General features: G+C 42.2%; 3 protein-coding genes across 6 annotated transcripts; all 3 read right to left on the bottom strand.

Annotated features, from left to right (window-relative positions):
- Positions 1–11,524: 11,524 nt before the first annotated feature.
- DNAJB14 (DnaJ heat shock protein family (Hsp40) member B14) lies at positions 11,525–40,396 on the bottom strand. The gene is made up of 8 exons (XM_061582874.1): positions 39,903–40,396; positions 24,721–24,895; positions 20,039–20,184; positions 18,950–19,132; positions 18,123–18,217; positions 16,485–16,594; positions 14,118–14,290; positions 11,525–12,088 (listed from the first exon to the last, which is right to left on the bottom strand). The coding sequence occupies exons 1-8, from the start codon at positions 40,033–40,035 to the stop codon at positions 11,964–11,966; spliced, it is 1,140 nt and encodes a 379-aa protein (XP_061438858.1). The 5' UTR covers positions 40,036–40,396; the 3' UTR covers positions 11,525–11,963.
- Positions 40,397–42,502: 2,106 nt separating this feature from the next.
- LOC133363612 (histone H2A.Z) lies at positions 42,503–45,864 on the bottom strand. 3 transcript variants are annotated; one of them, XM_061582871.1, is made up of 5 exons: positions 45,658–45,849; positions 45,076–45,153; positions 44,301–44,414; positions 43,192–43,321; positions 42,503–43,072 (listed from the first exon to the last, which is right to left on the bottom strand). In XM_061582871.1, the coding sequence occupies exons 1-5, from the start codon at positions 45,658–45,660 to the stop codon at positions 43,011–43,013; spliced, it is 387 nt and encodes a 128-aa protein (XP_061438855.1). In that variant the 5' UTR covers positions 45,661–45,849; the 3' UTR covers positions 42,503–43,010. The 3 variants fall into 3 exon arrangements, with proteins under 3 accessions (XP_061438855.1, XP_061438856.1, XP_061438857.1); XM_061582872.1 differs by lacking the exon at positions 43,192–43,321 and having other exon boundaries at positions 45,658–45,864; XM_061582873.1 differs by lacking the exon at positions 42,503–43,072 and having other exon boundaries at positions 43,252–43,339; positions 45,658–45,861.
- A 61,377-nt stretch (positions 45,865–107,241) lies between these two features.
- DDIT4L (DNA damage inducible transcript 4 like) lies at positions 107,242–114,815 on the bottom strand. 2 transcript variants are annotated; one of them, XM_061582869.1, is made up of 3 exons: positions 114,548–114,815; positions 113,879–114,012; positions 107,242–110,210 (listed from the first exon to the last, which is right to left on the bottom strand). In XM_061582869.1, the coding sequence occupies exons 2-3, from the start codon at positions 113,964–113,966 to the stop codon at positions 109,726–109,728; spliced, it is 573 nt and encodes a 190-aa protein (XP_061438853.1). In that variant the 5' UTR covers positions 113,967–114,012; positions 114,548–114,815; the 3' UTR covers positions 107,242–109,725. The 2 variants fall into 2 exon arrangements, with proteins under 2 accessions (XP_061438853.1, XP_061438854.1); XM_061582870.1 differs by lacking the exon at positions 114,548–114,815 and adding an exon at positions 114,450–114,528.
- Positions 114,816–121,896: the final 7,081 nt, after the last annotated feature.

Raw genomic sequence — 121,896 nt, 5'->3', positions numbered from 1 at the left:
TGGAATCTGTTAACCAGCCTCAGGTCACCATAGCAACCACTAGCAGGCCTGCTGAAGAAGACAAACTGTATCAAGTGGTCTCTGGGGAAGAAGCAGATCAATTCAGGGAAGAGCTGCATAAAGATATAAGTCTGAAGCAGATAAAAGAACAAGCGCTGACCCAACAGATTCCTTTCACTGACAAACTGAGGAATCAAGTTGTGTGTGAGAATGGGATTTTATATAGACTGTGGATGCCTGCTGAGAGAAAGGATGAATGTGAACCAGTGAAGCAATTGATAGTACCTAGCAAATACAGAACCAGATTGCTAGAGGTAGCCCACGATGTCCCATGTGCAGGACATCTGGGAATAAAAAAGACCAAGAGGAGATTGGCGGCACATTATTATTGGCCAAATATCTCCAAGGATGTAAAACAACATTGTCTATCTTGTGGAATATGCCAAAAGGTGGGAAAGAGTGGAGTAAAGACCAAGGCACCCTTAAAGCCCCTTCCTATAATTGGACAACCCTTTTATAGAGTGGGAATAGATTTGGTGGGCCCTTTTTCCAAACCCACAAGGCATGGCAAGAAATATCTATTGGTGGTGGTGGATTTTGCCACCAGGTACCCAGACGCAGAAGCACTGAGATCTGTAGAAGCCCCTGTAGTGGCAGAGGCTTTATTAAAAATCTTTATGAGGCTGGGTTTCCCTCATGAAGTGCTGACAGATCAAGGCAGTGTATTCATGGGAGAAGTGATGCAATGTATGTGGAAATGTTGTGGTCTAAAACATCTAAAGACCACTACTTCCCATCCTGCCACGAATGGGCTAACTGAGAGATTCAATGGAGTTTTGAGGGGCATGATAAGAAGCTATGTTCAAGATCACCCACAAGACTGGGATGAACGGTTGGGATGCTTCTTATTTGCATACAGAGAAGTCCCTCAGGAGTCAACAGGCTTCTCACCCTTTGAACTCATGTTCACTAGAAAAGTGAGGGGACCTTTGGAACTGCTAAAAAATTCATGGGAAGGAACTCTGGGAGAGTACAAAACTTCTGTAGTAGATTTTGTATTGGAATTCCACAATAAATTAACATCAATGATGGAAGTAGTGAAAGAGAATTTGAGTCATGCACAGGAGAAGCAAAGTTACTGGTATGACAGAACAGCCAGAGAACGTGTGTATGATGTGGGAGATATGGTTATGGCGTTCATACCCAGGAAACATGACAAATTACAGGCTAACTGGGAAGGACCATATACCATCAGAGAAAGGCTTGACACAGTGACATATGTAATCACCACAGACCAATTAAACAAAAGCAAAGTGGTTCATGTAAATATGTTAAAGCCTTACCATACCAGGGATGCAAAGGTGTTGCAAGTTACCTTATTCCCTGAGGGAAGTGGGCCTGAACTTCCAGATTTGGTACAGGAAAGCAAAGACAAAGGAGGGGTAGATCAGGTGGAATGGTCAGAGGAAGTGAAGGAGGAAGTAAAAGAAGAGATTCTGAGAGTTTTGAAAACCTATAGGAATCTCTTTAGCAACAAACCTGGCCGAACCAGTATAGTTATACATTCCATTGATACTGGAGATCATGCCCCAATCAGATCTGTTCCGTACCGTGTGAATGGGAAAGTTTTGAATGAGATCAAAAAGGAGGTGGAAGAGATGCTGGAATTAGGAGTGATCAGGGAATCCATCAGTCCCTGGGCCTCAAGTATTGTCCTGGTTCCGAAAAAAGATGGAACGACAAGGTTTTGCATTGATTATCGGCTAATCAATAAAATTACGGTCCCAGATGCGTATCCTATGCCTAGGGTAGACGCAATGTTAGAGTTATTGGGGGCAGCAACCATTATCTCTACATTAGACCTCTGTAAAGGATTTTGGCAAATGGAACTAGACGAGCAATCCAGAGCCAAAACTGCCTTCAGTACACCAGATGGGTTATATGAGTTTGTGACCTTACCCATGGGACTAAGGAACTCACCAAGTTCATTTCAGAGGCTAATCAATACTGTGTTGCGAGGCATGTCAGATTTTGCAGTGGCCTATATCGATGACGTGGCCATTTTTAGCAAGTCAGTGCCTGAGCATGTCCAACACCTGACAACAGTATTGGAGGCCTTAAGAAAAGCAGGCCTCACAATAAAAGCTAAGAAATGCCAGTTTGGACTAAAGGAAGTAATCTATTTAGGACATAAGGTGGGGAGTGGGAAAATCACCCCCTTATGGAGCAAGGTGGAGGCAATACAAGCGTGGCCGATCCCCTTAACCAAAAAACAAGTAAGGGCATTTCTGGGTGTGGCTGGATTTTATAGGAAGTTTGTGAGAAATTTTGGGGAAATAGCAACCCCCTTGCATGAATTAACAAAGAAGAAGTGTTCTGAGCGTGTGGTATGGACGGATGAATGTCAGAAGGCTTTTGATCTACTGAAGCAAGCCTTGTGCCAAGGACCCATATTAATAGCACCAGACTATGAGAAACCATTCATCATGGCTACAGATGTGTCGGACCTCGCGCTGGGAGTCGTCTTGCTACAGGAGAGAGAAGGCACCAGACATCCAGTGGCGTACCTGAGTCGCAAGCTGACGCCGAGGGAGAAAAACTATTCGTTGGTCCAGAAGGAGTGCCTAGCGGTCGTGTGGGGACTGAACAAGTTGCGCCCATACGTGTGGGGACGAAGATTCACAGTGACTACGGATCATCGGGCCTTGTTATGGTTGCAGACTATGAAAAACCATAACACTATGCTGCAGAGGTGGTCCTGGGCCCTACAGGACTATCAAGTGGACTTCCAGTTCATAAAAGGACAATGTACTGGCCGATGGACTTTCCAGGCAAGTGGCTGGGACTGCAGTGACGTGACCAGGCAGAGGAACAAAGAAAGACATTTTCCCCATAGAGACTTTTATTTGTTAACGCGTCGTATAAATCCTGGAACTGGAATAATACTCTGCTGTTGTTTAAGGGGGGGGGAAATGTGATGTTCCTATATTAATGTATATATGGTAAGTTTTGTTGTTTTAGAAGATACATGGTAAGTGGAGTGAAAGAGGGGGAGTGACTGGGCAGTAGAATGCGAGATGATTGGCTGAGTGTTTAAAATGGCTGAATGTATAAAAGGAAGAGTGAGAGTGGAATAGGGGGGAGAAAGAGTGGATTGCTTGGTGGGGTTTGAGAGAGTTGTTTGCCAGGAGAGAGTGAAGAAGGAGGGAGGTGGAGTTCGGATTAGTATTGAGTAAAACCATATGCTTATGTGCCTTAAGAAGAAATCTTGTTAATCTTGTTAGCTTTGTTATCTTTAATAAATACTTAATTTGGTTTACCAAAGGCCTGATCCTTGGCTGGGGTTTCACAGACCAGAAGGGAGGGTAAGGTAATGACCAAGGCTGAAGGGGAACTGTAACAAATGGTGGCAGCGGTGAAGAGAATAACAATACCAGTATTCAGAGTCTCTGGGAATACTAGTATTGGGACGTTACTGGTGGTTGCCTAGCAGGGGGATCTGTTGAGATCTGTGCTAGAGCGGATAGGTAAACCATAAGAGAGTGCGGTCCGGACTGGTGGAGTCCCTGGTGGTGCCTAGAGACAGGCAGTAACCACAAGCAGGTAGGAACCTGACAGGGAGAGCCAGGGAAGGACGCATCACATACACCTCCTCCATAGCCTTGCATAACATCCTCGAGTGTTTTGCCTGGCTTGAATTTGTCCTAGAATAATGACTCTTGCTTGCCTGGGTAGAGAATAGAGAGGGATGCGAGAGCATAAAACAAAGGCAATGGTTACATTTGTTACACTGCCCACTTTTGTCTCTGTCCCCACCCACCACTGGTACGTGGCCCCAGGAAGGCTGTCCAGAAGGGAATGCAGCCCCTCTGGTTAAAACAGGTCCCCCAATTCTGCTATAGATGCTTCCTTTTAATTTGCCAGTGCCTGAACGCAACAGGGCTATATAATCAGGTAGAAACAGTCTTTTATTCACATTGAAAATAATTTTATTTTGATATAAGTCTGATATTACATTAGGTACATTACAAATCAGATTGTTTTAAACCTGTTAAATCTACAGTTAAATAAAATAGGATCTTCTGTAAGATGCCTCCATAAATTTTCTTTTCGTTACAGTGTTTTCTAAAGCATGATTCACAAACATCAGAGCTCTCATCTTAGTCCTTCAAGAGCTAACACAGAAGTCCCTTAAATTTTTTTAAGCTGGCAGAAAACATGTCTGGCAGTTCAATCCCAAACACATTTAAAAAACGTCTTATTGATGCCAATAGAGGTTACTTCCAAGTTAAGCTTGTAGAATTTTGACATCAGTTTATGAAACTCAGCAACAAATCACTGGTTACTGTCAGAAGAACATCCAAGGCCAGCAATTGGTTTGGAAATATGATTCGGTCCATAGGACATTACTAACTGTATTTCACAGTTTATTCAAGTGAAGAAATGCTTTTGTTAATCTTCACACTCCTGGAAAAAGCAAATGTACATGGAATTTTCTTTGAGAGGTTGATCCCGTAAGAACTAGAATGTCCTCTCACACAAGCCCTGTGCAGACATTTTTATATATAACATTGCATCTGGAATACCTAAACCATGGTAATTGGCCCAAACCCAGGATGTCTCACTGTATTTTAAAGGGGTTAATGCAAATCTGTGGTGTTGCCCTCTGCACTGAGCCAGCCCATGATAAAGTTAGTTCTTCTCAGTCCTCTGTAAAGTGACAATCAAGTTGCTGCCCTGGGCTCCTACTGGGAGGAAGAGCGGGATATAAGTTAATTAAACAAATAAGTTTTGCTGGTCTCTCCTATGTACTTTCTGACAGCAGAATTTAGTTTGACAAGCTGAAACCATGAGTTTATTTTATGTGGGATCTTAACTAAGATTCAGGCAACAAACAATGGTTGCTATTAACGATGGTTAACTGGGCCATAATGGGGGAGCAGAGGGAATGGAGAAATGCAGGCAAACATGACTTTGTCATTATGACACCAAAATCCCAACTGTTTATGGTACTCAGTACAAAGATACAGTGGTAAATTAGTACAACCAAGTTTCAGGGATGAAGCTGGAAAATACACACATTTATGCACACAAATGGTCCTACACAAAAACTTGCAAATTTAGCAGTCCCCAAACCAACATACTTAGAGCAAAATGAAAAGGAACAAAATACGCATGCTAAGAAGCCTTCCAATTTTTTAAAAAAAGTTATTTCAACGTTGAAGCAATCAACATGAAGTGTTTTGTTTTTTAAAAAAGATGATGTAACCAACTGGTAACTGGTCTTGAAACATACTGGTTGCCTGCCTTTTTTTAAAAAGCCCTTGTGATATAACTAAATAGTAGGTCATGTGAACTAAATCTATGGGGCCCAATTTGCTAGCCATATGCATATATTAAATTTCATTTGTTTCAGTGGGACTTCCATGAATACTCTATTCACAGGCCTCATTGAGATGAAGAGGGTTGAACTACCAATGGATTGCATCAGTGCTAACTAAATTTACATGAAAGTTTACCACTCATAGAACTTTCTTGCCCTGCTTCACAAATACCTATTCTGCCTCTGCAAAAACTTTCTCAAATACAGTTGAGTGATAATTATGTGTGCTGCTACATTTACACTGATTCCGTTTCTTCCCAAAGTAGGAGAAAGCTTCTGATCTGTTTTAAATTAATCTTATCCTAAGAAGATTGCTTATGAACTCAGTCTGAGCCATTACTACTATACTTCCTATTAAAGTTGTGCAACACCTGCTGGAAAATCACATCAGATGGCTAGAAAATGGGAGTGAGGAAGGAAGTATTGTGGGGATATTCTTTCCCCCAGGGGTTTCTAAAACTAAAAGATTAGATAAAGCCGACTTTATTACTGAACATCAACAATATTTGTTACTAGAGTGGAGAAGGGGGAGAGAAGATAGCATTTTTTTTGAAGCAGAGGAAGAAGCATCAAGGTCGTGGAATATATAGAAAGGGATCCTCAAGGTGAACCAGAGTCTTATGTCTGCTTTATAAAGTGGAATGTATTTGCTAAACAATTGACATAGCTTGGGATCTACAGGACTAGTATAATACAGTTCAGAAAGACAACTTTGAGCTGGTTCACATTTGGTAAGCCACGGTTTATGGCTATGAATGAACAGTGTGCTAGTGCATGCTGCTGAATTGCTAGTTCCACTCCACTCTACCTAGAGCTAGGCACAACAAACCATAGTCATTGCTTTAAGTGTAACATGCAAACCAACATGCACGGTTGTTTCTTCCAAACACAAGCACTAAGGCATTTTTAATAGCATTTGAATAGCACCCTTTTAACTTGCCTATCCATTTTTATGGGTTTTAATTTGGTATGGTTTTAAATTTGTATACTTGTTTTTAATGTTTTTAATTGTAAACCACCTAGAAAGCTTTGGTTATGAGGCGGTATATAAATGCAATAAATAAATAAATAAAAACAAACCTTGTCTTCTGTTCATGGTTTGGTTGGAGAGAAAGAACCCATGAGCAGTAATAATGCTAAGCCAAGGCTAGCGGTCTATTGCTTCCAGCAAGACAGAGCAAAACAGGAACAATTCAACAGAATGCATTTGCATTTATTAACAGTTACCATGACATGTGAAGCAGTTCAATGATTCTCAAAGTTTTTCTGCATAATGTGTACCTTTTCTGTTTCCCCAGCCATTGTATGCTGCCTCAAAGACCCTCAAGCTAACTTTGTTTAAATAACGGGCATTAAACTGGCAGGCATCAAGGTGTACATTAACATCAAAATGTTTTTGTCTAACAGAGTATTCAAGAAAGAAGAGAATTTTGATTAAGACCCTATCTTGTAAACTAAGCAGTTGTTTTCTTAAAATACATTACACAGAGCACTAAGAGTTTTTGAACATAGCAGTAGCAAATCATCGCTATTAAGCTCCCAGCTCAGACATAAGTTTTATGCTTATGCTTTTACAGCTACAGTATTGGCATTTAGACACCTGCTTAAAACTCAACTGTTCACCCAGGATTTCTGAGGGGTGATCCAGCAATGTTGATGGATTCATTTGATCTACTAATTTGTGTTGTATTTTGTATTTATTTTATAGATGTAATTTTATTATTGATTTTATTATATTCATTGCCGTGATATTTTTTCTTAATGTTGGCAGTATAGAAAGTTTTGCAAATAAATATATCTGGTTTTCTTAATGAATAATATGAAGTGGCTGTAGAGCATTCAAGTGATCATTCGTAAAAATGAAACACATCTTGCACCGGGGTTCTCTTATACATCAAGGTAACATATAAAGAGAATTACGATTGTCAAGAAGTAAATGATAGTCCAGTCCATGAACTATTGAAGCCAAAACAATTACTCTTAATCCTATGCAATATGCATAGGCTTAAGGTGAGTTAGGTTTTATTATTGTTGTTGAAATTTTAATGTTCTAATATAATTATATGTTTTTATTCTGTACGTCGCCCAGAGTGGCTGGACAACCAGCCAGATGGGCGACTAATAAATTAAATTAAATAAATAAATTTCACTCAGCTCAAAAGGATAGAAATTGGCATCTTCAAGTGTTTCAAACTTAACTAGCTTGTAGATCATTAGATAGTGGGTACTGAAGGCTAAATGACACATTATGCAAGTGATCCATAATGAGGTTACCTGGTCTTTTTGTTATTTACTTAACATTTGATTAGAACAGAAGTGGGGGAGGTTTTTTTTAACCCTTTCTTCACATGGTGTTTTTCCAGTCTAAATAACTCCCCATCCCCACAATAATAATAAAAAAGCTAAAGTTGAATTTGTTAATAGATTCAGAGTGAGAAAATGGTATTCAGGGGAGAAAGGGTTTAACACCTGCTTCTCCAGCACTGCTACTGTAATCCTATTCAGAGCCAGATGGCAACTTCCAATAAAAACAAACCCATGAGAGGAATGGATCATGGTCCTGAGAATCTCAGGTGTGGAATGAGTTAATAATTTAATTTTGAAGAGAAGCTATCCCCTTCATCACAAACCCAGAATTCAAACTTGGGGAAAAGCACATGTTAAAATGAAAAGAGTACTCATATTCTTCGTTAGAAATATTGCTTAACGTATTTTTCACTTACAGATCATAGACCAAAATACCTCCCCCGTTTCCTGAAAGTCTAATGAAAATATACATTATTAATAAAAAAAGCAAACGATGACAGCTTATCGCTAAAAACATATCTCAGGCCACTTTTAAAAGAGATGACTTTATGCTGTAGGTAACACACACACACTCACTCGCATTGCAAGAATAAAGTATTTAGTATACCGAGTCCTGGCTCATACAGAGGGATAACCTGAGTCCAACAAATATTGTAATTTTAAAGTTTAAATGTAATCAGTATGAACTTTCTACAAGGTTGCCTGAACACAAATTCCAATGGTTCTTACTTCAGCATTATGGCTTGGATTGAAAGATGAACTAGTAGAACTCAATTTACACAACAGGGTTTTCCCACAACTATCCTCTGCACACATCCCCCCCCCGCTTCAAACCTGATCCTGAGGGTTTGGAGACTCTCTCAGACAGTATAGGATGTGATAGGAGAGGAGAATCAATGGAAATCAGGAAGACCACCTTGTATGAGTAGAAGTGCCTTCCGCTAGTACAAGAGCAGCTTTGCATTCAAGCCCCACGGACTTACATTGACAATGTTTGCTCAATATAAGCTAAGTAAAATAGATTGGAGTGTTAATGGGTTGAGTACAAGTCTTCTTCTCCAGTGAAGATTACCCTGTCTGGTCAGAGCCTCTTACAAGTGCAGTATGCACCTGTAACATTCCCAACATTCTCACTGTACTTGCATATGGCAGGAGAAGAACAGTAATGGACAAGCTTATTTTCTTCACCTATATTCAGAATCCCGGATCAGTTTCTACAAAAACTTATCAGGGACCAGGGACATATTTTAACCTTTGGTTACCAGTGTATTTTTCAAAGCCTGTTTAAAAATTCTTGGAGCATATAGTTTTGCTAATTCAGGAAATTCATCCCTCAGAAAATAATGGCCAGGATGCTGTGCAGCGTCACTAAAAAACAAGGTCATCACAGATTCAAAGAAACATCAAGCCCAATCAAGAAATCCTGGCCAAACCCACACATATACCCCCCACCCAAAAAAACAAAGTCATATGCAAATACTAAGTATCTAGTATGTACTATGTACCTAAGCATGTAATCCCAAATCTACAGACTCGGAAGCACTGAACTCAGTTGCAAGTAAAAAAGGTTTACAGGATCATCTAAGACATTAAAGCTATTCAAATTAGCTTATTTTAGGTTCCAGATAACATACTGCTAAGAATGCAAAAGGCATATTGGCTCCACATGTGTTCAGCCCACAATGGAAATGTCTGTCTCTACCATTTTGTTCATACAAGGCAGGCTGGCAAATTACGGAAGGGGGCTTTCAAGTTGTGATACTGCATTCAAAGTATCAGAAAGTATCAAACGTTAATTTTTCAATTTGAGAGATTGGTTGATCTTCAAAATGAAATAAACTCATAGGAGTTGCATGCATTTATTAGATAGTGAAGGCCTAGGAAACCTGTATCGGTTACCACTTAAATATTGCTGTAATAGCCTAATAGAACCTTGTGTGGACAGTTGCTTAGGTACTGCTGCATGGCTTCTCTCTGACCCATAGCTCAACTGGGAGAAGAATGAGAGGAAACTTATTAAAGTGCTCAATTGCCGCCTTTCGTTGAAACTCGTCTTTGAAAGTGACTCAGGAGACTTTGGAAACACTTTCCCTGTGCCAAATACTACTTTTGTGCTAGTCAAGTCAGTCTGTCCCAGAATTCCTTTCCCACTTGCAACGTATTTCATAGATATTTTACAACGGGTTACCCAAAGTAGCAATAATCCAGAACATCAGTTCTGAAATCATAGTGTGAGTTTTCAAGTGGTTGGCTATGGAGAGGGAATGGCCCTCATGTGCTTGTAGGGCTTTTCTGTATTCAACCATCAAAAACTGTTCACATGATCCCCTGTATCAAGGCCAATAGATTTCAGAACCACTCAAGTAACATTTAATCTATTTTAAAAACTATTCTATACACATCAGACCACGAGTTGCTTCACTGAAAGAAAAAAAACTGAGTTAAAAGTTAACAAGTAGAAATATTTTTTCTCTTGCAGATTCATCTCAAGGTAGATGTTTTCTAAGTCAAATCACACTGTCCTTAGAACAAATAGAATGTCAAAAGAAACCATTTTTATATGCAGTATCAGATGTGCAATAGCTTACAAGTGCTTGCTAAAGTCAGAACAAGCACTCACTTCTCAGGCACCAAGTATCCTGTTTACAGTCCAGTTTACAGTCCAAAATTGCATATTAAATTTACATTAGCAAGAGCTATTATGCATTTTTTTTGCATATGATCACTTAGAACTAGACCACTTCAGTTTCATGAGTGATCTCAATGGCTGTCTTTTCAAAAATCTACCCTGTAAACGTCTGGATTGAAACTGCTGCTCTGTGACTTCAAAGCTCTTTTCACCAACCAAAACCACACAGTTCCAACCACAGCTGACAGCAGCAATTCATAGACAACCTAGACTTAAAAGATTCAGCAAAGGGGTTCAAAGGCACAAGGCTGAACTTTAGAAGTGACATCAATTAGTGTCATCTTTCTTGTAAAATGGCCTTCCACTTGCGTAATTGGACTTCTCTCTCTTCTTCTCCCCCTTACATGCCCCCAAATTGATCAAGTCTCTTCAAGACACCAGTAGGCTTGATGGGACTTCCCTTTCCTCTCCTCCACCATGTTCCCCCAAAATCTGCTCAGGAGATTCCTCCAACTTCTGGAGCAGATTGTGGGGGAACATGGCAGAGAGGAAAGGGAAGTCCCATGAAGTCTACTGGTGTCGTGAAGAGACTTGATCAATTTTTGATGCCTGCCCAGGGATCAGAGTTTTAAGTTAACAAAACTGTCAGGCTCCCAACTAATTGTTTTTTAAATTTACTACTCCATGACTTTCTCTGTTTTGTTTGTGAAAAAGAGGGAGGCTAAGAGCATATTAAGCATGCTTGTGGATTTAACACCTTCCATTTTTAAAGGATATGTCTGATCCTAAGTCATGCTGAACTAAAAAGATGGAGAGCAGGGTTGCACAGCAGCAGTACTTGCTTAAATACATCTTGTTTTCTTCCGGAATACCAAAATGGCAGCATGTGATTAGGAAGTCAAAAGTACTAAAAGCACTATCCTTAAATTTCTCTTTTTTGGTGCCAATGTGTTACTTAGTAAAACACAGTCTGGTACAGATCTCTGGTTTGTGACTGCTTAGATATAGAGCATTAAAAGTGATGCTCTGGCATCAGACAGTTTGAACTAAGCATCTCATAAAAAATCCACATGGCCAATTACTTAAAAAAACAACCACCAAGTTCCTTCAGGCTAGTAGATTTTATGCAGAAATATAAAACAGTTATTTTTTTCTTCCAATTCCACACACTTTACATCTGAATAAGGAATGATGTAGTCATACTATTTGTTCCATCCATGAGATTAAAAGGTTTAATGCATCTAAATGCCTTTGAGATTTCTTTTAACATTTTTATATACATAAAAGTGCTATTTTTCCACACATATTTACATGGTAAGTATTTCAGAAGGAGAATCACTACGTCTACATCTCTACAAATGCAGCAGCCCACTGGAGCTGCTTCTTTCTTGTAGAAAAATTCACAGAAGCTTTGGGAGTAAAACTTAAATGATGATTCAATGATGTAAACAGACCTTGTTGTATATTTCAGACTAAGAGGCTATTAAATGATACTAGTACTTCAGGATAAGGTTTTTTGAAATAGTTAGCAGTTTTACATCCCTCTTTCTTTTCATGACGGAATAGTATTTTCTCAGTTTACAGATTTTTCTTTTTATACATAGAGAGAGCATGTACTTCAGGAAATGCAGGTCAAGAGTTATCTCATCCTCCCCGGTAGATACTGGTCAATCGTTCTAGCTCTTTGCAGTTGTCCATTGAGATGGCTTCTGCTTTCCTTCGAAGACGATCATCCCGGTACACTTTTGCTGCATACAGTAAATCAGTTTCTTTAAAACAAAAATAAAGTATCAATAAAACACCTTGACAATAGTTAACAATATAACCTTTTTCCATATGATGCCAATACTAAAGTGATTTAGATCCACATACATCTTCAGCCAGCCAGAGAATATAATATCCCCTATCTGTTGCTTCTCCTACATGCCATGTGACTTTCATTTTTCAAAAACATATTCAACAGTATATAACTGTTGTTATAGTTGTCTGAGCAACATGAATCACAGATGCTTTTTCTAGGATCACAGCTGGTGAATCAACCCAAGCTGGTAGAAGGTGCTCCAAGCCACTGAGGCAATTTGCACTTCTAGTGACAAACATAGATCAATGAGCACCCCCCCAAACGACAAATCTGGTCATTTAGGGGGAGTGGAAACCCCTCTAGAACAGGTTGAACACCACTCACCTACAGTACATCTGTATCGTTTGGATTGAGCCTTAGCTTATTGGCTCTCATCCAGCCCATTACCACAGCCCAACACTGATCATCAACTGCCTCATCTGGATTCAAGGAAAAAGTATAGAACCAGATGCCATTAATGTCCTAGTGACACAAAACTCAGCAGTTTCATGTAGATAAAAAGCATGAAGGATAAGACAGAATGCTTCAAGGCCCCAAAACCTAAATGTGTTGGGTTGAGCAGATATTCTCAAGCACCACCTTCTGGAAACATCTGTTCAAGTACAAGTGCCAAAGAGCAATATTGCCCACATCCAATTCAAACACCTTCAGGAAGATACCATAAAAAGCTATGTCGATGTCTAAAATAATCAACAGGGATATACTGGCCGTGTCTCCTTACTGGCAAATATCCCACAAGGCAAGCAAGGCAGTTATCCAAAACCAAGGCTAAATCCTGATTGAAATGGATCTAGAAAACCAAGTTAATTCAAGAGTGCCTTGAGTTAGCCAACAACCAACTTGCCTGAACATCTTCCCTAGGAAGAGGATGCTAGTTACCAGCATAAAACTGCTGAAATATACTGAGTCCAAAGAAAGTTTTTTTCCAGCAGTTGTTGTGCCACCACTTCCTCTAAGGAGGTTGGGGCCATTCCCTCTCTTGTTGTTCCCACCACAAATGATAGCTCTTCTCTAGCACATTTCAAGTGTTCAAAGCACTCTACAAACACTACCTTAGTAAGTCTTACAATAGCCCTATAAGGTAGGCCAATATTATCACCCTCATATAGGGAAAGGGAGTGATGTGGCCAAGAGAATACCAGCTTGCCTGCAGGCAGGCCACCTTTTCTGATTATGGCCAAGGTTCAACGTGAACTGGGAATTTCCCAGGTTGAAGTGTTGGTGGCTACATCAGTTCTCAGTGCATACAAATTATTAGTAAAAGTAGTAATTTGGATCCTACGATAAGTTAACTTAAGGTCACAGAGGAAGAGTTCCCCGACCCCCTCCTTCACATGCAACCCCTGAAAAATCTTTCCAAGGGCCATCCTGAACAATGTGAGATGAAGTACAGGGGTCTGGTGGGGAAGGGGAGAACTGCCCCAAATTGGGAGAACCTTCACCAAACGTTGGCCACACTGCCCTCTCCCAGTGGACCTCTGTACTACATTCCACACTGTTTAAGACAGGGGTAGGATACCTTTTTGGCTCCAGATTTTTGTCTCTCCCCACCTCGTGGGCCAACTTTGACAAGTGGGTGGAAGCACTCACCTGTCAATCATCTTATATCATAATGATATCAGGTGATTGATTGGTGGGTGTTCCTGTCCACCTGTTTTAAATTGGGTTTGTGTGTGTGAGATAGTGACCAAGCAGGATTGAACTCCTGGCACAACAGCTGATGGGCAGGGGTTTCAGTCCTGCTCTCTGCACCCAAAGCAAGCGGGATTGAGCTCCCTGTGCATCAGCTGATGTGCGGGGAGTTTAATCCTGCCATGTATCTATCTGCCTCACACTTGCTATCACATATGACATCAGGTGTAGGGCAGGCAGGCTTGGAATACAGTATTTTTGTACAATACCTACATTTTAAAAAATAGTTTGTAAGGTCAACTTACTTTGTTGTCTCTCTTTCCAACAGTTATTTCGAATGCTGGACACATAGTCCTCTTCCACACTCTTTTCCACCTTTTGCAAATTTGCACCTTTATATTCATTTTTAAAGTCCTTGTTGACATAATAAGGAACACGCAAGTTTTCTGTCTGCATCTGAATGGTCTGCCCTGAACCCCTGTAAAGAGATCCCAAACCAATCATCAGCCTGTATCAATATCCCAAATGCTGCCATTTAAAAAAACAGGTTTTCATTTCTGCTGCAACATAAATAAGAGTTTTCATGAAAGGGTCTATGTATATACAACAATTTGCCACGTCTGTAGAGTAGAAACACCAATGTTGTAAATAATGTTTTGCTTTGCTTTCCCAAAAATATAGTTTTCTTTGAACATTTGTTGAAAAGGTAGTTAGTTACAGTATTTGTATAGACAGTTTCTTTTGGTGAAGAGTGTTTGTAAAAAAACTTGTTTACTTAAAATCTTAAATCTGTATTTATCACATTATTATCCCACACATCTTCAAAGCGGTGTATGTGGCCCACCTTCTATTCTCTTAACAACCCTGTGAGGCAGGCTGAAAGAGAGAAAAGTGGGAGATCAACTAGCCCAGGAACACCTAGAAAGCTTTTGGCACAGTGGGAATTTTTTACCTTGGTTCCATTCTTTTAATACTTAACACTCTAGCCACTATACCACAATGGCTCTCAGACTGAGAAGAAAAGGTTGGGATTAGCAGCTAACATAAACACTGCTAACCCCAAGGCAGAACCATAAAATTGATATGCTCATGAGGGAACTTCTCCCTAGGCCAAAAGCTAACAGCCTTTTTCTTGACCCCTTGGTGTCTGATTTTCAGTAAACCCTTCCATTATGCTAGTTTGCTAAAGCCTGTTTAGAGCTTGTCACAATGAAGTGGGCATTCTATTAAGATGAATTGCTCTTGCCAATTAAGAAGCTTCACACTAAATATCCTGTCAGTCCAAAGGAAAGAATCATTGTTTAGCACTATCTTTGGCAGTAAGATTGTTTTGCACAGGTATAATAGTTGTTAATTTGCTAATAAATCTTACCAACAAAGCTTTGGTGGGAATGAACCATCTGACTAAGCCGCTTCATAATTCCTGAAAACCTAAGCATTCTTGATTGCACTCTGAAGTTATTTCATGCCCTGAGGACAGTTAACGTTTTTGCAGCAAGTTCAACAGTAGTTTTAATGGTGTAAGTATGGCTACTTGTTTTTGTGAAAACAGACAAAAAGTGCTTCCTGAGATGTTTGAGAACAATGTGATATTTGCGAAAAGTGACTTTAAATCCAATAGCTTCATCTTGTGTATGTACAAAAGAAGGAACTTAAGTGGTATTTTTATATATACTGTATATGGGTATGTGTGTATGTATATACAGTAGGGTCCCACTCATATGGCAGATTAGGTTCCAGACCCCTGCCGAAAAGCAAAAACCGCCAAAAAGCAGATCAGCTGGAGTGCCAGGGTCTGGAACCTAACCCACTGATCGTGCCAGAGGAGGAGAAGATTAGCTGTAGTGCTCTACAGCTGATCTTCCCCTCCTCCAGCACGATCAGCTTGAGCGCGGGAGTCTGATCACACCAGAAGAGGAGATCAGCTGTAGCGCTCTACAGCTGATCTTCCCCTCCTCCAACGAGATCAGCTGGAGAGCGGGGAGCTCCAGCTCCCCCTCCAGCTGATCACCCAGCTGGCGCCGTATTACTGGAACGCCGGAAAGCGGGGCCCTATTGTATGTTATCAGAACATTTAATCTGTCTTCTTTTTTTTACAGAAAGAACTCCTGGTATGAAGTTTCTCTATATCCCTTTACTGACTGGAATGATTGCCTATTTTAAGTAAACATAAATCATGTTTAACACTTATGACCTGAAGAATCAGATTCTGGTGAAAGTGGACAGTGTATTGAAGCATTTGCAACTTCTTGAAAAGTTACTCTTACACAGGAAAAGGCAAACTCTGTCATGAAAAACTACATGACAAAGCATCAAGCAAAACATAGCTAGCAAACCTGAGCTGTACCAAGGGACAAAAATAAGGGACAGAAACCCGTAACAACACTGGGTCAGATAATGTAAGCTTAGCATAGACCCAAAATAAGCAATCATCCAGCAAATCTGAGCTTCTATATTGACAAAGTTCTTTTAGGGCAACATCTACAGAAATATCTACACAATAGGGTAATCAGACCATTTCTTCCTTATGGATTCTTTCCTGTAAAATTCTGACTTGTTGCACACAAAAAAGGAAACATCTGAAATACACAAAGGTTGAAAAAAATGCAGAACTGGCAGAGATATTTTAAAATATACATGTTGATTACACAAATATTACTATCGCTACTTACGATCTTGGATATAAGGAGTAAGGAGGATTAGACACCATCAGCTGGCTCAGCAAAGAAACAAGAATCAGCACAATAATTGGCATCAGCTGGATGAACATAGAGAAGCCGCCCTGGAGAATGAAACAGCAATCACACAGAAAAATCACAGGGCATTTTGCGTTTTTGGCTGAAAGGAATCTAGTCCACCACCCCACATGCACGCTTCCTCAGACAAAAAAAATCTGTATACTCAAAGGACTTCTAACAGATTCCTGTCTAGTCATCTCTTGAAGGATTTACGTGCACTAACAATGCTTGTTTTATTGTGATCTACTTTTAAAAGTTGAAGACAGTTGCCTTATGTGTAACCTTCCTCTACTTTCCCACTGCTTAAACCTATTGCTTCATGTTCTACTGTCATGTGAACATGTAATGTTCATGTGATGAACATTTAGGCTGGAGTCACACACCATGCTAAGCCAAATTATGGCTTAGAGCAGGGATGGGGAACCTCTGGCCTGTGGACCAATCTTAGCTTGCAAGGCCATTTGCCCCAAGCCATGCCAACCTGTCCATCAGCTGATGTCACTTGGTGATGTCAACAGATAGGTGACGGGGGGGGGGAAGTTAAGTCCTGCTGGATGCTGCTTCACAAGTGTGGTCCTCACAGGGAACTCACTGGCGAAGCAGACCCTTGCAGCCAGGAAGATTGAACTGTCCGCTCAACAGCTGGTGTTCAGTCCTGCTGGGTGCTGCTTTGCCAGTGCATTCCCTACAGGGAATGTGCCAGTGAAGCAGACCTGTCCCCTCCACCCCCATAGGTCAATTCTGATAGGTGGGCGAGACTGCCCACCTGTCGACTGACATCATCGTGATGCCAGATCAAGTTGGTGGCCCTGCTCACCTGTCAAAGTTGGCTTGTGGTGGTAGGGGAGAAAAGACCTGGCCAGATCAAAAGATTCCCCATCCCTGGCTTAGAGGGACCACAGAAGTTCCTGGAGAGGAGATTGCAGCTGCTTTGCTCCTTCCTCCTTCCTGGTTATTTATGCTGCTGTGCATGCCACAAAGAACTAAGTCAAGATTTGGCTTAGCATGTTGTCGGCTGAACTGGAACTCATGATTAAACTCTCTCCTCACTAACCATAGGCTGTAATCAAGAACAAACCTTGGTTACAGCTCATAGTGAAGAGAGCACTTAACCAGCTGCCCTGGTTGGGAGACACACTAAGCCAAACTTTGGCTTAGCTTGGAATGGCAGCAAAAAGGACCAGGAAGGAGCAAAAGCTCCTCTTTGTAAACTTTATTCCCTATACCTACTTAAGTGCAAGGGTGCCACTACTGCGGCCCATAACCTAATTTAGGCTATAATATTAGGCACAATTAGCTGGGAGTAAGCCACAATGAACACAGTGGAGCTTACTCTTGCGTAAACCCACATAGGATTCCCTCACTTCAATAAAATATGCCAATTATTTAGATTATTATTCTAAACTAACAGTATTACGATTTTAACTTCTAGCGTTTCCTTGCATCTCTTTACTAAACAGGCAATGATTGAGACACCCCGACTGCAACACATGCTGCTCATTATTACTACTCCTAAGAAAGATATTTCAAAAAAGGTAAGTCCAAGTACAATTCTGTGCAAGACACACATACATCACCCCTCTCCTCTTCTCTTTCATGTCCACTATGACGATGTTGATTATGGTGACTGTAGCCAGATCGTCCATTAGAAAATGAATGCACACTGCCTACAAGGGGAAAAAGTATTTAAGAAACTGTACTGGGGGAAATATTAGCATCATAAGGTGAAAAAAGAACTACTGAGTATACAGACAATGCAGTGGGTTGTATTCAACTAATTCAATGCTAGTCCTACTCAGGGTAGACCCATTGAAATTAATGAACCCAAGTTAGTCGCATCTATTACTGTCAGTGGGTCTACTCTGAGTAGGACCAGCCTAGAATACCACCCAGTGTGTCAAACAAAGTGGTACAAATAACATCTTGCCGTTTCAAGAAAAACACATAACACTTGGCCTTCTTTTGCCATTGGCACACACCGTTGATCAGACATCATCTTTTATTGGACCACTGACTGCTGGTGGGTGAAATAAGCTTTCAGGTTTCACAAACTTGTTCTTCTGGTGTGGGAAAGGCAAATTTGTTTCTAAGCAACACACTAGGCAGAATTAAATAGTTCATGGGAACTCTGGTATCTTATGAGAACCTTGCCATACCATCCTACATTAGCCATCACTTGCCAAACATCTAGGGGCTGTACTGAATACAGATGTATGCATTTCTAAACGAATTTATACCCCACCCTTCTAATGCATATGTGCAACTCAAGGTGGCATACTTTAGGTCAGGGATGTGGGAGAGATTGGGGACAATGAATGGGAGGGATGATATAGAGGGAATCAGATGGCATTGGTGAGTTCAGGGTTGGTGATGAACACCTTGTTTCTGTAAATAAATACCTGTTGGAAATGCTCCTCCAAAGAACATGTTAAAGAGATCCTCTGGAGTAATATCTGCTTCACATCCCCTGTGGAAGTTAAATCGACCGTTGCCGGGATGACTGCATGGCTCTTCACTGCCTGTGATGTCATACTGCTTTCGTTTTTCTGGATTGCTTAACACAGCATATGCCTTTCCAATCTCTGAAATGCAGAGCACAGGGGAAAAGAGGGTGGGCAGATTTTTTTTTTTTAAGATACATACAGAAGCATTAAGTGTGAAGTAAATATGATGCACTTGACGTTACCGTGATGCCTAAACCAACTGATATCACAACAGAAAGTGCGCTCAGTAATATATAAACTTGCATTTTTAAACATCTAACCAATGTGTCTTGCCTTAGCCGTACCCAGTTGTTGTTTTCTTTACAAAAACTTTCTCTTTAAATAGCAGATCCTCCTATCATGTCACAAACTGTTTAAAACTGCTTCAGAAGCAGCATGGAGGGGCCCTGTTCCAAACTCACAAACCCAGCATCCCCTGGGCACATGGAACCAGGTCCACAATTGTTTGGATTCCAGCCCATGTTTCCAACAACTGTAGGAAATATTGATACCCCTGTACTGGTAAAGTCCTGTTGACAGCTATATATATGGTTTCTTTTATACGTATTTTTTAAAAAAATGTTATAAGCTTAGTGTACAGGTGATGGTTTGTTGTTACAACCCAAAGTCTACCACCTTGTGTGTAAGGATCCAAATATACTGGGCTGAAATCAAAGTGGAAGGTAAATAAGCATCAGAACTATTCTGCAAATAGGAAGGTTCTATAGCAGTTTTCATCCTTCCACTTGTAGAAGGGGAAAGACACAGTTAGATTTAATTTAATTTGTTTCACACAATGCTCTAGCCACTAGGTGTAGAGCCTAGTGCAAGGTGTCAAAAACAGCCCTTCAGAGTGCAGAAGACACCATCAGGATGTAGAAGGGCACCTTTGGATTCAACCCACTGTTAAAAGGATGTACACTAACAAAACCAGTTGGGCAGCACAGATATGCCACTTGTGCCCTGAAATGTTTTTTCCTCAACAGATTTATTATAAAATATTACTTTTAAAAGCTTCTGTTGCTCCTGGTGCATGGTTTTTGTCTGGATGAAACTTCAGAGCGAGCTTTCGATAAGCTTTCTTTAAATCATCTTCACCTGCATCTTTGGACACTCCAAGGACTTCATAGTAATTTTTAGATTTCTTTATACTGCAAGAGAGCAAGAGGTCATTGAACAACATAACTTCAAATTTAAAACACAACCATCAAATCTCAGAACACAATCTGAAAAGTTCATTTTTCAAGAACAGCTTCATCTTACACTGCTTCTGCATTATAGACAATACCAGTACTTCAGTCTTCATACTTATTTTACCACTTCCATTACACACACATAGGAGCAGGTAATTCTTTTATTTCAGCAGAATTCTAAACAAAATCTTTAATGAAGTACAAGTGAGTGATGAATAATAAAATATCCAGTAACTTTTCAGGATAAGAATTGATTTGGGTAGCAATGATGGAGAAGTGACAACTATGCCCCATGTTTCTTTTGTAAGAACTGAAAGTTTTAAACAGAGGGTTATTTGCAATGCTGTGCGAGCAAAGTTCCACTCACACAATGGAACTACCCCTTTCTGCCTTTCCCATCACCCCCATGCCCCTCAACCTGCTCCAGAGGATCCCCCAATCTTCTGGAGCAGATTGAGAGTGTATGAGGGCTACAGGGGAGAGAGGGAAGGGGAAGACCCTTTGCACAAGCAGAGGTTTGTTCCACTTGGGCAACAGCAATGGATACAATCCATGCATAAAAGTATGCCTTATATTGGTAACATATCTTACTGCAGAAATGATGAAAATGAAATAATGCAAAAAATAACACACACATGCAGTATTACAGTTACTTGAAACTTTTTTTTAAAGTGGGCAGCATTTTTAATCCTTAGCCCTGTTATCACTTCACCATTTACCATAGGAAAGGTAATATAGGGTCAATGATATAACAACTAAGAAAGAGGTAGCTTCAAGCACCACATACTATAAAGAATAAGCTCCTGGGATAGATAGCACAACTGTACTTCACAAGGATGGATGAGAAAAAATGATGGCAATTTGCAAGCAAAATCCCTGTGTCTCGCCCCACCCCCCAACCAAAGGGCACTGATCTTATTGCCATAGAATTTGGCAGCTGACCCATGAAATGGTTATTTACAATTATTGAGGTACCTCTAAGCCTTGCAGTAAATAGGTAAACTATTGCTACAGAAACTAAATCACAGAATTCTGCTGTACTAAGAAAACAGAAGAGTACTTTGAGACATCTGTGTATAAGACGACAATAATTTACATAAACTGTTGCCTAAATGAATGACTATCAAGTACAATAGATACAGATAATTATATTGAAATAATAACTGTAAAATTTCCATTAAGTAAAATAATCCAATGGCTCCATTAATTCGCAACACCTCAAAGCAAATCTGATTATTTTTTTTTTAACAAAAGCAGCAAGGAGTCTCCTCAGCACCTGAAAGGCTAATAGATTTACAGTGGCAGTAGTTCTTCAAAGAGGAAAGTGCACTCTGCCCAAATCTCATCTAGGCTCCAGCTCCCTAGTTTGAAGATAAGTTAAAGTGTGCTAAGAACAAACTGATAAACATTTTTGGAGGAATGCTGATCTTCACATTACCTGGTTTTCTAAAAAAAAAACCCTCTCTGAATCAGAACACCACTAATCCAGGAAGGTAGTATAGCAGTTTCAACTTCCATTCAGTTATGCAAATGATCAATCCTCCCATTTTTTCTACTTAATTCTATGGTAGATATGCCTGAGGCACCAGCATTACAGTAAGACAGATTTCCATTTCCATTCATGCAGCCACTGGTAGTTGGGTAAGTTTTGAAGATTGCTCTTTACTAGAAAGCTTAGTTCATAAAAAAATAAAAAATTGAATATTGGAAATGAAATTAAGCTCACCAGACTTCTTTGGCTCAACAAAGTGAGCAGCCTTCTGTTCAGCTTGCTTAACACTTATGCAATCAGTAAAGAGTTATTGCATCTTACACTGTTCCCAGTTGAACCAAACTATCACTGAGCAACACTACTGAAGAGCCAGAATAATCTGCTGGTAAGCACTCTCTTGTGTATAGGATGGGGAAGAAAACAAGACTAAGATGCTTGTTTATATTTCTGCCTTTCAACACACATTAACAGATTCTGTCCTGGCAAAAATATGCTAAACCTAATCACTTGAGAGATTGATCTGTTCCACAATTTCCTCTCCCATGTTTCTTAACACTATTGTCCAAACTGTCAGATGAAGATGATATGCAATCCAAATGTTGTGGGCGCAGCTTTGACACGTTATCTGTCCCGAAAACAGATGAAACACAGAGGGTTGTATGCAACCCACTCAGCCGTGAAGCTCCCTGGCTGACTTTGTGCCACTCACTATCTCCCTGGTAGCAGAAAAGCAGACAGAGTCCAGAGAGAAGGAAGAGACTGATAATGTTTACTGAAGTAAAATGAACAAGAACAGTATATAACACGAGGAGAAATAAAAAAAAGAGGTTTGACTTTCTTAGGTGAGGCCTACACAAGGAAAAACACCGTCGGAACTACTTTTTCCTCCACCTGTCAAATCTTAACTGTCTTCTTCAGTGGCAGCTAATTCCTAACTGACTAGAATCTCCAGCTAATCAAAGTCTCCTGTCAGCCAGACCAATAAGAGAATTAACCCCTTAAGTTACTGACTGAATGGTCCCTGCTGTTGCATTTCCAATACTCCCAATCTAACCTACACTACCGAGTTGTTGTGAGGTTGGTTGGGGTTAAGAAAAATCTTGTTCACCTCCCTTAGCTCCTTAGAGAAAGGGAAGGGAAAAAATGTAATAACATCTCAGGATGCAGCAAATATGTACCTAGACCATTTCCACCACACTTTAGAACACAGATAGGGAATCTCCAGCCTGTGTGCTATATCTAAGCAAGCAAGCAAGAAGATACCTTTTTGCAATAGCTGACCTGTTTTTACTGTATTTTTAATGGTTTTTACTATACAGGTTTTTTAACTTCTTGTAAACTACTTTGATGTTTTTAAATGAAATAGTGGTATACAAATATATTTATAAACAAACAACTGCCCCCCTGAAGATTCCAGTCAGCTAGTAGGAATTCTCCTCCTCAACTATGCCCCATCTCCTTGGCTTTCATGCTGGCGGTGGACATACAGGACTTTCTTCCTCCCCAGCCAGCCCAGAAATGCAGCAGATTGCAGGAATGGGGGCAATCCAGATCAGCATCCTGGCTTGGGTAACGGGCTTTTATCCTTTCCTCCACACCTGCAATTTGCATTTGAAAACCCTTCCCATTTGCTTCAATGGGAGGTTCTGCCCTCACCATGAAAATGGCAAGGGTGGGGGCATGCCCTGGATTGCTGCAGGGCAGTAGGGATGGGGAGTTAAAGCCTCCCTTCCATCTGTACCATGGTCCCAATCCATGGGAGGGGGCTCATGTCTGCAATTTGTATTGGGGAAAAACTCCCATGGAAGCAAATGGGAAGTCCCATTTGATAAGCAGCCCTGGACACACTACCCCCAAAAGAATGCAGCTTGTGTGTGTGTGTACGCGTGTGCATGCATGGGTGGTGAGTTTACCACCTCTGCTTTAGAGTATCAGCCTCCATCTATACTTAACATAAGCTTATCACCTACAGGGATTTTACTTCTAGGTATTTAGAATGGGCCATTTTGTCCATCCAAGGGTAAAGACACTAAGGAGGGATGACCCACGCTCAAGATTTGGTATGTTTCCTAATCCTTCCCAGGAGTTGGGAACCTTTTTTTCTGTTGAGGGCCACATTCTTTCGGGGGAAACACTGGCAGTTAGGGGCATATGCTGGCAGTGTGTAGGACTGAAGCCAAGAATGGGTGAGGCTGAAGCCAAATGTAGGTGGGGCACCCTCTCTCATTCTTCTTACTCTTCATCCCCTGCTTTTCTCCCTTCTTACCACCTGCAGATTAGCCCAAGGGTCTCACGTAGCTCATGGCCACAGGTTCCCCACCCCTGCTGTAAACGATTACAATGTCATAATCTAATTGCAAATAAAGATTTGCAGAGATGGTTGGATTCAGATTAATATATGCAAGAAATGAAAAGAACTAGAACGCTACATACTCACCCATAATGTTATAGTAGAATTAAGTGAAACACTTGAGTATATGGAACAATTCAACATATCGACACAGCTGCTACTTATACATGTGGAACTTTCTTAACTCTCACATTTACTGTGTTTGAAATTATCCTAAGCTATATCAAGCTCCAGCTGATATTGTCAAAACATTTTGTCGACATAGTAGCAATGGGTTCCATCTAAAAGATCTTTCCAAAGTGGAATTCATGAATTTAGCTCTTGCACCAGAACATTCAAGTGGCAACCGTTTTGCCCCAAATGGCTGATTTAAAACCTTTCCAAAGAGCAGTGTGATATTTGCAACTAAGCCAACATTTTTAAACATAAATCACACTGGTAACATTTATCTAAACCAGCCTTCTCCAGCTTGGTGCCATCCAGATGGTTTGCACTACAACTTCCATCAGCCCCAGCCAGCGTGACCAATGGTCAGGTATTATTTGCCGTCCAACAACATATGGAGGGCACCAGATTGGGGAAAGCTGACACAGAGTCTTGTGCACAATTATCAATACTATCAAAGAACGGATCAGTTTATTTAGAACAATACCTTTGTACTCCTTCCACTTCATCTTTGGTGTAGGCCTTCCCACTTTCACCTGCAGCAGATGCACTGCCGTCCTTCATGTTACTGGGTTTGCTTTGATCACTGCCACTTGCTGGCTTTCGACAGTAAGCACCACTCCCAGCAGCGCTGCCATTCTTCAAAATTGCTTCCAGTAACACTACAGAAGAAAAAGGGTGTAAGATACTTAAGTACAGAAGATATTGCTGATAGGATTACATTCAGAGGGCCTAAAAGACTGCTGTCAGCATCGAATTCCTTAGGGTTGCATCTCAAGCCAATATTCCTACAAGGGTGTAAGAAAAATAAACCTGAATTTGTGAAAGATTGTATGCACAAACTGCTGCATTATCCACAAACTGTCAGAGAGACACATACTCCCCCAACCCACACACACATAGATGACACCCCCATCTAAAAAGAATATCAGATGTGAAATAGTTTTCGTTCCCAGTCACCTATTCCAACCTTTCTTCTTGGCAAACAGACTGCTGAAATGAAAACACAATTCTGTTTCTAGGCCAGTATTTCTTGCATGTGCTAGCACTTTACATTCCTATACAGGTCTACTTCAGCCCCACTGAGTTGTTATCCTCTCCCTCATTTATTATCCACCCTTCACCCAGAGGTCCCAGGGTGGGTTACAACAAATTTAAAATACAGCATTAAAAACAACCGAAAATCATAACATAGGGTGGGTCCTAAAAATATACATCTTAGGTGTCAAAGGGCAGGGTAAAGAGATGTGTCTTCAGCATTTGCTGAAAACCATACAGCGAAGTTGCCAGATGCACCTTGATGGGGAGGGAGTTCAACAACCTAGGGGCCTCCACCACCCCGAACTTCTGAAGATGGCAGAACTACCAGAAAGGTCCCCCTCTGCTGATCCCAACACCTGAAAGGGTCTGTAGGGAAGGAGATGGTCTTTCAGATATTTGGGACCTAAGTAATTTATCATAAGCACCTTCAATTGGACCCGGAAATGAACTAGCAACCAGTGCAGCTGTTTTAAGACAGGGATTATATGAGATATAAAGGGAACCCCAGCCAGTAATCTGGCTACTGCATTTTGGACCAGCTGAAGTGTCTAAATAGTCATCAAGGGCAGCCCAATGTAGACTGCATTGCAACAATCCAATCTGGAAGTTACTAGAGCATGGAATACTGTGGCCAAATTATTTCTGTCCCAAAGGGGCTGAAGCTAGTTAATCAGCTGGAGCTAGAAACAGGCACTAGAACTCAATGAGGCCACCTTAGTCTCCAGTGACAATGCTAGATCCAGGAATACCCCCAGGTTGTGAACGTGCTCCTTTCAGGGGAGTGCAACCTCATCTGGAACAGTCCATCTCCCTCCTTACAGTGGCGAGAAAAAGTTTGTGAACCCCTTAGGACTGTCATATTTCCAACCTAATATATCTTAATCAAACCCCATTATCCTAGATCAGCGTTTCCCAACTAGTGGGCCACCACATGTTGTTGGACCACAACTCCCATCAGCCTCACTAAGCATTGCCAATGGTCAGGAAAGATGGGAATTGTGGTCCAACAACATCTGGTGGCCCACTAGCTGGGAAAGGCTGTCCTAGATAAAGAACAATAGATAACCTGATTAAACACAAATATGCATTTTTAACATTTATGTATCCACAATTGTTTCAACAGTCAATATCCATGTGTGAAAAAGAATGTGAACCTTTAGATTCAGTACCTGGTGGCACCTTCTTGAGCATCAATGACTTCAAGTAAGCATTTTCTGTAACTGTTCGTCAGTCTCTCATATCAGTTTTGAGGAATTTTAACCCATTCCTTTTACAGAACTGCTCCTACTCAGTTGGAGTTTTGAGGACATTTGAGGGCTTCCTTGCATGAACAGCTCATTTCAGGTCCTGCCACAATATTTTGAGGGAATTTAAGTCCGGACTTTGACTAGGCCATTCTAAAACATGGAATTTCTTCTTCCGCAGCCATTCGTTGGTAGATTTGCTTGTTTGTTTAGGGTCACTGTCATGTTGCATGACCCACTTTGGGTTCAGCTTCAGCTCTCAGACAGATAGCCTGACATTCTCCTCCAGAATGTTCTGATACACTGCAGAAGTCATGGTTGTGTCAATGAAGACAAGTCATCAAGGTCCTAAGGCAGCAAAGCAGGCCCAAACCATTAACATTCCCACCACCATGCTTGACAGTTGGGATGAAGTTCTTCTGTTTGAACTCAGTGTTTGTTTTTTGCCAAACATAGCATTTCTCATGGAGGCCATAAAGTTCTACCTCTGACTCATCTGTCCAGACATCATCATACCAGACATTTTGGGGATTATCTTTAGCAAACGTCAGATGGCAGCAATGTTCTGTTTAGAGAGTAGTGGTTTCCTCCTGGCTATCCTCCCATGAACACCATTCTTGTTCAGTCTTTTCCTGATCATTGTAGTCCTGAACACTCACATTAGCCAAGGCAAGAGTGGCCTGCAGATCCTTGGATGTTACTCTGAGGTTCTTTGTGACTTCCTGGATGATGTGCCGATTTGTTCTTGGAGAGATTTTGGTAGGATTACTGCTCCTGGATAGTCAGTGTGGTCTTGAACCTTCTCCATTAGTAAGTAGACTATCTGTTTGATAGTGGATTGGTGGAGCCCCAAATGCTTAGAAATAGTTTTGTAACCCTTTCTAGACTGATAAGCAGCAATAACTGCTTTTCTGAGATCCTCAGAGATGTTATTTGATCACAACATGACATGTTTCCACACAACTGTATGGTAAAGACTAAACTCATAAAGTTTCTGATCCTTTTAAAAGGTGGGGCCTCCCTAACTCGTCCCTGCAGGCCTACCTAATTACTTAAGCACCTGATTGGTTTTGATTCATGAAGGCTGCCATAGTAAAACTATGGAATTTCCATAATTATTGTTAGGGTTCACAACCTTTTTCTTGCTACTGTACTTCCAAGGAAGTATGTATAGAGTTGAAGCCTTAAAGCACCATCCCAACCATCCCCTTGTTCATATCTAGGGTAGGTAAGATGGTGCATAGGTGCCTTTCTTCCAGCAGTGAAAAGTTACTGTCAGTGATTCTCTCACCGGCAGTAGCAAGCAGAATGCCACAAAATAGGGCACTGCACAGGTATGGCATGGGTAATCCTCAGGCCCTTGTTACACCAGCCTAGAGCTAGCACAGTGAAAAGGAGCATCTTCCCAGAGCTTGGGATGTAGTGATGGATCCACTGCTTCACTTCCTCCAGTCTCACTTAGGATTGCTTTGTGATTCTTTCTTACTAGCTTAGCAAAAAATATCCTTGTCCCCCATGTAACAGACAGTGATTGTAACAACCTAGCCACTGAGTTTACAGGAAGTTGATTGGTTTATTATTTATGTATTATTGTTTTGATACACTACCTTAGACAGGTGGATCAACCTGCCTCTGGACAGAGTAATTAAAAATGACACAAGCATTAACCTACAGACTGGTGTCTTGAGTGGCATCCAAAAGGTGCCTATCCACTACCATAAGTATTGTTCCACACAGAAATGTGGTAGTCCCATTTGTTAGAGAAAGAACTGTTTTTCTGCATCTCCATACAATGATTTTAAGCATAGGAAAAAAGTAATTGTCTCACAACAGAAGTGCTTGGTGGAGCAACACTGTGTGGCTCATTCAGTCCTGGCTGCAAAATCTTCCATGGAAAATCACATAGTCCAGAAAAGGTAGCATCCAAGAAGGTTGGTTCTGCCCCATTTCAGACTATGTTCAGATACCTAAATTAATAACAGTCTACAAAAAGGAAGACCAAGTTCCCTCTTAAAGAAGTTATTTTTTCCTGAAAGCGTAACTTCCAGTTTCAGTTTAATCAAGAACTTTTTGTTCTAAGAAGCAAAATAGAATTGGTATTTTGATTAGACAGAAAGCAACAAACATCCCTAGGCCAACTGACTGGTCAAAAATTGTTATTACTCCTAGGTTTGCCATCACGATACCATGATGCAACTTAAAAAGAAAAAAAAGGACAGGCTACCATCTTCACACGAGCCTTCCTGGTTTGATGAAATATTTTACAGTATTTGAGTATCTGACTCATGTCTCAACCTTAAAATTCCCAAGTAATATAAATTCCAAACCTACATGTTATTAATATTAAATTTGAAAGACATTTCTGAATTAGTAAAAAGATTATTTAAGAATGTAATCCTGAGCACACTTATTATGGAGCAATTTCCATTTAATTCAGTGGGAATCACTTCTGAGTAAATAAGCTTAGGAACATATTGCAATTCTCTTGTCACTAAACTAAGCACTCCTCACCTTTCTACTCTGATCTTTGCTTTGGTATAACAGATTACACTATTTTACTGAAATTCAATACCCATATTATAGTTTTAAATCCAATTTTACTTTTACTTTTAGCTCCTCACACAATTTTAGAGCACATTTTAGAAATTCTGCTAAGGTGTCAGAATATAACAGTTCATAACACATGCATCTTAGAAGAGTTGTATAATACTGAAAAGAAAAAGAAAACTTGAGTCATGCTCTGCCAAGTCAGAGAGAGACAGGTACACCCCCTGTGTTGAAATGCGTTACGTCAGATATGCAAAGAAAGAACTGGGCCTTCAACAGATTATGTTTTTAAGATTTTGATCATTTTGTTGCCAATCAATACTAGTGGGGTATCATAGTTACTGTTTTATTAGTCCCCTAAATGCAGAAGGCACACTTTTAATTAAGCAAACATCAGTTGTCCACTTAATTAGGCAAATATCAGTTGTTACAAGAGTGGACATTTTTGAAGCTCATAGGACTTCAAACAAAACAAAACGTCTATTAGTATGGGGTGAGTGAAGACAAACATATTGTAGGAAGGAAATAGGATTACCAACTTTTGTTTTTACCAGTCCCTGTTTCTATGCCTATTAACAATTTGACCTATGAACATTATAATTATCACGATGCTATGAAAACAGCTGCCAGTTTCTACAGATAAAGCTGCTGTTAAAGGCACAAAAGTGAGCTAGGTTGGTGTTCTCTGTCTCCCCCCTCCCGTCAGTTTGCAATCCCAACAGGAAGACAATCAGTCGAGTACCAGGAATGAAATTCTAATATGGCAACTCTTATTATTAGAAGCATGTCTACCAACAGCTCTGAAACAAGAGGACAAATACACTATAAGATTAAAGTCATAATTTTTTAATATATAACCAAAAGGTTTTAAATCTCAGATGAATAATTCCAGAATGTTACAGCGTATGCAAAACACATCCAACTGATTTTTTTAAAAAAATCTACAATGGTATACGTACTATTTACATGCAAGTAAAACATATAGATTAGCTGCAGACCTGGCTTCAATACGCCTCAGTATTGCAGACATATCCAGTACAGTACTGTATTGAAGAATGGGAATGGTCAGTTACAATGAAGTACAATATTGCATCTAAAGTAAATTCAAATCCAGAAGTGGAAAGTTGATAAGATATTTTCTCTTGTAAAGCCCCTGAAATATTTCAACAATTATAAGATTCTTTCAAAGCTCACTGCTGGGTCTGCCGTCGATAATGAAATGCACAATCCATTCTCCTGCTTGCTTGTAGTTGCTAACATACTATAGAACCATGTCAAAGTACACATTTATACAGACTTGTATTCCTGGCTTGATGGTTTCATTGTAAATAGATTGAATTTATCCATCAGAACCCTCCACCTCCAAAATCTCAAGTAAATAGGGATATATCATGCCTAAAGAAAAGAAAGCACAGTTTGGGCTTCTCTAAGTGCAAAACCAAAATAGCAACTGTTTAGATGGAAGACCAGATCCTCCTCCTGTTAGAGAACGCACAAATAAATCAGGGCCAAATAGGTCCGCAGGTGCTATACAATCCCTGAAGAGGTCCTCCAGGGAAGTATGAATTGCAAGCAAAATATTTGCTTAAGTCCCATCAGCCTTTAGCATGCAAACTAGCTCTATAAGTGAGTAGTCAAACCAACTGACATAGCCAGGCATTCATATACTACTGGCTTTAAAGGTAGAGAAAGTCATTCTTCCTCCGGACCTAAGTAAATTACATTAAAATAAATACAAATTAAGTGATACATGCTTACAGTGTGAGGGCTAAGGCCCTACAAACAAGGGATGGTTAACCCTTTTCAGCCCAAACGTCACACTGAGGTTTGGCAACCCTCCAAGGGCTGCATGCCACTGGTGGGCATGGTCATAGTGGCCAACACACACTGGCATGGACGTGCTCACACTCACCACACATACACACATATATACACATTCAGATGGCACCTGTCCCTGGCTCTTTAGTGGATCAGCAGGATTAGGGCTTTCTTTCTCACTGTAGCACCCAACCCAGCACTGCAATTAGCTGGGTCTGTGGCCCCTGCTCTTCAGAGGTCAATCTCTGAGGAGCACAGAGTACATTTTCCCTCCCCGTTGCAATGCTGGGCTAGAAGAACAACAAACTCTCCTCCCGGCCCAGTGTTGTGATGGGGAGGAAAGCTCCCAACTTACTTACAATGACGCCTTTTCTCCCTCTGGCACAGCACCATTCCTCCTCCCTGTTTCCTTAGCACTAAGACCTTCTAAGAATGGTACTGCACCAGAGGGAGAAGAGGTGCCTGATTTTGGGAGAGAGCTGGTAGGCCATGGCAAGTGCCTTCACGCATCAGATGCAGCCCATAGGCTTGCCACTTCCGAGTGCTAAGACTTCATCCAGTGAAGTCCATTGGTTGTATTTTAAGAGATTTAGGAAGCTAACTCATGAACTTGTTCATTTTGCTGTGTGCAAATATTTACAGGATATATTTTAAATGCATATAGAACTCATCATGGACAGGCCTCACATGGTAAGGTTTTTTTATTCTCACATTTTTAACTAAGCTGAATTTTGTTAAGATATATTTGAATGAACTGTAGAGACTAGCAAAATATTAATGCAAAGAATATATTGAAGCATTCATACTTCTACATTGAGGTTCAAACAAACAAATGTAGATTTAATTAGGCTGAAATCCTACAAAACTTACTTAGGAGTGAATCCTTAGTATTTTTTATCAAATGTGCAAAAAATAGGGCTGCAAATGCTGTATTTGATTATTGGTCATGGTCAAAAGTCTCATGGCTGGTGAAGACTAATAAGTGAAAATTATCATCTGATCATTAAATTTTATGCACAACAGCAAAAGCTACCCTGAGAATCTTATTTTTTAAATGAAAGCATTTCCTGTACTTGAGTTGAGACCTTTCTAGCCCGCAAGCTGTATGTTGCTCTGTCTTTACCCATTCACTCTAATATGATTTCCATTCTGTTGAAAAAGAGCTGTATGAATTTCAAAAGCTTGAATTTTCTTTAGATGCTGGCTTAATAAAAAATTCCTCATATCAACTTGGGTACATTTCATTCTCTGAAACCAATATACCCTTTCTGCAAAACATTGCTAAATGCTAAATTTCAAAAGGGGTTAATTCAGGGAAAGATGTATTTTTAAATGACTACACTCAAAGACAGACAAGAAATATATTGAGGAGATAAATCCATAACTCTCAAACAAACATCTAAATCTTGCAAACTTTGCCTGACAAGAGATTGTCACTGTATGTTTTTAAATATTGTGTGAGGCATTCAACCTAAGCCTTTTGCAACGCCAACTGCCTGCTGGGCATTAAACAATAATTTATTTATTTATTTATTTATTTATTTATTTATTTATATTATTATTATTATTATTTATTAATTAAATTTATATCCCGCCCCATAGCCGAAGCTCTCTGGGTGGTTCACTACAGATAAACATCCAATATACAATTAAAACATATTTTAAACAAATTGAAAACTAAACCTAATCAAGCACATAAGCAACTACAAAACTCAATACTAAATATTAAATGTTAAAAAAGTATTAAATTGATTGAAATATTAAGATGTTAAGTTAAGATATCAAATATCAAAATGTTAAAAAATTAAATATTAAAATGTTAAAATGCCTGAGAAAAGTAAATGGCAATAGGACATGTCCCCTTTCCTGAGGTTGTATAATCTGAAATGAGTAATGAAAAGGTCAGACAATAGAATAACACCATGTAAGTAGTAAGGCTGCAATTCTATACACAATTACCTGGGAATAAGTCCCATTGACCACAGTGGGTCTTACTTCTTTGTAAAGTGTTGCAAAGCCATTACAATCCTGTCATTTAAATAATATACATTTATTTTCTCTTACTTTTGTTGGAGTTTTCTTCTGAATAGACCTGTATTGGATTGCACTGTTAGGCAGGAGTGCAAAGGCACAGGAGGACTACTAGAGGTGATTCATCTTGTTCTAGCTAAAAAACAATGAATGGGATTTGCTCCCAGGTAAGGGCATATACAATTGGAGCCTTAATTTCAATGGAAGTTCAGCCAAAAGTATGGTTAGATCATAAGATAATACAGACTTGGTCACCTGTGACAAGTAAGAATCAGCTTCAGAGGATAAAACAGAGAAGCTTTTTCAAAACTAAGAACTGATCTTTCTCCCCTTCCACTTTCAAAAACTGGCTAAAAGTTACATGTGGGTGGTCAAGATTAACTAGTGAAATGTTTGAAACTATTGAGTCCTGTGGAGTTATTTGCAAAGCTAAAATAACATGTTCTCCATTTACCCCAACACCATTACCCCCACTATGTCATCTTGCAACCAAAGAGAAAGGCCTAAAAGCAACATCCTCAATGACACTTGGATCTGAATTTGACACAGGGCTATGGTCATTTTACATGTATTGCATGTATTGCTCCACTGTCTACTGCAATTTGCACTACTCCTGTTGGATTTACTGAAGTAAACAAGAGTTTAAATAAGAGCAATCTCCCATGGACTAGCATAAGGCCTTTTGGCTGTCCTAGAAAAGATGCTTTCAGAAGGGAACATAAATAAGAGTTACACACCATTCAATTAAATTCTTCAGGTAAATCTGCTCTTTTGAGAAATTTAAACCTAACTGCCTGCTTCTCTGGTTTTAATTATAGGGTCCAATTTTAACATGACACTAGGCACGCAACATTCCACACATCTGTTATGTACGCAACATTAAAAGAACAGTTTCTGTCTGGACCATGAATCTTTAGCATGTTAACATCGCATACACAGGTGAGGTGATCTGGTTTATATGAGAAGCTGGAAACATGGAATGTCACAAGGATTTGTCTGGCAGCGTTAAATTGGACCTTACTGTCTTTGGAGAATCTCTGAATAAGATAGAACTAAGCCTTACTTGTTCTTTTAAATATTATCTTCAGTTCATTACCTTCATCTTTATTAATAGGCCTACAACAGCTGCGAGGCTGCATATACTGCTATTCAAAAATTACATAGGACTTAATGTAATAAGACATCTGTAGGAAATATAATTTGGAAAGCCTCAAGGACAACATTTGACCTACAAAGCCTTATGTGGCTCAGGACCACAATACCTCAAGGACGGCCTTTCCCCATATAAACCAGCCCAGACTCTGTGGTCTTCATCAGAGGCCCTTCTCAGTGTGCCTCACCTGAAAGAGGCTCAAAGAGTACCCAAAGAGAATGGGCCTTTTCAGTGGTGGTCCCCTTCTGTGGAATGTTCTCTCCAGGGAAATGTACCTGGCACCATTGTTATCAAGTTTTTAGGCACCAGGCCTTTTTATTCACTCAGGCCTTTGGTAACTAAGCTGGCCTCTATAGTGGCACTCATCTTTTAGTGGGGTGGGTAGAGCATATTACATTATTGGACGAGCATTTTAGGTGTTTTGTATTATATATTGTTTAATTGTTTTTATCTGTTGTGTTTTAGCTTGCTAATTTGCTTTTAGAGATTTTTTTAAAGCAACTAACAGATGTAATAACTATAATAATAATTTGCAGAATAACTTAAAATATTGAAGATACAAGTTGTTCTGATAAGTGAAAGCCAACATATATTTTGAACATGTTTAGAGATGTGAAGACCCGGGAAAAAAATGGAAAAATTCAGGAAAAAAACGGGTTGAAAATTGAAAAAAATTGATTAAAAAATGTTTTATTTTAGCAAGATGAATAAAATGTTTCATTGAATCTTGGTCCCTCCCCCTTTTTCTCAGTTCTTTTTATGGGAATGGATGCATTATGTCTGCTTGACACTGTGGAGGACTAGCAGAGACATAACTTTTCTTTGTTATTAATGTTGATGGTTTCTTTTGTTTTTTTAAAATTTTTTGCCTGCTCCTAATAAACTGGCAAAACAAAAGAGGTTCCTTACAGCTCAGGATCTTGTAGAGCCATGTGTTACAAAAAAAAGGTAAAAATTTTAAAAAGTAAATTCAATTTGTAATAATTGTTTGACTAAAACGTACTTTTAATATACCAAATGTGATAATTTTATGCCAAACCAACTTGTACATAATTACATTTATGTTCTTGAAGTAACCAAGTGACTTTCAATCTGTAAAAAGTGCTAATATTGCATTTTTTCAATTTTTCTGAAAATTTCTCTTTTTTCTGGAAAACACACACAGAAAAAATGGTTTCCCCCCATGGCTTCAAAATTTCCAGAAATTTTGCATCTCTAAACACGTTACCTTCCAGGGTAGATAACCAGGGTAAGTATGTAATCTGGAATACAATCAGCTATATGATGAGGTTTATCTGGTCCAACATATATTAGTAAAGCTGTTTGTGCTTTCAAGACCTCTGAAAGCAAGAGGTCCAAGCAGGCTAGTATTATATTATACTGGGGTTCCTCACATCAGCCTAGATGAGCCATGTATACCAGGTGTCCCAGGAACATCTATTTGTGTGGTCACAGATGTTTAGAAATAAAAATTCCCCTCAAAAAACAAGTAACCATGCTTGGAATGAGAAATGCAAAACACACAGGGTTGTATATTAGGGGACCTTAATGTCCACTCCCCCCACTTTTGCATTTCAAGCATCTAGTCTAGATCCCACAGTCCAAATGGATTTCAAGTGTTCCTATTCACAGTTGAAGTTCAAATTCTCCTCTCCTCTCCTAGCAGCTTGAGACTGGCTTGAAGAACAGGGAAAGTACAATTGTAAAGAGTCTATAGAGGAAATAATTTTGGTATTAGGAATAGATAAGTAGTGAAACAAAGGGATGGGAAATGGCAGAGAAATTTAGCATAAAAGACAAAGGGGAGCTGCATATATTTCCACTATCATTTGATGGAATTTGGCACCTAATAAACTCTGCTTCTTGAAAATCTAAGCTTTCACTTTACAAGAAGCAAATCAGTGATGCAGAGGTAGAACATTTTCTGTGGTAAAAAATGTAGTGCTTTATTTTTCTGCAGAAAAAGTTCTGCTTTCTAATTTTATTAATGAGAATGGAGAGATGGCAACTTCAAATACAGTATTAGACAAGCTTTGTAGCTTCAAATTTTAGCTTTGCTTATTAAACGCAAGTAAAAGAAACATGCTAAATTGGATCACTCCAGGAAGGCATCAGAAAATAGGGAAAAAAGCAGAAAATGCACACCACTGCTTCTAAGCCTGCAAGGATATGCATAAAGCATGTGGGCAAGATAGGAATCTGAACAGAATTGTGCAGCCTGGCTTCAGTCTTGTGCACACCAAGCAATTAGGGACCCTACACAATAGAAGGAAAACCCTGGGATCCTTTTGGGAGGAAGGGCAGGATATAAGTTTAATAAATAACAGGACTCCAAATATAAAAATGGTCCTGAATTGTACTCAAAGTGTGTATATAACAGAAACTAGTAAGGACTTATGTTATATATGCACTTTGAGTACAATACAGACCATTTTTATATTTTGGGTCCTGTTAATGTTTTCTCTTTCCCATGGTTGAAATAAAATAATGTGAAATAAGCAAATACGTCTTGGGCAAGATCTAGGTTACCCTGTTGTATTTTTAAAAGGCATTTTCCTCCAAAGCACAAAGCATGCACATGTACATTCATGGATACTTTAGAAACCTAAGCTTGCTTAACTGTCACACTTAAACTGCTCCCCTTCCAGCAAACTAACTCATGAAGAGACTGGGAATCTTTAACATTTCTCTGAGCCCTCATAGAAACAGATTCAGAAACATCTGAGACCCGCTGCAACGAAATTGCTGGACACTTTCAAGATAAGATCGCATGTATCCGCAGGGACCTTGACTCTGATGTTGTGACAGATGAATCCATTGAAGTGTCCGGAGCACGGCCTTGTCCTTCTTTATTGGATGAGTTTCAGTTGGTGCAGCTCGAGGAAGTGGACAAGGTGCTTGGAATGGTTCGGGCAACCACGTCTGTTCTGGATCCTTGCCCATCTTGGCTAGTGAAAGCTAGCAGGGCTGGGACCACCGGTTGGGCCAAGGAAGTGGTTAACGCCTCCTTGAGGGAGGGAGTAGTCCCTGGTAGCCTCAAGGAGGCAGTAGTGAGACCTCTTTTAAAGAAACCCTCCTTGGACCCAGATAATCTGAATAACTATAGACCGGTGGCGAATGTCCCTTTTTTGGGCAAGGTTTTGGAGCGGGTGGTTGCCAGCCAACTCCAGGCGCTCTTGGATGAAACTGATTATCTAGATCCGTTTCAATCCGGTTTCAGGCCCGGTTTTGGCACCGAAACAGCCTTGGTCGCCCTGTATGATGACCTTTGTCGGGAGAAGGACAGGGGGAGTGTGACTCTGTTGATTCTCCTTGATCTCTCAGCGGCGTTTGATACCATCGACCATGGTATCCTTCTGGGGAGACTCGCGGAGTTGGGTGTCGGGGGCACTGCTTGGCAGTGGTTCCGCTCCTACTTCGCGGATCGTCACCAGAAGGTAGTGCTTGGGGAACACCACTCGACACCATGGACTCTCCATTGTGGAGTCCCCCAGGGATCGGTCTTGTCCCCCATGCTTTTCAACATCTACATGCAGCCGCTGGGTGCGGTCATCAGGAGTTTTGGAGTGCGTTGCCATCAGTACGCTGATGACACGCAGCTCTATTTCTCCTTTTCATCTTCTTCAGGTGAGTCTGTTGATGTGCTGAACCGTTGCCTGACCGCGATAATGGACTGGATGAGAGCTAATAAACTGAGACTCAATCCAGACAAGACCGAGACATTGTTGGTGAACGCCTTCCCTGCTCAGATGGTGGATGCTTACCCTGTTCTGGATGGGGTTACACTCCCCCTGAAAGAACAGGTACGTAGTTTGGGGGTTCTTCTCGACTCTTCCCTGTCTCTCGAGGCCCAAGTGGCCTCGGTGGCACGGAATGCGTTTTACCGTCTTCGTCTGGTAGCCCAACTACGCCCCTATCTGGACAGGGACGACCTCGCCTCCGTTGTCCACGCTCTGGTAACTTCAAGATTGGATTACTGTAATGCGCTCTACGTAGGGCTGCCCTTGAAGACAGTTCGGAAGCTTCAGCTGGTGCAGAACGCAGCTGCCAGATTGACGAGGACCAGTCGGTCTTCGCATATAACACCTGTCCTGGCGCGTCTGCACTGGCTTCCTATTTGCTTCCGGGCGAGATTCAAGGTGCTGGTTTTGACCTATAAAGCCTTACAGGGCGTGGGACCTCAATACCTTGTGGAACGCCTCTCTCGCTATGAACCTACCCGTTCACTTCGTTCAGAATCTAAGGCCCTCCTCCGGGTACCAACCCATCGGGAAGCCCGGAGGGTGGTTACGAGATCTAGGGACTTTTCTGTGGTGGCCCCTGAGTTGTGGAACAGCCTCCCCGAAGAGGTACGCCTGGCGCCTACACTTCCATCTTTTCGGCGCCAGGTAAAGACCTTTTTATGCTCCCAGGCATTTTAATCTTAACTTTTTAAATCTTTTAATCTGTATTTTAATTTTTGTAGTATTTATTTTGTTTTTGCTGTGCTTTTCGTTGTTTGTTTGTATATGTTTTTGTATTTTTATTATGATGTATTGTATTTTATTTTGTTTGTTCACCGCCCTGAGAGCTATTTCGCTAAGGGCGGTATATAAATTGAAATAATAAATAAATATATTCCCTATTGTCCCCTTACAGAACTCTTGTCAACTGAACCATTCTACCTGGCTATAATGCACATTTACTTGGGACTAAATCTCATTCAACTCAGTGGCACCTGAATAGGCATGCATAGGATTGCACTTAACAACTGGTTTGTTTGTTGTGTAGATATGTTCCAAGATCAAGTTTCTAAAATTTCAACAGATACAACTCACATATTACCAAGTGTTTTTCCAACAAGACTATATACTTTGTTTTTTTACATCAACAAAAAAACCTGAAGAACTGAAGAGATGGCCCTGACTCCAGTCAGCTCTGCTCTTATCTATAACAGGGAGGGGGGAGTTGTAAGAATAGTTGGAACTATACCTTTACCAATTATCCTACAATAGTTATGAAACATGACGACAGGATTTCTGTAGACAATGAGTATCCAGTTGCCTCTGTCATGAACTTGGTAACCTTAGGCAAATAACTGTGCTTAGCTCTCCCTTTGCCGAGATAAATAATAATATTGACCTAGCTTACAGGGTTGCCATTGTAAGCATCAGTGAAGTAACGTACATAAAGCATATTGAAAATTCTTTATAAATATTATGTAGTACCATCATCATGGCTCGTTCCAGTAGTTGGGGCACACTGGAAACATATATTTCACCCCCACCCCCAATTAGACTGTCCTCCACAATGTACCAAGAGGGGGGGCACATACATAGATAGACGTAGCAGCTCATGTATGTGTATTTGTTCTGAATGGCATGGTGGAGATGACTGGGCCTCACAATACTATACATCCCAGCTATCTAACAAGTTGTTGAACTCCCAACTACAACCATCCCTGACCACTGGCTATGCTGCCTGGGGCTGATGGAAGTTGGAGTCTAAAACATCTAGAGAGCATCAGGTTGGGTAAGGCTGGCCTAGAGGGCCACCGGCTCCCTAATACCTCTCCCTCTGCGCAATGCCCAGGACCGCTCCTCTCTACCGCAGTGCCCGGAGCGATAGGTTGAAGCCATGGTAAAAGAGTGTACTCCAGAGCGGGACCCTCTTATAGTAGCCCCAGCTATCATCATTCTAGACCTCTGATACCCAAGGATGAAGGGAGACCATTATATCCTAAGGGCTCCTACGCGCTAAAACAAAAGGTTCATCCCCCCAACAGAAAGCAAGCGGGGATGTGCGCGGTTTCCTCTGACAGCCTGAGGAGGGGCCGTGAGGGCGGCCCGTGCTCACCTTTGCCAGTCTCGGTGGGGTAGAGCTTCTGGGCCTTGTTGAGGAAACGCAGCGCCCGCTCCCTGTTGCCGGCCTCCAGGGCCTCCCGGGCTATTTCGATACATTTCTCTGCCTCGTCTCGGTTCCCTTCCATGAGTCTCTCCTTCCGCCTCCTCCGCCCGCCACAGCGCAGAGAAAAGGGGCCTGACGGGGCCAGAGCGGCGGGGCTAGTCGGACGGGCGCCACCAGGGCGCTAAGGAGGCCGAGCGCCGGGCTGTGACTGGACTTGCTTGGCTTGCGCAGCCTTTGGCTCACTCCGTGCCTCTCAGGCCGCTGCCAGCGGCGACGGCGACCCTTCGCTGCATCTTCCCCCCACTTCTCCCCTCACCGAAGTTGGCTAAGGCCACTGCTTGAGATACGGAAGCCGGTCGGGCCCCAACACCGCCACTACTCTCGCTTCTGGAGACAGATTACAACCGGTCGTGAGGCTCGCTTTGCGCACGCGCCAGAACCGGCTAAGGCAAAACGAGCACTCGCCTCAAAATACCGTAACATGATTGGTCCTTTTCCAAGGAAGCAGCCGGGTAGTTCCAGTCTACACCTCACAAGCAGGTTGGTTCCCATTGCCTGTTCTCCTCCCGCCCCGCCCAGGATATTTTTCTTTTTGCCCTCTTTTACGCAGGATCAAAAGATTATATACAGCGGATCTTTATTTTTTAAGTCCTCTATAATGCACTTTTATATTTTCTTCAAGCCTGCTTGAATACCCCCCCTACAAAAGACCACACCCAACGTATGTATTTTAGGATGTATCCTAGCCTCTTCCCTGATTGGTTTGGATTGATTTTAATATTGTATTTTTCAATTATTTTAACACACCCTGGGCCCCTACAGTGAAGATTGGGTAAGAAATCAGTGTTCATCAACTCACTCAGTGCCTACTTGTCAGCTCTACAGACTGCCCATGACAACTCTTAATTTAGAAATTAAGACATTTTAGAATGTACTATGACTAAATAGGATCAGTAGTGTATAAATCTTATCCCAATAAATCTCAAGTTAACATTTCTCCCATTTCCAGTGTTCAGACTGCAAGTGCTGTTGTTTATGTACCCAAAACAGCACCATTCACTCATGAGGATGCAGCAGGCTCAGCAGCCCAAGCTTCGCAGAAGTACAAAACATTTTAGAAGAGCCCATGATAGGAACCCTAAAAACAGCTAGATGTGACCAATTATGTTAAGTGGCCAAGAATATTAAGTGTGGAGAAAACAGAATATTAGGGAGAGGTGCAGAGAATGGAATGGTAAAAGTCCTGAGAAGCTCCATACCAATATTTGCTTTGCAGTCAATCATACATAGAGCAGGTATCAGTTTAAAGACCTGGAAAAAAATTACATGGAAATTGCTGGTTTCTAGTTAAGTGTGCAGTGTTTATGAAAAGGATTAAGATTCTTTTTATCACCTTAAAAAAGACCCACCTCAGGAATAAAATTGGTAAACTTAAAATATTTAAGTACTTAATTTATAAGTGCCTTGTTCATAACAGCTGGCTCTTTGGAAACAGGAAGTTTCTGTACAAACTATAGTTTAGTAATGTATATCATAGAACATATAGCACTAAGACCAAATATGTGAACCTCTAATCAAGAGAAATATTAACAGGTAAGCCTGTTACGATTGTTGCTTATACCTTTCTTTAGGGTCAGACACCTTGCCCTAACTCCCTGAATTTGAACATGCATCTTTCCACTGGATCCTTCCCTTCATCCCTCACTGCAACTGAACAAACTATTAAAAATTTACAGTTTGGGGCAGAATGGGTTAAACTGAATAAATCTTCAAAATGTTAAAGCAAAAGCACAAAACTATCAGGATAATTTAAGTCTTTAACTTTTTGGTGCATTTATTTAGATTACTTGCTGTCAGAAGTACAAGCAAACACACTCAGGCTGTAGCAGCTGAGGTACGGGGAGTAGTATTGTAACATGTAATTATACTATTAGATGCGTTAAAATAATCCAAAACTACTCAATGTGTGAGTCAGGCTGCTTTGGCTATATCTTCTAACTTCAGCCCTTTACAGAGACCAATTATATTTATTCCATCAGAGAAGCCTATGCATTTCCACTTTCCAAGAACAAATGGAATCAGCCACTATTTCCCTTACAGCAGATGCTGAACACGAACACTTCCATATGTTAGCTGGCCAAAGGCCAATAAAATGCAAGTTACCAAGTATGCACATTCCTAATGAATTAGCACAGCTACACTACCAGTGCTGCTAACATTCCTGCACCTATATTGGCAATACCTCAGCTTCCCTTTGGTGACACTAGAGAATTTCCAGGAAATAGGTGTCAGGATTCAATTTATTTCCTGTTAGAACTAGTCTACATACATCAACTGCAGTTCTAGTCCTAAGCATCCATAGCAGCATTTATGCCTGGGCAGAATGGAAAGATACAGCTGCAAAAGGATATGAATAAAAAGTCAGTATTGCTATTTAATTAACGTTAACGTAACTCAAAACTCTGCCCCTACTAAGCATATTGATACCTCTGAGCAACAAGCCAAGCATGACTCAAACAGCATACTTCCTAACTAAGCAAAACAGACAGTTTATAATGATATAACATTTATTGAACTCATTCACCAGAGTGGAAATAAGGTTTATACAAAAACCCAATGCTGTTTGTTTCTCATTAAAATGGTTATTCTCACTTACAAAAAAATTGACAGCACAGAATTCTATACCTCAAGTTTTTTAATCATTTCACAGAATACCAATGTTCATGTCAATCTTTTGCAGTTAAATTTTATCATAACTGAATGAAGAAACTTGAAAATTATAGATCAGCAACAATGTCAAGAATCCCATTAAAATCCAATATATCTAAAACAGTCAAAAACCACTACCAACAATAGCTTCTCTGAAGCCATGTAACACTTAATTAAGGTTAAGACTTCAAATGTAGAATTTTGGTTTGTTAGAAAGCTTGATGGGCTCCAGCTTCAAGGTTACCAAAAGGCAAAATTGTGTTTCACAGATGCAGTCCACTGGAAATCCACCAACACTGGACAACTGACCATTTAAAAGTCCTAAATTAATAAGGAATCCAAATTCCTTCACACTGTTTTCTGTTGCCCTTTCTTTCCAATGAGAGATTTATGGATGTGTGGAATTACACCTGTGCAGGAAAAAAGAAAAAATATTGCTTTAAGTGATGAAGTCACCAATAATGTTAGATGAATAAAGTTACATTACTAACTGTGATTAGGGCAGACTAGGTTACTAAAGTTATCATACCTCCACCAGCAATTGTTGCTTTGATTAGGGAATCCAGTTCTTCGTCACCTCTTATTGCAAGCTGCAAGTGGCGGGGAGTGATTCGCTTCACCTTCAAGTCTTTGGATGCATTTCCTGCTAGCTCAAGTACCTGAAACATTTTTTTCTACTGTTGACAAAAAATGGGGTTTTGCAAAAACAAATGCTGCATTAGCTCCTCTGCTATTAAGGGCTGTGATCCTGTACAGGATGCCTGCCAGCCATGCCATCCTCCAGGATACTATAAGCTATCTGGTCTATCTCCTTCTCCCCTGCTTTCCAAAAGACATTCAGCATTTAACGGCTCCCCAAGACTAAGGCGCTTGTTCCAAATGCACCCAGTATAGTACTAATCAAATCTCTCAGGAGTGGATAATAAAAGTTACAGTGATTTTCAGGATCCCATCTCCTCCCCAGGCCTTCACCTGCTGTTATTTTTATTATTATGTACACAGTGCTGTGTGGTTGACAGCTCCAAAACCAAGGTACATTATATGCATTCTATAATAGAAGGTTGAGGATATACATTCCAGAGGTGGAAGCTTCCTCATACAAAGCCCACCACTTGTCTGCCTAACTTAGTATTGTTTACACCACCTTTTGCCAACCTAGTATCCCCCAGATGTTTTGAACTACAACTCCCATCAGCCCCAGCCACCACAGACACCTGTGCAAATACACAGGGTGGTGTAGAATGGTAGTGGTTGTACTGCATTTCAGGCAAGCCTTCCAGTCCTAACACAAGATTGAACCTAGCACCTTCTACAAAGCAAGCATGGGCTCTTACCATTACACATCAGTTTCAGATGAGCACATTTCTTCAGGCAACTTATTAAAACATCAGTTCATGCTTCCTTATTGTTAGTGTAAGGTTTTGTGATTTTTAAAAAATGTTAACTGCCTCAATCTTTGTGGTTGAAGAGAGATTCCAAATATGATAAATAAAAATCAGCAGTATGTTTTTCAGAAGCATGCAGCCTCATTTGGTTTTAATGGTCAAGATCAATAATTACCTCATACTTTACATTAAGGGGCATTTTATTAGGTTAATGATGCAAAAATGCAAGCTACATGCTATAACTCATGCACACCTCAGCGGTGAGATATTCCAGGATAGCAGCACTGTAGACAGCAGCTGTGGCTCCCACACGTCCGTGACTAGTAGTCCTTGATTTCAGATGCCGGTGAATACGACCAACAGGGAACTGCATACACAGAAGAAAAAGGCAGGTCCAAATGAATACCAGTAATTTTCAATCCAACCTTACAGCCTTAAAGAACCTGCTCGGACTTTAAGATCCTCCAGCGAGACTCTACTTATCACCCCTTCCTTCCTGCAAGTTCATCTTGCAGAGACACAGAATAGGGCTTTTTCGGTGGCCGCCCCTAGACTGTGGAACTCTCTCCCTATTGAGGTCCGGTTGGCTTCCTCATTATCAAATTTTCGTGCACAGGTGAAGACTGTTCTATTTAGACGGGCTTTTAACCAATGTAGTTAGTTTTAACGTATGTTTATTTAATTCCATTTTAAATTGCTTAAACTGAATATCATGTTTATTAATTATTGCTGTTTTAATGTTTTAATGTAAGCCGTCCTGAGTTCCTCGGAAAAAGGGCGGGGTATAAATATTTTAAATAAATAAATAAATAATAAAGACAGTTTTTAAAAAATGAAGCTAATGCTCTGGCAGTCAGATGTAACAGATTTGTGCTTTTACTTGTATATCCATAAGCTAGACTATGTACAAATGCATGGTGGGAAAGGACCACAGATACAGGCCTTCCTACCTTGCCAGGCTTGACAAAAGCCAGGACAATATCTCACAACGTGACCTCCTTCACCTTGAACCTCTTGCACGTACATACCTGTAAGCCAGCTCTCTGTGAGCGGGACACAGTCTTGGTCTTGGTCTTGCCAGAGTCTTTCCCGGCTTTACCACCAGCCTAACGCAGACAAGTAGGTGTGAGTTAAGCGAGAAGAGAGTCAGTTACTATCTACCGTCTCTAAAACCACGTGCTTTACTCTCTCCCCCTCCCACCCGGCCAGTTGAAGAGAGGGGAACACCTCACTGCCAATCGCACGCGCATGTGCGATCAGCAGCGTCTCAGTTGCTGTTTCCCCCGCCCATACGTCAACCGATTCGACGCGCGTGCGCCAATTGGTACCACGAGCCGGCTGGGCAGCGCATGCGCCTCACTAGCTGCCTTATATCAGGTCGCTCTATTTGTGTGTGCGTATGACCGCGCCCCTTTTCCTCCTACCTTCCCCCCCTTACTCAATACGAGACCGTTGGCACCGCAAGACGCATGTTCATCTCACCGGTTCACACACTCCCAACGTTCGCGTCACGAGAGCAGGCCCCGTCAACCTGAGGCGCACGCTCCTGTCCTCGAGCAGCCCACCTTCCTCCTCCCCTCACCCTTTCCTTTCTCTGCGGCGGTGCTTACCATTATGAATGAGGCGTCTTCCCTACTGGAAGGCGAAACGTGGATGGCGCTTCGAAACGTTACAAAACAGTCAGCAACTACCTTCTATTTTGCGGCGGCACCAATTCAAAACTACGTCCACTCCCGCCTTCCACGAGTCCTTTATACCCCACTCTAACGTCCGCACATCCGGGAAACCGGATCGCAACGCTAGCCAATCACCACGAAGGGGCGGTTGTCTCTGCGCTCCGAGAGGACCAACCGGAAGTGGGGCGGGAACCAGGCTGTTCACTGTTCGGAGAAGCCCATGCCGAGCCGTCCTATTGAACTCCGCCCACATTTAAAGTGACCCACCACCTATTGAAACACTATTTTTGTCTGAGGCGACACAAATTGGCTTACACCCGTAAGGGCAAAGGATCTTAAACTTGGCCAGGCCTTAAAGCCTTCCTTAAACTCCCTTCCCCACTCCCAATGTGGGGACCATTTCCCCTTTTCCCGGAATCAATTAACACGAATCAGATCCATCTCCTGCTCTATTAGGATTTCATTTTAAAAATTGAAATAAGGTCACCTCTCGCCCTGAAGAAAAAAAATACATAACTTGAACATTTCAGGCAATTACATGAAAGCTGGATTTCAGTAGCAGAAAAAAATGATGAAAAAACAATATTTCTTTTAAAAACAAATGATTATAGAAACTATTCCAACAGAACCAGCACAAAGGGTTGTCTTTTCTCCGTGAAGTTCCGGGGTAATATTACAGGGTTTAGATGGAGATAACTAGAAACTCCTGATATCTCTGGAATAATTGTTTGATGTACAAATTTTAGCCAGTATATTGTTACGAGGCAGGGCCATGGAGCCTGCTAAACTACAATTCCCACCCCACACCCCCACCTAATGGTATGGCTGGTTATGCTTTCCCACAAGGTTTTGTGCGAAGAGTAACAAGGGCAGAAATTAAGATACAAAACTAAAGCTACGGCATAAATGTTCTGCATAATTGTTATCTTGTCCTTTGGCAAATTTCCCTCACCCACAGTGAATCCCATTGTTTGTTAGGAGCCTTAGTTTTCAGGGTCAGTTAGAGATACACACACACATACACAACATCACCAGACTTTCATACCCTCCTTCGCAGGAGGGGGAGAGAGGAAAAAGTATTTTAAAACTGAGGCTTGAAGGTAGAAAAAGAGGAGAGGAAGAAAGAGGAAGGGTGGCTGAGGAACATCACAGCTCCCACACACGTGTACTACGCTCTCAAGGAACGCATCAAGGACTGCAGGGACAGAACCGGGGAGACTCTGGGTCTCGGTGCAAAACCTTGAGACCAAGAGATTCCTTCCTGGTTTTGGATCAGAGCTCTTCCACATAGCTTCAGCTGTATTCAACCACCCATTCCGGGCATAGGATAGGTAATCTCTTCTACCTTTCACCTCTTATAGTAATAGGGTCCTTTGATTTCTTAACTTTAAAGTTATGAATGGGTTAGGATATTAATGATAAATGCTGCCACGCGCCCAAGTAATTCTGTAATGCTTTCCTACTCTTTCTCTCAATAAAATCAAGCTTTGCTTTATTTTGGTTTGGACCTGCATTTCTTGGGTTAAATATATACACCATTTAAGCACATTTCAGGGCAAAGCGCTTGTGTTATCCCTAGCAAAAGATCCCCTCCTCTCAAGGAGGTGTGTTTCATGGGACATGAGGGTGGCAAATGGTCCCAAGAGCACATGTCGTAACAATATATTTAATCATGGTTCTGTTGTCATTATGTATATATCAGTCTTGGATTTTATTGGGTATTGATCATTAGTATAGTGGCATATTCAGCAGTGCAGGGTTCCTTCATGATAGTCATAACTATGTCCCTTCCAAGATTATACAACCTTCTAAGATTATAGAATAGTGTGGCCAGGTTTGAATACTACTTTCTGCTTCTCTGTCTTTGTTAATACCTTCTCCCACTCCAGCCTTCTCAGTGGCTGACTCACCTCCTTTCACTCTGATTGGCTCCAGTCAGCAGGCGCAGACCTGGAAGCATGTTAAGAAGACTCTTCTCAGTGGCTAGCATACTCCCATAATGATTGGCTCACAGGATGTTGGAGATATGGGGATGCTGCTTGGACCTTGCTCCCAAAAAAGTAGACTGTCTAACACCCTCTGAGATCCTGCACTCCTGGACTATTGATAGTTTCGTTATGGCTTATAGCTAGATAAAGCTTATTGATTTTTACAAATACACTGAGCATAGTGAAGGTAAATTCTCCTGATTATGTCTCCTATGCTGTCTGCCTATAGAGCCCCAGAACGTAGCTGAAAATCTAGGTGACTCTAAAACTGTACCCTCAGCTTAGCATTTGTCTCAAGAAGAACTACAAACAGTCTGTCACACACACCTTGCAGACCATTAGGCTTGGCTCCCTCTCCAGAAGGCAATTTGCCATTAAAGTGACCCCCCTACAGCCATTAATGTTGATCATTGTTAATGGTGACTGACGATTACTCAGTCAAGCCAGCCAACTCAAGACAGTATGATCATAACTGATGCACCAAGACCTGGAATCTCAGAAGCAGCACCTCTGAGCATTTGTAGAATGTCTTTTAGTTGGTACTGAAAACAGGTTTGTGGGAACAGGCTGTATTTTAAGGATTAGAATAGATGATCTGGCTTCCCATATAGACTTGAGTCTCAGTATCTCTTTTTAGAACAGGGAAGGTGGGGACCTGAGGCCCTCTAGATCGGTAGTCTTCAACTTTTTCAGACCTAGGACCCTTTAACCCAAACATGAATTTGGGGACCTATATCTTCTTTTTTACCATATATTTGTATGAGGGTAGTACGACTGTTGTGACCCACCTTGGATCAGGTTGTGATTCAGTAGTGGGTCCTGACCCACCAATTGAAGACCAACGCTCTTGATGTTGCTGGATTACAACAGCATTGTCTCCAACTGTTGGCCATGTTAACACCTCAAAAGCCATAGGGTCCCCCTCCCACTGTGAAAGGCTAAATATAATAGGATGCTCCATTATCTCCTGATCTAGGGTTGCCAGGTCAGAAGCATGCCAAACCCTGAGATTTCAGGGGTGGATCCTACTGATGTCACAGGGGCATGCCCTAGTGATGTAACTGTTTTATACTTGTTTATGGTTATTGGATTTTAAATGGATTTATTTCTTGTTGTGAGCTGCCTTGGTTTCTAACCCTACCTCACAGGGTTGTTTGAAAGACTCCATATACACACACACACACTGGAGATGTAAAAATGCATACACCCCATATGATAGTTTATTGTCAAAACCAATTGGCCATTGCAGAACATTTTTTTAAAAAAATAAGTATTAGTTTCCTGCCAAGTAAAAGCAGTGACATCTAAGTAAGCCCTGCGTAACTGCTTTTAAAAAAAAGGATCAGAGGGGGAGAGAAAGATTTACAACACAATCCTTTTCTATGTTCACTCAAAAGTCCCATTGATTTTCAGCACAATCCTAACCACATCTACTCAAAAATAAGTCCTACTGAATTCAATGAGGTTAGCTCCCACGTATGTGGAATTACCATTGCAGCTTTACGCCCAGAAAAGCTTCATATTGGGAAGGTTTTCAAAACAGGTTATGAATAAGACAAACTGCCCTCTTCCAGTAAAATTTAAACTTGTTTGACTCAACTGGTAGTAACAAGTTGGGGAGGGGGCAGCTGAAATTTTGGTTTATATCTTTTGGACCAGACCACATAGCTTTCATTTTTTTAAAAAATTAAGTTTCTAAGTGTCCGGAGATTAAGGTGAGTCACCTTGATGTGAGACCCGGAGAGGACCCCCAAAAACCAAACACCTGGCAACCCTATCCTGATCAGAAAGGAATAACTACCAGTAGCTGCCAGTGCAAGAAACCCTTGCCAATGTTTCTCTGACTCACAGCCACCCTTTTGTTCTCCCCGCTGTGCATATCTCCTTTCTTTTTTGTTGCTTCCTCCTCTGGTTTCTCTATAGCTTTCAGTGGACTAACCCAACTCTCCAGTTTCAATCTACATGTTGCTTTGAACTTCAACTTTAGCATCAGACTAACCTCTTTCTCTTGTGTCAGGAACAAGTCCCACCAAGTACAGCAGAGCTAACCCTCGCCTCCTCCAGCAAGTGTTTGACATCAGGCTGTCACAGAGGAGGGAAAATAAATGTCCTGTCAGTGTAGTACAGTGCTTAAAGTGTTGGACTGGGATCTGGAAGACCAGGGTTCCAATCCCCATTCTCCCGCAAGCCAGTCACCGTCTCTCAGCCTGACTTTCCTCACAAGGTTGTTAGGAGGATCACCTGCAAAGGGAGAGAACCCTGTATGCTCCTTAAGCTCCTTGGCGGAAAAATGGGATATAAATGTAAGAAATAATAAAATAAGAAATGTATGACCACCACCAGTTCTTCTCCAGTTCTGCACCATTAACCATCACCTGACAGCAGTCATTACTTCAGGCTGCACCAAAGGGGGGCAGAAGAGGATCCAGGGCCACTCTATCGGCACAGCTAAGAGACCAGCAACTTTTGGTACCTCCTTCAGTGTTTCTATCACAGCTGGTCATTATTTTGCTGGTCTGTTTTTGTGGATGAATACTTTTAGCATATTTGCTTCATTTAAATGGATTTTTTGTTGTATGTTAATATTCTACTTTGTATGTTATTGTCCCTTCAGGACCCCTTCTGGCAGTGTGAGTGATACATATATTGTATTGAATTAGAACAATTTGTAACATAGACTTTGAACCTGAGTTTGCTTATTTCAGCCTCCTCCCTCCCAATCCATTCTCCTTCTGTGTTGTGTCTTTTTAGACAGTAAGCCTGAGGGGAGGGACTACCTTTCAGAGTGATTTGTGAGCAGCTTTGGGAGTCTTTTTTGGCTGAAGAGTGGACTAAAAATAAATGAATCTTTAAATAAAGAAACAGGCAACACTGGTCAGGAAAATATAGTGTTGGGAAGGGAAAAGAATAATGGGAAAAGTTGGTATGGATCACTTGCTATGGAGGCAGTTAAGAAAAGGATGGTTGGAAGAGAAAGGAGAGAGGGAAGAGCCAGGTTAAAAAAGGTGGGGTTTTTTGTCTCTCTGAAGTGAGCGTGCAACCAGTTTTACAGTCAATAGACTGGTTTCGAGACCAGTCTGATTACTGTGGGACAGAACAGCTGTGTAGGGCAGACCAGAGCAGGAGGCCTGTTATGTAAGAGTCCACAGTGAGTGCAGCCAGGAGTTATAGTTTATTATCTTATTCTCTCTGAGACACAGGGCACTTCCAGATGACCTGTTTCTTCAGAATTCATCCTGATTTGTTTGTGGGGAGGTTAAACTGTGTTGCATCAAACAAGTGTTATCCTGCACTTTCCAGCCAAGTTCCTGTTACTTTCCTTATCACAAAAAGTCTGATCTTTGGGGGGAGTGGGTTTGTTGTGCAACTGCTCCCAACAACTGTAATTGTGCAACCTGAATTTGTTGCTATGTGACTGAATCCCACTTGAAAATAGCAAAAGTCTGGAAGCGCCCATGATGTGCACACACAGCCATGAAAAGCAAGGACCAAGCGAAGGGGCAAAAACATGAGAGGGAGGGAGAGAAATGTTGGGGTTATTTTTTTTAAAAAAACTTGTTCATTTATCCTGGTGCTTGTCTGACTCTTTTAATCCCCATCACAGATCCTCATTTAAGCATCATTCACATGTTAATGGAACTGCAGCCTTCACCTAATGATGGCTCAGATAGGACCTTCAGAAGGAGCAGCCAATTCCAGAAGAGCGGGTGCATGTGTTTTGAAAAGTGCACAAATGTAGACCATCCCTCAGTAATAATAAAGATACAGCCTTGAAACCCTACATGCTGCTGCTGAACAGTGGTCATTCCCTCCTCAAAATGGAGCTTTACCTTCACCTTCCTTAGAGAGATTTCCTCCCTCACCATCACTTCATCACTACTCATCATGCCAGCTCATTTTGCCAGCCCACCAGCAAGTTCTGTGTATGTCACCATTGCTCCCCACAAGCAGCCCATTCATGTTTCTTGCATTTGTGTGTGTTTGCTTCTCTTCCTTGCCTCAACTTTTGTCGATTTTACCTCTCCCATCCCTGCCTTGATTTCCTTTCAAAGCTGACCGGATAACTGCTGAATAAGGGAACCTTGACAGTGTAATATGCTCGGTGGCTCTGGCATGATGTAGCAATTCAAGAATAACGAAAGCCAAGAAAGAAGGGTTCATATTTACAATGAGCCTTGGGCAGGCATATCATTAGTGTGCCTGTGGATATGATGGGTACATGTGGAACATTTTACACACGCAACAGCTCTATCACATCTGATTTGACCTAAAGTCCATATAATTAGTGTTACCACAAGCTACAGCAGGAGAAGGAGGAAAAAAGAGTGAGTGGAATTCCAAGCTTGTGGTCTTTTCATAGGTATCTGGTTGGCCACTGTGAAAACAGGATGCTGGACTAGATGAGTGTTTGGTCTGATCCAGGAGGGCTCTTCATGTCATCTTAAGTAGGACACTGCAACTGGGTAGCCTTCAACAGCTTGAGCTTACATATTTCACTCAGAAGCCAAGTTCTACCCTATGGAATAGGGTTTAGCATTGTAGCTTTCTGGTTACCCTTGATATCTGCACACTAGCCCTATAATATTTGCACACAGTCCCCTTTATCATACACCCCTTATTTTATTTATTTATTTAGAATATTTCTATCCTGCCCTTCTACCCTACAATAGGGCACTCAGGGCGGCTCACAAAATAATAAGTAAACCCAAAATACATTAAAATATATAGTCTCAGTTACTGTCCATTGGGGGCTGGGTAACTTATCCAAATATATTAGAATGAATTTAAACATTATCTTTGAATTTAAACATTGTCTACACAGCAATCAGGAGCCCTGTATTCCTTTACTTCTAGTTACCTTACAACAGTAAACTACATGTTACTGGAAAGAGATATAAGCAGTGATTCAAAGGTGTTTAGGAAAAGTCAGACACAAAATAAGCCAATTTAATTTATCTAGAGGCTAGATAAATTAAATTGGCCTTTTTTGTGTCCAACTATAAACAGCTATTTAGGTTAGATCTAGACCCAATCTAATTAGCTGTTTATAGTTTCTCAGTATTCTCCTTTACTAGGGCATGTGATAGCTATTCCTTGCCCATAAGGGAAACAACTGATAAGCAGGGAATTAAATCAATTAACATGAGAACAATGGGAGTAGGTAAAAGGGATGCTTCTCCACCCCACCCCACTAATTACATTTAGCAATTAAGAGACTGCTGAAGTCACAGAGGGGGGGCCTGGAACAGTCTCAGAAGGAAGTTCCATCTTTTCCCAGGCTTCTAGCACACCAAGCTCTGCATTCAATTGGAATTGTGAACATAACAACAAAATAATGCTGGCAATTCATACAGAACCCCATAACTTACATATTACTGTGAGGAGACTTTTCAGCCTGGCAGACTGGATTCTGATCCCCACCCCCATCCACCCTGGGCCACTTTGACAGATGGGTGGGGTTGCCTCATCTCATGATGACACCTGCTGACAATTTCAAAGGAGTTTGCTGACATTGCTGATTAGCAGATTGATGCTGCCATCTAGCCCTCCTTTGTCCATTTGCAGGAGCACTTTGAATTCAAACCATGCCTGCAAATGGACATTTTTCCTCTGCAGATGGGCAAAGAGAAAAGGTGTCCTTTTGTAGGTGTGATTTGAATCCAGATCACATCTGCAAATGAACAACTTCAAAGTGGCTCACTGTCAGCGCTAGTTAGATTATTATTGTTATTATTATAATCCCTTCACCAGCAGGTCCCAGGGCAGGTTATAACCATTTAAAATTCAATATGAAAAACAGTTAAAACAAATCACAAATCACCCAGGAATGGGGCAGGTCCTGAAAACACACATCTCAGGTGCCAAAGGCCAGGGTAAAGAACTGCATCTTCAGCATATGGTGGAAACTATATAATTAAGGTACCAGATGATCCTTTGTAGGGAAGGAATTCCACAAGCTAGGAGGTGCCACAGAGAATGCCACCTCCCCAGTCACCACCCCTGACCTTCTGAGGGCAGTGGAACTGCCAAGAGGGACCCTCTGCTGATCTTAGCACCCAAGAGAAACTGTAGAGAAAGAAGTGGTCTTTCAGATATTTGAGGCCTAAGTTGTTTAGGGCTTTAAATGCTAATTTGAGCATCTTGAAATGGGCCCAGAAATGAACTGGTGACCAATGCAGCTGTTTTAAAACAGGGATTGTATGAGTTGTAAAGGGAACCCCAGGCAGTAATCTGGCTGCTGCATTTTGGACCAGTTGAAGTTTCTGAGTCATCTTCAAGGGGAGCCCCACATTCTGCACATTGCAATACTCCAGTCTGGACATTACCAGAGCTTAGAGTACCATGGCCAAGTAATGTCTGTCCAAAAGAGGCTGAAGCTGACAAGCCAGCCACAGCTGGCATTGGGCACTCCTAGCTACCAAGGCCATGTGAGTAGCGGTACGTGGTACCCATTGAGACTAGTAGGGTGGAAGGCAGGGAGACCCACAGCAGGGAGAGCCAGAGCTAATCACAGCAGAGCTAACTAATACTAGTTTTGTCTCCATCATTCTCTTTGCTTGTTTTACAAGGGCAATACTGAGAATGAGGAGGAAGATTACAGCCAGGTCCATCCTCTGGATTGGTTGTAAAAATGAAGGCAGGCACGTGGAGGCTGTTGGAGGACAGACTGAGGCTGGTAGGGCACTGTCCCACTTGCCTGAATGGACCAGCCTGCACTGCACCTGAGCCTCAAGTGACCCTATCGGATCCAGCAGTAACCCTGAGCTACAAACCTGCTCCTTCCACAGGAGTGCAACCCCATCCAGAAGAGGTCTTTCCATCTCTTGGACATGAGAACTTGGAATTATAACACCTCTGTCTTTTCAGGATTAAACTTCAGTTTTTTGGCCCACATCCAGCCCATCACTGCCTCCAAGCACCTGTCTAGCACCTTAACCGCCTCTCCAGATTCAGATGGAACGGAGAGATAGAGCTGGGTGTCATCTGCATATTTATTTATTTATTTATTGTACTTATATACCGCCCCATAGCCAAAGCTGTCTGGACGGTTTACATACTTCACTCCAAAACCCTTGATGACTGTTCTCAGCAGCTTCATTATACAGCCACAAGAGTGGCTGTATACTATAGCCAGCAGGCATTTTTCACATTCCGCAATGTTAAATAGAAAATACCCCCATGCCATTCTGAGGCTTCCCATAAGCCCATTTCAAAACAAAACCTTACAAAACTTAGAGTCCTGAACTCAGAAACGCTTGCTTAACAACCCTGTCAATTTTCATGGTGATACACAAAACAGTCACAGAGAATAGACAGTTCAAAGTGTAAAAAGAGAGAGAAAAACCTCAGAGCCCTTTTGGAATTTTTTCTCTGAGAGTTCTCATAATCTGTTGAAATTCATTAAAAATCAGCCATATTCACAGAGTACCTGTAATCCTAATACTGACCTAGCCCCATACTCCGACCTTCATCATCTGCAGTTGAAAAGTTGAAAAAATGCCTGGCTGATTTTTAATTAATTTAATAAATTTTGGCTGGAACCCAATGATAATGCAGAGCATGCTCAGTAAGAACCAACTGTCAGAGTTCTGAAAGCCTCACAGCTGCTGAGCTTAGCTAATCAGGGGGCGACACCCACACCAGACTTTGATTTCATGTGAGACAGTCATGGCTTCTGTTGGGTATGGAAATATTACTGACTTGATATAAAGTAGATATCGGTTTATTTCCTGATGACCTGACCCTAAACATTCCAGCGGCTAGGTGAATAAAAGCCTGATTGAACTGGAAATGTTCTCCCCTCCCATTTCCATGTGCATATCTATACTCAATGTCTTGTATAATGTTACCAACTGTATCACAAAAGAATGCCTATGCTTCATTTACATGGTTGTAGACCTTGACACGCATACTCTTACAAATGTAGAAGATGTAACCTGAATGTATTCTTGATTTAATAATCCCACTTGTAACCGAACCTCCCCTGCTCCTATCTATCTTTTGTTCCTTTGACTCTGAGCGCTTATCTCAAGGTCGTATAAACTATGCAAGCCTATATCTGAAAGAAGGCAAGATGTTCCTGGCTTTGTTATCCTGAGCACCCCCTTTTCCATATCTAAGATGTTACTATGTCTAGCAATGTTTTTCTATTCTTTATGACGACTGCTCCCCATTTTGTAACCGTTGGGTAAACTATATAAATCTTGTGTGTATCAATAAACGGGGTTCCCACTTCTGAAAGGCAATTCGCTCACAGGTCTTGGGACCCCTTTGCAAAGGTAATATTGTGTGTTATTTCCTGGCCTCTGGCAATAGATTATTGCTCTCAACTCCGCACCTGCCCAGGTGAATGTGAGCTGAGTAGACAGTGACAGCTTGCATGTTGGGTTTGGACCTAACAATTGGGGGCTTGTCCGGGATTGTGACGCCCTTCCCTGGCTCTCCCTGTCAGGTTCCTACCTGCTCGTGGTTACTGCCTGTCTCTAGGCACCACCAGGGACTCCACCAGTCCGGACTGTCCTTTTTTATTGTTTCTCTCCCCGCTCTAGCATAGATCTCAACAGATCCCCCTGCTAGGCAACCACCAGTCACGTCCTAATACTAGTATTCCCAGAGACTCTGAATACTGGTATTGTTATTCTCTTCACCGCTGCCACCATTTGTTACAGTTTCTCTTCAGCCTTGGTCATTACCTTACCCTCCCTTCTGGTCTGTGAAACCCCAGCCAAGGATCAGGCCTTTGGTAAACCAAATTAAGTATTTATTAAAGATAACAAAGCTAACAAGATTAACAAGATTTCTTCTTAAGGCACATAAGCATATGGTTTTACTCAATACTAATCCGAACTCCACCCCCCTCCTTCTCCACTCTCTCCTGGCAAACAACTCTCTAAACCCCACCAAGCAATCCACTCAGTTCTCTTCTCCCCCCCAGATTCCACTCTCATTCTTCCTTTTATACGTTCAGCCATTTTAAACACTCAGCCAATCATCTAGCATTCTACTGTCCATTCACTCCCCCTCCTCTTTCACTCCACTTACCATGTATCTTCTAAACAACCAACACTTACCATATATACATTAATATAGGAACATCACATTTCCCCCCCTTAAAACAACGGCAGAGTATTATTCCTGTTCCAGGATTTATACGTCGCGTTAACAAATAAAAGTCTCTATGGGGAAAATGTCTTTCTTTGTTCCTCCGTCTGGTCATGTCACTGCAGTCCCAGCCACTTGCCTGGAAAGTCCATCGGCTAGTACATTATCCTTGCCTTTTATGAACTGGAAGTCCACTTGATAGTCCTGTAGGGCCCAGGACCACCTCTGCAGCATAGTGTTATGGTTTTTCATAGTCTGCAACCATAACAAGGCCCGATGATCCGTAGTCACTGTGAATCTTCGTCCCCACACGTATGGGCGCAACTTGTTCAGTCCCCACATGACCACTAGGCACTCCTTCTGGACCGACGAATAGTTTTTCTCCCTCGGCGTCAGCTTGCGACTCAGGTACGCCACTGGATGTCTGGTGCCTTCTCTCTCCTGTACCAAGACGACTCCCAGCGCGAGGTCCGACGCATCTGTAGCCATGATGAATGGTTTCTCATAGTCTGGTGCTATTAATATGGGTCCTTGGCACAAGGCTTGCTTCAGTAGATCAAAAGCCTTCTGACATTCATCTGTCCATACCACACGCTCAGAACACTTCTTCTTTGTTAATTCATGCAAGGGGGTTGCTATTTCCCCAAAATTTCTCACAAACTTCCTATAAAATCCAGCCACACCCAGAAATGCCCTTACTTGTTTTTTGGTTAAGGGGATCGGCCACACTTGTATTGCCTCCACCTTGCTCCATAAGGGGGTGATTTTCCCACTCCCCACCTTATGTCCTAAATAGATTACCTCCTTTAGTCCAAACTGGCATTTCTTAGCTTTTATTGTGAGGCCTGCTTTTCTTAAGGCCTCCAATACTGTTGTCAGGTGTTGGACATGCTCAGGCACCGACTTGCTAAAAATGGCCACGTCATCGATATAGGCCACTGCAAAATCTGACATGCCTCGCAACACAGTATTGATTAGCCTCTGAAATGAACTTGGTGAGTTCCTTAGTCCCATGGGTAAGGTCACAAACTCATATAACCCATCTGGTGTACTGAAGGCAGTTTTGGCTCTGGATTGCTCGTCTAGTTCCATTTGCCAAAATCCTTTACAGAGATCTAGTGTAGAGATAATGGTTGCTGCCCCCAATAACTCTAACATTGCATCTACCCTAGGCATAGGATACGCATCTGGGACCGTAATTTTATTGATTAGCCGATAATCAATGCAAAACCTTGTCGTTCCATCTTTTTTCGGAACCAGGACAATACTTGAGGCCCAGGGACTGATGGATTCCCTGATCACTCCTAATTCCAGCATCTCTTCCACCTCCTTTTTGATCTCATTCAAAACTTTCCCATTCACATGGTACAGAACAGATCTGATTGGGGCATGATCTCCAGTATCAATGGAATGTATAACTATACTGGTTCGGCCAGGTTTGTTGCTAAAGAGATTCCTATAGGTTTTCAAAACTCTCAGAATCTCTTCTTTTACTTCCTCCTTCACTTCCTCTGACCATTCCACCTGATCTACCCCTCCTTTGTCTTTGCTTTCCTGTACCAAATCTGGAAGTTCAGGCCCACTTCCCTCAGGGAATAAGGTAACTTGCAACACCTGTACATCCCTGGTATGGTAAGGCTTCAACATATTTACATGAACCACTTTGCTTTTGTTTAATTGGTCTGTGGTGATTACATACGTCACTGTGTCAAGCCTTTCTCTGATGGTATATGGTCCTTCCCAGTTAGCCTGTAATTTGTCATGTTTCCTGGGTATGAACGCCATAACCATATCTCCCACATCATACACACGTTCCCTGGCTGTTCTGTCATACCAGTAACTTTGCTTCTGCTGAGCTTGACTGAGATTCTCTTTCACCACTTCCACTTCCATCATTGATGTTAATTTATTGCGGAATTCCAATACAAAATCTACTACAGATGTTTTGTACTCTCCCAGAGTTCCTTCCCATGAATTTTTTAATAGTTCCAAAGGTCCCCTCACTTTTCTAGTGAACATGAGTTCAAAGGGTGAGAAGCCTGTTGACTCCTGAGGGACTTCTCTGTATGCAAATAAGAAGCATCCCAACCGTTCATCCCAGTCTTGTGGGTGATCTTGAACATAACTTCTGATCATGCCCTTCAAAACCCCATTGAATCTCTCTGTTAACCCATTAGTGGCGGGATGGTAAGTAGTGGTCTTTAGATGTTTTAGACCACAACATTTCCACATACATTGCATCACTTCTCCCATGAATACACTGCCTTGATCCGTCAGCACTTCATGAGGGAAACCCAGCCTCATAAAGATTTTTAATAAAGCCTCTGCCACTACAGGGGCTTCTACAGATCTTAGTGCTTCTGCATCTGGGTACCTGGTGGCAAAATCCACCACCACCAATAGATATTTCTTGCCATGCCTTGTGGGTTTGGAAAAAGGGCCCACCAAATCTATTCCCACTCTATAAAAGGGTTGTCCAATTATAGGAAGGGGCTTTAAGGGTGCCTTAGTCTTTACTCCACTTTTTCCCACCTTTTGGCATATTCCACAAGATAGACAATGTTTTACATCTTTGGAGATGTTTGGCCGATAATAGTGTGCCGCCAATCTCCTCTTGGTCTTTTTTATTCCCAGATGTCCTGCACATGGGACATCGTGGGCTACCTCTAGCAATCTGGTTCTGTATTTGCTAGGTACTATCAATTGCTTCACTGGTTCACATTCATCCTTTCTCTCAGCGGGCATCCACAGTCTATATAAAATCCCATTCTCACACACAACTTGATTCCTCAGTTTGTCAGTGAAAGGAATCTGTTGGGTCAGAGCTTGTTCCTTTATCTGCTTCAAACTTATATCTTTATGCAGCTCTTCCCTGAATTGCTCTGCTTCTTTCTTATCAGAGACCACTTGATACAGTTTGTCTCCTTCAGCAGGCCTGCTAGTGGTTACTATGGTGACCTGAGGCTGGTTAACAGATTCCACCCTGTTTGTTTCAGCCCCCCTTAATATGGCTTCTTTTTCTCTGCCAATTTGCTGTCTGGTCACTACATAGATCTTTCCTTGGGCTCCCATTACATCTCTTCCCAGTATTACTGGTTCTTGTTGCTGGGCATTAATGCCTACTTTATATCGGCCCTCTTGGCCTCTCCAAGTCATTTCCACCAGGGCCACAGGCAAACTTTCTGGTTGACCCCTCACTCCTTGGATAGTTACAGTTTCCTGAGGTAATATTACCTCAGATTTTATTAAATCTGGCCTCAGTAATGTCTGAGCGGCACCAGTATCAAGCAATGCCCAATAATTTGCCCCTTGTACACTCACTTCCTCTCTCAGACTTGAATCAAGGTCTGTTACTTCTGTCCAGTTTATCTGGCAGAACTGAACCTTTTTTGCTGTTTCTAAAGCCTTGGGCTCTGTTTTCACTGTCCTTGTCTGAGCAGGATTACTAATGGGGTTGGCAACCTCACATTGAAAACGTAGGTGCCCCGGTCTACCACATTTGTAGCATAATTTCTCCTCACTTTTAGGGTACACAGATCCACTCTGGGGTGTCCTGTGCCCTTCAGATTTTAATGGAGGACTCACTCTCTGTGGTACCACATCCCTTCTGCCAGCATTATATGGTCTGGGTTTAAAATCTCTTGATGTTCCCCCCCCCAGCCAGTTCTGTGGGAGGCAAAGTGATCCGCCATCTCTGCGGCCTCCTGCACCGATGTAGGGGAACGGTCTTTGACCAGGAGCCTTATTTCTGGCGGTAACTGATGGTATAATTGATCCAATATCATGAGGTTTTTCACCTCCTCCACAGACTGAGCTTTTGCACTTGTCAGCCATTTCCCAAATATGTCCATCAGTTTTGCCCCCAGCTCCACGAAAGACCTCCCTGTCTGTATCTGGCAGTTTCTGAAAAGCTTTCTAAAATGATCAGACCCCAGTCTGAATCTTTTAAACACTGCTTCTTTGAATTCAGCATAGGTGACGGGCCTGTCTGAGGGGAAATATTGGTATACCTCAGCCAATTCCCCTTTGATCAGGTTTGATAAATACTGCATGTATTTATCTTCAGGTAGCCCCCACAACTGAGCTGCCTTTTCAAAGGTTGCGAGATAAATTTGAGGATCTTGACCAGGCTCATAGACAGCAAAGTCCTTTGGAGTAATTTTTAGTTTTGCTCCATCTCTGTCTTTCCTTGTCTCCTCAAAGTGAAATTTCTCTCTATCAAATTTTAACTTTTCTACTTGTAATTCAGCATCCAATGCTCGTTGCTTCTCCGTCTCCTCAAACCCCAATCTCATTCTCTCAATTTCCAACTCCCTCTGTTTTTCCTTCTCTGCACCTTCCATCCTCAATCTCTCAGCTTCCAACTCCCTCTGCTTGTCTTTTTCCTCAGCCTCCCATCTTAACTTCTCTCTCAAGTACTCTATATAAGCGGGATTGCTTAAATATCCTTCTGGGGTCTCTTCTCTGACAGGTTGTTTTTGCTGGGCAGTAGCAAATCCTATAAGTGGTACCCTCAATTCATCTACCCCTTTACCCTCGTGAGGTAAATTGAATGTTATGCACTTCTCCACCAGCTCCTCTCTTTTCATTTTTATGTATTCAGCCATGGTGTTTGAGTTCACTCACTCTTTGCCACACACTCTTTGCCAGTCACTCTCACAAGTAATCTTGTTTTGTTATTTCTGTTTGCCACACCACTGTTCTGGATTCTCTAGTATTCGTATCTGGATTCTCTGTTGTTCGTATCCCACCGCTACTGACACCACGTGTGATGCCCTTCCCTGGCTCTCCCTATCAGGTTTCTACCTGCTTGTGGTTACTGCCTGTCTCTAGGCACCACCAGGGACTCCACCAGTCCGGACTGTCCTTTATTTCATTGTTTCTCTCCCCGCTCTAGCACAGATCTCAACAGATCCCCCTGCTAGGCAACCACCAGTCACGTCCCAATACTAGTATTCCCAGAGACTCTGAATACTGGTATTGTTATTCTCTTCACCGCTGCTACCATTTGTTACAGTTCCCCTTCAGCCTTGGTCATTACCTTACCCTCCCTTCTGGTCTGTGAAACCCCAGCCAAGGATCAGGCCTTTGGTAAACCAAATTAAGTATTTATTAAAGATAACAAAGCTAACAAGATTAACAAGATTTCTTCTTAAGGCACATAAGCATATGGTTTTACTCAATACTAATCCAAACTCCACCCCCCTCCTTCTTCACTCTCTCCTGACAAACCACTCTCTCAAACCCACCAAACAACCCACTCTTTCTCTTCTTCCCCCAGATTCCACTCTCACTCTTCCTTTTATACATTCAGCCATTTTAAACACCCAGCCAATCGTCTAGCATTCTACTGCCCATTCACTCCCCCCCTCTTTCACTCCACTTACCATGTATCTTCTAAACAACCAACACTTACCATATATACATTAATATAGGAATATCACAGGGATCTCCTGTGCGAACCTCGTGCTGCCGGTGTGTTTCTCCCCTCTTGACAACAGGCGCCACGAGAGATATTCTCTCAGTTGTCATGGGAGGGGAATCAGTTGCCAGCACGTGGGTAAAGTAGCAGTTGAGGAATCTTTGCCAGATGCTATGGGACAAAAAGGGAGTGTTCCGGTGGAGGACGGCCCTTTGGAAGTAATGTGTAAATTGTGGGAGGAGAAAAAGTTGCCGGTGTTGAAGGGCATGAAAAAGAAAAGGATGATTGAGCTCTGCGCAGAGGTGTGGCCGCAGACAACTGCAGTTTTGGCCCCGGGTGAAAGGTGGCCGAGAGGTGGTTCCTTTGAAGCCGCTCCGTTACGGGGAGTTAGGAGGCGGATTGAGGTAAACCACCCAGATCAAATAGATTTCTGGCTCCTGTGTCAAACAGGAGCGCAGAAATGGAAAGGGTTTACAGTTATGGCAGTAAGATCTTTGACCAGTGAGGACCCCCCTCCCAGTTATTTTGCTGATGATGAATCAGATAGAGGAATGATTTTAAGTCGTTGCATTATACCTTCTGCCCCGCTTCCACCTCACAACCCCGGAGGTGGAACTCCTCAGGCGAGGCATGAAGACTTCTCTCCTGACTCAGATGGTGAGCCAGGAAAGAAGGAAAAGGAGGAGGAGGAGGCCTCAGGGGGAATGGTCACGCGCAAGCGAAAAGAAGAGGAAGAGAGAAAAGAAAGGAGAAGGAACGGGAATTAGATCTGCTCCTAACCATGGAGCTGCCTTTGATTGTGCGCGACCAACCGTATCTAGATACTGCTGGACAGGTCCAGCATACGGAGGTGGTCGAGCATAAAACTTGGCTTGAATGGGATCTCAAGGAATGGAGCAAGTTAGCTGGAACTTTTGGAGAACAATCAAGAAGAATAAGGGATTTGTTAAGCAGACTGTTTGAGAGCCACAATCCCACGTACGGGGATGTGGAGCATCTGCTTAGGAGAGTTTTAACCGGAGAAGAGCGTAGTAGATTGTGGGCATTGGAGGTTGCATGGGCAGCAGAATCTTTGGCACAGACAGCCTGGGCGACCAGAGCACAAGCGGCAGCGGCTTGGAGTGCGGCGGACTGGACGCAGCCCCGGCGCACTCAGTTGCAGGCCGATAGGGAAAGGATTTTGGGATATCTGAGACAAATGTCACAGAAGCCCCCCAACCAAGCAAAATTTATGGCCATTAAGCAAGAAGCTGGCGAATCTCCAAGGCAATTTTGGACGCGCCTGTTGGAGGGAGCGCGTAGCTTCACTAATTTGGATCCAGAAAAGGTACAAGATCATCCTACCTTGATCTCTTCATTTGTTCATCAGGTGCAACCACCTGTTCGTGACTATTTCTTAAATTACCAGCCAGGATGGGGGGGGGGGAAAGCTGTGACAGTGATCTTAGAGGTAGTGGATTTCATTTGGGATAAGGAGAAAGAATGAAGTAAGAAAAAGTAGGATTTTCAAATGTTGGCACTGGCAATTTGAGGCCAGCCGCCGGGTAGAGGTTTCCAAGGCAGAGGGAGAGGATTTCCGAGGGGGCCTCGGGCAGGAGATCAAAGAGGAAGGGGACAGTCGCGCCAGTCCTGGCAAGGGGATAGGGCTTGTTATCAATGTGGAGATTTTACTCATTTTAAATGGGATTGCCCGTGGAGATCGGGAAACTCCAATCAATCTCAACAATATTCTAATACTTCATATTCAGATTTTTCAGGTGCGCCTGCGGATTTTCCTCCTCCGCCACCTCCAGGCAGCAGCAGGCGGCACAGCAGCAGATGCCGGCTGCATGGGCGCAGTACAATCGCCAGCCACCTGCCTCCCAATGACTAAGTGTGGAGGATGGCAATGCACATGTTTTGGGATTGATGAATCTTATGTCTTTAGCTGGTCTTTTTCTTTCTTTGTCTTCCCCCACCTCGGAACCATGGCTCTCCCTTAATATACAGGGTATCGATATGTCTTTCTTGATCGATACAGGAGCCACCTACTCCCTGGTTAATATTGCATTGCCAGAATGGCTGAGTAAGGACATGAAGTTAACCATGGGGGTGGATGGAAATCCTACTTCAATGTGCCTCACCTCTCCCTTGACTGTTACTTACAAAAACAGAACTTTTAATCATGTCTTTTTGTATTCTGCTTCTTGCCCCATTCCCTTGATGGGGCGTGATATGTTATGTAAACTTGAGGCCACTTTAACCTGCACTCCTGGGGTGGGGGTGGGGTTATTAATGAATGTGTTAGGATCATCAGATAGTCAAGCAAGGAAAAAAGTTATAGGATATCAACTGCCGGAAGATCTAGCTGGACTGCCAGTGGAACTTTGGGGTACGGAGGAAACTGATGTAGGATTACTCCGGTCAGCGCATCCGGTAAAGATACAAGTAAAACCCTTTCTCCCCCTGCCACGAGTCGCACAGTACCCATTATCGTTGGAGGCAAGAGAAGGTATAAGACCCATAATAGAGGGCTTTATAGAGAAGGGCATCATACGGCCACAAAGGACTCCATGCAACATGCCTATCTTACCAATAAAGAAACCCCCAAAGAAACAAGGGGATCCGATTCGTTGGAGATTTTGTCAAGATTTGAGGGCTGTGAACAGGTATGTAGTCCCCTTGCACACAATTGTACCCAACCCGGTGACTATCATCAGCCAGATACCATGGAATGCCAAATGGTTTACTGTTATTGATTTGAAAAATGCTTTTTTTAGTATTCCTTTGCACCCAGACTCTCAGTTTCTTTTTGGCTTCGAATGGGACCAAAAATCTTTCGTCTGGACCCGAATTCCATAGGGCTATTGCGATTCACCCGGAATATTCAGTCAGTGCCTTCGAGAGGATCTTGAGGGGTTTATTCTGGAACAGGGTTCGGCCCTCGTTTTGTACGTGGATGATATTTTGATGGCTAATGAACAACAAGAAGGTTTGCGACAGGACGGTAAGACCTTTTTGCTTTATTTGCACTCAAGGGGCCTCCTGTTCCCCTGAGAGAATGGTTTAACAGTCAGCCGCTCTGAATGAAGGTCTGTGAGCGAAAAAGGGTGTCTCCTAGCAACTCTCAGCACTCTAACTACACTTCCCAGGATTCTTTGAGAGAAGCCATGACTGTCCAAAGTGAAATAAAGGCCTGGTGTGGATGTGGCCAGGGAAATCTTTGGTTTAAATTTGGTAGGAGGCTACATGTGCCTGCTGTAGAATAAAAAGGTGGGGGAAAGCCTGAAAAAGAATGATTCTGTTTACAATGTTTTCCTTTGGAAAGGAAAGGGGCTTCCCTTCTGCCCAGTGCCCACCCACCCAATCTCCTCCCCTCCCACTCCCTGCCCCTTCCCTGGGTCAGTGTTGGACTACGACCTGGGAGACCAAGGTTCGAATCCCCACACAGCCATGAAGCTGACTGGGTGACCTTGGGCCAGTCACTGCCTCTCAGCCTTAGAGGAAGGCAATGGTGAAATCACCTCTGAATACCGTTTACCATTAAAACTCTATTCAAAGGGTCGCCATAGATGGGGATTGACTTGAAGGCAGTCCATTTCCATTTTCAAACATGATTGCATAGAAATAAATCCCATTGAACTCAAAAAGTATGCAAATGATCAAACCCACCCTCCCTTCTCCTCCCTCCTATCCCCTCCTCTTGCCCCTTCCCTCCCCCTTCCTTTGCCCCTTCCTCCCCATCCTGTTCCAATCCCCTCTTTCCCCTTCCCCTTCCCTCTTCCCCCCCTCTTTTAAAGATACAGAAGACCTCTTGGTTGCCAGGCCTGGCCTCCAAGAGGCCTTCTGTATCTTTAAGTTGTGCAAGGGGAAGGGAGAATTCCACCTTGCGGTTTTTCCCATTACAGGGTTGCAAGAACACCTGCACTTGGCTGACTTTCTCTTCTCCTAAAGATACAGGATCAGCCTCAGGCCCTGAACCTGGCAACCCTACCCTGGAGGTGGGATCAGAACCACTGAAATACAGTGCCCCCAACTACCACATCCCTGAGCTGCTGCAGAAGGATACCAAGGTCAATGGTATCAAAAGCCACCAAGAGGTCAAGAAGAACAAGCAGAGTCATACTGCCCCCATCTCTCTCCTGACAAATATCAATCAGGGTGATCAAAGCAGTTCAGTGCCATGACCAGGCCTGAAGCCAGAATGAAATGGATCCAAATATTTGGTCTCCTCCAAGCATGCCTGAAGCTGAACCTCCACCACCCTGCCCAAAAAGGGGATACTTGTCACTGGGTGATAGTTATTTAACACTTCCAAGACCAGGGGTCCTCTTAAGGAAGGGACACAACACCATCCCCTTCAAGGCTACTGCCTACTCCAATGAAGCATTAATCATTCCCTGGACCCACCCAGTCAATCTCCTACAGCTAGCTTTAAGAAGCCCAAGACGGGCAAAAGTCAAGGGGCAAGTGGTTGGCCACACCTCCTCAAGCAGATTGTCTGAATCCTCAGGCGATAATAATCAAAACTGATCCAATACAGAAGGAATAGACAGTGGAAGCCCCTTTCTGCATGTTAGAGTGGCCACTTACACATTGCCAAAAATGAGGAAATGTGTCACCTCAAAAGAGAACAAAAGAGAACACCATTTTCATAAAAAATTTACAGAATACAGTAGGGCCCCGCTTACTGGCGTTCTGTTTTGCGGCGTTCCGCTGATGCGGCGGCTCTCAATTAGGGGAAATTCCCTGTTTTAAAGCCGATTTTACAGCATTTTGTGACATTTTCGTGCGACGCAGCCCATTATAGTCAATGGGTTCTGCTTTATGGCGATTTTCACTTTATGGCGGGGGCCTGGTCCCTAACCCGCCGTATAAGCGGGGCCCTACTGTAATTTATATGTATAGATCAGTGGTTCTTAACCTTTTTAGCATCATGAACCCCTCTCACAATCTAATGAAAGCTATGGACCTCATAAATATATAAATACAATTAATTTTATTGCATTGGGAAAAAAAATTGTACCCACTTCATGGACCACAGGTTAAGAATCCCTGGTACAGATGGTAATTTAGAAATAACTGCTATAATTTAAGTAGGGAAACAATACATCTCACCCTAGTTGAGAAAACTGTGAGCAGGTGTCCTGTGTATCTGTTCAGTCTACTGTTGATAGGCAATTAAAAGTGCCTGTGTTCCTTTCCTATTATATTTGGACTAGACAGCCCTTCAAATACAGGATGCCTTCAAATAAAGGACTATCTTCTGACAGTCCTTCAAAATAGAGGACTACCCTCTATAAAGTAGGACACATAGCCACCCTATCACATGAAGAGCTCCTTATCTAGATCAGGGTGTAAATTTTTACAAATGGTACTGTTTTACTTTGCTAATTGCCTCTGGAAATGCTAGTTAAATTGGATTCCATTTTCTACAAAAACTATATGGAAATTTTAGTATTAAAAAAAATCTAATAAGGCCACATGATGGCAGCATAGTATAAACACAGATATTTATATCTGATTCTAACATGGCAGTTTGAACAACGGCAGGCAGAAAGGTAGGCTACACTCCACAAGCCAATTTCTAGTGACCATCTTAATATTTAATAGTGGTTCCTAGGATTCTTGACAGAATGCAAAATGTGGTAAAACTCTGGTTCAGTAAGGACTTCTTATAGTTTTAAGCAACACTGCATACTCAGAACTACTCAGTGCAGAGGATCTTAGTATAGGGGAAATGTCTGTCCAAAGTAAATTTCCTGCCTGAGAATCAAATGGTGCCCTCTCCTTGCTCCAAGTCACAATGCAAGTTATTTTGTAATCTGAGACCGTAAAAACACAATAATAAAAAGTAGATAAACAATTTTCTGCCCTTTCATTACACCCAAAATCTCCTGCCTGAGGTGACTGCCTCACTCTGCCTAGTGGCTGGGCCAGTGCTCCCTTTGTCTCAACTATTATGAAATCCAGCATATGCACTTCTTGCAGTAACAAAGATTCTGAGGGGGAAAAATGGACTGCGAAAGTAAAAAAAAAAGTAGATGTAGCTGGTCACACATCTCCGTTGTTACACAAGACAGAGATGTGGGAATATGTCTCCTTTTAATTTCCCCCCCCAAACAGCAGCTGCAAGAGAGACTGATCCAGATTGGGCAGGGACAAGGGGGGGGAAAGAGGACTTTAACCCCCAACCCATTACAGTAGGGCCCCGCTTTACAGTGCTTCGCTTTACGGTGCTTCGCTAATGCGGCGGTCTCAATTAGATGCAATTAGACTAAAACCCCACTCATATGGCACTTGTTCCGCTTTTAGGGCAGTTTTCGGGCGTCGCGCATCATTCTAATCAATTAGTTCTAAATTTTAGTGGTTTTCGCTTTTCAGCAGGGGTCCGGATTGTAAGCCGCCGTATGAGTGGGGCCCTACTGTATCTTGATGAAAGCAGTCACCACTGAGGTCTCTGGTCCAATCCACAGCTTCTCCAGGGAGAACTGGGAAAGATTCCCTGCCTGAAATCCTAGACATCCATTGCCATTCATTGTTGACAGGACTGAGCTGGATGGACCATTGGTCTGACCCTATATATTATAAAGTCACTTCCTATGTTCCTCTTTTACTCCTTGCTGATAAATCAAATAGCAACTTTTGGCATACAATACAATTAACTAGTTTTGCTCCAGTTTGCTCAGCAACAAAATCAGATTACTAACAAGATACCCAGAATGATATATAAAACCCAGAAGTTGAGGAATGACAACATAAGAGTTTAAAAACACTTAAAAAAAATGTTCATAGCCAATGGGATCACATAATGGCCAAACAAATTCAGAGTGAAGTTGAGAAACTTGACCTGATGTTTTTTGTTTTTAAAAATATGAAGTTTTCAGAAGTTCCCTAGAAGTAGACTCACTGTTTCTTCTTTCTTTCCTGGTAGGATTATTGGGTGCCCTCCACCACCACACTGCCATCAGTTAATGTAAATGTTGTAGAAAACAGCACCTGCTGAAAGCGTAGAAGCCCTGTTGGGGAAGAAAAAGTGTTGAGCTGATACAAAAGGAAAGCTATTTGTTTTCAGGCATCTGTTGTCTTGCTGCACATAAATCAGAAGTAGAAGCCACTCTGAGTACTTGCCAACAGAAGAAAAGATTTGGGCTTGAGCTGAAACTGTGAGTCGGAGCCGGAGGAGGGGAATGAAGCAGGCTGTGCTTTGCTGGAGTAAAAAACTGACTAGCAAGATGCATGCGAGAGGAAGCAGGAGCATGAAATCAGTTATGATGCAGAGGAAACCAACAAGACGGAGCCAGGCAGGTCCTGAGGAGATCTGGGAGGCTCCTCTTCCCCAGAGGATTAAGAAACCCTCTTCTACTGACTGGAGCAAATGGGAGGTGAGTGGCAAGGGATGGGACTTGGGGCTGTGGTTTATTTTCTGAGTCATTTCTCTGCCCAAAGGCACCTAAAGGGATGTGCAATATTATTTTTTGTCATGGATGATAGCATGATAGTTTCAAAGTATGTGCAAGCAGGACGTGCAACAAAATGTTGCTATGTGAAGTGCTCCTATCCAGAATCACAGCCAGCCAGCCATGCCCTCTTCAAAGATACTCCATTCCGTTTCCCCTTTCTCCCCCAGTTTTCTGTCTTCCCTCCTGACAGTCAATATTCCATGCCTATTGAGTATGTTCACTTGTGATTGGGCTATTTTTGGTTCCTATTCTATTCCCTCCTTGCCAGATTTTTTGTTGGTTTTTTTTTTAAATTTTGGCAAATCTTGGGGTTACCCTGAGACTGCTTCCTCCTCCTTATGTATGTGTGGTGCCATTTGGCTGTGTAAGGACCCACACTTGAAGAATGAGTTTGCTGTTAGTATGTTGGATGATTGCAAGCAAAAGAGACATAGTATCTGTGCCAGTATGTCTCTGATAAACGATGTAACCTTTTCTTTTGTAAACATGTTGTATCAAGAGGTTGCCAGTTTTGTCAATTGGTCTCTGTACCAGTTTATCTCCATGCATGCTATGAAAAGTGTGACTTGCTGATTTCCACACATCAGCTCTTATGAAAGGAATAAGAACAGTCAAACTCTATGCAGTTGGCAACTCTGGTATCCCCTTGAGAGATGCTTCCTGGAAGCTGTGCTGTATGATTGATAGGGTGCTTTCAGACTGTTACTATACTTGGGTGGGATTCAACCACATAAATTCAGGTCACACAGTTGTGACTGATTGGAAGGTCTTCTGCAATAATCCCGTTTCCCCAAAATATCAGACTTTTTGCCATGAGGAAAGGGACAGGAAAATGCACTGAACAGTGTGGGATAGCATTTGCTTTGACACAATGTTGTCTAACTTCAAGCAACAATCAAAACCTCAAACAAATCAGAATGAATGCTCATTAAACAGCCAACGTCATCTAACCTCCCTGCAAACAAATCAGGATGAATGCTCAGTAAACAGGTTGTGGGGAAGTGCCAATACATACACTTCTTTCTCCTCCATTAAAACCTGCCCACTTCCTTCCATTGGAAAGGTGCCTTCAAGGCTTCTTGAAAATAGGGTGGCTACCCAGCCAAATTTTTACTGGGCCAGACAGAAGTTTATTCCTTTCTATAATTAAGCCTAGAAGGGAAGGTGGTGAGAAAAGAGAGAGACTCCAAACACTCAACTGATGTTGGTGTGTGTGTGTATTCTCTCATAATATGTGCTGTGTACTAAATCACCACAGGAGGGGGGCGGTTGAATTTGTAGCATAGATCATGTGCATACACTGTGGGGGCTGTGAAAGCAAATGCAAACACACTGCATCACCAAACCACCAGCCCAGACCTTAATAAAAGATAACAGGGAAAGGCTGGCACCATTTTTTTCTCTGTTCACGTGGCCCAGATTCTTCGTCTCCACTCTCTACTGAAACTAAGCTAAGTCCATGTAAATGAACCGAGTAAACTATCTTTCCCTATTTATTCCACTACCATGTTCCTCCCGGTGATGAATTTTAGATTGTAAGCTCCTTGGAACAAGGATCTGACCTCTTCTTGATACTCTGTAAATTCCCTGCATATTGGTTGTAGCAGTAGTAGTTGCAGTAGTAGTAGTAGTAGTAGCAGCAGCAGCAGCAATAATAATAATAATAATAATAAATGTTAACACCAATGGTGGTGATGGTGATGATATATGTATTGGTATGCCAGCCATTGTGTAGCTGAAACAGTTCAGCATGAGCTCCAAGCCTCATAGGAACATAGGAAGCTGCCTTATATTGAATTGGAGCATTGTTCCATCTAGCTCAGTATTGCCGAGCCAACTCCCTTCAGCCCCACTGAGTATGGCCAAGGCTCAGGGATGGTGGGAGTTGTAGTCCACAACATTTGGAGGGTAGCATGTTGGTTGCCCCAGGTCTAAACTAACTGGCAGTGGCTCTCCAGAGTTTCAGACCGGAGGTTTACCCAGCCCCACCTGGACATACCAGAAACTGAACCTGGGAACTCCTGCAGGCAAAGCACGTGGACTGAAAACGAGCTACAGTCCTTCCCCTTTAGTTGAATGATTTTCTGTGATCTTACTCCAGGCCATTCTCAGGAAATGCTATGCCCATGAGACCACTGCAGATGCTCATTCTACAGGATATTCGAACAGTCTAAGGCAGCCTTTCCCAACCAGTGTGCCTCCAGATGTTGTTGGACCACAACTCCCATCAGCCTCAGCCAGCATTGCCAATGGCTAAGGCTGATGGGAGTTGTGGTCCAACAACATCTGGAGGCACACTGGTTGGGAAAGGCTGGTCTAAGGGGAAATATGGAAGTATTTCCTTCGCTGAGGACAGATATTGTGTCCGTATTTAGGAGCACATTGCCCTTAGGGGCTTTTTGAAATAATTTGCATGTTTATTTCTGTATTTCAAGCAGTTTATAAATTTTTCTACATGCCTCTATTCAGGACAGTGTATGATGAATCTAGAAACCAGAAATTATTAAAACAACAACACTACAATAAATTAAAATGGCAAAAGGCAGTAAGAGAACTATAAACACAAGAACAAAAATCAACCCCTAATTAAATGAAATTTTAATCACCTAAGGATGGGAGAGAGGGGGCAGATTGTCCCCTACCATTAGGCAGAATGAGACAACTGCCTTAGGTGGCAGATGCTGGGAGGTGGGATAATGGCAGCTATTCCTCCTCCAACTATTCCCCTCTATTGGAGGGGAGAGATGTGTGTGCCGTGTGCTGCAAACTGCCCAGACAGCTTCGGCTATGGGGTGGTATATAAATGTAATAATAATAATAATAATAATAATAATAATAATAATAATAATAATAATAATAATAATAATAATAATAAATGTGGCCTGTCCTGTACCACCTAAGCTAGCCTTCTGCTCTCAGGAGGACACTGTCCCACCGTGTGGAAGTAAGATCCAACTGCCAGTTTATCAGCTTCTGTATGTGGGAAAGGGGGGCATGTTGTACTTTGCTTTAGGCAACAAATGTCTTTGGTTGGTCCTGAGAAGGGGGCTGCCAGATCTCCCCATGGACGGAATTTCACAGCTGCTGGCTTCCCACTAGGAAGGAGTATATAAGTCGGCTCATTCTGTGACCTCTGAAAATTGACTTACGTTGGAGGGGGATGGGGTCCCTTTCCCTAGGGAAGGACTGTAATTCTGTGGTTGAGCATCTGTTTTGCATACAGAAGGCCCCAGATTTAATCCCTGCATCTCCAGATAGGACTAGGATGGTCTCCTCCCTGAAAACCTGGGGAACTGTTGCCAGTCAGTGGAGACAATACTGGACTAGATGGACCAGTAGTCTGATTATGTTCAAGGCAGCTTCCTGTGTTCCCTTCGCCTTCCTCATTCATAACACAAAATTTTATTTTTATTTTTCAAATATGACAGTCACAACAACAAAAGATGTTGTTACTCCCAACAACAAAGATAACAAAAATAAAATAGCTTCCTTTGAACTTCATCAGAATGTTGTAATTTCAAAAGCATCAAGCAACTTTAGGCAGGGAATCAACAGGTAGAGGAGAAACAATAATTGCACTACAGTGCTCCAAAGGTCCTGTTTTCTAAAGCCTCATTCAAGGTGTTTTCTAAACCCACCTATCAATTTGGACAGGAGTGATCCATTTAACTTTCTAATGACTTGCCACTGAACAACAACCATGTGTCCTATGATAAAGGCACCATTGTCATGCTTAAAGGGCTTAGATAGTCTTTATCTAAGAAGAGCCTGTCTGACAGTTATTTGAATTCAGTGTGGAAGGCAGAGATTTCTTAGGTTTGATACTATTTGCGTTGCATAAATTGTCAGCCACCGCCTGCAAATATGCTGATAAGCTGTGCCCCATCAGTGACCTACACAAAAGAATTCTGACTCCTCATTCATTTATCATGTAGAGAGAGAAAAAAAGATTGCAATAACCATCCATCCATCCATCCATCCATCCATCCATCCATCCATCCATCCATCCATCATCCATCCATCCATCCATCCATCCCATCCATCCATCCATCCATCCATCCATCCATCCATCCATCCATATTAGAAAACCATTTTATACAAACTATAACCAAACAAGGCCATAAAAATGCAATAAAGCCACAATGTTCTAAATGCTCAACTTATAATTTAGAGGTGTTTCTTAAGATGAACTCAGTAGCCCTAATTTATCTCTGGTTGGGTGCAACAAGCAGTGGCTCTGGATGAAGAATACATTTTTATCTGCATCAAAACATGCATCCAGCTATTGTAGTGTGCCTTTAGAATATCACAGTGATCCATCCAGATGCATATATCATGGCTTCCATTGTGTTTCCAGGCTCACTTCGAAGTGCTGGTTTTAACCCATAAATGGCTTAGAACTGGGGAGGGGGAGCTCTTAAAGGACTGTCTTCTCCTGTATGAACATGTCCAAAATTTAAGAATCTGTTTCAAAGACCCTCCTCTGGCTGCCCTCCCTGGTGGCATTAGGTGGACCACAACTGACCACTGAAAGCACCTTTCCAGTAATATTGCCCCATTTGTAGAATGCATGTTTTTTAAGAAGCAGGAAAAAGAAAGAGTGAAACGAGAGTGACTGTGAGACAGGGAAGAAGGAGAAAGATGTGCATGGCATTGGTAACAAGCCTGGGTACTATTGGTCCTTGGTCTAAAAAGAATACTAGCAACTTCACTTCTTTTCTTCTTCCTTTACAGCTGCTGGCTATCATTGGCACCATCTTTCTTCTAGTTTACATCATGCTGTGTTATGAAAACTTCCATTTCCATGTGGCCCATATGTATGCTCATTTAGGGTACCCTAATGCCCAGCACATTGTGGGACAGAGATACCTAAAAGGTAATATATAACTTTGGCTGGTTGCAATCAGTTGATGGAAGGGGGGGGGAGGCCCCAAGATGCCAGTAAAGAAGATTTGATGGTTAATCTTACATTGCATAGAATTAGCATAAAGACTATTTGTACTAATTGTATATTTTGCCTACAATACGATTCCAGAGACACACATTATATTCGCCCCTGACGAAGGCCAATCCCCACGTGGCCAAAACGCGTTGGGCTCTATTCCTCTTTTTAACAAATCCATTTGGAATCCTTCAATAAGCAATTCTTCTTTACCGGCATCTTGGGACCTCCCCCCTCCCTTCCATTGTTTTGGATGCCATCCACTTTTGCTGCCTTTTGCAATCAGTTGATGCCAGTGCCCTTTAAGTAGCCTTTGAACTCATGATCCTTTCCTGTTCACACAGATCTAGGTTACCCACGATTTAACTTCTATTTCCTTTCACATGAAATACATTCCTAGAGAACTAGATCATTGAAGGGCATTAGCTAAAATCATCTGGGGTTCCTGATTAGATGGAGGATCTGTGTGATAATGTCCCCCTTTCACACATTAAGCTAAATGCACAAACATCTGGGGTTGTGGTGGCTGTTGGATGCAGGGCCACAAGTGCTTCATAATTCCTCCTCCACTTAGTTGGATTATAGTCTGTGATGATAGCTGCCCATATTATGTGCACCAAAGAGGAAACAAGATATTTTGGGTCATAGGGGCAGGTTTTTCATTTAACATATCTGTTGTGTGGGGTTGCCAAATGCCCAGAAAAAGATGGCCTGGCCTTTTCCTTTAACAGTGGCTTGTGGACATCAGCTGAGTCAAGCTTTTCACAGAATGGAGGTTCATAAAATCACCACCATCTGCTAAGGTCTGTAGTTCAAGCTGCCATTAATGACACAAGAGCAGGGGTCAGTAAAAAAGGTTGGCAATCCTTTTGATGGTGGCTTTATCTCATTGCTAGGAGCTGGTGTGGAAAAGAATGAAGAGAAAGCCATGCAGTGGTTCAGGTGAGAAGTAGGTAATGGTTATTCTATTAGCTATTTTTAAAAAAACAAAACAAAAACTGTAGCAGACCATAGAAGAGCTCCTGGAGTAGAGAAGGAAGAGCAAACTAACCATTCCCTCACATTTTGGTTTCTAAAAGTCCCCTGTTCATGAAAAAGGCATAGCGAGGGATCTTGGGGCCCAATTCCAATGACAAAGAGCCATTTCCATTGGGGTGACCAAAGGCAAAGAAAAAAAGAAAAGGACTCCTGTGCCTTTCACAAATTTGTGTAAATAAGATAATGTGGGCAAGTACATCTTGTGAAGAATAACTAAAAATTACATTGATAACGGCAAGGCCGTTACCAGTGATTGCATAGGGTCGTGGGTTCTTACTTTCTCCTTTCATCTGTATCTATGTAGAGTCCTTGTACATTGAATGTTAGTTCACCTAAACTCACAGGTTATCAACAGCACTCATCTAATGCAGGCGGAGGATAGAGGAGGCCCCACTCAAGATTTCTTGAGTTTTGGGAGATACCAGGTATTTTCTATCTGGGAGTCAGACTTCAGATAGCAGAATACTCTTTATTCAGATAGCAGAATACTCTTTATAATATATGCTATTTATTCATATCTACACCTAATACAAAGCATTCTAAATGGCTTCAACCAGCATAGCAGAAACAGAAAATAGGAATTCGTCTCAGCAAGAAAAAGATTGCTGAATATTCATTCGATGTCTAAGACCCTGAAGGCACAACTCATTTAAACAGATTACAATAGAAGGAGTGAGTTAAACTTGTGAGTCTGGTTACAGAGCCAAAGTTACAATGTATATGGAAATACATCTCACCCATCAGCTGTCACGGATGGATGGTTCTCCTGCTTACTTTGACCACCCACTCCAGCAGAGCTGAGGGGTAATGAGTATTATAAAACCTGGCCTTTTGTACACTTTCTTATCAAAGGGAAGGTGTGTTCCCATGGCCTTATCTGCTACTACCTGTTCTTGTACCTCATTACTGCGCCTCTGTATGCCACCTCTTCAGGCACTTTATCAGGTTGTTACCCAGATGCTTCTGGTGGGTCGTCTGTTCTCAACTAGTTAGCTTAACTTCACCATATAAGGAACTTCCATATTTAAACAGCTGGAGTGTTGGCTCGCTGCCTAGACTCCTTATCTCTATGTATGTTCCATCTACTTTCATAGGAAAATTACAGCTTTAGTCAGAAAGAGGAGGCTGGGGGGGAGCAGTTTTAAACTACTCCTTTTTCACTATCGAATGCTTATGCATTATACATACATTGCAAGCAAACATAAGCAGACTATATAAGCTATTTCAGCAAATCTTAAGCATATTCTAAGCAATACAAGGGCTTGTAATTTTACCATTCTTGGGCAAGGTGATTGAGCGAGTGGTGGCCAAACAGTTACAGACACACTTGGATGAAGCAGATTATCTAGATCCATTCCAATCGGGCTTCAAGACTGGACATGGAACTGAAACAGCCTTGGTCGCCCTGGTGGATGATATGAGGAGGGCGTTAGATAAGGGAGAATATACCCTCCTCGTCCTGCTGGACCTCTCAGCGGCTTTCGATACCGTCGACCACGGTATCCTTTTAGGTCGTCTGGAGGGATTGGGAATAGGGGGCACTGTTTTATGGTGGCTCCGTTCCTATCTCTCAGACAGGCACCACCGGGTGGCATTGGGGGATGAGGTTTCAGACCCTTGGCCTCTCACTTGTGGAGTGCCACAGGGTTCTATCCTCCCCCCATGCTATTCAACATCTATGTAAAGCCGCTGGGGGCCATCATCAGGAGATTTGGGCTGCAGTGCCACCAATATGCGGATGACACTCAGCTCTATCTCTCGTTCAAATCCTCACCAGAGTTGGCTGTGGATACCATGTCCAAGTGCCTGGACTCCGTAAGTGAATGGATGGGAAGGAATAGGCTGAAGCTAAACCCCAACAAGACCGAAGTGTTGCTAGTGGGCGACAAGGGAAGATTGGGAGATATAGACCTGGTGTTCAATGGGGTAAGCTTGCCCCTGAAAGACCAGGTCCGTAGCCTTGGGGTCATTCTTGACTCCCAGCTGTCTATGGAGGCTCAGATTTCGTCTGTGAGCCGGGCAGCTTGGTATCAATTACATCTGATACGAAGGCTACAACCCTACCTTCCAGCCCATCTGCTCCCACGGGTGATACATGCTCTGGTCTCCTCTCACTTAGACTACTGCAATGCGCTCTACGTGGGGCTACCCTTGAAAACGGTCCGGAAATTACAACTGATACAGAATGCGGCGGCTCGATTGCTCATGAATAGCTGTCGCCGTGATCATATTACTCCGGTGTTAGTAGATCTACACTGGCTACCAGTTATTTACCGGGCCCAATTCAAGGTGTTGGTGTTGACCTTTAAAGCCCTATACGGTTTCGGCCCAGTTTATCTGAAGGAGCGTCTCCAGCATCACCAATTATGCCGCCTGACGAGATCAGCCACACAAGACCTTCTCTCGGTTCCATCAGTTAAAACAGCGAGACTGGTGCGGACCAGAGAGAGGGCATTTTCAATTGTGGCCCCCAACCTCTGGAATTCCCTTCCATTTGATCTTCGCCATGCCCCCTCCCTAATAGGTTTCCGCCAGGCCTTGAAAACCTGGCTATTCAGGCAGGCCTATGGGATCTCTGGGGCGGGTTAGTTATTAATGTTGTTATTAATTGGTAGAGTGGTGCTTAGATGAATGATGGTCTTATTGATTGTATATTGTATTTTATTGTATTAATGTACGTCGCCTAGAGTGGCCGTTAATTCGGCCAGATAGGCAACTCATAAATAAAATTTTATTATTATTATTATTATTGCCCATTACAGTATGGTGAACCTGCCATTGCAGTTAGGTAACTTTAGAATCTAGATTTAATAGTCTTATGAGGACTCGCCTCACTTCAAAATGTGTCAAACTAGCCCTGCTGCATTTGGGGCCCTCCTGCTCATTCTGTTGAGTGAGGCCCTGGACATTGGCCCTAAAACCCTGTCCTGATGGTACTACTGATACTTGCCAAAGTTGAGAACATAAGAAGAGCCCAGCTGGATCAGGCCAAAGGTCCATTTAGTCTACCATTCTGTTCTAATAGTGGCCATTCAAATGCCTATAGGAAACCTGCAAACAGGACCTGAGCACAACAGCACTCTCCCCACCTGCGACTCCCAGGCAGCAATTGGCATTCAAAGGCATTCTGCCTCCAACTGTGGAGACAGAACATAGTAATCATGGCTAGTAGGCACTGATAGGGATGAAAAGATCTGTCATTTTCAGTTATCTCAGTTACTCATTTTTCCAATCTTAAAATCAGCTTCTGCAGTATTTTTTTTTGGAAAAAATCCTCGTAAAAATTCTCCAGCGTTTTAGTGCAAATTTCTCCTAGTAGTATAACTTTATTGCTTAGCCATAGGCCATCGCATGTCACACCATATAAACACAGGTTATACAAAAGTTTAAAACAGACACATATCATCTGAAGTGAAAATCCTATACGGATTCTAAAACCAATATGGAGGGTCCTAAAACACTTGTCCCCGATGGTCCTGTCAACAGTCCATATATTCTCACCCTAAGTAACCTCCCAACAATTGGACTCCAGCTCTGCTACATGCTTTGCTCGCAGCTTTTGCGCTGCCAGGGTGAAAAAGGCAACTCTGTATGTGATCGAGGGGGTCTGTGTCCGATAGGAGAAAGGAGATACTATGGAGACCCTCGAATTTCTCCTGATAAACACAGTTTTGTAGGCAGTTTTGATATATGTACACATTTTTGCAAGCAATTTCTCATCATATAATGCATTTTGTATGTTATTTTCATTCACATATTCATTTTTATGCACAACCTTACATATGCATTTTTGTCATCACGGATTGGTTGTTGAACTGCATTGCAAAATAAGTGTGAATAAGTGCAAATTCTGAAGAATGGCTGTGTTTTGGTCCTCTTATTGTTTTGGAAAGTGTAAATTTCATACATTCAGCTGGAAATATGAACTGAATTGCATTTCTCATTCTTTCCTATTGATAGTAGCCAAATTCCTTCATCCTTTATCACCTTTCCTCTCCTAAATCCACAGCCAAGCATGTTCAACTAATCTGTGATGGCTAAGGCCTGTAAACACACTTACTAAATATTTCTCTATTAAGCACCTGTATGCAAAAGCAATCAATTAGAATAATTGATTTTAGCTGTATTAATTGTGCTTATAGAGATTTGGAGAGAGATTTCAAGGTCCCATGCCACTGCCAGTAGGTTTATTTATTTATTTATTTTTATTTATTGTACTTATATACCTCCCCATAGCCGAAGTTCTCTAGGCAGTTTACAAAAACTAAAAACATTAAAAACATTGCTAGGTGTCTGGTTTTTGCCTGGACACTCTGGTTTTTGGGGGTCCTCTCTGTGTCTCCAGGTGAGTCACCTTAATCTCTGGACTCTTAGCTTTCATTTTTTTAAAAATTAAGTTTCTAGGTGGTCTGGTTCAAAAGAGATAAACCAAAATGTCAGCCGCCACCACTTTATTTGGCATTGGTTAGGCCTCATCTTGAGTATTGCGGCCAGTTCTTGACACCGCACTTTAAGAAGGATACAGACAAAGTGGAACAGGTTCAGAGGAGGGCAACAAGGATGTTTAGGGGACTGGAAACAACATCCTATGAGGGGAGATGGAAAGAAGTTGGCATGTTCAGCCTTTAGAGGAGAAGATTGAGGGGGAGATATGATCGCACTCTTCTAGTACTTGAAAGGTTGTGACACAGAGGAGGCCAAGGATCTCTTCTTGATCATTCCAGAGTGCAGGACACAGGATAATGGGCTCAAGTTGCAGAAAGCCAGATTTCAACTGAACATCAGGAAAAACTTCCTGTTAGAGCAGTACAACCTAGGGAGGAGGTGGGCTTTTCAACACTGGAGGGATTCAAGAGGCAGCTGGACAGCCACCTCTCGGGTATGCTTTAATTTGGATTTCTGCATTGAGCAGCATTGAGCAGAGGGTTGGGCTTGATGGCCTTATAGGCCCTTTCCAACTCTACTATTCTATAATTGCCCCCAAAGAATCCTGGGAAGTATAGTTTATTACGAGCACCGGGAATTTTAGTTCTGTGAGCTAAAATGCCTTAAATGTGCATTAAATGTGCTGTATGGTGTGTACACAGCAGAACCAATTACAGGAAGAGCCAACTACTTATAGTTTTGACTCCCTCTTCCTCCTTGCTGAGTTCTACTATGTCAACAGTACAGATTAAGGCGGAGGAAGGAAGCTGACAGCAAGCGCTCGTCCCTGGACTTGGATGTAAATAAGAAGGGAGGCAGGTGGTGGCTGGTTGAGGGCACAATGAGGTTGATGGGGCAGTGTGCCAAAAAAGGGGTTAAGGTACACATATAAAATGCAATGTTTATAAAATAATATCAAAGAAAGTTTTTTAATATGTATATAAAAACAGACAATGTAAAATGCTTCTAGAAGTTTTCATATAATAGTACAAAGATGGCCAGAAAAGAATTTTTGTAAACAACTCAGTGTCCATGCATGATAAAGAATGAAATAATCAAAACAATACCAATCTGAACATGAAAAATAACTGATAAGCAATGGCCAATAAACAAGACTCAATACCCAAGAAATTCAAAATGCATTCTTTGGCCAAACGCGTTTCGACAGAACGTCTTCTTCAGTGGCCTTGAAGATGGATATACATTTTGTATTCTATGTTCTGGGATATTGACTGATAGTTAGATTGTGTGTTAATTCAATTTATTCATTTCCTTATATCAGTCAATTTGGAACCATAGTGGAGCTTTTACCAACACGACACTGTGCAGGTTTGTCTGACAGGGTCATCCCATTGACATTAATTCAGAACCTCTTTCATCTTCTTCTTTCTTTCAGACAAGCAGCAGAGCAAGGCCACCCACACTCCTCTTTTAACCTGGCCGTGGGCAAACTGAAGAACATGACAACTCCACTTGAAGAAGGGTATGCTTTATTTCTTTCTGCTCCTATGGCAGTTCTCCACTCAGAAACTGTGAGTCACATGTCTCACATCTGCATTAACAACAGGCAGATATTTTCCATAAATAGCATAAGAGGCTCAAAGGGTGATTTAGCATCTTAAGCATGGGCATACCTTTGTTTGTCGCTTGAATATATACACAAGAGGAAGTGGAGCCAGTCACATAGGATGGTGGGTTTGTTTGTTTGCAAACATATATTTGTCCTGTTCATACTTTACATTGTTTAAGTGTATGCTTAAAAACTTGCAGTGTGACACGAAGCCTTGTATATAAAAACTCTTTAAAAAGTCAAGTAATTACCCAGTGCCAGATGATTAAGGTTGCTGCTTTGTTATTCTGAATGTCAAATGATTATACAGCCACAAGAGTGGCTGTATACTATAGTCAGCATAGATTTTTCGCATTCTTCAATGCTAAATTGAAAATACCCCCCACATGCCATTCTGATCCTTCCCATAAGCTCATCTCATAATAAAACCTTTCAAAACTTATAGTCCTGAACTCAGAAACGCTTACTTATATATATATATATATAATATATATATATATATATTCATGGTGATATACAAAACAGTCAGAGAGAATTGAGAGTTGGAAGTGTAAAAAGAGAGAGAGAAAAAACAGACCCTTGTTGGACTTTTTTCTGTAAGAGTTCTCATAATCTGCTGAAATTAATTAAAAATCATGTTCACAGAGTACCTGTAACCCTATTACTGACCTTGCTCCATACTCTGACCTTCATCTTATGCAGTTTAAAAGTTAAAAAAATGCCTGGCTCATATCTAATTAATTTAAGAAATTTTGGTTTGAACTCAATGATAATGTCGGGCACGCTCAGTAAGAACCAACTGTCAGTGTTCTAAAAGCCAGACACACAGCTGCTGGGCTTTCCTTATCAGGGGGCCACACCCACACCAGACTTTGATTTCATGTGAGACAGTCATGACTTCCCCCAGACAATCCTGGGGACTGTAGTTTGTGAAGGGTGCTGAGAGGAGGCTCCTGTTCCTCTAACAGAGCTCCAGTGGCCAGAGTGGTTTAACAGACAGTCACTCTGATTGAAGCTCTGTGAGGGGAATAGGGAGTCTCCTAGCAACTCTCAGCACCTTTCACTAACTACACTTCCCAGGATTCTTTGGGAGAAGCCATAACTCTCTCAAGTGAAATAAAGGTCTGGTGTGGATGTGGCCAGGGATAGCTTTGGTTTAAATTTGGGTGGGAGGCTACATGTGTCTGCTGCAGAATAAAAAGGTGGGGAAAACCCTGAAAAAGAATGATACTGTTCACAATGTTTTCCTCAGAGCTTGGAAAAGTTACTTTTTTGAACTACAACTCCCATCAGCCCCAGCCAGCGCATGCTGATGGGAGTTGTAGTTCAAAAAAGTAACTTTTCCAAGCTCTGGTTTTCCTTTTGGAAAGGAAAATGGCTTCTCCTCTGCCTAGTGCACACCCACCCACCCAATCTCCTCCCCTCCCCTTCCTGCCCCCCTCCGCGACTCCCCCAGGTCAGTTTCATTTATCCTAAGCATGATTGCACAGGAGTAAATCCCACTGAACTCAAAAAGCATGCAAATGATCAAACCTGCCCTCCCCTCCTCCCCCCTCCTATCCCTCCCTCTTGCCCTTTTCCTCTCCCTTCCTTAACTATTCCCATCCCCTTCCCATCCCCTCCTTCCCCGTCCTTCTCCCCCTCCTCTTCCCTCCCCCTCCTCTTCCCCCATGCTCAGTTTTACCTATTGTCAGGCCCAGGATGTGACTCAGGAACCAGACCAACGATTGTAGTTAATTCGTGTTTTATTAGGGTAATGTCCAAACAAAGACTGCGTTTTCTCATGAAGCAATACAGGGATACAGGTCCTGCGGCATTGGGAGAAAGTTGACAGAGCAAGGGACTTCTTCCCGCCTGTTCTTTAAGAAGGGGCCAAACGGGCGCGCAATCTTTCGCTCCTCCTTAACTGCCCCTCAGGTACTGCCCGCCTTCCCCCCCTTCTCTCCTGTCTTTTCAGCTGTCTGCGTGTGCGCGGTGAGGGGGGAAGCATCACCCCCTCCTCTTCTGAAGTTTCCGATTCCAGGATGGGGGATGGGGAGGGGCTGATGGTAAACTGCCTCCCCGCTTTTCGGCTGTGAGCAGCCCTCCCTCTTCCCCCTCTTGCTCTGAGCCTGAAAGAGGGGGAGGCGTGAGAATGTCCAGGGAGGGCTCAGGCTCCCCGTTGCTAAGCGACCTTATCACTGGCAGTTCCTCTGTTTCGTCTTCGCTCCAAAGGGGGGAAGTTTCTCCCCCTTCCCTCTGCCATCCATCCGAATACTCTTCTCCCAACTCTCCGGGATCCAGCTCCCCGGGATTGGGACCCCAGCTCTGCCTTCCGACACCTATCCTAGGATTATGACATGGGAAACAAGGGTTCAAATCCCCACACAGCCATGAAGCTCACTGGGTGACCTTGGGCCAGTCACTGCCTCTCAGTCTCAGAGGAAGGCAATGGTAAACCACCTCTGAATACGGCTTACCATGAAACACCTATTCTAAGGTTGACAGAAGTTGGAAACAACATGAAGGCAGTCCATTTCATTTTCAAGCATGATTGCACAGGAGTAAATCCCACTGAACTCAATAAGTATGCACATGATCAAACTTGCCCTCCCCTCCTCCTCCCTCTCATCACATCCCTTTTGCCCCTTCCCTCCCCCTTCCTTCCCCCCTCCTTCCCCTTCCCACTCCTTCTGCTCCCCTCTCCCCTTCTTCCTTCCCTCTACTCTCCCCTCCCCCTCCCCCTCCCCCCTCCCCTCCCCCTCCCCCTCCCCCCATGGTCAGTTTTACCTATCCTAGCCATGATAGCACAGGAGTAAATCCCATTGAACTCAATAAGCATGTAAATTATCAGACCTGCCTTTCCCCTCCTCTCCTCTCCATTCTTCCTCCCTTCTTTGTCTCCTTCCCTCTTCCTTCTTCTTCCTCCCCTGCCCACTCCAGGCTTCCCTCCCCATGGTCAATTTTACCTATCCTAAGCATGATTGCAGGGGAGTAAATCCCACTAAACTCAATAAACATGCAAATGATCAAACTTGCCCTCCCCCTCCTGCCTGTAGTAAATATACTAGCAAAATTCCAGGTGTGATCTATGTTTTTAATTGACCATGTCCACCTTTCCTTAAGTGGAGGAGTGTAAGCATAGCAGTCTGAACACATGCATCTTGGGCAGACCAAGTTTGTTTTTTCCAACAGCTAGAGTCATTGCATAAGTAGCAACATAATGTAATCAGTCTGATTTTACATCAAACTGCAGTTTCAGATTCAACTGTTAATGCGCCCAAAATAGAAATATATAACCTCCAGTTTGAAACGCCAAAGGCTGTCTTCACCACCATATGACATCAACCAATAAAAAGCATTTGAAATTAATAAAAATAAATTTGACACAGATTTCTAGGATGAATAATGAGAGCAATATAATTTTCTAGGTTAGATTATCTGTAGAAACAGTAGTAACACAGAAAAGAAGAAAGTAAGAACACCAACAAACACACAAAATATAATTCTCTATCTTTGGAAATGGCACGTGTTGCCACCACTCACCATATGCTCAGAGGCACATGTTACAAAATTCTTCCAAGCTACACGGGAAGTGGATTGGACTGTGAAAGACCAACCCAAATGCTGTTTGCATTTTGACAAATTTGTAGGGCAGTACTATTTCTCAGAGAGGAGGTGAGGTCTCCTGCTCCCCTGGTGCATTCACTACAGCTGCCCAATTTCCCTGTTTTTTTAAAGTTTGATAGAAATAGCTGTTGGTTATAGGTACATTCTTAAACCGCAAGGTTTTTGCCTATTAGTGAATAATATCTCAAAGTACTGTAACTCAGTATATGTGGGAGATGTGAGGGAGCAGCTTCAGAAGGGCATAGGGAAGGAATAGTCCAGTGGCTGGTTCCAGGATTACGGAATAACTGTGTATTCATGACATACTCGTAAAGAGGACATTATTTCAAAGGTGGGGAATCTCAGGCCCAGGGGCCCTTCAGGATTCTATATCTGCCCATAGAACTCTCCCCAGGCTACATCCCCTTCTCAGGTACACCTCTCTCTCCAAGCTACAGCCCTCACCAGCCTGGATTTGCCTCCTCCTTGAGTGTTTTTGCCTTTGCCTTGAAGACTTCTCACTTGCCTGGATGGAGGATAGGGAGGGTGAGCGAGTGTGTACAGAAACTAGCCGATAATATTTGCCCACTTTTGCTTCATCCCCCCCTGCCACTCGCATGTGGCCCCCAGGTTGCCTACATTGGAATGCGGTCCTCAAGCTGAAAAAGGTTCTCCACCTCTGCTCTGTTTGATAGACTGAACCTGAAATAGAAAAGACCATTAGAGCAATCCCTGGTATAGTTTAAAGAACTTTGAGAAGGGAGAACATCAACCGTTAGCACCTGGACAGCAGACTGAGCAGGCACACACGTGCTGTCAGCTGATCACAGTAGTCTTCCTCACTCTGGTGAGGTATACTATATTTCTGTTTAAATTATATTAATAAATTATATTAATAAATAATTAATAAGTTAATAATTAATAAATTAAAATACATGAATAATTAATCTTAATTTGCCTCTCATATAAATTAGCATATGCAAATCTGCACCATCCTTTCTGGCAATGCATAACTGGCCATTGTACACTCTAATGGACACCACTGTAAATGTATAAATAATAAATAAGCTACATAAGCATGAAACTGCCCATTTCCCCCTTCAGTTCTTATTTTGTTGTCCTGCCTGCCTGTTCATCTGATAATGACTGCATATCTTCCAGGGATGTAGAAAAACTTCTGAATGTAGCTGCTGGTCATGGACTCCAAGAGGCCCAAAATCTCCTGGAGAATGTCAGAAACAGACATCTACCCTGAGAGACCAGTGCTATTGTAGAATGCGGTTTCTGAGTATATTTGCTTGTATTTGGTTTGCTGTATTTCTGATACTTGGTTTTGGAAACACTGTTTCTGTCTTATCCTTGGACTTAATTGGCATGATTTACTGTTCGGTGCAGGAAGAAATAAAATGAAATCCATCCTAGTTCATGTAACATGATGTACTAACAGCATGGCTTAGGATGTAAGGCCACTGCTTGAGCAGTAGAATTTATTTATGCATTGAAAGTTGGCTGACAGAAGTAAACATGGAGCATCTTTACCATGCAATCTATAATGGAAATTACTTTCATTTAGCATTCACTATTGCTTAACAGCTGCACTTTTCACAATGCAAGTTGCCGGGGGAACTAATTACATTGAACAGAAGCTGCCTCCATGTTCGTGGTACCCTCATTTTCAAGCTACCAAGGGAATAATTATACTGAACACAAGGCACAGTTCCGAGGCCTAGATAAATATGATTTTTGTGGGTAATAAATGCTTGTTTCATGAGAAATGTTGGTCTGTGCTCTTTCATGTATTTGTCATGGACTACTCGGTAAAAACTATTTATTGCACAACATGGGGCATTTTACAAGGGTGATCAGGAGGGTTGTTGCTGCAGTCAAGTTTTGGGTTTACAAGAACACCTGGGAATCAGAACAGGATTCACAAGCCTGAGGCATATGGTAGATCCGGTTATGAAGAGTTGCCATTTTATAACGTCTTTTAATCAAAGCTATAAAAGAGTTTAACTGATGAAAGCCTGATACTTGGAGCTTTTTGTCATTTCTTTTCACTTGTCTGCTCTCTTCCAATGCACAATTTTTAGTGTCGTTTATAAAATCCAGGTGGAAAGGTTTTGCTTGAGCGGTAGTGAGAATGATAAGTGGATGAGAATATAGTATATGCTGCAGAATTCCTATAACTTGTTTTATTTAATTGTACCAATTCAGAGAAACTGCTGTCCCTTAGGCCACTTCTGGGATTGAAATTCCTAGAGCAGGGTGTGGGGAACTTTTTTTTTTTTTTTAGAATGAGGGTCACATTCCATCTGGGCTACCATCCGAGGCCATATGTCAGTGTTGGGTGGGTCCACAGGCAAAAGGAGAGCCAGTGTGGTGTAATGGTTAGAGCGTCAGACTGGGATCTGGGAGAGCAGGGTTCAAATCCCCAGTTGGCAATGAAGCTCACTGGGTGATCTTGGGCCAGTCACACTCTCTCAGCCTAGCCTACCCCATGGGTTACTGTGAGGATAAAATGGGGAGGGGGAGAAACATGTTTGTATGCCACCTTGAGCTCCTTGGAGGAAAGGTGGAATATAATAATAGTGGGTGAAGCAACACATGTAAATTTTACCTTTGTATAATAAGGTACACATCTCTCTTTATAACCATCCAGGCAACCAAGAGGCATTGTGTTTAAGGACACATTCTAGCCAGGCAAAAACACTCAGGAAGGACATGAAGGAGGGCTGGTGAGAAGTATGGTCTGGTGGGCGGAGGCTATTTGGCCTGGCCAGAGTCCTGAACGCCAGACAGACAGGTATGGAGGGTTGAATTGGGCTTCTGGGCCTAAGGTTCCTCACTCCTGTCCTAGAGTAATTTGGTCTGGTTCACTGAAGAAGAGAAACTTCTTAGGGCAACTCCACAAATAACAATTGTGGTGGAAAACACATAACAGGTGGAAATCATATATGCAAATAGATAAGAAGCGCTCTGCTGGGTCAATAAAGGAAGAGAACAGGGCTGCTGGAGGCCTGAGCTTTGCTTTCCAGTATTCCCAATTGTCCTAAAAATAGGAGAAGAGGAAGAAGCAAAAAAAGGATCCCTGTTACTGCTTGGTAAGCTGTGGGGGGGCAGTGGAGAGTGTCTGGGGAGATGGGGGAAGCGATGGGGCTAGCGATGGGGCTGGAAGGGTTTATTTCACAAATTCTGAGTGTTAGGAGTTGGGCGTCTAAGGCAGTGGTAGGGGAGTTTTTACACTTTGTCCCCTGCTGCAGTCCCAATCCAGATTGGGCCCACCTCACTAGCAATTTGCATTGCAAAAAAAAAAAACCCCGATTGAACTGAACGGGGCCTTCTTTGCATTGTAAATTGCCAGCATGGAGGCTGATCTGGATTGGAACTGCAGTGGTGGGGCAGTGTTAAAACTTCCCTATCGCTGTGTTAGAGTCCCAGTTAGTTACTGACATGTTAGAAGTAAGAAGCTCTTTTGGCATGTAAGTGATATATTAGTTAGTTAGTTAATTAATTAATAATACCTGTACCCCGCTAGCATCCCAGTCTGGATCAGGACCCCCAAACCTACAATTTCCATGGCAAAAGAGGCCCTATTCAGTTTAATGGGATCCGTTTCCCCAATGGAAATTGGAGGCAAAGTTTTGTTAGTGCTTTGTGTGTGATGGTGTCTATGTTTTGTTAGTGTGTGTGTGCATGTGTGGACATCACCAGTTTTACTGGTGTGGGTTGGGGGAGGGCAGCACTGAGCAATGTGGTTTTGTTGTGGGTGTGGTTTCAGTATTGGGTGATTTCTTAATGTGGTTTCTGCAGTGTTGGGTGGCTTCTCTCTGTGTGTGGGATGCCTTATTTGTTTGTGTGTGGCTTACTTGTGAGCGTGGGTGGTTGTGGCATTGTGAGGTAGGAGTGGCTTTTGGTGAGGAAGTGTGCATATGAGAAGGATGGAGGGGAAATCAATTCAGTTTGCATTTAAAGCCAAATGTATCAAATTCACACTTTCCAAAACAATATGAGAACCAAAATGCAGCCATCTTTCAAAATTTGCACTTATCCAAATTTTGCAAGGCAGTCCTCTAACAACGCCATATTTACAAAAATGCATATATTAGAGGAAACTGCAAACAATAATAATAAAAAGAAAATAAAATTTAATTTATGTGTCGGCTATCTGGCCGATGGCCACTCTAGGCGACATACATGTAAACAGTTAAAACACAATGTGATAAAATACATTAAAACAAAAAAGAATATATTGGAGAAAATGCATTATATTATTTATTTATTTATTAGATTTATTAGATTTATTAGTCACCCACCTGGCTGGTTGTCCAGCCACTCTGGGCGATGTACAGAATAAAAACATACAAATACATTAAAACATTAAAATCTCAACAGTAGTAATAAACCTAACCCACCCCAAAAGCCTGTCTGAAGAGCCAGGACTTCAAGGCCCGGTGGAAGCTCATCATAGCAGGGGCATGACGGAGATCGTTTGGGAGGGAATTCCACAGAGTGGGAGCCACAATAGAAAAAGCCCTCTCCCTAGTCCTTACCAGTCTAGCTGTTTTAACTGGTGGGATAGAGAGGAGGCCTTTTGAGGCTGATCTTGTTGCGTGGCATCCTTGATGAAGCTGGAGGTGCTCTTTCAGATAAACTGGGCTGAGACTATATAGGGTTTTAAAGGTCAAAACCAACACCTTGAATTGGGCCCGGAAAATAACCGGCAACCAGTGCAACTCCTTCAGCACTGGAGTGATGTGAACTCACCGGCGGCTGCCTTTAATCAGGCAAGCCACTGCATTCTGTACCAGTTGCAGCTTCTGGACTGTTTTCAAGGGTAACCCCACACAGAGCGCATTACAGTAGTCTAGGTGAGAGGAGACGAGGGCATGTATCACCGATGGGAGCAGATGGTTGGGAAGGTAGGGGCACAGCCTCTGTATTAGATGGAGTTGATACAGCACCGCCCGGCTCACAGCCGAGACCTGAGCCTCCATGGACACCTGGGAGCCGAGAATGACCCCCAGGCTGCGTACCTGGTCTTTCAGGGGCAAGTGTACCCCATTGAGGACCAGGTCAACATCCCCCAACCTTCCCTTGTCTCCCACGAACAGTACCTCGGTTTTGTCAGGGTTCAGCCTCAGCTTATTCCTTCCCATCCAGCCACTCACCGACTCCAGGCACTTGGACAGGGTTTCTACAGCCAACCTCGGTGATGACTTGAATGAGAGGTAGAGCTGCGTGTCATCCGCATACTGGTGACACTGCAGCCCAAATCCTCTGATGATAGCCCCCAGCGGCTTTATATAGATGTTGATTAGCATCGGGGAGAGGATAGAACCCTGTGGCACCCCACAAGTGAGAGGCCAAGTATCTGAAACCTCATCCCCCAATGCCACTCTCTGGTACCTACCAGAGAGGAAGGAACGGAAACACTGCAATACAGTGCCCCTTATACCTAACCTCTCCAGACGGTCCAGAAGGATACCGTGGTCAATGGTATCAAAAGCCGCTGAGAGATCAAGGAGGACAAGGAAGGTGCATTTGCCCCTATCCAGCGCCCTCCTCATATCATCCACCAAGGTGACCAAGGCCGTTTCAGTCCCATGTCCAGGCCTGAAGCCTCATTGAAATGGATCCAGATAATCCGCTTCCTCCAAGTGCGCTTGCAACTGCTGCGCCACCACCTACTCAACTGCCTTGCCCAAGAATGGCAGATTTGAGACTGGGCGAAAGTTGTTCAAATCTTGGGGATCCAAGGAGGGCTTCTTTACAATTGGTTTTATTACTGCCTCCTTGAGGGCTGATGGTATTACTCCCTCTTCCAGGGATGTATTTACCACCATTTTGATCCCCTCGCCCAGTCTATCCTTGCAGCTCATAATGAGCCATGACGGGCAAGGATCGAGTGAGCAAGTGGTTGGCTTTAAGGTTGAAAGCACCTTGTCCACTTCATCAGAAGGAAGAAGCCGAAACCGATCCCACACCACCAGAGCACCACTGGCCGCCTCTGGCCCGCTCACTGTGTCCACAGTGCATGGAATAGCACTCTTAATCCGATCGATTTTATCTGCAAAGTGCTTTGCAAACTCATCACAGGAGGCCTTAACATGTTCCATCGGTTCTGGAGCAACTGGACCGACCAGGCTCCAGACCACTTGGAACAGCCTCCTAGGACAACACTCTGCGGACACAATAGGTAGAAGCAGCATAAAAATCCTTCTTGGCTGCCCTTATCGCCACATGGTAGGCTGCTGCAGCCGCTCTAACCCGTGTCCAATCGTCATCAGAGCGAGATTTCTGCCACCAGTGCTCTAGCCGTCTCATCTCCTGCCTCAGAGTTCACAGCCGTGGAGTATACCATGGTGCTGTCCGAGCTCTATTCAGGGGGAGAGGGTGTTCCGGAGCCACCCGGTCTAATGCCCCGGTGATTGCAGCACTCCACCCCTCCACCAGGGTCTCAACCGAGTGGCCATGTGCCTGCTCCAGAGAATCCCCAAGCGCATTCAGGAATCCATCTAGATCCATCAGAAGCCTGGGGCAGACCATCCTAATGGGTCCTCTATTAGGATACATTGCTTGCAAAAAATATGTATATTAGTCAAAATGCATACAAAAGTATTAGGAGAAATTCACACTAAAATGGTGCAGAATTTTCATGATTTTTTTTAAAAAAATTGCAAATTACTGCAGAAATGTGCAGAACTGAATTTAAGATTAGCAAAATGAGAAACTGAGAGAATTGAAATTAACAGATCATTCCATCCCTTGCATATGGTATTTTGCTGTGCTTTTTATGGGGCAAAGGGATTTGTTATTTAGGGCTCAGAACGAACCACTGCCTTATACTCAATTTCCTGGGCAAGCTAGGCAGAATCGCACAGCAGCCATTTTGTGGTGATGCCCATGACAGTTTCTCAGATTTCCAAAACGTGGGCCTAAAAAGCTTGTGACTCTGATATAAAGGAATAAGTGTATTGCTCAGGAAAATAAACAAAGAAACAAACTTTGGAATATAAATGTGATGAATATTTGTAGATGCATTTTAAAGAGAGAGAGGCCACAGGACAGAAAATATTGGTTTACTGAAATGTAAAAATACTGAGGACACAAAAGGAAATAGGAGCATAGGAATCTGTCTTATGCTGAGTTAGGCAATTGGTCCATCTAGCTCAGTATAGTCTCAGTGCTGACTGACAGTGGCTCTCCAGGATTTCAGACAAGGAGTCTTTCCCAGTCATACCTGCAGATGATGGAAACTGAACCACAGACCTTCTGTATGCAAAGCAGATGCTCTGCCACTGAACTATGTCCCTTCTCCCGAATATACACACTGGTTTGGAGACTCAACAAACTGGTGAAAGAACCATGTTAGTCTATTCAGGGGGGAAAAAAGTAACAATGAGGTTGCTTTAAAAGTTAGATCACTAATTTATAACCTTTTAATTGGTCCTAATAAAGGTATTCCTTCAACGTTGCTTTTGATTAAGGATGTGACTTTTGTTTTAAGGATGTGACATTCCATGTAGTGAACACTAGGAGTCTCCAGTGCACTGTCTGAAGTTTTTGCTAGGACACAGTTCTTGCTGCGGGACAGAAGAGTATACACTAGGACCAATGTTTCTCAAACAGTGGGCCAGGACCCACCAGTAGGCCTTGGGCCACTTTCAAGTGGGCCTCAGTGCCACAACCAGCCCAGTGCATTCTCACTTGCCTGCCCTGCTCCTTAGTGATGCCATAGCATGTTGGTTGGACCACTGCTGGCACCAATAACTCCTTGCATGCTGAGTAAAAGTGGCCAAAAGACAGAGAAGTTCTGGAGGGGGGAGGAAGAGGGAAGGAAGGGCCAGAGGAGGTGTTGAAGGAAATCAGAAAGTGAGATAAAATTATGTTATTATTATCATTATGTTTATTTGTTGCTTACCTGTCCCAAAGTGACTTACTATTTTTAAAAAGCATACAATACCAAATTTAAATACACCAAAAGATAAAGAATATTATTAACCAAAGTATGCATCCTACAATAACATAAAAAGGACACATCCTACCCAGCTAAAAGATGAACATCATTTAAGAGCAAAATGCGTGGGAGAATAAAAACTATTTTTATTATTATAATTATTTTATTATATTGATTCATTATATAAAATGTTAAAATTTAATAATAGTAATTAATATAAATTAAAAATAAACTGGGAATAGAAAGGAAGGCAATAAGAGCAGGAAAATGTTATAGGAAGAAGTGAATGTAAAAGGACCAGGGAGGAGGGATAAAAAAAAACCTAGCAGATTGTGTGTGTGTGTGTGTGTGGGATAAATTACAAATTTAGTATTCTTGTTTTTAATTTTCATTTTTTGTAAGTTGCTTTGAGTTTCACTCTTTTTTTAAAAATGGCATAATAATAATGGCCAACTGATTATGTTGACTCTGCCTTCATCTGCCACCATTTTGTGCCTAGCTCTGCCCTTGCACCAACATTTAATGACTGGTAGGCCTCAATTGAGATGTTCAGTCATCCCAAGCAGGCCCTGAGAGTAGAAAGCCTGAGAAGCCCTGCACATTTCCCCTCCATTTGTGGGGTCATTTGTTTACTGTGAAAGGCTGGAGGAATTTTCAGGACTCAGTGTTCTATCTACTGGTACTAGCTCTTAATTTAATAGCCTTTGGCTTTTTAAAAAAACAGTTGAAAAGTTATCTGTGAGTCCTTTGTGAAAGTCAAAGTGGACTATAAAGTACCATGAATCTGCCTTGAGCAATGCTGAGGGCATGGCACCATCTCCACTTACAGTGCAATCCTATATGTCTACTCAAAAGTAAGTCCCATTTAGTTCAGTAAGTGTGTATATGACTGCAGCCCCAAGTGTCTTCATCATGACAGTATCTTGGCTTGGAAAAATACAACTATATCATTCAAGTCCAAGGTTGGAGAAATCCTGTTTTAATGAGATTAGTCTCCTGGGTATTTTCTGCCTAGGTCAGATAAAATGAGTCCAATAACTCTGGAAGGAACAGACTCTTCTCTTCCAGGCCCCAGTGATTGCTTTTCCTGTCCTCTCAGGGTTACTAGTGGAACAATTAAAAGTGTATTGTACTGGATTGGCCCAGGAGAATGAAACAGTACAGAGGCCAATTCTTTGGCTGAATGCCGAATACCAATCAGCAGCTGATGCCATTAATTTAAATGAAAACTAGAGTCAAACATGAGTATCAAATAGATTTGAGGTTGGTAGAAAAGGTTAGAATACGGGCGTTTTTATTTAGCCACCACTACTCCTTGGCTTCCTGCACATCTTGCAACTTATATGCACAATTTCTCTAACCTCCAACCCCCACCTTACCCCCTGGAAATAAGAGATGTCCTCGAATAAGGACCTTTCCACATCCTGCCTCCCAGCCCCCTCCATCCACACAATAAATACGCAGTTGTCATATTTATCCAGATGCTAGGATCCAGATGTGTTCCATCAGAGCAGTGTTTCTGTTGCAGTTATCACATTTCCCCAGGACTTAAAGCACAATGCCTTGCGCCCAGACAAATGTGATTTGTCTCTCAGATAGCACAGTACTGACTGCTGTGTTGAAGAGGGCTGTGCAAGGGACGTCTCCTTCTATTAACTATTCTCTGCGAGGTGAAAGATGTCAGGCGGCACAGCTGCCTCTTGCCCCAGCCTGCCCCAGCCTTCCCCAGCCTGGTGCCCTCCAGATCTTTTGGGCCACAACACCCATCATCCCTGACCATTGGCCATGCAGGCTGGGGCTGATGAGAATTGTAGTCCTAAACTTCTGGAGGGCACCAGGTTGAGGAAGGCTCCCTTAAGCTCATGCTTCTTTGTGATGTTCCAAATACTTTATTCGTTTGTGCGTATTTTTCCATTTTGCCTGCTTGTTAAAATACTGTAAAGATGACCAAGTTCTCTACTGCCACACTAATCCTACATGGGAGATCGCACCCTGAGTCCAAAGGCTGGCATAGGTTTGTGGGTAAGCATAGGGTTGGCACAGGTTTGTCGGTAAACCGGTGGCACAGAGTACTATTCTGATGAATTCCCTCAGCAACAAGTTAGGCAAACAGAGGGAAAATGGTATTTTGGAGCGCCTGACAGGAGAAAATGGCACTGGATTGATTTCCTTGATCTCCAGGACTACAGAAATGCTAGGCTGTCCTGGCTTAGTTACTTTAGCTCTGTTCATGCATCCTTTGAATATACATGGGCATAAAGCATTTAGGGCACAGGTGAGGAACCTTTTTCAGCCCCACCTGTAGCACTGCACCACATTCCCCCATGGACAACCTTTTGGAAGCCACGTGTCAACAGTGGTTGGAGCCAGAGGCAAAAGGGGGCAGAGCAATGAATTGACTCTTACCTTTGGGCAGTAGGCTACATTCCAGCCACATGCCTCTGGCAAGAAAGAGGCATCACAGTTCAAAGACGCATTCCAGCCAGGCAAAGGCATTCAAGAAGACACAGAGCGGGGCTGGTGAGGGCTTGTGTGGCCTGGAGTGGGGAGGGCTGTGGCCTGGTGAGAGGGTTGGTTAGAAAGACTGGAGGCTCCCTACCCCAAAATAGGGGGAATGGGCTTGTGTGTACTGACCTTGACCCGACTTTCCTGTGCCCAGTTCGCTCCACCCCATGTCTTCCCACATTGAACAGGAAAGTCTGAAGGGGGCTTCTAAGTGCATTCGGCTGAATGCACTTAGAAGCCTCCTTGTGATCAGGAACCCTGCATTATCAGCGAGGAGGCTTCTAAGCACATTGAGCCAAATGTGCTTTCAGACTCTCCCACTCAATGCAAGAAGGTTGGAATGGGGTGCCTGGCATGTGCGGGGACATTGGGACCGGGCTGGCACTCACACTCTTGCTCCTCCTGCACACTTTTTGACCCCACATGTTCTTTTGAATGCATGAATAGCACTTTTCTCCAACTAGCAAACTCAGCAATTTGGGGACTAGTAGCAGCTGTAGCACCAGCACCATCTGATTTGTCTGTCTGCTCCCTCCCAGTAGGTCCAGTCCCCATGTTGAGATGGAGGCACACTGCAGCAGCTAGTGCTATTTCCCCTTGCTGCCTCTGCTTAACAGGCTTGGGGTCAGCAGCCAGTTTGCAAGGTGTTGGTTGTTGAGAGGTCCCCTGCTGGCACATGTATCCAGCAGATGACCAACCAAGCCACCTCTTAACATTTAAAACTTTAAATGTAGTGTTCATTTGGTTTTTTCCTACCATTGTAGGGTATTCCTGATCTCTGTGTATGGATGGGAAAGTTGGACAGTGAAAAAAGTGGGTAAGAGAAAAATCAACTTATTTGAAATGTGGTGTTGGAGGACAGCTTTGCAGATACCATGAACCGTGAAAAAGACAAATAATTTGGGTGTTAGAACAAATTAAACCAGAACTATCATTAGAAACTAAAATGATGAAACCGAGGTTATCGTACTTTGGACACATCATGAGAAGACATGATTCACTAGAAAAGACAATAATGCTGGGAAAAACAGAAGGGAGTAGAAAAAGAGGCAGACCAAACAAGAGATGGATTGATTCCATAAAGGAAGCCACACTTCTGAACTTACAAGATATGAACAGGGTGGTTTATAACAGATGCTATTCGAGGTCGCTGATTCATAGGGTCGCCATAAGTCATAATCGACTTGGAGGCACATAACAACAAAAACAACCATTGTAGGAAGTGCCAGTCCTCTATTAGAAGAACTGTGTCCTCAGACGCCATGTCATTATGTCACTGGAAAGTGCTGGCATCCAAATTTGATGGTTTCCCTTCCCATGCCTTTTCACCTTAGACAGCTCCTTAGAAGTGTGGACTAAAACCTAGAGCGGATTCACTGCCCCACTGACATTGGATCCACCAATCTCCATTGCCAGCCCTGCTGTGTTTCTGCTTATTCTGCTGAATGGGTCCATGGACTTCTGCCCTAAAGTTCTGGCCTGACAGTATCACTCACAAAAGAAATGTTTGCATTTTTAAGAATGCATATAGACCCTATGATTCTCTCAATTACTGGCATTGCCCCAGCTTCCGGAGTGAGTGCTCTGTATCTTACCACTTCTCAACATTCGTCTATATTTAATTGTTTTCTCAGTTGCCCATTCATTTAATCAAATGACAAAAGGAGGCATTTTAATGAAATCAGAATAAATGCTGTTCCAGCTAAAAACTTGCCAGATCACTTGGCCTGCCAATCTTTTAAGCTGAGGAAATTAGTCATCAATTAAAAGTGTACTCACAAATATTGAATATCTAAGCCATTTACAGTCTTCTGACCATAAATAAAATGAAAAAGAAAATAAATGAAAAAGTATAAAATACATAAGACGGTTAAAATGAAAATATACTCATTATAACTACTTCGGAAGAGCGTCCCTGGCAGAATATCTGAAACAGTGGTACTGAAACTCACCCCACTCTACCTGTCCTGGTTAAGCCCATTGGAATGAGACTCAGACATGCTGGTGTATTTTTCTCCAGTATGAAATGAAAATGAAATGAAAAACTTCAGTTTAGAGCACTTCATGGATCAGTTTACAGGTCACACAAGATTCTGCATCTCCATGCAGCATAATTAGGCATGACTACTCAAACCTAAGACATTGTTGCAGCAATTAGACAGCCCCCCTTATAACCCTTAAGTAGGCTGGGTGGGCTCTTTCTACTTACAAGAGGAAGTGTCACAAAATGGGAATGCGTGTGCAAGCAAGTGCTCCTCCTAGTTGGAAAAGTAGGGGGCAGCTGAGCCTGCCAGTGCAGTTGTCTGTGTGTCTGGGGTGATGGCGGCGGTGGCACCTCATTGAGATCCTTCCTCCTCTAGAGGAGGTGGCGCAGGGAGACTGCAGTTTGGGTGAAGAGGGGGAGGGGAGGGGAGGAGAGGGGAGGAGAAGAGGCTGGCTTCTGATCAGTCACCATTCTCTCTATTGTAACTGGAGTTAAGGGGGAGGAGCTGTCACTGTCAAAAGTGCTGAAGCTTTCTGCTTCAACAGCTTCTTGTGCTAGCCGCTAGGACCCTGCCCTGGGTCCCATTCTGTATCTTCATCATCATAACTTCAGGAATGTTCCATGGGGCCCATGACCACTTGGACATTACTGGGGGTCTCAGCAGACCATTTAATAACCTTCTTTGTTTTATTCAAGCTACACAAGAAGTGGATTGGACTGTGAAAGACTAACCCAAATTATGTTTGCAGTTTGACAAATTTGTAGGACAGTACAATATCTCAGAGAGGAGGTGAGGTCTCCTGCTCCCCTGGTGCATTCACTATAGCTGCCCAATTTTCCTGCTTTTTAAAGTTTGATAGAAATATGTGTTGGCTATAGGTACGTTCTTAAACTGCAAGTTTTTTGCCTATTAGTGAATATTTCCTTGATGCCTTTGGCATCAGGGTAAGGAATAAGTAAGGAAGCAAGGAGACAAATTAAAGCAGTAGGAAACTGTGTCCTCCGAATCATTGAAAGTGAATTGAGTTTGGCCTTAAGGTTGCAAACCAAGCTGTCAATATACATTAAAACATTTGTCCGATGAAAATAGTTGAACCTATTCTACAAGGGCCAACTCCAGTGTAACATTTGGCATTCATAGGATGCTGCTTGGAATGAGAGCCACAAGCAAATACACACACAATAAATTGATGTCATGCACACATACATGGACTTTAGTGGAGCCTTGAGATGCTGATCTGGAGCTGCTGATGCTTCCAAGCTGCATGACATCCTAGCACTGACACCAGCTAGCATGCACAATTGAGCAAAAAGAATCAAGGGGGTCTATGTGGGTAGCGCACTCTATAGAAAGCAATGTGTCACAAAACATTGGGTCAGCTAGTTGCCCATCTAGTGCAGCAACCCCAACCAGATGGTCCAGTGTGAAGCCCACAAGAAGAACCTGAGCACAGCACTTTCCCCACCTGTTATTCCCAGCAAGTGGAATTCAGAAGCATACCGCCCCCAACAATAGAGGTAGAGGATGGCGATCATGGCTAGTAGACATCGACAGCCTTATTATCCATGAATTTGTAATAATCCTCTTTTAAAGCCATCCAAGTTGGTGGCCATCACTGTCTCTTGTGGAGCAAATTCCATAGTTTAAGTATGCATTGTGTGGAGAAGTACTTTGCTTCATATGTCCTGAATCTTCCAACATTGAGTTTTATTGGACTTAAGGTCTAATGTTATGAGACAGGGAGAAGGACTTTTCTCTGTCCACTTTCTTCACCCTATGCATAATTTTATACACCTCCACCATGCCTCTCCTCTTACTTGCCTTTTCTCTAAACTCAAAAGCCCCCAAATGTAATTTTTCTTCATAGCGGAGTTGCTCCATCCCCTTGACCATTTTGGTAAATGATGCCTCCATTGCAAAGATCAGGAAGCACTGAGACTAAGGCGGCATACACCCCATACATTTCAAACACATAGCATTCCCCAAAAATTCCTGGGACCAGTAGTTTACCCTGCCCTGAGCTACAGTTCCCAGCACTCTTATCAAACTACAGTTCTTGGGATTTTCTGGGGGAAGTCATGTGCTTGAAATGCATGGTGTGTACACAGCCTGAGAGATGGCAGCTTGGCTAAGACAATCTATCCCTTTTTTTGGCCAGGGTAAGGTTAGACCAATTGACTTCCATCTGGTTCACACAGCTCATACTCTCAGCACCTACCACACGTTATACTAACTTTTAGTGAGATGAACGGGGAGCAAAATTATGAAGCTGGTGGCTTGAAGAGGACTGCTCAATATTCCCAAGAAAGTCCTTTGTGCTTGTTCCCATTTCTGTCTGGGTTTGTTGTAAAAAATGAACCAAAATGCAAGTAAAGAAATGAAGAAGTGCACATTCCAGTACTTTAAAAGTCCCATTGATTTCAGGTGCAAGGGAGAGGGGAGATTAACCACATGCTGAATCCTCTCCTGTTGAAATCAGTATATTTGCATTTTTATGGTTTTGGATTTTTAAACATGTTTTTAGTGTAAGTCACCTAGAGAACATTAGTTATGGGACAGTATAAACATGTTGCAATGGATGAATAAATAAATAACTGGGATGTAAAAATGCTTAACTTTGGCTGGATCGTGCCTTAAATAAATAATATACCAGCGTGAGCTGTTTTTTGGGGGGGGGCGGTTGTGCTGTGAGAGCAAGTTTGGCACATAAAACTTGCAAGCAAATGAAATAAATACTCCCCTCAGCTTCTCTGCAAAGATAATGCAGAACAATGACTGCCTGTGTCAGAAGTATTCTGAATTTGCCAGTGAAGCTAATGAACAAAACATTGACTAAGTGTCTAAAATCTGTCAATGCCCTGCACTCTAATGACTCTGGGAATTCTTTTAATGATCTACCGAGAAATGCCACACAAATTATACAAGAGATTTATTCTTAAGCACAACACGGGGCATTTAAAAAGCTTTCAGTGTGTAACCTTCTGATTGCTGTGTAATTAGTTGCAAAGCGATATCCTTTTACAGTTTGCTCTGAACTTTTAATCAGGTAATATAAAAGGAAAAGAAAAGCCACAAACATCTTCACAGTGCAATCCTGTGCATGATTACTCAGCAGTAAGCCCTACTGAAGTCAATGGGTATTACTTCCAGGCAAGTGGATGTAGGACTGCAGTCTTCATTTCAGCGTCTTTTATTTGAAAATACAGACTCTGTAGAAAGTTTTGTTTTGTTCACTATCTCTGCCTTGATGAAGAGTTCTGAAGAACACAGAAGCTTGCACCCAATTTGGTAACATTTTGGTTGGCCTACTAATGTCAATAATTCCTAATGTAGATTTTTTTCTTATGAGCCAAGCCAACATATCTACCTTTACTTTTTATGTAGGAAGACTGTCAGTGGGCCAGGTGATGGCAATGTGATGGAGGGAGTGGGGCCAGTGAACACAGTCTGAGGTCACTTCCCCATCATTCTCTTATACCACTTTAATCATCCTGGCTTCCTCCAAAGAATCTTGGAAACTGTAGTTTGTTAAGGGTCTCCTAACTCTCAGTACCCTTAAGAAACTACAGTTCTCAGGATTCTTTGGAGGAAGCCAGGATACTGGGAGGAAGGGGACACGGATACGGACATGGACACACACACACACACACACAGAGTATAAGAGTACTTCGATGTATGGTGTGGATGTGACCCTACTCTTCCCATATTCATAGAATTGGTTTTTCCCCCCAAATACAGTGCCTCGCAAAAGTAATCAGACCCCTGACCAATGCTCTCATATTACTGAATTACAAAGGTTTTTTGTACAGTAAGGAATAGGGATATAAGTCATATGGTTACATTCTTATATCGTCTTATACAATATGTATTTTAACACCTGACTAGGACTACTGTAACACTAAAGGGACTCTCTATCTGCCCTGCTAAAAGACAAGCTGCATCATCGGGCTCCTCCTTCAGCTGTCATTCCATCAGGCTGTGAGAGATGGGAAAGCAGGGCCTCTCCATTGGTTCTGCTGAAAGAAAGACCAGCAACGTTTGGCTCCTCTCCAAAGTTTTTCCATTCCTGCTGCCTGCTACAATATCTCTGTGGCTGAGAATTGCTGCCTGAGCTTGCTTTTTTCCCTTCTTCCTCCTAGTCCTTCTGCTTCTGAGCCGGAGAAGTTGGCAATAATCTGACACAGCATCCTGCCACTTATTGCTTCATAAAAAGGGCTGTGTAGGACATAATGTTTAATGTCTCTCTCTGTGTGTTGTTCTAGGATTATCCTAAAGGCAGAACAAGAAATATTTTGCATATTTGCCTAATATCTTTCTTCAAGTTATAGAGCACAGAAACCCTTTTCATGCAATATTTAGCACTATTTCTGCAAGAAACAGTGTGCTGCCTCCAGGGGAAAGGCTTGTAGCTCATTGCTAGAGCATCTGCTTTACACGCAGAAGATCCCAGGTTCAGTCCCCAGCATTTCCAAGTAGGGTTGGGAAAAAACTCTGGACAGCTGCTGCCAGTCAGTGTAGATAATACTGAGCTAGATGGACTAATGGTCTGACTCAGTGTAAGGCAGCCTCTTACGTTCTGCATCCATGTAGTTTTTGGATACTTTTTTGAATTTTTTAAGAATGTAGAATGCAGTTGCTAAGGCTGCTATTTGAAAGGGAAAGATTACACCCCTGCTGGGGAAAATATATGGATATATGTATATTTTCCTCAGTGGGGGAAAATCAGCTGGGGGAAGCATTTTTCAGCATACACACACAAAAAAGGTGGTGAAAGGAGAAAAAGTGAAGAAGCCATATTCCATCAGTCCATATAAAACAGGAAAAAGCAAACTAACAAGAAGTACCACACAGCAACATGTGACATGTAGCTCTGCCCTCTGCTGCATGGCTAAATGAGACTCCCTGCCTGCACATTTTTTATTTTTATTTTTTTGCAGCAGAGAAACATGAGGGCTTGTGACAATTTATCATATACCAGTTGCTGAATCTCACACCTCTCAGCACTCCAAAGCACCCAATGATGAATAAGTTGTTTACTACTTTCTCCTTTGGTCTCAAAGGAGATATGGTGTGGGTATTCTGCCAGCATTTCAGGAAGTTTATTTAAGCAGGATTTTCTTTAGTTTACAAGAAGAGGTTGTGAGAAGAGTAAAGGGTGGGCTTAAAGCACTTGCTAATTTATGATGTGGCCCTTTTGCTTACTTCCTGGGTAATCATTTCCAAGCTCTTGAGCTTTTATTTACTTTTTAAGATTTATTAATGTGTTCATAAATGATCTGAAGTTAGGGGTGAATAGCAAAGTAGTTGGGTTTGCAGGTAAATGTAATACTTGTTTTGCTGCTGCTATTAATGAATGCTACTCTTAATTATTGTATTAATTTGTGACTTTAATATTGTATTTTGGATTTCTGCTTCTTTTGTAAGCTACTTTGAGTATTCATTTGAAGCAAAGAGTATTAATAGTAAAAATTAAAATGCTACTAAGACATTTTTCAAATATTCAGTGGTTTACAATACTTTTAAATATATACATAAAATATCAAATTATTCATATGGTGAAAATCCGAGTGGACTGTAAAGAGCTCTAACAGATTATCTCCAAATTGGGAAGATGCAGCTCAATCCCAGTGTGTACAGACAGAAAGAAAAAGAACCGAGTCCTGTGTACCCTTTTAATGTATTTTTGGATTTAATCATTCAAACAAATTTATTCGTCTTGTTAAGCGAAAACAAAACTAATGTTGAATCAGATCGAAACATCATTTTGTTGGTACAAGCCATCCAAATAAGGCATTTAAAGAGTTATAAATAGTCCTAACACATCCCCTCCCTGCAAATACCTGATTATGCAACTTTATTACTTTTGCAATTTTTTACAAATGATACATTGATACAGACGAGGGGGGAGAAAATCTGTATTTAACAGACATCAAACATTCGATTTGCTTATAGTAAAAAAAGAACTAAGGATGGGAAGTTCTGTCAATTTTGGTTCTCTTCCTTTCTCATTTCTCTAATCTTAAATTCAGTCCTGCAGCAATTTGTGAATTATTTTTAAAAAACCATAAAATTCTCCAGCATTTTAGTGCAAATTTCTTGTAAAAACTGTATTTGTGTAGGCAAACTTTGAAGGATTGCTGTGTTTTGGTTCTCATATTGTTTTGGAAAGTGCGAGTTTAACAGATTTGGCTTTAAATGCGAACTGAATCAAATTTCTCGCCCATCCCTAAAAGGAATCTAATAGATATGATGTGGAGATCACAACAGTTTGATACACGAAGGCAAAATGTTACTGTCATCCCACACTAGTGCAATTCTCATTAAATAGTAGGATTTTGGAAAGCATAATATAGGAATTGTGTGCTTGTTGCGCACTTCTGTTTGTCCACATTCATTGTTATCTCATTGCTTCAAGGCCTGGAGGGAATTTTTTGTTTACCCTCTTCCTTGTGTGAGGTGTATAGATTAGCATGTAGAATACCTCCGTGTCATCAGCCATTGTTTTCCAACTTTGATGTCACCTCCAGCAAGGGAAAGCCATTCAAAAGTGCTTAATGTTTTGAAAAGGACCTCTGCACTGTGGAGTATCTAGAGTTTATGAAATCACCTACCTTACACCCAAATTCAAAAGCAGATTTATTGCAGCAAGTATAGCTTTTGTTGTTATGTGCCTTCAAGTTGATTACACTTATGGCGACCCTATGAATCAATGACCTCCAGTAGCATCTGTCGTGAACCACCCTCCTGAGAAGAGCCAGTGGTGTTTTTTTGAGACACATTCAGCCCTTCTTTACAAAGGGTATTTTGTGAAAGATGGTAAAAACTATTTTAATGTATAAAACACCATATTCTGAATACCTAAAGCAAAAAAGTTAAAAGTGTTCAGGAACAAGCTAAAATTGCAGGACAGAGCCACATGTAATGTCAACTTTGCAGCTGCTACTTTGTTGGAAACGCAACCTCTTAGAAGTGGAGGGGGTGCCGAACCTTTTCTAAGGTAACCTGATCTCCCTTGAAACTTCTTCCCACCAACTTACTTCGGAACCCTATGGGGAGAAAAGGAGCTGGGGGAAAGACAAAATTTCAAGGGAAAGCAGATTGGTAAGGAAAGGGTTAAGCATCCCGCCATCTCCAAATTGCCCTCTGAAGGGTGCTTTGCAAGAGAGAAAAACGATATGGAGCTCTAATTTTGTTCAACCCTTGTTTGTATTTTGTTCAGCCCTGTTGCAGGTACTTTGGATGATTTCCCTTTACACCAGGTGTTGGGTTTTATTACTAACTTGTTTTTCTGTCCCATGTTGATGGAATCCACTGTAGCAAACTACAAAACTAATTAAGGATTGGGGAAAAAGTCAGTTGTATAGGAAAAGGGAATACAGTAAACCAACCTATCAAAAAGGTTCTAGCTTTTGCCATGTACCTTTCAGTGTGAACAAACCTATGGGGGTCTGCGGGTCTTTTTCACCATAAAAGCCCCCCATTAAAGCATCTGTATCACTGGTGTGTAACTTGAATTTATCTACTAACTCTGCTTTTTTATTGCTATTTCATAAAGGGGATTTATGGGATTCTTCGATCTAGGCACGTCACATGCAGGCTTCTGGATGACCTTCAGTTTCACAGAAACTTACCTTTTAAAGGTAAATTGTGAATTGGAATAGGAATGGATTCATTTACCCCTTGAGCATCATAGGCATGTATGAGACAGTATGATGCGTCTGAGCAGTTCCAGATGTCACTATTTTCATGTGGAATGTGGAATTCATTCATCATATATCAGCAAAGTCAGGTTATGCAATCAAAGAAGATTTTGAGCTCTTGTGCAAAAAACCCACTCTCCCCCCATCAGACTTTTTGCAATAAGGAAAGTGATATGTAAATGCACTGGAAAGTGTGGGTTAACATTTGCTTGATGCATCATCATCTAACCTCTCAGGAACAAATAAAGATGAACTTTCAACCAACAGGTGATCTGGAAGTAACCTCTTGACTGCACAAGAGCCTGTCATGAATGGTTGAAGCAACAACCTTTCTGTTTATCAGTTAATTCCCCTAGTGCTTGCTTACATCAGCATCTTCTAGCAAGTGTGCAGCTTTTTAAGTCTCACAGAGCTCTTCTTCTGGGAAAGATCATGCTCTATGGAAACATAACACCAATGACGCTGTTAATGGGGAGCTGGGCTGGTTCATTTCAATTGGTTGTGGGTTGCATCCCTAGCGAGGAAGTACAGTTTCTGCAAATGAGCATCTTTAGAAGGCAATATAAGAACAAAATAAGCATCAAAAAGCTGTATAAAAATGTCTCAAGAATCCAAATGCTTGTTTTGGAAAAGGCTAGAGGGTGTTCTACCCAAGCAGACAGAATGTTCAAGCATGCCCCAACAAACAGGGAGTTCTTCATTCAGGACTCTGTGTTCCTTGATGCTTGTACTCCTTATTTCAGGCCTAGGGAGCTTCTTTTGCCCAGTGTATTTGAAGAGCAAGCACTGATGGAGCTCTGTCGATGAAACTTCTAGACAAAATTTCACAAGATTGCTTGTTACTAAGGATTCAACCACCCTCCCCATTAATGTTACCACTGCAGTAATGTGGCATTTGCTCCCAACACCCACACTCCAATAATTTGTATGAGTACAAAAATACAATTCTTCCTGTAGTTGCTTTCAAAATAGTGTCATTCCATAGAAATGTGGAGGGTCCTAAATCAGTTTTAAGTGCAGGTGTTCTTTGTGGAGTACAGGATGCTGGCATTTGTATAATTCTAAAAAGCTTTCTATGCTGCTAATCACCCAGGAATTCCATTAGCAGCTATTCTACAGATTTAAGCATGCCCGGAATATTTTTTTTTATTGTGTACCACACACTACATCAAATAGTTTCTGAGAAGTCTCCTCTCTCTCAAAAGCAGTTTGTCATGCGAGGCTCCTGTCTATAAGCCCCAAAACTAATTCAGTATGTAGAACCAGTTGCATGATTTTCCTAAAGGCTTGCAATACATTGAGGTGGGGGATTAAGTATCAATGTATGTTTACTTGCATAGGAGAAACTGAATGGCCACTCAGACAACATTTGCATTTTATGTTTCCTTGAAGGGGAAATCATACTGTGCCTAGTAATACACCATGTAATATACTGGCCAGGGAGAGGTCACATTTACACAACATTAAACTATAGTTCCCAGGAGTCTGTGGGGGAAGCCAACCTAGTACAGTGGTAGTAGAGTGCTTTACATGTATGCTGCTGTCTTTCAGTCAACCTGGGCTGCAAACACACCATAGCTTTAAAGCACATTCAAAGCACACACAGTCCAATTCCTGGGAACTCTAGTTTCTTAAGGGTGCTTGGAATTATAACTCTGTGAAAGGTAAATTACAGTTCCTAAGATTCAAGAGGGGGACAGATGTGCTTTGAAAGGTATGGTGTAATTGCAGTTTGTTTGATTAATTCAGATTTTCCTCCACTTAAGAATTGAAGGGGTGTTTTTTTGAGATGCAGAGTTCCTAGCCTCCTTTTCCCCTCCTCCATGCTGCCTTTTCAAGAAGGTGAAGTGAAGCGACAGGCCAATCACCTTTATTCCCCTCAAGGTCTCAGAATTAAAAAATATATCTTTATTTATAAGACAGACTTTCTTTTAACAGGAGCCAACATTTTAAGACCAATGCTAAGATAGGAACAACAAAGTAATGGAAAAACCAACATTTTACAATATCAAACAGTAAAGGAGTCTACAAAGGTAAAAAACAAAACCATTAAACACCAAAGAGTTAAAAGCAATTTTAAGTGCAACTCCAGTTTACAATAGTCCTATAGCAACAAGACAGATGTTTAGCATGCAGAAGTGTGCCAAGTTATATTTTAACATCAGCCATATAAAATTCAGCCTTCTGCATCTTAATGGGGCACCACTGACATTCCTCTCTATGCAACGCCCCTTCATTTGTTCACTGAGCTTTTTTTTGTCTTGTAATTTAAAATCTATTGATCTTTCTGAACAACAGGCCATGCCTCAGTTTGCCTCCAATAACAATATTGGAAGGAAATCAGGAGAGTCAACTGCAGATACAGTAAGGATTCTCTCTTTTTTTTTGGCATACTGGGCAAAACACAAGTCTAGCACACATGCAAAAACAAAACTCCTGTGGCATCAGATAATGCTGTTCCTACTATTTCCACTACAGCAGACTCTTCTCAGTGTCCTCATTTCTCCATTATTGTGTCCCTCATGAGGTACTAAAAGAAAGCCACTAATTTCAATACTTCCAGAAGACAAAATTTGTTAACACAACTCTTCTGTACCACAGACAAAGCATTAAATCTTAGTGCTGTAAAATATAAAGATTTTAAAGCCAAGAGGCATGAAAAAGAGAGACTCTTTTAACACCACGTTGCTTAACACAAACTAGCCTTGTCAATGTGGACTAGGAGATTGGCAAACCTTCCTCCCCACCAGATTACAGGGTTTCTTAAATGGCCAACAAGGGGCAATTTATTAAGAGTTAAAGTGTAGGCAAGAGAAGAATGCTGGAGATCTGGCATGATCAAGCTGAAAGTGATCTCCATTCTCACACTTTCAAGAGGAAGAAGCTATTCATAGAGTCTATTTATATTTTCCTACTCCTGCTGAAGTGAGAGCGCATGGTAGTGCCCGTTAACAAAAAAGATTAGAGATAAGAGGGTAGCCAAAACCATACTGAGACTCTGATCCTCAGTTCACAGAAGATGTCTCACATTTGGAGGCCCATGTCTACACTACACTTGGGTGAGCAAAGTTGGCAAATAACCCCAAGAAACTGACCTTTCTTGTCACTTGGCCTTGTAGATTTCCTCTTAGCTTAACCACAAAGAGGGAATCAATAGTGAGCATCTGATTAATTCTCTTTTCAGAAACAAATTTAAGGAGTCCCAAAATGTTTCTCCAAGCAGGTGGTGAAGCAGTTGTCTGAACCCATCAAGTCTGATTCATTTGCAGGACCATAATAAAGCCAACCAACTGATTTTCAGTTGACCAAGTGACCATCTGAAAATCAGCACTCACCGCCGAAGAAAAATGGTTGTGCAAGCTATTCCTTTCATACAAAAAATGGGCAGTAACCCTGTAGTAGAGCAATATCCTCCCCCCCCCCAGAAATAGATGCAAGGTAGGTCATGCGTAACCATGAACATGACCAATATTTCTTTTACAACACTGAACAACGTAAACGCAACATTTAGTGCCAAAAGCCACCTTCAAGATTTCTGCAGAATATCCATGTTTCCAGATATTCAGTCCATACAATTGAAATGTAGTGCAGCCGTTCACAACACTTTTGGGCAAACTATTTTACCATATCTCCTTCCATCTGGAAGATCCCATAAGACTAGAACTATGCTAGTTGTTAAAAAGTGGAGCTACTGTTGCTTTGCCACCCAAGCCTCCACTTTTAGTTGGGGGATGAGGAAATCTGCAGCTCTCTGGATGTTGTTGGATTCCAACTCCTATCAGCCCTACCCAGCATGGCCAAGGGGTCAGGGATGATGGGAGTTGTAGTCCAGCACCATCTGGAGAGCCACTAGGTCCCCACCCCATTTCAGTTCCACCTCCTTCCAAGGCTCTCCCCCTCTGTATTTGGTGCTACAAGTAACAACTGGAATAGTTATTCCTAGTAACATGTATATTTATGTCAAAAGAACACTCTGCCAGCTGTTCTTTGAAGGCTAAGGATTAACCTCCTTCTTGAAGCAGCAGCTGCATCTAGAGAACTTAGCTTTAAAAAAGTGATCAAGAATGCCAGACAGTTAACAGTTAACCTTTAGTACAACTGCTAGCAACAAGCAGCAATCAGGCTGGCTTATGGACTTGCTGGTGCTGATCAAGGAATGTTTCAAGTATCAATAGCTGTGTTCCTTCTCATTCTACCCAATACCAACTTGCTGCATTGAGGTTTTGCCAGCTTAAAGAGAGGACAGTTGTGCAAAAGTCGCAGTCATTTTTTTAAAAAAAAGTCATATTTCCAAGGGCTTTAGGCTCAGTTAGTAAAACTGTTAAAAACAGATTTTTTTTAGCATTCTTCGACAACTGTTCCCATCAAGGAATACAATTTTTTCTTAATTAGCCGAAAACCAGGACTCAAGATCAGAGTACGTTTGCTGCTGGAGGTAAAGCAAGCTCTAGGGAAGAAATCCCTGAAACTAGGCCATGAACAACAGTCCTGTTTGAACACCAGGGTCAGTTCAAAAGTAGGTACAACAGTGGAGTCATAGACAATCTTATCCAGCTTTTTACATACATTTCCGGTTTCTAAATTTACATGAATAATACATCCCCTTAAGCCACAAGGCTCGGTGGAAGCGAGACGCAAAACATCTTGAGCTATCCTCCTGGTTAGTTTTTCAGGGACTAGAAGCTTTGAACAATGCAGTTTAGTCTGCTTTGATTTGGACAGGCAGCTCTCCAGCATTCTAACTAGACTCAGACAAGTTTGCTCCTCAAACACCATCTCATTAAAGTTGGGTTCAGGCACTACATAATCCCAGTAGTCAAAATCTGTAAGGGATGGGAGAAGAGGAAAGAGATTCTCAGTTAGGAGGCAAGAGGCCAGCCAGCCACCACCTGCAGTATCAAATAATTACAGCAAGCCAGAAGTTCAGACGTTATACACGTATATTTCACAGAGTGGCTCCTGGGGCTAATGTAAAATTGCAGCTAGGTATGCTGCATCTGCTGCCAACAAGCAACCCCACTTTGAAGTCATGCAGAAATACAGTTTGTTAAATTGCCTTCCCCTTGATAAAGTGGTTACAAGAGAAGATTCATGAAGTGCATTTCAATTGGAATAAGGCCCTTTTGGACACTAGCAAACACTTGATTATTTGCTAAGGAGGAACAGAAGATGTCAGCAGAAAACGACACACACAGGAGACTCCTAAGCAGCAAATGAGCCAATCATGTTTTTCTTAAGAGATTATGTTTTGGCAGGCTGTCAAAAACAGAGCCAAGTTCCTTCACACACACACGCCCAAAGAGAAGCAACTTGTTTACTGCACTAAATTAAGAAAGCCTTGGGCATATATGTCCAACAAATTTATTTATTTTATTTATTTATTTTATTTAATTTATATACCGCCCTAAGCCCGAAGGCTCTCTGGGCGGTGTACATAAAAGGTAAAAGCAAGCACAATATATAAATACAATAAATACAATAACTCAAGAAACAAAAACACACAAACAATACGAAAACCAAACAACATCCAGAATACAACATAGTAATAAAATACTGTAAAAATACACTTTAAAATGCCTGGGAGTATAAAAAGGTTTTCACCTGGCACCGAAAAGATAGCAGCGTCGGCGCCAGGCGCACCTCATCGGAGAGACCATTCCACAGTTCGGGAGCCACAACCGAAAAGGCCCTATTTCTAGTCACCATCCTCCGAGCTTCTTGATGGGATGGTACTCGGAGGAGGGCCTTAGATGTTGAGCGCAGTGTACGGGTAGTTTCATATTGGGAGAGGCACTCCACCAGGTATTGCGGTCCCATGCCGTGTAAGGCTTTATAGGTCAAAACCAGCACTTTGAATTTAGCCCGGAAACAAATAGGAAGCCAGTGCAGACGGGCCGAAACAGGTGTTATATGAGCGGACCTTCTGGTCCGCGTCAACAATCTGGCCGCTGCATTCTGGACTAACTGTAGTTTCCGAACTATCTTCAAGGGCACTTGATGGGGACAATTAAGCCACTTTCACCTTTAGATATGGCAAAGAATTATAAGCAAAACTGATGTAATGAAAGTCATCAAGGCTGCAATCCTAAGCACATTAATGGTAGCAAGACATAAGCATCAGAACTGAAAGTTTTGCTAAAACTGTTACAGTAGGGCCCCGCTCATACGGCGGGTTCTGTTCCGGACCCCCACTGTAAAGCGGAAATCGCCATAAAGCAAAACCCATTGACGATAATGGGATGCGTCGTGTGAAAATGACGTCAAAATGGCATGCGATGAAAAAAAACTGCTGTAAAAACGGAACAAGCGCCTTAATGCGGGGACTTTCCCTAATTGAAAGCCGCAGCATTAGCGAATCGCTGTAAAGTGAATCGCTGTAAAGCGGGGCCCTACTGTATATCAATACACTGCTACTGATTATTCGCAAATTTAAGGCTGCAAGCTTTGGCTGATATATCTACCAAATAACCTGGAGAGGATGAGGCATAGCTAAAGTTTTTGCCAATAAAGCTAAGTGGCACACATGCTTTTATTTTAGTCTATTTTGATTGTGGTAGGTTGGTTTTAAAAAGGGGATGAAATTGTAAAAAATAGTTCAAATAGTATTACAAGAAGGGCTGTGGGAGCTTCCAGTTGTTCCCTTACTCCCAATACTTCAAACAGGCACTTGGCAGGCAAATGCCAAATAAAATGCAGATAGTAATCATCTGAAAATATGACAGCCCTACAAAGGTGACAGCCATTTTTTAATTCTTATTCAAGTCCATTTTGACCTTCATGTTAGGGCATGAAACAAACTAGCAAAAAAACCCTTAAAAATGAATTTCATGGCAACCTCCTGGCGAGGTTACTCTATATTTTTTTTATTTTTGGTATGCAATGACTCCCCTGGTTTGTTGGTTTAAAAGTTATTTGCAAGATTTTCTGATGTTTTCTAGTAGGACACATTTCAAAGATCAGCCCTAAATTCAAACTTGGTGCCCAGCTAGTGTAAAAATATATGATTTTTCACTGTAGCTGGTTAACAAAGCATGTTATTCATTTGCAAAATGCTACCTGTGGGCCACGGTCCAACACTGAAGTCCAACATTCCGTTTCCCCACAGTGTCCAATCAGATACCTCTGGGAATCTATGAGCAGGACATGAGCACAACAGCCGTCTTCTGGTATTGTTCTAAAGTGACTAGTATTCAGGGAATATAACCATCATGACTAGTAGTCTCCAGTAGCTTGATCTGCCATGAATTTGTCAAATCCCATTTTACTGCCATCAAAATTGGTGGTCACCACATAATTTAACTACATCCTGTGTAATTTAGTATTTGTTCTTGTTATCCCAAATCTCCTAATTTTTAGCTTCATTAGATATTCCTGGGATCTTGTTTGAAGAGAGGGAGAAAAAACGTCTCTATCCACTTTTCGCACACCATGCATTGTTTTATATACAGCAGTCTTCAGGTTTTTCTGACCCAGGAGTGATATTTAAGTGAGACATGCATTTGGGATACATATCTTTCCCCACCTCATATTTGTAAGGTCGTAGTGCTGCTGCTAAGGCAATGGGTGATTTCCAATACTGATAGTTAAGTTACTTAAGGGCACTGATTTCAATGGGTCTACTCTGAGTATTACTAACACTGGACATCACCAATTATATTCCTGAATAATTTTTCTTCACTGAAAATATTGATACCTACCCTATTAAAACAAAATTAACATGCCCAACTGTCTTCATTAAGCTTTGTGTATACACATTTTCTTCAGTGCTGTCAAACAAGGAAAATAGTATGATTTTTCTATGAAAAACAGCATGCAGTTGTTATTATTCTGAGATATCTGTACATTAATTCTCCAACTACTTTGTATTGTGTGAAAATGGAACACACACAGAGCACATGCTATGAGTGTTGCTGCTGATCGAATAGCAAGATAGGGATGTTCTGCACAGGCCTAGCATAATATATCCGAATAGTGCATTGCCAACTCTTGCATCGTTTTGGATAGCAGGCTAAATGATGGCGTATAATATGCAGATGAATGAACAAGCCTCGGGGTTCTAGGAACAGTTTTCTTAAACGAAATCTGAAAGACAAGGTTTTTTCCATACATGCTATGCATGTTTTGCAGTATTTTGTAAACACTATCCATGATGCTCCCACAAACAATTTTAATGTACAATGGATCTCTTCCAGTCATTTTGACACCTCTAGAACTTGAACTGGAAGTGTGCGTGTGTGTCTAAGGGACAGTTATAGCTCTGAACTCTTTACACCAACTGGTACAAATGCAAATTTAGGGCTGTTCCTTTATATGCATCCATCCAAAAAACTGCAGGAATTTTTGCAGAAGGCTTTTAACCCAAAGGCTTGTGTGTGTGTGTGTGTCTATACATACAAACAGAAGAAATACAATACTGGGCATTGCCTCACAGCCTAATAGAACCTGGATTACATTCAGTTAGTGGCAGTAACCACTATCTTAATCCACTCACCAGTTAAGGTTGCATGTTGAAAGCGTTGCTGTATCACTTCAGAGATACATGCAGCGTTTTTAATGTTTAAACTGCTAGTTGCAACCATTCTGAAGAACAATAATCCTCACCACCAAGAGGTCAGTCTTGGTTTACTGCAAAAGAAACAACTATAGTTTATTCACAGGCCATTAAATAAATAGCAGCATACAAAGTTACAACAGGCAAAACTACAACAGGAAAAAGTTGACATGGATTGCACCACATTGAACAAAAACGTCTATGAGTTATTTAAAACCTACTAGCAGTTTAAGGGGGGGAAGAAAACAGCAAGATCAAATGTTTAAAAATCCAGATTTCTTTTAGTTTAAAAGGAAAAATAGTTTATAGGTCAGTTGTAGAATAATAATCATAATCCATTAATTCAGCTTCCAAGACAATGACTCATCTTACCTGCTAAAATTTCAAGTAAAGTGCATAAACTTTAATTTGCTAGAAAAGTAACTTCAGCTTTCATTAGAAATCAGCTTAAATAAAGAGTAAAAAAAATCACCACCTAAACATACATACAAATATAAGTACACACTCTTACCCTTTCGCTCCACGCCTCCCACCCTCTCCTTCACCACAAGAGCAACTTATATATGCAACATATATATATATATATATATTTATATACACAACCCCCACCTCCTCCTCCGGAGATCTTTGGGGCAGCGTTAAACTTTGGCAGGCAATCTCTCTCCTCTCATTGGCTGCTCCTTTAAGGTAAATTGCATGCAGGGCGAAAAGCAGCCAACAGCCTTCTTAACGCAGTTCATCCGTGTGAAAGAAGAGACGTTCGGGGTGGGGGGAGGAAAGGAAAGGAAGACGAGCGGATCACTTGATTGGTCCGCGTGAATGCCAGAAAGGTTGGGGAGGTTGGCAGAAAGGAAAACATCGGTCACCTGACTCCCCTCCCTTTGACTTTCTGACACTGCCCAGCTGTCTGCAGGAGACTCTCAGCTGGGGTGTTTCGACCAGCTTCTCATCGGCGTTCGCTCTTTTCTGCTCACATGGTCGTCCACGTGTGCGTGTGAATTGGTGATTTACCAGCGGGCAAGCGGTCGCTTTCCTCACCTACCCATCCCGACGAGAAGCATTTATTTATTACGACATTTGCACCCCACCTTTCTTCTGAGTGCAAAGTGGCGTATGTGGCTCTCTCTCCCCCACGCCTCCATCTTATCCTCTCAACAACCCAGTGGGGTAGGTTAGGCTGAATGTTGGTGTGACTGGCTCAAGGTCACCCAGTGAGCTTCATGGCCAAGTGGGAGTTTAAACCCTGGACCTTGTCCAACACCCTAACCACTACATCACATGCGTTCTCTGTGCCCATTCCTTAATACATCTCACTTCTGATTGCATTTTGCAAAGTGTGTGTGTGGGGGCATTCTGAAGCTCCCTCCCTCTAAATCTGGGGAAACAGAATTATTATTTATTAAATTTATATCCCACCCTTTGTCCCAGAAGGATACCAGGACCACAAATGAAAACAGTAAAAGCACTCTAAAACATCTTAGAAACAAAAGACTGTTAAACATATTAAAACAAAACATATTTAAAAACATAAGAAAACAAAATGGGATTAAATTTTTTTTTTTTAAAAAGGTTTAAGAACATCTTAAAAAGCAATTCCAACACGGATTTATCTACAGGAGCAAAATAATAAAGACAAATGTGGTATTTAAATGCAACAGGATTTGGTTGCCTATATTACAAAAGTGCTGCTCCTAACACACAATCTCTTATTGCATTTGCTCAGGACATGTGCCTCTAGCACACATCTGGACCTACATGTGTGGTCAGAACTGAGCCCCTCAGAAAAAGCAGATGAATGTGTGTGTGTGTGGGAGGGAGTATAGGGATTTGGTTTAGTGCCCTGGGGAAAATCTCACACTGGACATCAGGCTATGTTCTGTTTAGCAGAGCTGGCTAAGAAAATCAGCATCTTACCCAAATTAACAGGAGCTTGCATATGGGATTTAGGACTTTTATGGAGTGTTCCCTTGAGGCAGAGATTCTCAAACGGTGCACCCAGGCACACTGGTGCGCCCTAAGAGGTGGCTAGGTGTGCCTCAAATATTATGAAAGTATATTTTAAAAATGAGAAGTAATAGTTTTCTATAGTTTAAGTTATTTTTATTCATAGTTTAAAATATATTAATATATTTTTAGTTTTGTACACGAAGTGCGCCAGAAATTTTTTATATGTTTTACAGTGCTCCACGAACCAAGAAAGTTTGAGAACCACTGCCTTAAGGCAAGGGCATGGAACTTGTAGCCCACTAAATGCAGGCCATCTGGAGAGCCACATGTTACCTTATCCCTGCCAGTGTTGTGTAGTGGTTAGAGCAGCCTTTCCCAACCAGTGTGCCTCCAGATGTTGTTGGACCACAACTCCCATCAGCCTTAGCCATTGGCAATGCTGGCTGAGGCTGATGGGAGTTGTGGTCCAACAACATCTGGAGGCACACTGGTTGGGAAAGGCTGGGTTAGAGTGTTGGACTAGGACCTGTGAGACCAGAGTTCAAATCCCCACTCAGCTATGAAACTTGCAAGGTGACCTTGGGTCAGGCGTTATCTCTCAGCCTAACCTACCTCAGAGGGTTGTTGTGAGGATAAAATTGAGAGGGAAGAGAAACATGTACACCACCTTGAGCTCCTTGGAGGAAAGGTGGGATATAAAAAAAATGTAAATGTACTGCCTTCAAGTCGATTCCGACTTATGGCGACACTATGAATAGTGTTTTCATGAGGCTGAGAGGCAGTGACTGGCCCAAGGAAGATATCCTTTCCTTCCACTCCTTTATGCTCCTGGCTTTGTGATTTTTCTGCCCAGGCTCCTATACTTATAACAGGTTGTGGGTCAGGTAGACATTTAACAGGTGAAGTTAAAACATAGAGGATAAGGGTATCAAGGCTACTAGCTGCAATGTCTATGCTCTGTCTCCACAGTCAAGCTAGTACGCTTCTGAATGCCAGTTGCAACCGCAGGAGGGGACAATGCTCTTGCACTCAGGTCGTGCTTGCAGGTTTCCCATGTGCACCTGGTTGGCCACTGTGAGAAAAGGACGCTGGACTAGATGGGCCATTGGCCTGATCCAGAAGGCTCTTCTTATGTTCTTATGTCCTTCTGTTCCTGTCCACCCCATCACATTTCATGGGATGGTGATGCACTGATGCAGAAAGCTGCAATTGCTATAAATAAGAACTTAGGAAGAGCCCTGCTGGGTCAGACCAAAGGCCCATCTAATCCAGCATCCCATTATGGCCCTCTTACAGAAAGTCCAGTGGCAACTTTTTGCTGCATCACACAAATAGCCCTAAGAGTTCAGCGGCCTACACACTCTGGGCTTGCTTCTTGTGGCTCTGGGGAAATGCTGTGCACAAAAGACCTCCCAAAACTCTCTTCCCTATTTATTAGCAGATTAATTGGGGGAGTAGAAAGTCTCCAACAGTTGTCTTGCAGTTGAACCTCACCATCCGCAGTGCAGTGGCAGTGACGCAACTCCCACCGCAAGCTGTTTGTTTCTTTTGCTGCTCCTGCTGCTGCTGCAAGTAGCAACTGTGCAGCAACTGTGGTGGCGACCTGGCCACCGTTTTGCATCCCTCACAATACCTTGGACCTAGTGACATAATGAGAAGACATGATTCATTAGAAAAGACAATAATGCTGGGAAAAACAGAAAGGAGTAGAAAAAGAGGAAGGCCAAACAAGAGATGGATTGATTCCATAGCCACAGACCTGAACTTAGAAGATCTGAACAGGGTGGTCCATGACAGATGCTCTTGGAGGTTGCTGATTCATAGGGTCGCCATAAGTCATAATCGACTTGAAGGTACATAACAAGAAGTGTTATTCTGGGACATTGGAGGGTGGCAGGGGCAATGGTGGAGCTTATTCTGAGAAAATTTGTCTTTTACTGCAAACTGGTATTTTTTTCCTAGCGATATCAGAAAAAGTAAAATCTATGAAATCTTATGAAATTTTGTTTTAAAAATAAGTAATTTCACCTCAGCCCTACCCTGTAGGTAGCAATTTCTGATCTGTCTTTTTGAGGGAAGGGACCATAGTTCAGTGGTGATAGAGAACATGCTTTGAATGTAGACAGCGGTGGCTGGTAAAAACTGGACCTGGTCAGGCCCATTTCTTCTGGTTTCCTCCCCATCCTCCTCCCTTGTAAAGATACTGTGGACATTTAAGTAATGCAGTAGTATAATTTAATTTAGATGCTAACTAAACTCAACCCTGCAAGGTAGGTTCAGCTGAGAAACTTCCCCTCCTAGAATTCTACCACCCATGCCTGACAAGGGTAAATGGTGGGACTTGCTGGCCATAGTGATCATCGTGACTGGCTGCACTGTTCACAGCTGTGATTGGCCAGCAGAGTAGATGGACAGAAAAGACCCCCAAGGAGTCTCTTAATGATAGGAAACATATGACTATAATTGTGTGGCTGGGACACAGAACTGCTGTCCTACAGCTCTGGATTTTGAGGTACGGGAAAAACAACTGTCAGGGCTCTGCCCCCACCTCGCCCTAGGGACTAGCCTCCTCTGTCATGTAGAATCTGTGATGATGGGAACGATCTGCTTCTGAAATCCTGGATAGTCGCTACTCATCAGAAAAGACAATACTGGGGAAGATGGCTAAATAGACTGACCTGGTTTATAAGGCTGAGCATGTGGTGAAGCAGGAGCAACAGGGGCTGGGAGCAGGTGACCTTGTTCAGAGTTGAGAGAATAATTGGGGGAGAAAGTAAGTACGTGCTAGTGTGCAAATACTATCAGGCAGACGTCCAGCTAACTCCAATTAAATCCTGCACTGGGAAGATCTCAAACATCTGCCTCACGCATCAAGACCATTCCTATTTATGTAGTAGCTGAAGCGAGCAAATAGTAATACTTTTGTGTTTTTTTGGCCAAGAAAAAAAAATTAAGCAGCGTAATGGGGTTGGCGTTTTATGTCATTTTTCTCACTTCAAAGTAAAGCTCTGTTAACTGATCAGTTCAGCGGTTCATTAATTAAAACTTCTCTACCAGTTTGAGTGCTGACTGGAACATCTCCAAGAGAATGTAAATGATTTGTTTGTGGCTCATTAGCCTGATGGATTAATGTTCATCTGGCAGCCACCTTTGTGCAAAACTCTGCCATAGGGAGAATAAAGGAGGTGTCCACTGGGCTGCTGGCTCCATTAGATCAGTGAGGTTCATACAGGACTGTTGCCCATTCCAAAGGCACTAGGGAAGTACTTGCGAGACTAAGGAGATCACAAAGGTTTGTGAGGGGAATGCATGGCATGTGATGGAAGCCAAATACATCTGCATTGACTCCCCTGAAATAAAGTCTGTAGGGAGAAAGCAATGTTTGGGCCCTTTTCTTTCAATGAATGACATTTAGGGCCCCTCCAGACATCCTTCTTTAATTGTGCATTCAAGCTTATTTTTGCTCATGAGTGGGTTATATTTGATCCCACTTTCAATACTGTTGGTGCTGCAAAGGTTCTGGGGCAGATATACTGCTTTGTTTCCAATCAATGCATGTCCTTGAAGTTCCTGCTGCAACCCTGTAACTTTTTATACCAATTGTTTATTAATTCTTTTCTTCACAGCAGTGAACTCAAACAGACTTACAATCAATAAAAATATTAAAACCAATATAAAAAGTAAAATAAATAAAAAGCTTTAAAAATACAGTATATAAATTTAAAAGGCAATGGGACAGCCCATCCCCTCAAAGAGCTTACAGTATCAAAAGCCCTCCAAAAACCCTCCAAAATTAAGAGCTAAATGTCTGGGAAAAGATAAATGTAGATGGACTGATTCCATAAAGGAAGCCACAGACCTGAACTTACAAGATCTGAACAGCGTGGTTCATGACAGATGCTCTTGGAGGTCACTGATTCATAGGGTCGCCATAAGTCGTAGTCGACTTGGAGGCACATAACAACAACAATGATGGTGCCAAGCGTGCCTCACTGGGGAGAGCATTCCATAAATGGGGAGCCATCATTCTCATGTCACCACCCTCCATACCTCTCTCAGAGGGGGCACACAAAGAAGGGCATCAAATGCCAAACATAGGGTCCAGGTTGGTTCATAAATGTTCAGGGGTGGTGTGGTGTTGTCCCATATTTGTTGTGCTAAAGTGCAAGAGCGCCCCTCCAGATGGCAATAATGCAATGACATTGAGGAAGCATTGCAGAACTAATAAAGTGGAATGATATGAGAATGATATGACTAACGCACTATTATTGCGTCAATGACATGTTGCAGAATACACCCACAAAAAACTAAAACCCCAGTCTGGAGGAGGCCTTAGCTATTACTGTGTTTGTTCCACTTACTATTTTGTGTGTAGCTGACCCAAAGTCATACACATTATTCAGTCAGCACAATTTGGTGGCAAAGCCTTTTCTGGATTGTGTCATGTTTGAATGCTCCTCCATTTTTGCAGTGTCAGGATTCTTGCATAAAGAAAAATTGTATGGCGGTGAAAGGAGGTGGACTAAACTTCTCTCTGACACAAGTTTTTTATGGGCAAAGAGGATCCCCTCACTGTCTTGTGTCTATAGAACAGTAGTCACATGCAGTCTTATGCCTGAAGTCAGTAGTGGTACAATCCATTTGATTCTCCTGGTGTATAAACAAGCCAGCCCCTTTCATTCAAGTTTTAAGCATATGCTTTATAATTCCATTGAATATAAAAAGACTTAAATTTGGCTTGATTGTGCTCTTTATTACTGCCATTTTTCAGCATCCCTGGCTTTTTCTTGGATAGTATTGTATTCCTTGTATATTTCATTCACCATTGTCATTCCTGACATGTTCAAGATTTTCTTCCTTGCAATATTATTGCTGTGTCAAGATGTGAAGCATTAAGTCAATTACAGTCTTTAGCCAATCTAGCTGGAAAACATGCACCTTTGATCACAATCCCAGCTCCTTTTTGATTCTAAGATCAGAAATTGTTGCCATAGTGATCATATCCTGTGCAACGCATCCTCTGAACATCATGCTATAACAATGTCTGTTCTTATTGATGGTTCTTTTGATGGTGGGAAAAATCAGCCCAATCTTTTTAAAAATAAAAATAGTTATATATGCAGCAGATTTAGGCTGCAGTCGTATTCTATATACACCTACCTAGGAGTAAGCCACCTTGGACTCAGTGGGACTTCTGATTAGACATGTAGGATCGCACTGTTAGGTTATACTATTTGGGGAAGCGTTATTTTGAAAGCAAAAGAATGAAAAACTTGAGGTTAAACACCAAATGCTGACAATACAACAGTGTTTCTCTGGAAGATCTCTTCAGCAGTCATACTTGAGTGTAACTGCCAAATACCTAAGAATATGAAACTGCGGTTCTGAGCCTGAGAAAAAAATCCTTTCTAATCTTGCCCAGGCAGAAAAAAATATCATTGTTTTCTCTGTTTCTGCAGCACCGAGCAGGTTCAATCTCAGTGGAATGCTGCACTTTAATAACATTTAGTACAAATGGTGTCAGTCTTTCTTCATAGGTAGGAGTGCATTGTCTGTTTATTTTTCTTTCCTCCTGTATAATTTTGGTTTGCAGAAGAAAACCAGGCTTTAAACAAAATGGGGAAAATGACTCTCCCCCCTGCCCCCTCAGCAACTTGGGCTGTGTACACATGACATTTTATTTTAGAATCAGTGGAGACTAAAACTTTGTTTTTTCTATGTGGTCTTCGCATAGTCTAGATCTATTGCGTATGTTTTGCCCATGAAAGGTGCTCCTTGAGAACATGGATTCATTCTGAAAATAAAAGCTCATTGTAGATTGATTCTGCATTACCCTGCAGTGTGTGGATTTAAAAACAGATGTAGGCACTTCCAGCAGTGGGAGGGAGTGTGTTCACACCTGCCCAATGATGTAGGTGGGCATATACCAAGAACACAATCACCCTGCTTCATTCACTGGGGCATGTGCAGGGTGGATAAGCTAATCAAGGGGAGAGTTTTCAAATACACAT

The sequence above is a fragment of the Rhineura floridana genome, chromosome 9, assembly GCF_030035675.1.
Source record: "Rhineura floridana isolate rRhiFlo1 chromosome 9, rRhiFlo1.hap2, whole genome shotgun sequence".
Lineage (NCBI taxonomy): Eukaryota > Metazoa > Chordata > Lepidosauria > Squamata > Rhineuridae > Rhineura > Rhineura floridana.
The sequence above is the reverse complement of the archived record's forward strand: the minus strand, read 5'-3'. Positions and strand labels throughout refer to the sequence as shown.

Excerpts from the sequence above, each read along its gene's own strand:
- DNAJB14 (XM_061582874.1), bottom strand. The coding sequence starts at position 40,035 with ATGGAAGGGAACCGAGACGAGGCAGAGAAATGTATCGAAATAGCCCGG. Across the intron at positions 24,896-39,902 it reads CCCCACCGAGACTGGCAAAG|TGTTACTGGAAGCAATTTTG; the intron begins GTGAGCACGGGC and ends TTTCTTCTGTAG. Across the intron at positions 18,218-18,949 it reads TGGAGGAGCATTTCCAACAG|GCAGTGTGCATTCATTTTCT; the intron begins GTATTTATTTAC and ends TTCCCCTTGTAG.
- DDIT4L (XM_061582869.1), bottom strand. The coding sequence starts at position 113,966 with ATGGTTGCAACTAGCAGTTTAAACATTAAAAACGCTGCATGTATCTCT. Across the intron at positions 110,211-113,878 it reads TCAACATGCAACCTTAACTG|ATTTTGACTACTGGGATTAT; the intron begins GTGAGTGGATTA and ends CATCCCTTACAG.
- LOC133363612 (XM_061582871.1), bottom strand. Across the intron at positions 44,415-45,075 it reads CACAGAGAGCTGGCTTACAG|TTCCCTGTTGGTCGTATTCA; the intron begins GTATGTACGTGC and ends CTGTGTATGCAG. Across the intron at positions 43,073-43,191 it reads AGCAACAATTGCTGGTGGAG|GTGTAATTCCACACATCCAT; the intron begins GTATGATAACTT and ends TTTCCTGCACAG.